General features: G+C 38.0%; 7 protein-coding genes across 11 annotated transcripts; 3 read left to right on the top strand and 4 right to left on the bottom strand.

The window, feature by feature from the left end:
• Window positions 1–34207: 34207 nt before the first annotated feature.
• Window positions 34208–45666, bottom strand: mtap (methylthioadenosine phosphorylase). The gene is made up of 8 exons (XM_067402500.1): window positions 45545–45666; window positions 43640–43726; window positions 42879–42937; window positions 42338–42505; window positions 37578–37680; window positions 37247–37486; window positions 34773–34895; window positions 34208–34622 (listed from the first exon to the last, which is right to left on the bottom strand). Exons 1-8 carry the CDS (start codon window positions 45593–45595, stop codon window positions 34584–34586), a joined length of 870 nt encoding a protein of 289 aa, XP_067258601.1. The 5' UTR covers window positions 45596–45666; the 3' UTR covers window positions 34208–34583.
• Window positions 45667–45845: 179 nt separating this feature from the next.
• Window positions 45846–50027, bottom strand: toporsa (topoisomerase I binding, arginine/serine-rich a). 2 transcript variants are annotated; one of them, XM_067402498.1, is made up of 3 exons: window positions 49962–50027; window positions 49793–49855; window positions 45846–49235 (listed from the first exon to the last, which is right to left on the bottom strand). In XM_067402498.1, the coding sequence occupies exon 3, from the start codon at window positions 49230–49232 to the stop codon at window positions 46593–46595; it is 2640 nt and encodes an 879-aa protein (XP_067258599.1). In that variant the 5' UTR covers window positions 49233–49235; window positions 49793–49855; window positions 49962–50027; the 3' UTR covers window positions 45846–46592. The 2 variants fall into 2 exon arrangements, with proteins under 2 accessions (XP_067258599.1, XP_067258600.1); XM_067402499.1 differs by having other exon boundaries at window positions 49793–49968.
• Window positions 50028–50735: 708 nt separating this feature from the next.
• ndufb6 (NADH:ubiquinone oxidoreductase subunit B) lies at window positions 50736–53256 on the bottom strand. The gene is made up of 4 exons (XM_067402501.1): window positions 52961–53256; window positions 52699–52791; window positions 51100–51144; window positions 50736–50877 (listed from the first exon to the last, which is right to left on the bottom strand). The coding sequence occupies exons 1-4, from the start codon at window positions 53138–53140 to the stop codon at window positions 50806–50808; spliced, it is 390 nt and encodes a 129-aa protein (XP_067258602.1). The 5' UTR covers window positions 53141–53256; the 3' UTR covers window positions 50736–50805.
• Window positions 53257–56023: 2767 nt separating this feature from the next.
• Window positions 56024–90764, bottom strand: mxd4 (MAX dimerization protein 4). 3 transcript variants are annotated; one of them, XM_067402608.1, is made up of 8 exons: window positions 90491–90764; window positions 89946–90042; window positions 88028–88057; window positions 65267–65381; window positions 61005–61164; window positions 60427–60465; window positions 57495–57568; window positions 56024–57370 (listed from the first exon to the last, which is right to left on the bottom strand). In XM_067402608.1, the coding sequence occupies exons 1-8, from the start codon at window positions 90552–90554 to the stop codon at window positions 57311–57313; spliced, it is 639 nt and encodes a 212-aa protein (XP_067258709.1). In that variant the 5' UTR covers window positions 90555–90764; the 3' UTR covers window positions 56024–57310. The 3 variants fall into 3 exon arrangements, with proteins under 3 accessions (XP_067258709.1, XP_067258707.1, XP_067258710.1); XM_067402606.1 differs by having other exon boundaries at window positions 56027–57370; window positions 89946–90045; window positions 90491–90759; XM_067402609.1 differs by lacking the exons at window positions 56024–57370; window positions 57495–57568 and having other exon boundaries at window positions 58185–60465; window positions 89946–90045; window positions 90491–90756.
• Window positions 67982–76798, top strand: LOC137033016 (uncharacterized). Its single transcript, XM_067405072.1, has 2 exons — window positions 67982–74192; window positions 74664–76798. The coding sequence occupies exons 1-2, from the start codon at window positions 69761–69763 to the stop codon at window positions 74666–74668; spliced, it is 4437 nt and encodes a 1478-aa protein (XP_067261173.1). The 5' UTR covers window positions 67982–69760; the 3' UTR covers window positions 74669–76798.
• Window positions 90765–96565: 5801 nt separating the features above from the next.
• On the top strand, window positions 96566–122598 carry pdcd4a (programmed cell death 4a). Of its 2 annotated transcripts, XM_067403357.1 has the most exons (13): window positions 96568–96689; window positions 97062–97127; window positions 97286–97359; window positions 105135–105434; window positions 105917–106014; window positions 108703–108816; window positions 113096–113317; window positions 113487–113584; window positions 114824–114938; window positions 118316–118423; window positions 118706–118816; window positions 121004–121143; window positions 121291–122598. In XM_067403357.1, exons 1-13 carry the CDS (start codon window positions 96673–96675, stop codon window positions 121340–121342), a joined length of 1515 nt encoding a protein of 504 aa, XP_067259458.1. In that variant the 5' UTR covers window positions 96568–96672; the 3' UTR covers window positions 121343–122598. The 2 variants fall into 2 exon arrangements, with proteins under 2 accessions (XP_067259459.1, XP_067259458.1); XM_067403358.1 differs by lacking the exon at window positions 108703–108816 and having other exon boundaries at window positions 96566–96689.
• Window positions 122599–123830: 1232 nt separating this feature from the next.
• gpank1 (G patch domain and ankyrin repeats 1) lies at window positions 123831–136776 on the top strand. Its single transcript, XM_067403576.1, has 5 exons — window positions 123831–123932; window positions 124179–124433; window positions 126230–126501; window positions 127319–127434; window positions 135899–136776. Exons 2-5 carry the CDS (start codon window positions 124241–124243, stop codon window positions 136347–136349), a joined length of 1032 nt encoding a protein of 343 aa, XP_067259677.1. The 5' UTR covers window positions 123831–123932; window positions 124179–124240; the 3' UTR covers window positions 136350–136776.
• Window positions 136777–144179: the final 7403 nt, after the last annotated feature.

The following is a 144179-nucleotide window of genomic DNA, read 5'->3' as shown; positions in this document are numbered from 1 at the left end:
TAAATTAAAGAACAGAGACGTGACCTTCAAGTTCAACACTTTTATTAACAATCAGTACTGAAACCTCTGAGTAAGCAATCAACTTCACATTTATAATCATCTAAAAATAGGGAATCACAATTTTAATGTCTAGACTTTAGGTCAAATTTTAAAATCATAACCCACAATTCTTAAATATGCAAGATTAACCAAGACTGCGGGAGGAGGAAAAAGAGTCACTGGGCCAGGGAACCACAGCCTCAAGGGCACACACCACACATGCACTGATGACCAAATCATCAACCAACAACTTTTAAAAAGGTGTAATGAATAATGCAAATAACTCTACACTCCCAAATCGATACCCATTCAGTGCAGGAAACCTCACGCCACATGCAGTGAAGGAAAGACCCCAGAGGAAAGTATTGCCATGCAGGCTGGCTCCTAAAACATAGAAAAAAAGGTTAAAACCTCCCCTTTTCTCAACACTTAATATAGACCTCAGTGGTTGGTACAAAAAAGACTCAAATAATAAAATCAATAACAACAATAACAAATAAGAAATCACTTCAAAACAAAAATCAGTTTATGGCCATAAGCTTAAAACTTGTATAACAAAAATAAATCATAACCAAAACAGCAGGACCAAGACATCAGAGTTCCAATATGCATATAACTCCACAAAGGAAAATCTGTCAAGCAGAAAAACAAAAACATAAATACAAAACAACTTTATCAATCTTTAACAAACTAAATTAATATATAAATTCAACACAATTAAAACACTTGTCATGGCGCAAATCCAACACAACATTGTAAACATTCAAAATACACAATCCTTTACATCACCCAATAATTATACATAAATATTATCACTATAATAAACCTAACCATCTAACCACCTAACAAACACATACCTCTGCTATAATCCAAGAGCGGAATGAAAAATCTGCGTAATAGAGTGGACTAGAAATGCTGCATGATAGGCGAAACACGGTGTCCACAACTTTCATATTATACTAACAGCCAACGTGCTCACACTCTTGCATCGGGGGGCTATCTCTCTGCAATTAACATAGAATAAACCATGTAAAGAAATAAAGCATCCTCGTACAAACTCTTACAGCATCTAAACGAATGCTACGCTCATATCTCGCTATGGCGCTTCAGGTCAGAACACCGGAAGACGATGGAAAATGTTATAATGTCAGGAAGTTATGCAGCCTGCCAACCATTGCGCTATTTATAGGGCAAAATAAATACATATGCCCCACCCTGTACACCATCCTTATTATCCACTTGGTCGCGACAGCACACAACAACGCTAAACAACTCTGCTCTCCCTCCCCGCCTCTTTGAGTCCGGGACCAATCAGCAGGCACATCCTGGTATGTCCAATTAGGGCGAAGTCATCTAAAAGCAAGAAAGAGGAGAGAGAGAGAGAGAGAGAGAGAGAGACAGACAGACAGAGAGAGAGACACACACTGTAAATATGTCCCCAGATGTAACAACTGGGTAAGCTCTGTGGTGGTGGCAATGACACATGACTTGACAGAATGAGAGTAATCATAACAAAGTAATCAAAACTCACATTTTATTCAATGAATCTAATTAAAAGTGCAAAATTAAATATTTATTTTTTTAAGCTTTTTTTCCACACTAAAGTGTGAAAACTTATGGTCGAATTGAATTTAGCTGAGGAGGAACACTGAAGTACGCCTTTATTATTTATTTATTTATGTCGTCTTACATTTGAATAACTAAATTAATGCTATGCTTGACTATTTAAGTGACTATATTCTGATTTTAACTAAGTATTACACTATTGATGCTCAACACACCAGCAAGTGACATTTCACTGGAAGTTTTCAAGTTGGCCTATTATTGGGGAAGTTCTAATGAACGCTCCGTGCATATAGTCAGTTGAGACATGAGGGCTATATACACAAAGACTAATGACTAACTGTGCGATCTTTTAGAATCAGCTGCTTGCAGCTTTAAATTTGATTTGGTTTTATTTTAAAAGTATGTATTTTAATTTTACATTGTTATGATTGAGTTAATTAACTTTTTATCAACTCACAAAACCCCAATTTGGAAAACTCTGGTGTAATGTTTAATGCACTTGATGTTGTTGATAGCAAAGAATGGAATGTATTTTCTCTCTCTTTGTATTTTTGGATCAATACGATACAAAATATTCCTATTCAAATAAATATGATAAACTTAAAATATGATAAAGTTAAAATAGGTCAAATTTATGTAGTATAATGAATTATGTTAATAATATAACACTAGTGGACAACACCTGATAAAACTTAAAATGGTTAGAATGCAGTTTTGCTGTTTTGATTTAAAAAAAAAAAAAAAAAAAAAAATGTCAGCACAGGAGGCTATATTTCAGTATGCAATAATAATAATAATCTGTCAGCTTCTAGCAAGTGTTCTGGTGAATAAACATACAATCCAGAACACACATTTAGCAGACTCCAATTGCAGTTGTCTGAGGCTACACCCTGCCCATCCTTGAGGGATCTGTCAGCAAGAAGGCAGTGGAGTGGAAGGCAGGTTCTACTGTTAGAGTAAAATAATAAAGCACCACAATGCTGGTTGTGTCCTGTTAAATCCTATCCCTCACCAGAATCTTACCCCTCAAGGACCTCAAAAGTGATTCTATTGGCTGACAGAACTTTTGGGGTATTCTGTGGACTACTTGCACAGGTACTTCACATTCTTCTTAATAAGGCTCAGGCGTTTCCAGTAACAATCATCAGTGCACCAACATACAGAGAGGTGTTTTTTTTTATATATAATGCTGGGTACACACTAAAAGATTTTTAAAATCTTATAAGATTTTCAAAATGTGAAAGACCACAAACATGAGGACAAAAAATCCCAGATGTAACCATTTTGCTCCTATAGTGTGTGGTGTGCCATGATGTGACAAAGACAACACACCACACACAAACAGATTTTCAACTGGTGTCCTGACTGTGAACACGGGAAATCTCACTAAATCTCTCGAGACTTCAGAATAAACATAGCGGACAAAAGGCAGTAAGAAATTGCGATGATAGTGTTTAGAATTATTTTGTATCTGATTATCCATCTCTGCTGTCCAAATCCATTTAACTTTGTCCTGCACCATGACTGCGTTTGTTATGCCTCCATCTTCTGTCAGCTCACTTCCTGATTGGATATTGTTTCGTTTCACGTGATAATCTCCAGAGCATGAGTTTGTCCATGGGGTTTCCCCCACACATCAGGATTTCTGTTCATGATCAGGGCGGTTCCAACGTTCTTCCGAGCAGATTCAGTCACTCTTAACACTCATCACACCACAGGAAAATCTGATAAGATAATCAGTTGAACCATCAAGATAATCGCAACATTACCTAGGATTGTCGGAGGGGAGAAATCGGCCCAAAATCAGCCTGATTATCTTGTGGTGTGTACCCAGCATAAGGAGACAGATTATTTACAATTAGTAATGTTTTCATCATTAACGTGGTTTATCTTAAGGTTTTAACATTTAACAAAATTTGCCTATTAATATAAATATTATTTTTCAAAACAAATAGTGTCATATTTAGAGTTTGTTTTTGTTCTGTATTCATGCTTTTCCCCTGTCTTCAGTTTCATAGTCAGTTTTCTAGTTTGTTAATTGTTTCAGTTCTCCTTGTGTGCCTGCTTGTTTGTCTCCTTGATTAATTAGTGTCTTCAGTTCAGGTGTGTCTTGTTAATTTAGTCTTGATAACTCCTGTTTGCTGTGTATTTAAGCCTTGAGTTTCAGTCTGTCCTTTGTCTAGCTTTGTTTAAGATACCTGGTGTTAGTAGTAGTAGTTTGATTTTCCTGGTGATTTTCCCTGTTCCTAGTACTCCATTAAATGTTCTTGAAGATATTTCCTTTGTCATGCGTTTGAATACTACACCACCACCCGGAACAGATGTGGAGGAGTTTTTAGAATCTTCCCATCTGGTGAGTTGGAGCAACACCACCCTCACTGGGACTGGATGATGAGATTATCCTTTTCTTATCGCCTGGTCCTTGTGATTCACCATTAGCTGATTCTATTAATCTCATCCTTTGGTTAAATGGTTCTGATTTCTTGGTGGAAGAAGTTAAAGAGAACAATTACAGCCCTCATCCAGTCCCATCCCGGAAGCATTTGGGTGCTCCAACTCACCCCAAGCCTGCAACCAAACCCTCCACATCCCTTAACATCGGGAACATCTCAGCCACTCCAGAGTCCATTCCAGCACCAGAATCCTCCATATTCTCCCAGGAGAGGACAATGTTGGGCCCAGCCCAAAAAAGGAGGTAACGAAGGGAAAGATTCTACCTCCAACAATCTGTTGAAATCTCCATTCCAGAGTTTTGTCCCCAGATGAATGCCATTCCAGAGCCTCGTCCCAAGATGGCCGCCCTTCCAGAGCCTCGTCCCAAGATGGCCGCCCTTCCAGAGCCTCATCACAAAGCCTCGTCCTCCGAACCTATGGAGGACCTCTGACTAATTGACTTTCGGTCAGAGCCAATACCAACCGCTGACCAGAATCCAGTGATTGCTCCAGCCCCTGACCAGAGTCCAGTGATGGCTCCTTCCCCTGACCAGAGTCTGCGCCACCCACTATCTGGACAGTGCGCTCTGCGTATTTTTCCAAACTAGCCTCAAACAGTCCAGGGCACGCCTGCCTGTGAACGATCCTCGGGGGGATTTTGCCACTTTCGTGGAAAGGGTGCTGCCAAATAATGACTCTCCGTTCACCATCAGCCTTTGTATGAGGCCAACGCCATCCAAACCCAGAGCCCAGCCGGACTTCATCCATGCCCACTGCAGACTGTGAGACTGAGCCCACCACGAGAACAGAGCCAGAGACTATTGAGGCCATCTTCATCCCGGAGCCCATGTCACACAGAGTCTGACCAGGTGTGTGAGCTGGCTATTTGGTTGGCATATTAGTGGAGTACGAGGGCATGGAGTGGAGCCACGGCCATTTTCCTACTGCAGAGGCTGACCTGTGCCAGGTTTATACATTATTAATTGATGAATTGGAAGATATGATTGCTGCTGCTGGTCTCGCCAAGCTCCAAGTCTTCTCCGTCTCTGATGGACCCACCCAGGCTCCCTCTCTTATCTCCTCTACCAAAGACGGCCAGTCCTTCAGCCCCACCTTCACTGGCTCCCTTCAGTCCCTTGGCTCCCCCTCTGTTGACTCCACTTTGCTGCGTGGATCTGCCACAGCTCTTCTGATCTCCAGCTCTGCCTTGGCAAGGGGAAACCCTGGCTCGACCACAGCTCGTCGACCAGTCGGCTCTACTCTGGCTACTCCATCCCTCGGCTCCACCTGGGATTGTCGTCCTCATGGCTTCACCGGGCTTTCACGTTACGAAACCGTAAGATTATTCCAAACTTGGCAGAATTAGAGGTATTTTCTCAAAGATATTTCACAAGCAAGCACTGCATTTGAATGCATATTGTGGCATCATAGTTTTATTGGTAACACTTTGCATTAAGGTACCCTTTGTAAAGGGTTTATAAAGGTGTTAATGACTAATAACTTATTTACAAATGCATTATAAGTTGTTGATAAGCAGTTATAACTGCATGAATAAAAAGGGTGACTTTAATGTAATACCTTTCAAATAGAGAGCCATTTTTTACTCACATGTTATAAATGCTTAATAAATGTATTTATTCACATATTTTACTCAGAACCAGAATTCTGGTTATTTCATGATGCAGCAAAAATATAGACTGAAGGGTGATTTATTCATGGTTTTCTCAATAATATCTCATGACTTATGTAATTTTTCTCACTGTTGCTTATCAGACTTTACGCTGTGCATTACCCATGGAACTCTGTAAAACAGCCATGATGCCTATTCAGAGGAATGTATAAAAACTGATTTCATATTTATCAAGATGAAATGATCACTTTTTAAAAAAACAAACATATGAGCACAACCATAACTTGATATTAAAATGAAAAATGTGATTACTTTATTAGTTACCTGTGAACCATAATGAAGGCTGAATCATTTATTCATGAGTTATAAATGTTAGTAACCTGTGAAAGTGAACCTTAAAAGTGGAAACATGAATCATGTCTTTATTTATAAAGTTTATAAATCATGAAAAAAAATGGTTCATAGAACTTCACTTACATTAAGATTGATTTTCACAGGTTATTAATGTTTATAACTCATGAATAAATGGTCCACCCTTCATTAGGGTTCACAGGTATCTAATAAAGTAATCACATTTTTCATTATTAATATCTCATCAAGTTATGGTTGTTCTCATATGTTTGTTTGTTTGTTTGTTTGTTTGTTTGCTTATTTATTTTTTATTTTTTAAATGTTTGATCATATCAAGTTTTTATACATTCCTCTGAATAGGCATCATGGCCGTTTTACAGTGTATCATGGATAGTACACAGAGTAAAGTCTGATGAGCAACAGTGAGAAAAGTGACATGAGATATTATTGAGAAAATCACAAATAAATCACCCTTCAGTCTCACCATAACAGTATATTTTTGCTGCATGAAATAACCAGAAATCTGGTTCTGAGTAAAATATGCATGAATAAGTACATTTATTAAGCATTTATAACATACAAGTTAAAAATGGCTCACTATTTGGCAGGTATTGTTAAAGTTATTCATGCAGTTATAACTGCTTATCAATGACTTATAATGTATTTGTAAATGAGTTATTAGTCATTAACAAACACCTTTATAAACCCTTTAACCAGGGAACCTTAAATGTAAAGTGTTACCGTTTTATTTAATAGACTGCATTGTAATGATTTGAACTTGTATCTAATTTCAGTAATCTTGTCTTATTATATTATTATTCATGTTTTAAATATTCACAAAGCTGTGACAGTGTTACTGAAATTTTGATCCGTCCTTATTTTCTCACACTTGCTTCTTGTTTATTTGTGATCATTTCTAATTATTTCATAAACAACAAAAAGATTAGAAAAACTAGATATTGATTTTGAGACTTGAGACTCACATAAATGCTGTGACACTGGATATTTATTTTGCTATTAATCAGTAGAATCCCAGTTATTTTGTGATATTTTATTGTATAATCTCTCTGTTTTCCAACTAATAGATGAGGAAAAATAAAGAAATAATGTTTTTCTATTCGAAAATCCCTAATTCTTTATTATGTACTTTGTGCTTTATTTTCTTTATTATATTATGTATCTCTGAGAAGGGTTTTGGGTCCTGAAGAACACAACAGTGATTCATCATTTAATTATGATTTGACAAATGCTGTTGCCTCCCAATTCCTAGCGCCTCCTCCTTTTCAATTCACAGCACTGTCAAACTGTCACGCACACTCTCCTGGGATTAATTCATGCTGTCTGTCTTTGCGAGCCTGCTGGCGCTCCCGGGGCGCAGGGTGCATTGACACTGTCAATGTACGCAGCAGCTGACACTTCCACAAGAGCCACACACATTTTAAAATGCCCCCCCCCCCCCCCCCCATTTGTTTCTGCTCTTACCTCACTACTAGCAAAACAATTACTGCCACAAACATACACACATACAAAAGGAAGACACTCATACAAACAAAAACAAACAGATACTGTCATGTTTGAGCAACATGCTTCAGATGAAACCAAAATCCCACAAAGATAAATACACAAACTTGAATGCATAGACATCTATCATTTTATCTTACACTTACTTAATCTTAAAATTGCTTAACACTTTGAAAGTCCAACCTGATTTCACAGGAAAATGTAACTAGATGAGTTAGTATTTCGTATGAATGTGTACAATGTGAATCATATGTAAAAGTATGATTTATAGGGGTGGATCTTCATGCTTTCGTTTTTCTAACAGTCACTGGGTAGATCATTTGAAAAAGTGTGAATGAGATTGTACGAATTCATACGAATCAGTCAATAATTCACCAAAATTCACCAAAATATTAGTTACAAATTGCTATGAGATTGTGTTGGAAAGTCTTGAATAAATAACATAATTAATGTAATTCAGATAGTATGAATTTGTGAAGAACAATTTATCACCCAGACTGTCTCGTTTTTGAGATTACTACCTCTGTTATGTTTAGTAAAGTTCCTAAATTTTAAGTTCCTCACCGTCACTCAGTGTTTGTCCAGTCTCAATTGAGTTAACATTTCTTTCAAGAGTGTTTGCTGCTACCTTTTGTTATGTTGAACCCTGTGGATTATTAAAACTTGTGTTGGAACTTTATTCTTCTTCCTTGTCTGTCTGTGCAACACGTTGCTATCAGAAGACCAAGAAATGGATTATGCAGCAAAATTTGCTGTGATTGCCCAAAAGGGCATGATTTTTTTTTTTTTTCTTGCCGTCACCTGTCCCTACGATGATGAGACCCTCAAATCACTGTTCTGGATCGGGGCCAACTACCACAACCCTGTAGACCTCCCAGACACCTCAGGACTTGACTGGAGGGAGGCCATCATCAGGTGTCTCGATAGCATCTGTCCCCAATCCAGGACACATCCAGACCCAGAGCCCAGCCCACCACCACCCTCGACTGCCGAGAATTCACTAGAGACCCCGCAGATGGAGAGCAACTCCCCACCGTGATAAGTGAACCAGAGCCTAAAGAGGAAGGGACAGCACTGACCATCAGCTCCGGGACAGCCCTGGAGCCAAAGTTCCAGAGTGAGTCTGACCAGGTGTGTGAGCCAGCAACATTGTCCCACCGGCTCCCCCTTGGTCAATCGTCACTCTACTTTCACCACAGACTTGCAAGCCTTCCACTGTGCTCAGTCCTCCACTCCTATGGCTACAGCAGGGTTTTTTTTTTTTCTTTTCATCACCATGTTTATTTAAGTTCCTCACCTTCACTCAGTGTTTGTATGGTCTCATTTGCATCAAGAGCATTTGTGTTAAAACTTGTGTTATAACTTTATTTTTCTTCCTCGTTTGTCTGTGCTACACATTGCTGACAACAAAATTGGCTCTGCTCAGCTTCAGCTGTTACGGTTTATCCTACTCCATAGCCTGACGTGCAACTCTGTAGCTATGTACTGCACTTTGTAACAAGAGATCCTACTCAGGATGATACTGTAGCTTCGCATCCACTGGAAATACACAATCATGGACAACAACTAGTGTTTGCGATATGTGGCTTTTGCATCAGCTTAGGGAAAAGAGGTTTATGACTGGAAATCTGTTGAAATATCAGTGAGTGAGATGCCCCTGTGAACATCTGACCTACCTCTCAGGGTGACCTATCCATGATATATTTTGAGCATTCATCACAATATCAACACATCATGATTACTTCCTACCTGACAAGATGTGCTACCTACATTTTTACACATTTACCCTGGTGGTAGTACATCTTGACAGGTTTTTCTATGCCTCATTCCATCATACCCAGTTTTAAATACTGCATTTCAAACTACAGGTAGGTCATTCTAAGATTTTCAGATCAGATCTGACACCGGCACTGTTCACTGAAAAGTTCTTTGGGGAACCCAAAATGGTTCTTCCATGTAACCTTTTGGAACTTTTATTATTAAGAGAGTAAAATAAAATAGTTCCACTGCTGAAAAATTCTTTTGAAAGGTGTTTTTTTTTTTTTTCTGTCTACCTGTGTATGTGTTTACTCACGTGCATACACACTAACAAAATAACCCTGTACTATAAAAACAGTCCCTCTGTCTTTGGATGGCAAGTCACTGAGCACCTAATGGTAATTAAAGAGTTAGTTCACCCAAAAATGAATTTCCCTTTCAGTCGGTCACGTTCGACGTACGTCAGTAGTGACCGACGAATTGGGATATCGCTAGAGAGCCCCTATCAGCTTCGAGAAAACTAAAACAAGCCAATGAACATTGGCGTGCGATATTTGCATAACGCACCCCTCCCCATCCGGGGCATATAAAAGGGGGAGGAGATGCAATCGCACTCTGTCTTTCGCTTCGGAGCCAAGCTTTGGTGTCCTACAGCTAAGAAGATCTTTAAAACAAGAAGAAACAGCGTTCTTACCGTGTTTGGCGCAACGACACTGCAGCGAGTCCACGAGCTTCCGGGTCCGGGCGGCAACATCGGCTGTGAAACAGCGTTCCGCTGTAATTCCAATTGTTTGGTCTGCGATTTGGCCGGGTCCCGTGTGTGTGTGTTTACCACACTTCGTGACACTCCCTGTGTGTCTCATTCACAAAAGAGCTGTGAGTTTCCCCCTCTATTAGACTTTACAGACGAACCCTGCATCTGGGGAGATGGCATTTCGTCTGTGCGCTACTGGGTGTGGTCGTTCCCTGGTCCCTGCTGATGGGCACAATCGCTGTATCACGTGCTTGGGCGTTCAGCACGCTGAGGCCGCGTTTGTAGATGGTTCATGTTCTCATTGTGGGAACATGACTATCGCGGTGCTGAGGTCGAGACTCTCGTTCCTTGGTTCTCAGGGAGCGGGGGTCCCCTCCCCTATGCCCCGTGCGGCCGTTTTCTCTGGCTCCGGTCGGGGTGACGGTTCGTCGGCGTGTAGGCAGGGTGACTTGAGGGTCACGGTTAGGGCTTCCCCGCCGAGTGTTGCTCCGCGGGCCCCTGCCGCCTCTGCAGCACTGCAGCCAGTGGTGTTACCGCCGTGTCACGCCGGGCCCTCTTCGGAGCGTCCGGTATTGTCCTTCGGTGCACCTGCGGAGGACCAGATGTCGATCACGGTATCGGAAGGCGAGCATGAGTCCTCGGGAGAGGATGACTCGGCTGAGCCCCCATCTCACGGGGTGGCGGCTGTGGCCGAGTCGGATCCTGAGTTGATGGCTGTGCTTTCCCGGGCTGCCGAGAGCGTCGGGCTCGTGTGGAACCCTCCACCCTGTCCCGGCCCCTCTCGGCTTGACGATTGGTACCTCGGGGCGGGTCGCGCTGGTCCTCAGCGTCCCGCCCCGATGCCTTTCTTCCCGGAAGTGCACGACGAGGTGACCAGGTCTTGGCGGACGCCGTGTAGTGTTCGTTCGAGGCCAGGCCCCTCGTCCGCCTTCACCACCCTGGATGGCGGAGAGGCTAAAGGCTATACGGGAATCCCTCCAGTCGAACGGTCTGTAGCGATGCAGTTGTGCCCTACGGCCGCCGGCTGGCGTGGTGACCCGCGCCTTCCGTCCCGAGCCTGTAAGTTTTCTTCCTCTCTGACGGAGAAGGCTTATAGAGCTTGTGGGCAGGCCGCCTCCACCCTGCATGCCATGGCCCTTTTGCAAGTGTATCAGGCAAAAGCGTTATCGGAAATGCCACAGGGTGGTCTTGACCAGCATCTGTTGGGGGAGTTGCGAGCTGCCACCGATCTCGCCCTACGGGCGACTAAAGTGACAGCACGCTCCGTTGGTCAAGCGATGGCTACTATGGTAGTCCAGCAGCGCCATCTATGGCTAAACCTGGCTGACATGAGGGAGACCGATAAATATCGGTTCCTGGACTCCCCCGTGTCCCAGGCTGGCCTATTCGGCGACGCAGTAGAGAGCTTCGCCCAACAGTTCTCTGCTGCCCAGAAGCAGGCTGAGGCCATTAAACATGTCTTGCCCCGCCGGCCCGCTGCTGCCTCCACCCCGCCGGCGGCGCAACCTCAGCCTGCTCGTCGCCGAGGGCGCCCGGCCGCGTCGTCCTCCGCTCCCGCTAAGTTGGCCAAGCAGCAGCCTCCACCAGCCAAACAGCAGGGAGCCGGCGCCGGCCGGGGCGCCCAGCCCGCTCAAGCCAAGCCAGGTGGTAAGAGGTCGAGGAAGTCGCGATCCTGAAGCGGGCGACCTGGAGGAGGAAGTAGCAGCTCTTCAGGGGGGGATTCCATCTGCCCCTCCACTCCCGGGGGAGGGCCGGGAGAAACTTGTTGTATGTGTTCCGCCGCTGGCTCTCCGGAGTCCAGCGGTACCCACCTTTTCACAGAAAGAGCTGTTTCCCTTTCATCCTCCAGGTCACAAGAGGGCGCGGTTGTCAGGACCCGGGGCTCTGCCTCGGTGTCCGCAGCCCCCTCTCATTTCGCCAGTAGGGGGCGCCCCGATGGTGCAGGCCGTACCACGTGTACCGTCTCCCATCGTTGCTGTCACCCCGCAGAATCTGACTCCACTTCGGGCCGCTGTGCTGTCCGAGTCGAGTCCCAGTATTCTGCCTCGCTGCCCCACTCCCGGTGCGCCTGTGGTGCCCTTGGTCCCGCTCGTTCGGCGTCTGGAAGCCTGGTTAACGCTTCCCAGCCCGTCCCGCTGGCTCATCCGCACTATCAGGCTCGGCTATGCGATTCAGTTCGCCCGGCGTCCCCCGGTGTTCAGAGGTGTCCACTACACTCAGGTGTCACTGGACAGTGCTCCTGTTCTTCGGGCGGAGATTGCTGTCCTCCTGGCGAAGGACGCAATCGAGCCGGTCCCTCCAGCCGATATGAAGTCAGGGTTTTACAGTCCCTACTTCATTGTACCGAAGAAAGGAGGTGGGTTACGGCCAATCTTGGATCTGCGAGTCCTGAATCGGTCCCTTCACAGGCTGCCATTCAAGATGTTGACGCAGAAACGCATTTTTCAATGCATCCGTCCCCAAGATTGGTTCGCAGCTATAGACCTGAAGGACGCGTACTTTCATGTCTCGATTCTGCCTCGTCACAGACCCTTCCTACGGTTTGCGTTCGAGGGTCGGGCATATCAGTACAAAGTCCTGCCCTTCGGGCTGGCCCTGTCTCCCCGCGTCTTTACGAAGGTTGCGGAGGCGGCCATTGTTCCCCTCAAGGAACAAGGCGTTCGTATTCTCAACTATCTCGACGACTGGCTTATTCTAGCCAGTTCGCGGGAGCAGTTGTGCGAACACAGGGATCTGGTGTTGGCACACCTCAGCCGGTTGGGTCTTCGGGTCAACTGGGACAAGAGCAAACTCTCCCCCGGGCAGAGGATCTCTTATCTCGGTATGGAACTGGACTCGGTCGCCCTGACTGCGCAACTCACAGAGGAGCGCGTCCAGTCGGTGTTGAACTGCCTGAGTACGCTCAAGTGCAGGACAGCGGCCCCACTGAAAATGTTTCAGAGGCTCCTGGGGCATATGGCATCCGTAGCCGCGGTCACGCCGCTCGGATTGCTTCATATGAGGCCGCTCCAACACTGGCTCCACGGCCGGGTCCCGAGATGGGCGTGGCAACACGGCACGTTCCGTGTTCCTCTGACACCGAGCTGTCGCCGTGCCCTCACTCGATGGTCAGACCCCTCGTTCCTGCGGGCAGGAGTTCCCCTCGAACAGGTGTCCAGGCACGCTGTGGTTCACACAGATGCCTCGACCTTAGGGTGGGGCGCCACGTACAACGGGCATGCAGCCTCAGGTCTTTGGACGGGGCCTCAGCTGCATTGGCATATCAATTGCCTCGAGTTGCTGGCAGTTCGTCTTGCGCTGGGCCGCTTCAAGGAGCTGTTGACAGGCAAGCACGTTCTAGTCCGCTCAGACAGCATTGCGACCGTAGCGTACATCAATCATCAAGGTGGTCTACGCTCCCGCCGCATGTCGCAACTCGCCCGCCATCTCTTGTTATGGAGTCAGAAGCATCTGAGGTCGCTTCGTGCCAGTCATGTCCCAGGTGTGCTCAACCGTGCAGCCGACGAGCTTTCACGGCAGCCTCCACTTGCGGGCGAATGGAGACTCCATCCCCAGGTAGTCCAGCTGATTTGGCATTACTTCGGCGAGGCTCAGATAGATCTGTTTGCCTCCCAGGAGAATGCTCAGTGCCAGTGGTTCTATTCCCTGACCGCAGGTACTCTCGGCACGGATGCACTGGCACACAGTTGGCCCCGGGGTCTTCGCAAGTATGCGTTTCCCCCAGTGAGCCTTCTTGCTCAACTCTTGTGCAAAGTCAGGGAGGATGGGGAGCAGGTCTTGTTGGTGGCCCCTTATTGGCCCACCCGGACATGGTTTTCGGACCTCATGCTCCTCACGGCAGCCCCTCCCTGGCCCATTCCTCTGAGGAAGGATCTTCTGACTCAGAGAGGGGGCACCCTCTGGCACCCGCGTCCCGACCTGTGGAACCTCCACGTGTGGTCCCTGGACGGGATGCGGAGGTTCTAAATGATCTCCCGCAAGCGGTTGTAGACACTATCACTTCCGCTAGAGCTCCTTCCACTAGGAGCCTCTATGCGTTGAAGTGGAACCTGTTCGTTGAGTGGTGCTCTTCTCACCGAGAAGACCCCCGATCATGCTCGGTCAGATCCGTGCTTTCCTTCCTGCAGGAGGGTCTGGAGCGAAGGCTGTCTCCCTCCACCCTCAAAGTGTATGTTGCCGCCATTGCCGCACATCACAATGCAGTTGATGGGAAGTCCTTGGGGAAGCACGATCTGGTCGTCAGGTTCCTGAGGGGAGCGAGGAGACTGAATCCGCCTCGTCCCCCCTCCATACCCTCTTGGGATCTTTCCGTAGTTCTTTCATCCCTTCGGCATCATCCCTTCGAGCCCTTGCAATCAGTTGAGTTAAAAGTACTGTCCCTTAAGACCGTCCTCCTGGTTGCATTGGCCTCGCTCAAGAGGGTAGGGGACCTGCACGCATTTTCGGTCGACGAATCGTGCCTGGAATTCGGGCCTGGTGACTCTCACGTTATCCTGAGACCCCGGCCTGGATATGTGCCCAAGGTTCCTACCACTCCCTTCAGAGATCAGGTAGTGAACCTGCAAGCGCTGCCTTCGGAGGAGGCAGACCCAGCCCTGGCTTTGCTCTGTCCAGTCCGCGCTCTGCGCGTTTACGTGGATAGAACTCGAAGCTTTAGGACCTCAGATCAGCTCTTTGTCTGTTATGGAGGCCAGCAGAAAGGGAAGGCTGTCTCCAAGCAGAGGATGGCCCACTGGATTGTGGATGCCATCGCCCTGGCTTATGATTCCCAGGGCGTGCCTTGCCCGTTCGGGTTGAGAGCCCACTCCACCAGAGGAGTGGCCTCTTCCTGGGCGTTGGCTCAGGGCGCCTCGCTGACAGATATCTGTAGAGCTGCGGGCTGGGCGACACCAAACACGTTTGCTAGGTTTTATAGCTTACGTGTGGAACCGGTTTCTTCCCGTGTACTCGCTTCGACTAGCCGGTAGACGCGTTGAACCTGTTCTCTGTGTCGGCTTGCAATGCCATTCCCGCTCTCTGGGCTGGATACGTGCATTTTTGACTCCAGTCGTGTTCCCCGATCGGTGAACCCTGTTGAGTTCCTCCGCCTCCCCTTCGGCTCGGACATTGCGGAGTGTCTGATGCCAGACCAACATCCACCTTCGGTGTTGTCTGTTGGTTGGGTTCCATATGTTGTAATCCCTCTAAGCGAGTGATTCCATATGTGCATGGTCCACGGTTACTCCCTACGGTGAGTCCGTGTCTTCCCTTAGCAGAGTTCTGCTGTCACCTGTCAGATGAGTCTCCCCCTACTTAGGTGGGGCCATCCCAGGGACATGTATGCGTTCTGCCCTTCGGGCCAGGCCATATGTTCCACGTAAATTCCTTCCCCTTTGGGTGGGTAGTGGCTCCGCAGCGTCCCCTTTGGGTTCGCTTTCCCAGTGTAGTCTAGTTTACTTAGTGGGTATTTCGGAACAGCAGTAGACTTCCCGGCGTAAGCTCGCCCCTTCTCCGTCCCCCTGGTGCGACGGGTGGCTAGAGCTTGCGCTGGGCACTGGAAGGGGTTCGTAACTGTGGCGTTTTATTTGGGATCCCAATTCGTCGGTCACTACTGACGTACGTCGAACGTGACCGACTGAAAGGGAACGTCTCGGTTACGTATGTAACCCTCGTTCCCTGAAGGAGGGAACGGAGACGTACGTCCCGTCGCCACAGTTTCTGTACCCTCGCTGCAGTGCGGACACCAGTTGTCTCCTCAGCGAAAAACAGAGTGCGATTGCATCTCCTCCCCCTTTTATATGCCCCGGATGGGGAGGGGTGCGTTATGCAAATATCGCACGCCAATGTTCATTGGCTTGTTTTAGTTTTCTCGAAGCTGATAGGGGCTCTCTAGCGATATCCCAATTCGTCGGTCACTACTGACGTACGTCTCCGTTCCCTCCTTCAGGGAACGAGGGTTACATACGTAACCGAGACGATTCTGTCATTTATTACTTACCCTCATGCCGTTCCACACCCACAAGACCTTCGTTAATCTTTGGAACACAAATTAAGATATTTTAGTTGAAAACCCGATGGCTCAGTGAGGCCTTCATAGGGAGCAATGACACTTCCTCTCTCAAGATCCTTAAAGGTACTAAAAACATATTTAAATCAGTTCATGGGAGTACAGTGGCTCAATATTAATATTATAAAGTGACAAGAATATTGTTGTGCACAAAAAAAAACAAAAAACAAAATAACGACTTATAAAGTGATGGGCCATTTCAAAACAATGCTTCAGGAAGCTTCAGAGCACAATGAATCCATGAATTTTCATTTTTGGGTGAACTAACCCTTTAAGGATACAAACATTAGTCTATACAGGTCCTGAAACCTGAAGGATCCCCCTACAGTCTGTTCCCACTACAACCTTCTAATCACATCCCCTCCATGACTCACCAACCCCTTAAGCCTGTTCCCACCATCACCAGCTTCCTAGTCGAAGCCTCAGACAACATGAAACACACACACTCATAGACTGTTCACAGACCATCAGACACATACCGCAAACAAAAACACCAAGAGAACTCTAAAGAGGTTGTTTAGAGTATTAATTAAGATGCATATTATATTGTATATTCTGCAGTGTTTTTAGAGTTATGTCAGCAAAATAATTATTACTTGTATAATTATTACAGTCTACACATATTATGGTATTTTTCAGTGGTTTCTGTATATCCACTATTGTGAAGAAACTATTGTGCCATTATTTGAATGTTGCAATTTCTTTGTTGGAGCCAGTCTTTTTTTTTTTTTTTTTTTCCTAGTATCATCAGTTTCAGATTTACCTGCCCCTTATATGTCATGTAAACTAACTTCCACTATCTGCTCTCTTTCATTGTTTCAATATATGTCAGCCTGTAAATTTTGCCAAAAATATCCTTTTCAAAAGACAGAGGACTTTTGAGTGAACCTATTTCTTAAATACCTCCTTACTGCCAGTACAGAAGCTCAGCAGTGCCTCTAGAGGTACAGTAAGTGAAGTCAGACACATTACTGAATGCTTTTCTGAAGAACACTTAGGGTACTGTGCCCAGTGCAAAAACACTTGATGGGCCCCCCGCCCCTTTACATCTTCCCAGAACAAAGCTAAATACTTGTCAAATGTATCTAACTTTGTTCAAAAAAATGTATTAATCCTAAATTTATAGATGAATTAATTAATCCATTAACCAACTGCTATTTAAAAAAACCATAGCATTGTGAGGTGATATATTTATATAAAAATGTATCATGGTTTCCACACAAAAAAAATAAGCAATGTTTTCAAAATTGATAATCATAATAAATTAGTAAATCAACATATTAGAATGATTTCTGAAGGATCATGTGACACTGAAGAGTGGAGTAATGGCTGATTAAAATTCAGCTTTGCCATTACAGAAATAAATTATATTTTAATTTAAATTATTTTAAATTGTAATTATATTTGTTTTGATCAATTCTTTCAAAAACATTTAAAAATATTTTCCTTTAAATCTTAAATCTGATCCCAGTCTTCATTTACACAAATGAAAGTTCACCACATCCTAACTGACTGAAGCTTGCCAGAATGCAGAGAGGAGGAATGGAAGAAAGCTGAGGCCATTCACCTGAGACTAGTGCTATTACAAGCTAATGCATAATTAGACAGGTGCAGTGCAAGATCACTCTACCTATGTCATCTTTATTGATGGCCTGCCATCTAGTGGCCAGCACGGAACCACTGCATCCATACTGTGATTGCAATAATCAGTTTTTAGCAATCTAAAAAGGGGATGGAGAGATTTTCTTATTTGACAGACATTTTATATTTAAAAAAATCAGCAGATTATGTGCAAGGTGCAGTGTTTGAATGGACAGTCTGGTAAGAGTACGAAAGAGATGAATGGACCAAATAAAAGAGAAGTACAGAGAATGTAAAAAAAATGTGCATAAGACTAAAAAGAGACAGACTGCCTTTTATGATTCACTGGGTTTAAATCTGATCTAGGGCTTACAGATTCTTTTTCTAGATCAACAGATCAATTTTTGGACCAGTGGTCAAAGCCATTTTCAACTTGTTATGTGTGATACAAATACCATTCAAAAGAGACCTTAGGAATGCTAAGGGGTTAAACAGATTAAAAGAACAGCATTCAACATCTTCAGACAAGTCAGCCAATTTGGCAGTTGTGGATCCCTGCATAGGCAAAGTACACCATTTTATACTAAGTTTCTTCTACTAACATTAATAATTTGATACAATGTTTTTACATTGTACTTATAAAAATGCAATTACATCTGTAATTAATTTCTGTGCACCCATAATGACACTGTCAACTCTACCTCTACTAGAGGTACTACTTAGATCACCCTTAAACCTAATCATATCATACAGCCTGTCCCTAACCTTTATCATATCCCATTGCAATAGCAGCAGTGTTTTTCAATATAAAAAACATGAACACAGCACATTGTACCAAACCATTTTTACAAAGTAGTAGAAGTACATAGTCATTAAAGACACCCTATAAAAAGTGGGAATGTAAAATGTACTCTTTTGCAAGTTTTTTCACTCACATTTTTCAAGAAACTTTCACACATGGAATTGTGTAAAATCCCCTTCACTAAGTTAAAGGCACACTATGTTACTTTTGCCCTCAAGCAGTTAAAAACATTTCGGTCAATAAGATAACCTTGGTTCCCTGACATAATGGGAACGAGCATTGCATCAGTTACTGATGCTTATGTTTTTCTCAGAATACTGAACCCTGATTGATTCGTGTCAATCTGTGCACCTGCAAAGACGGTGGCATTTTAGCCCAATAAAACAGGTGGGGCCGACTGCCTATTTATATAACGCTGATTGCCATTTTCGTCCGATTTTTTTGACTGAGGAGCAGGAGCGTTGACTCGTGTGTGACCGTAGTAGCAGCACAAGATACCAAGATTACATTAGTAATAATGTTCCGGTAACACTTTACAATAAGGTTCATTCGTTAACATTAGTTAACTACATTAGTTAACATGAGCTAATAATGAACTGCAATTCTACAGCATTTATTAATCTTTGTTAATGTTAATTTCAACATTTACTAATACATTATTAAAATCTTGTTAACATTAGTTATTGCACTGTGAACTAATATGAACAAACAATGAACAACTGTATTTTCATTAACTAATATTAATGAAGATTAGTAAATGCAGTAACAAATGTATTGCTCATAGTTAGTTCATGTTAGTAAATACATTAATTAATGTTTAACTAATGAACCTTATTGTAAAGTGTTACCAATGTTCCTTTTCAATACGGTTCACTTGCATTGCATCAGTTACTGACACTTATGGAGAACGCAATTCAGTAGCATTGTGCTTCTAGTGCAGAATAGAATGTTGTCTAGCTAGCCCGTAACCCAAGGCACTTGGTGACAAGGGTTACATGAGAGATAGGGACTTAAAGGTTTTTTCCCAGCAAGATGAGCTCAGTTCAGGAGCCGAAGCCCGTGGGGCATGATGGCACAAGAAAAAACCCAGAGGTTGGGGATTGGTAAAGTAATATAAGTAATAACCGTGCCTAAAGAGCAGAGACATCAAAGTTGTAAAACCTGGCAAAGGAGGACAGCAAGGACCAGCCGGCCGCCGCACAGATGTCAGCAATGGAAACTCTGCTAGACCAAGCCCAAGAGGAGGCCATTGAGAGCAGAATCTGGGAAATGTATAGTGCTTAGCTGGGCAGAATCACTGCTTCACTTTGGGTTTTGCCTTGGGCTGGGGCTAAGCAGGCATGGAAGCTGGTTTGGTGTGCTGCAGAGTTGATGACAACTTAGGGCAACTAGAAGCAACAGAAGCGCTGGCCTGGTGAGGGCAGACGGAGAGTAGTAATGGATGTGTGCTCAGCCTCTAACACTATAATAACTTCAGTGTAGTAACACCAGTGACTCGCCTATTGGTCACTACAGCTTACATTTTGCTAGCTAGTTATGCCTTTGTCATGCATATTACGTGGTTGCGATAATATACAAAACAGCTCGGCCTCCTTTTTTAAATTTCCTAAAAAACAATGATATGAAGAAGAGGTGGGTTAATTTTGTGAAGAGCCATCTTGATAGAGAGTTGACAATCACCACCAACACTCGCCTCTGCAGTGATCATTTAGTTTTAGAAAATTTCATCAGAGACAACTAGGATTCAATGATAATTTGCTGTTATTGGTGGATGGGGCTATCTCCCATCCTGGCCTTTATCCTCCCGTCTCGCGGCGCTGAAATCTGGTGCCACAGTCTGCAGTACATGCCCACCAATGAGTGTAAGTTGTCTTTTGTGCTTATGTTATAATTAGTAGGTAGTCCTCAGTAACTCTACTAAATTTTGCAACCCTCTAATGTGATTCTTTTGTTTATATGCATATGTTTAACTTATTATACAAGTTGAGAGAGATAGCATTTTTCTCACGTTTGGGTGTTGTTTCAGCGCTGACAGCAGGCACGCCCCCAGCATTTGAGAGCAGAGAATACTGCTTATTTTTATCAAGATTTTGAACTTATTTCACTCAATTTACTTAGCATTTTTTTAATTGTTCAAATTTGGCTGGCTGGTTAATAACACATTTTTCTGTGGTGTGACAAACTCAGAACACATATTCTAATATTGCTTTACACAGACTTTAAAGAAAGTGATCCGCAAGTACAGCAGCGCAAGACTCATGCTCTTGCAGTGAGAACATCTGGTGTCCGTGAGTGGGCATGTCCCAGGCAAGCAAGGTGTGCTTGTCCGAGGGAAGCAGGGGAGCCCTGCATGAGCCACACAAACGTCATTTAAAATGTGCACTTTTTAGGTAGAATTTGCTCTTAAAGGTTCACTGGATAGCAACAGAGTAGAAGCGCCAAGTCAGCTGCTTGAGGCTTGACAGTGAGCAGAAAGGATTCTATCTTTTTCTTCTGCAAAGTCACTGAGGAGATGATCTTCAAGTTTGAAGGAGAAAAATTCTGATGAAAATGGCAATCAGCGTGACTTAAATAGGTAGAAGAGGAAGAAGAGGAAGTTCAGCTGTGCCCTCTGCTGGACATCTTGTTATCCATTCAACAGTCATACCTAGGCAGTGATCATGCACCGATCACATGAACAGACAGCCAATCAGATCACAGCATTGCGATTTGATTAGTTAATCTGGACCAACATAACAACGTCAAGGACCATGGAAGGAGAGAGCAGTTCAGTAACAGGCAGTGTTGGAGAAAACTTTGACTGCAGAATGGGACTTGTAACGGGACTTGTAACAATAACTTTGACCACGGCAGAGTTAATTGCTCTGCCTGCTGCCATGGCGGAGAACATGGACACCAAGGACTGTTTGATTTGTCATGCCATACACAGCGTCTGGTCCGTTGTCCCTCTAACTTACAATGCTGCCAAGACAATCAACATGAACGATGTATAAAGGACAATGGTTCTCTAACTGGGCAACATACTTTAATTTGTTGTTTCCTGTTGTACTGATGATTTTACTGCTTTTATGTTTGACTCCATGCATATTGCAATCCTTACAAGGAATGATTAAGACAAGTCTTGGAATATGTGATTATGATTATGTGTTTAGATTTTGCTATTATTTGAAAAAAGAGATTTATCAATTTACTTTAAAGTGAAGCAATCAATCATAAATTATTTAAAGTGGCCATTAGTAAATAATTTCTTATTTATTGGGCTTCACTTTTTGACTTTCTCTGTCTTGGGATTTTTCCATTGTGCACATCATGTACCTACCTAACAAGAAGTAGTAGTCCTTGGACACATGGCACTCTCACACGTAACCAGAAGTTGAAGACACACACACATTTGCACACATACATTTCTTATTTGTTATTATATTTCTTGAAATGCCATACGTGATGAGGTTTGCTTCTTAAGTTGTATGATTGGATGCTCAAGCCATCCTGGAGATTGTTGTTTGACCTATGTCTATAAATATGACCCTTCTTCCTGAATGCATCTGAGAATGCTTTGTACCACACTTGAGCTTTGTCTGCTTGGTCATTCTCCCGAGATCTCGCGCTGCTGCTGCCACACATCACAGGGGTTGAGGTGCCTGTTTCTAAACTGATGACTGAGACTACAAATATTCTACCTATTATTGAGATTTTGATCTAACAGAAATACATTCCAGTAATACTGGAATAGATTGCTCTGGTTTAGACATAAATATTAGTACATCATCAGCGTAAAGTGATGCTCGATGGTCTTCTCCTCCCACTGTAATTCCATGGAAATTTTTGCTCTGTCTAATGAGCTCTGCTAGAGGTTCAATAACTAAAGTGAAAAGTAAAGGTGAGAGAGGACAACTCTGCCTTGTTCCCCTCCCTATGCAGAATGGAGTCGAAATGAGACCGTTTGTAACCACTGTGGCCTTAGGATCAGAGTAAAGCAGCTGGATCCACCTAATAAAATTATGTCCTAGGTTGAATTTTCTGAGAGTAGTAAACAAAAAGTCCCATTCGACCCTGTCGAATGCTTTTTCGGCATCAAGGGAGTGAACAAGTGCAGGGCATCCTTCAGAATTAATAATAATCAGTGCCATAACGTAATTTCACAAACCCGGTTTGGTTCGGTTTAACCAACTTAGGTAATAATGCTCTCTAACTTACATGCCAGAACTTTTGCTAGTTTTTTAGAATCTGTATTAAGTAGACTTATTGGTCTGTATGATACGCAATCTTCTGGATTTTTATCTTTATATTATGCAGTATTACGCAGATATTTGCTGTTTTCCATGTTTCAGGAATTGTACCTTCATCTAAAATAACTTGTGAAGCAGGCATAAAAATATTAGAAAGCACGGGCCAAAATGATTTATAAAACCGTCAGGTCCTGGCGACTTGTTAGATGGCATTAACTGTATTGCTGCCAGGACCTCTTCTGAAGTTATAGGAGAGTTAAGATAATCTCTGTTTTCATCCAAAATAATAATGGGAGAGAAATATTATTGAAAAAAGTTTGAAATTCTAATTGTGAAGCACTGTTTTGTGAACAATATAGTGATTCATAATAGGATCGAAATGTATTGCTTATCAGTGTAGGATTGTATGTTGCGATACCATCCGGCATCTTTAGAGACTTAATTGTTTTCTCGGATTGTTTTTTTTTAAATCTGATATTCCAACAGTCTACCAGATTTGTTTGCATGCTCGTAATAATTTTGTTTAGAAAGAAACAGTAGCTTTTTAATATGATTAGTGTGATCAAGATTGAGTTCATCCCTAGCGTGGCATAAAGCAGACCGGTTAGTTTGAGTGGGAGTTGTATTATGCAGACGTTTTAGTCTTTTAACCTCCTTTTCTAATTCTTGCCGTTTAGATATCAGGGCTTTCTTATGTGCAGCAGTATAAGAAATAATGTATCCCCAGATTGTAGCTTTGGCTGCATCCCACATTACAGCAGGGGAGACGGGTGAGTTTTTATTATCTGACCAATAATTTTGTATTGAGTCCTTTACGACGTTGCAAAATTTTGGGTCTGATAGGAGAGACGAATTTAGTTGCCATACCTTACTCCTTGTTGGTGGGGTCCCTAATGTAATATCTATCTGAACCGGAGCATGGTCTGAAATGGCAATTGATATAAAATTAGATATAAAAAAGATATAAAACTGAAAAAGGTATTTGGAATAAAGATATAATTAATTCTTGAATATGAACCATGAGGATTTGAGTAAAATGTATAGTCTCTTGTAAGAGGGTTCATTTCTCTCCAGCTATCAATTAAACTGGTCACTTTGCATAGTTTTTTAAGAACCAAAGAGGATCTGGGATTGACTACAGTGCCAGATGAAGATTTGTCCAATCTCTCATCCATCACGCAGTTAAAGTCACCAGCGCAGATTCCTAGACCTTTGCAGTGCTCATTGAATAACAAAATTATTTTGGATATGAATTTGTGAGAATCTTCATTGGGTCCGTAAACATTCAACATTGTAATATGCTGACAAAATAAGTGGCCTGTAACCAAAATAAATCTACCTTCTGGATCTCTGATTTCATTTTCAAAACTAAAGGGCAAATGTTTGCTAATTAAAATAATCATGCCTCTTTTCCTAGGGTGAACTGTGCATGAAGAATAATACACTTGACCCACCTAATCTTGGTTTAATTTCAGATGTTCGCTATCCGATAGATGAGTTTCTTGAAGCATGGCAACTGTTACTTTTTCCTTTTTTAGAAAAGTCAGAATTTTTGATATCCTGCGGCCTAAAAGATTTCCTAAAGATTTCTCCTCCTTATTTTCTTGCATGAAGAAGTATGAAATCAAAGTTCTTTTAAGCCTAAAAGCACTTTTCACTATCAAGCCAGAAGGCGGGCCTTCAAAAAAATATTTATCATTGGCCCAACCATCATCCTGACTGTCAAAAGCCTGAGTACATAGATGTTTTCAATGCTCCCGGGAGGCGGAGGAAGAAGAAGAGTGGGCAAACAGTAGCCCTCGCGAGAGAGGACATTGATCACTGGCTCAATTACCTCCCTCAGGTCCTGTTTCCGTCCCGCCACATCTGCGACTTACTCCGGGGAGCAGGAGGCACACGAGCGGCGACACTGGACTTTTGGGCCTGTCTCTGAGCCTCGACTTGAGATGGGCCCGGACCTCCCGGCTGTTTGGGCCCAGATTCGAATCTGAGAGGGATGCATGATCTAAATGCTGCGGAGTGCGCCTTCGCCTCCCTGAACTTTTCAACCACCGCCTTGACGGAGGTATCGAAAAGCTCAGTAGGCAAAACCGGGGCATCGAGGAGAAAGTTTTTCTCTTTCTCCCCGATGTCCACACAGTTCAGCCACAGATGCCGCTCTGTGGCCACAATGGCCGCCATCAATCTGCCGATCGAGGTGCAGTTTGTTTGGTGGCCCTCAGAACGAGATCCGTGGTGCAGCGCAGCTCCTCCACCGCTTCAGGGGACAAACCCTGGCCCTGATCCAGATCCTTAAGCAGATCAGCCTGGTACGCTTGCAGCACTGCCATCATGTGCAATCCCACACCAGCCTGACCTGCAGCGGCGTACACTCATTTGCCATTTAAATGTGATGCCACCTTCAATGGTTTAGGTGGCAGGACCGGAGCTCTTATGCCTCATTTCCACTGAGCGGTACGGTTTGGTATGGTTCAGAACGGTACACCTTGATCAGGCTTACGTTTCCACCGCCAACAGTACCCTTACTTGATAGGCGTGGCGTAGCCGGAAAATAGTGATCAACGTCATTCTCGCGCAAAGAAGAAAACGACATAGTAAACAACAATGGAGGACATACAGCAGATCTTGTTCTTGCTTCTCGGCTTGAGGCTGTCTGTCACAAGAAGAAGACAAGCTTTGCTTGCTGCATGCCATCATTCAGCTTTTCAGAATACCAAGAACGCAAGGTTCAGATGTCCATGCCGCAGCACCTAGCAGCAAGCAGAGGAGAAAATCTGTGTAATTTAAAAACTATTTTATTGTGTCATGAAATGTAGTTTTAAAAGTTTTTCAGGCGAGAATGTAGTTGTTTAAACCTCAAATCTGTGGTTTATTTATAAAGATAGCGCCTATTTGAAAATTTTATCTGACGTTGTCGGAGTTGTGAGATCCAGGCGATCACCAGGCACTCAGTGCTAATGTACCCAGCCGAGAGCAGCTGTACCTCGGCTAGTCCTTCTGACATTCGCCGCTGGCTCAGATATCTCTGTAGTGGTTAAAAACAATATATTATTCATCTTGTGTATAACGGGCAATCTTTGGTCTCATGAATTTATAATTTGTTCCCGGGCAAATCGTTTTTGCTGAGGGCAAAGTGGAGTTTTAAAACTTTATATATTTATTTATTTAACTTTACTGTTGTAGTGCGCTGTACGTTTGACTGAATTGTTTGCTTGTCTTTATTTCTTATTGTATAGCTTGTCATATTTTATACTTATCAATAATAACCATTATAAAAGTATAATTAAAACCGACTTTTAACAAAAAGAGAAGGTTGTTTTCTCTTATTTCATTTTATTATAGGCTCTGTACAGAGAATATAATCAGAGTACATATGCACATATTGCCTGAACCAGACATTAATAGGTTTCATTTTTTTTTTTTTAAATAAAAACAAAAAGAGCCAGGGTTGTGTTTTATATTTTGTTTTGTTATATAGCCTTCATGAAGTGAAGATAATCAATGCACGCATTGCCTGAACCACATTTGTGTGTGGCGCCTCTTGGATTGTCCTTTCCCTTGTAGCACGCGCAAGTGACGATTGCACCCCGAAGAGCACTCGCTCCTGGATCCGATGATGTCAAAGACAGGACGTCATCGTCATCCAGGAGCGCATCCTCGTCAGCCGCCTCGGCTTGAGACAGGTTTATACCCTTCTCAAATTCCTCAGCGAGCTCCACCTGTGAGCCCCATGATTTAAGCCGCCACTCTGCCTAAGCACGAGCGGGGCTGGAACCACTGGGCAAAGGCGCCGACACCTCTTCCCTCGAGAAGAGGGCCAGACGAGAACGTCTTTATGGGAAGACGCTCACAGTTAACGCAGACAGCACCCTCCAGCACTGTCCGCGTGTGCTCCTCGCCCAAACAGAAAACACGTAAGTTATGTGTGTCCTCCGGTGTTAGAAACCTAGGACAAGGCTCAGCACACTTCCTGAAACGTTTGTCAGACATGATAGAGTTTGATTCCTTACCGATGTTGAAAACAATGGCATAGACAGAACAGTCCCGAAAGACGAGAAGATACTGACTGTTCCTCTTGGCGCTCCTTTATACTTCCGGATTCACGCGATGATGACGTCATAGGCTGTTGCCAGCCAATAGGATTGGAGTGGTGTGATTCTTTGGCTTTCAGACACCTCAACCGAAGCGTTAGCTCAAACATACACCAATGGTCTGACAAAAGACTGAGCACAAGAGGATCTAAAATAGGGGAAAGCTAATGAGGGATGAGTGGCAACAGGTGTGACAGAGAACACAATTGAAGATAAGGATAAGGAGTGGGAGGGGAAAACGCCACACTGACAGCAGAGCACATGGAGGGCTGTCAAAACAAAACTGATGTGCTCAGAGACAACAGGGCACGCAGACACAGAGACAAAGACAACAAAACATGGCAAAACAGTGTTTTGTCAGTCATGACAGTTTGGTTCAATGTATTTTCAAACAAATGAATCCTTAACTTTGAAATCAGTATGATTAACTTTAGGTTGTATTATATGTCTGTATTTTGGATTCAAAATACAATAAATCACATAAATTACACTTGAAATATTGTTAAAATTGTAATTGTTATTGATTTACCAGTGAAAACTTTTTTAAAAAAATTGCAAAAAATATATATATATTTACAAGATAAATGTAAACAAAATCCTAATAGGTCAATATAACCCTTCTTCTTTTTTTTTTTCTCTCAGTAGTGACAAATTTGGGGAGAGGAAAAATATTCCAAAACTTTCTGAAAATGCAATATGAGAATTAACTGCACAATTACTAGAAATGTGCATGATATTATATAATTTACATACATCGAAATTTGTGGAAAAATATATTTTTTTTCCAACTCTGTAGAAAGGCCCATATATAAATACAAAAGAATTCTGTCATGATGCTGATGTATATGTTTTAATTTTTAGTTTTTCCTGTATTGTATTCTACAGCAGATGGGTAAGAAGGAGGGCAGTGTCTGAACGTTTTGTTCACAGACTGTTAAGCAGTGTGCATGTGACTGAATCACTTTCCGTCTTTCACAAAATTCTCAGTAACACTTACTGCATATGGCCTAGTACTGCTTCTCAAATGCTCACAAATACCCCATTGTTTCAAAACAGCATCATGTTTATTTGTGGGTTTGTATGCATGTGTGTGTGTCAGAACAAGGCAGTACATGGCCGTTTAAAAGAATGGTCAGTGTCGAAAGAGGCCTGATCATTGGCACAAACACCAGCCAAGAAAGCTATATGTCACAACCAATAAACCCTTCACTAGAAACTATCCTGAGCTGTGACATGAAAATCAGCAGAAAGGGGCAATATTAATTAATTCTTAAACTTTTAAGAGCCCTTCAAAATATGAATCAGGCACTATAAAACATCGACTTTAATTTTGGTAGATTCATTTTACAGTGACCTTGTTACATATGTTACATAGGTACTTACTGTAGACAGTAAATTATGCATAATTATATTAAACTAACCCTAAACCAAACCCTATTCCTAACCATGCATGTTGTTAATTAATATTACTCAGTATAGCTAAATATTTAATTACACTGTAACAATTATGCCTTAAAATAGTGTAAACTAAATAAATAACAACAAAAATAAGGTTCTTGTTTTTACAGTTACCATCTATTCCACAAGCCAAAGTGTTTAATAATCTAAAATATAATAATGTAATAACACATTTCTGTGTGAAATGTTTTTAATGAGGACAAAATTACTGAGTGTAGCTTTAATAATTTATATAACATTTATACTATGTTTATGAAAAAGAAAATTATACAGCAATTCAGAAGAGAGTGATATTTCTATACCATTTCATTTTGATCTTGAGGATAATAGTCATTCAGACAGCTCATGTTATTTACCACCAAATGCCGGAAATGCCATTATATTGACACAAAACTTTCAGGGAATGATGAGTGCATCTTCGCACAAGAAGGGATAATTTGAAAGGGAAAAGCATGACTTTCAAAGAAAATTATGTAGGATTGTTTATGAACCATGAAAAAAACGTCGCTCTCACTTTAACTTAATGTCAAACACTATAATCACAAACAAAACATTCTGAATATTAAATCTTTTTTGTTAGGTTTTATTGACAAAATGGCTCCCCTATATAATGCAAAACTGTACTACGATGCCTGATGGGGCAAGAAGCCTACCTGCCTTATTTTTGTAGATAGATTACACAAAATCTCATCTCAGCACATTTAATGGATGGTGATGCTCTTCTTATTTACAAATGTTTATCCAAATATGAACATTTATAAGATGTAGTCAAAACTGTTCTAATTTTGTGTCTTTGGAAAATCTGAGATTGTATTATGCTGAATATCAAAGTTGTTTTTGTCTATTTGTTAATGAGGGATTTGTGGACATTTATGTTGCAATTCGGAATATTAAGCTTTTATTTTAAGTATGAACTACATGATCAGTTTATGATCAGTTAAGCAACTGTTGCAATTCAGAATGTAAACTTTTATTTTAGGTATGAACTACATGATCAGTGTATGATCAGTTAAGCATATGATAGATTATATAATTAATTTTCCTCTACTTTTATACTCAGTAAATAACAATAAATCTTAATAGACAATACTGATAACACACCCAAACATAGTAGACGAATAAAGCACAATACAGTAAAAGAAAAAAAAAAAATCTAAAACCAAAAACTAATTCCTGCAGTCTTATTATTATTTTATTTTTAAGATTTTATTTTTATAGTGTACAGCAATGCAATGGAAAAAATAGCACTATATATAAAAAGGAAAGTAGGACGAAATACTGGTCAGAATTAATGCAGTAGCCTATCCCTGGAATTCCCCGTCCTTTCAGACGCACATTTATTATTATATTGAGGGGAAAAAATGAAAAAAGTGTAACGTATGCAAAATGTAACATAAATGTCTGCTTTATTATTGATGTGACTCAAACATCAGATATAAGCGTCCCTTTACTGACAAGATGACATTAGGCTTATTAAATAGGCTACTGTGGAAATAGCAGTGTAATCAATAGGCCTACTCTCTAGAGACAATCCAATGCTAAATCTAGTTATTTTAAAGTAATGTGAGATGCTGAGTGCGTCATCATTATTAGTTATAACATCGCGTTTCTTCCAATATACATACTTTAAAAAATGATGTTTTCTCTTTGCTAGGCTAACCATTCTTCCCGAACAGCACTGACTTCCAAAATTCCAAATCTGTCTGATTTCTTTGAATGTGTTTTATAATTACGATTGTGGACACCGACAAAGAAAACCCGTTCTCTCGATTGTTCTTTTTAAATTTCTTTAATACCCGTTTTTAAAACATTAACAGACTCTCCGTACTGCTAGCTTATTCGTGACATTGGTTCAGCTCCACGTCTTCCTGGATCAGCTGAGTGCGCATGCGCAGTACATACAGTACTGCAGCACGGTTTGCTCTACTGTGACGTTCATTAGAGGCAAGTCCGAACAAATATCTCCCTACGTGTAATAAATATTAGGCACATCAACTTATAAAGGAGCTGATTCAACTCATTTACGCAGCGCAGGAGCAATATTTTTTGCCTGGTGACAGAGAAAATTGAAATGCAGCGTGAACTGTGATTATTTTCGCATCTCATCCTTATTGTTTTTACCTGACCTGTCAAAGTGAAACTCTTCAGTGGACGGATGATGAAGAGGATGCATGCCGAGGATGAACTGACTAAAGCAGCCGCCACTGGGAACACTTGCCGTGTTCAGCTTTTACTTTCTAATGGAGCGAATGTCAACAGCGTTAACAGATTCGGGAGAACCCCAATACAGGTAGGCTACGTTTTCAGACATGTCCTATAGGACTTTATTCTTACAAGAATAAATACGCAAGTTTTTAAATAAGCCGGACTGCACATATACAATATTAAATATCACAATACAATATAAAGGCATTTCTAAATGTTCTACTAAAAGTCAAATTATTTCACAAAATGATGTTAGCCTAATATCACTTTAGGATTTTGCTTAGTTCTTTCTTGCAGCAGATTTAATAAGCTACAGGGTTTCATTTTTAATTTATTAATTTATTTACTTATTTAGCCTATTTGCTTGATTTGGATTTAATAGGCCTATTTAAGTTATCCTTACAGAAGAAAGTAATAACAACATTTTGGCCATATCATTTATAATAGCTAGCCTATGGCCCTGTTTATTGCCATTCTAATAACTTTTGATAATGTCATTGAAAACTTTATTTTAAAATGTAGGCCTATTTTTTCTATGTAGTCTAAAGAATAGTATTATCTATTAGGCGAAGTGTTATTGTGGAGGTATAGCTAAGCCTAAAATATTTCACTTTACCTTTTAAAATAGCTGTAGATAACCTTTATTTTTAAACTCGTAGGGAGAAAACAAAACATTAAAAAAAAGTATTTGTTGTTTTATTTGTCTCTAATGTAAGCCAAGTATATAGTTGCGATTTTTATCGAGTGGTTAAGACGACGATATAAAGTGATGTGCTTAAAGAACAAAAAAAAAAAGTCACTGTCACATTTTAGTAGTTATTAAATCTATTTACTTGATTAAAAAAAAATCTAATCTTATTCCTTAACTGTGTAAATTATTGCCAAAAGTTTTTTAACATGGATTTATTGTTCAGTTTTATTTCACATGCTTAAAAATGGACAAACCCAGAGATTTGGTTAAATGTTTACCCAACGTGCTGGGCAGTTTTATTTAACCCAACTTGTTTAAAAATTATGGGTTTAAAATGAACCCAAAATAGGTTAAAAAATCAGACACATAATTACTAGAGGCAACAATAATAATCAAATGGTGAACATTTATTAATAAGCACAATTTTATTGTTTAATTATTATTTATTAAACTTATTAATACACGTTCATTTATTAAACATAGGCCTATTAATAAATGTTAATTTCCAACATATAGGCTACTTTGGGTTAATTTTAATACAGTCATTTTTAAACAATAGTTGAGTTAAATACAACTTCGTTGGGCAAACATTTAACCCAACCACTAGGTTTGTCCATTTTCAACCCAATTTGGTTTGTTTTTAAATTATTGAGTGTAGCCTAACTTCTTTGAAATAAATAGCCCCCAACACCACCCGTCACAAGTAACTGCAAATATTTTAAACCAGACGGTAAAAGCAAACTTTTTTATTTTTCTTCTGTGCTGCAAATCCATTATTTTTTTATTATTACCCCCCCACAACTGTTGTCACGTTATGGGCTAATAAAGTCGGTTCAACTGATGTGTTACAGCTCATTCCATTTGCAATACTCTCCATTCTGTACATGATAAAAAAATAATAAATAAATAATAATAATAATAATAAAAAAAAAAGGCTGGATGGGTAAAATAAAGTGCCTAAACGATGTTCGCTAATAGTTTCGCAAACTTAAATGAACAGACACAAAGGCAGAAAAAATTCAGGAACTGTAAAAGATCATCGTATTGCTTTAGGTGTCAGACTAATTGCCTATAAGTGAAATGTTTTTATCTTTTAACGAAAGATGTTTAATGTTATCGCAAGCACACACTCATATGACAAAACACGAGATAAATGTTACAAAATGCGTCGTTGCATAAAATATATTGAACTGCCCGTGAATTATTTTCATTAGGCTATTGCTGCACAAATTATCAGAAAACGAAAAGCCTACAATACTCTTACTAAACGAAAAAAATCTCTTCCTTAATTATTAAAATAGGCTAATACAAGAGTAGAAATTGCAGCCATTTTTAAATGGAGCAATTCTTTATGCCAGAGTAACAACATTGTTTTTTGTTTTGTTTTGTTTTTTATCTGGGTAAAAAAAAAAAAAAAAAAAAAAAAAAAAAACATTTAACGTTTTTCTCAGGTGATGATGATGGGTAACACACCATTGGCTCACCTGCTGCTGAAATATGGAGCGGATCCTAATCTGCCTGATCCCGGGACAGGAAGCACTCCTCTGCACGATGCTGCCAGAACCGGATTCTTGGACACTGTGCAGCTTTTAATCCGCTTTAATGCAGATCCCAATGCAACAGATCACAACAATTTACGACCTGTGGATGTGGCACGGCAGACTGACCATGTGGACGTGGTTGAATTTCTTAGTCGTTTTTAATGCTAAAGTTTTTTTTTTTTTTCATAAAATTTATCACAAATGGCAGGCCTATTTAGGTAGCTTATTTTAAAAAGTAAACGAATGAGCGCAGTTAGTTAATGCACTTTGTGTAATAGGCTATAATGTTTTTCTGTGGATGTATAGCCTATTTGGAGTTTAAACATTTTAAGTATATATTTTATGTTTCCTTTGAGAATTTTTTGTTCATTTTTTTTTTTTTTTTGAATAGGCTACGCTAGCCTACACATAGCAGCATCCACGCATTATGTTTGCTAAAAACTACGGAAAGAAACACAAACTTCAGTCTGAAACATTAACGACATGGCGTAGTGATACAAATTATTTACTATAGCCTATCCAAAATATTTGTTCTTAATTTAGGCATGGTGAATGATGTGGCTAAATGGAGTCAAATCGATGAAATATAACGAAATCAAGTCGTCCGTTTTGTGAGTAGCCTGTGCTCACAATGCAATAATAGCATGAGATTTATGTACATTTTGGTGAGCCATTTTCCCAGTTCTCTCTCCCACTCCTTTTTTTTTTTTTTGTACAGATAGTTTCGTTAGAACTATGTTGTTTTATTAATTAGCTTGAATAAATCCATATAGTTTTACTCCACCATGCAAGCTTAAATTCTGTATTTTGTTCTTTATGAAGCAGAAACTGTTTCACTGGGTTTTATAGAGTATTGCCCCACCAAACACAGAGTCCAAAGAACCATTTAGCTTATGTGGAAAGGAATGTTTATTATTATTGATATAATTTTGATTGTAGACATTATTGATTAGAGTACATATTTTTACCTCTTGGCTGCTGCAAATAACCTGTGTGAAATACACATATAGCCTATGGTATTATGTAAGCGATAGACAAATATAAATGTAGAGAACTAAATAATAAATAACCTATATAAAAAAGTAATTATTTAAAGTTTTATTTTGCATGAAGACATTTTACTTTTAAAGTGCCAAAAGGTCTGGTTATTTGTAGAATTACCTAATAACTTGGGAGTTTATCTCTTATGAGATTGTGTAAAATTATTTCTGCAATGTATTATTTGGAATACAGTAAGAGAACAGTTTGGTTGGCAACATGCATAGCTGATCTAATATAAACAGAACAGGAAAACCGAATGTTTCAGTAGATCAAAGTCAGATTAAGAAGGCCTCCATTAGAAAGCAGAAATATTATTTTGAAAACTATGCATTTTACCATGTTTTGTTACAAATGGGCTCATTCTTCTCAAAACTCTGAAAAAACAAATGTGCTGCTGACTCAAAATGGAGAAGTTTCTGCACTGCTCATTGAAATGTGTCAATATGAATAATATAATAATAGAAATTGCATAGGGAAAAAAACTATTTATTTGTAGTTAAGAGAGAAATGTATACAGCTTTATTTATAACCAAAAAGACTACATTTACTACATTTAAAAGGCACTGAAAAAAACAATTTGTTAATCAAAAGATCCTGTTCATTCCCCCCATCAATGCTTCCATGCATTATGTCCATATTTTTTTTTCTTCCTTTTTTTTTTTTTTTTAAACAAACAATACTGTATTTTGAAGAACTGCACATTCATAAGTGTGGCTGACAAACAAACCCTTTTTTTTTTTTTTTTTTTTTTTAGGTTAATATAGCAGTAAGAATGTCGCTTGTTTACAGATACATGATTGCAGTTGTGGACAACACATCTTCACGGCTCCTTGATGGCAGAGTACTTTAATGTTTGGGTAGCATTACTGAACACTGTGACATCAACTGGACAACAAAAGAAAGGAAAACAAAAATTATGACATGGAAAGTTTTAAGTCAATATGCATATCATATTTATAAAAATATATACCATCATATAATTACATATTTAAAAAAAAATAGCCATTTACTTAATTATAAGAGCTTTAAACTCACTTTTTGTGCATTTATTGTGCTCCCCCAGTCCATCTGGCTGATCTGTGGGATTGCTGTGAGCAGGATGCTGCTTGCTTTATTTGCATTCTCTTTCATGGTTTTCAGAACATTGTCCACACACACCTAGAATAAATAAGGAGCCAAGTTTGGTATATGCAGGTTTATAAAAAAAAAAAAAAAAAAAAAAAAAAAAAAGTATAGGAATACAATAATGGCAATTAAAGGATCAGCAAGCCAGAGATCATAAACTAATAAGATATAAAGAAGCAACACATTATGATCTTAAAATGATTACATTTATTCCTAAAACTGCATGTTACCTCTACAAACAAAATCTAAAAGAAATCCACATAACAGATTTCAGAATGTTAAGTCTCTACGAGTCTCACATTTGCCTGTGGCCACTCAGATAAAGCAGATAAGGTTGCCATGAGTCATGTATAACCTGTCACAAGTTAAAACTGAAACTGGAAGACATTTTATGCTCAAGCAACAAATGGACTATTGTCTCTACTGCCTGACTTTGTAAGTCATAGTTGTCTACAGCTACACTGTGCATTCAAATTCTACAGGGAACTATTACAGGATATATAGTTAACCTACTGAATTAAGAAGGCAACAAGAAAGATACATGCGATAAAGAAAGAAAACTAAACTACAGACTATTCTTTTATTATCAATGTTTTCCTTTAGAGGAACTGACTAATTGGCTGCAGCAAAATGTGTATGATTGTCTGTGCATGAGTCAGAGAGAGAATGAGAATACAGGACAGGGACGGAAGGATGTGGTGAAGCGGGGAGTGAAAACTAGAGGTCAGCAGCAGGAACTCGGAAGGAGGACTGAACTGCGAAGGGAAGTAAACATTGCTTCAAACTGCCAGCCTAACCGGTTGTCCGGCTATCGGAAACCATAATCAGTAGAGAGTTTATTGACTTAAAAAGGAATATCCTATAACAATCCTTCTAAACGAATGGGATACAAACAACTATGAATAAACACAAGAGAAGCACATTTGCCCTTTATTATGGCCTTTCTCTGACAAGACATCAAAAGATTATATGGTATAATTACAATGAGAATTAACCATAAAAAAAACAAAAAAAAAAACAACAACAAAAAAAAACTTTTTTTTTTAATATCAAAAGGGCTTTTATGTGGCATGTGTAACCAAGAGGCAAATGCTTCCATTTATGGCACTCTAATTACATTGTAGAGAAGTAGCAGATGAGCAGACGAGAGAATGGATGAAAAAACCTCAACATTTACCACAAACATACGGACCAATGGAATACCAGGGTTTGTATGGGTACAAGGTTATACATATTTATCAAACTCCCTTTGACCCAAAGTAAATTACTTAATTACTCAACATTACATAGTGTAGCTTAAAAAAAACTTTATGAAACAAAGCAAGAAAATTTGGTAGCACTTTGCATTTGAAATCTTTTGAATGTGTATTTGGGCACAGAATTGATTAGTTAAGTTTCAGTTCCATACTGAAAACAAAATGGAAAAAAACTTCCCATTAAAATAGCTGATTGAAGAAATTTTATGAGTCTGCCTCCTGCACAGAATCTTTTTGGTCTGTGTGGGAGTAACATCAGAAGCGTGCAGCTGTGCACAGCTTAGAGGGAATAATGGTGTAAACTCAACTGACTCAACTGAAGAACACAGAAACAAATGTGTTCACATGTTTACTTATCTAACGGGGACATTCTAAAAACTTAATTTACAGCTAATTATTATAAATGCTATAACCAAAGAGTTTTCAAACGGGGGTCTGCTGACAGAAAACTTGCAGTATTTTTACAATTTAAAAATACATTTACTTTATTAGGGCTGGGGCAATAAATCAAATCTCAATTTGCGAAGGATCTGGAGCGATTCTGATATTTTTCGATGTATCACGATTCTCTCTCGAATCGATTCGGAGCTTAGTTTTTAAACAGCAGATGGCACTACTATACATGCTTTAGAGACACTCGTACACTACCTGCTTCCAGTTCCTTTACACACACCACTTAAACCTGAAATAATCATTTATAAAAGGTCGAAAAGTTTGAAGTGAATTACAGATCTTGCATCATAAAAGCATTCTGAGCCAAGGTATATTTAACCACTTATATGACTCAGCCAAACACATGAGTGCTGTCCAGCAGTCTTCTTTGGGAGCGTTTAAGAGTGTGCGGTTAAAAACAAGCCTAGAGTGCTATCTGTTGTTAAAACTAAGCTCAGAATCGATTAGAGATTAAAAATATCAGCATCGATCCAGATTCATTTTATCGATCGAGAATCAATGTATCAACCCAGCCCTATTATTTATATATTGTTTTTACAAACAATATATAAAAACAGTCCAACACCACCAATGACAGGATTTTGAGCCCCTGGATGTCCCCCCAAAAAAATGAATATGGTTAAGTAGGTACACACACACAAACACGCAGACAGACAGAAGCTTCTATGTGCTCACCGCCTCTTCATGCTCTTTCCAGCAGTCATAATCAGTTGCCATTGCAATACTAGCATAGCACAGCCCGGCCTCCTTGGCAAGAACCACCTCCGGTACTGTGGTCATGTTAATGACATCAGCACCCCACTGTCTGAACATAAGGCTCTCTGCCCGAGAGGAGAAACGAGGACCCTCTATGGTCACCATTGTCCCTCGAGTATGACACTTCACACCGAGTGCCTGGGCAACCTCCAGGAGAACCTACAAGAGGAGGTATGATAAAGGTGAAGAGAATAAGATAAGATGAACAAAAATGAGTGGGAGAGACAGATAGCTGGGAAATGTCACTAACCTCTCTAGTCTTGTTGCAGAAAGGTTCAGCCATAGGGATGTGACACACACCTGGGGGGCTGGTGGGCTGCCCGTCATAGAATGTCTGAACACGCTTTGTTGTCCTTGAATCCAGGGTGGTATGGGACATTTTGGTGTAGAATTTTAAGAAGAAAATGAAAAAGAATATGCATCAAACTGATAAGGTGCATTGTGAGGAACAATAAAGCCAGTTGCACACCAGGCAAGTATGGCTCATTCTGTACTTGTGTCCTCAAGTTCAAGGCGGTTCTAATCACCATACAGGGAAATGTTCACTTCAACAATGGCATCAATGAGTTTAGAGTTTGATGTATTACAAAACGGTCCAACACCACCAACAGCAGGATTTTGAGCCAAACGGTGGAGCCGGTGTGTGTGTGTATAGTATACTAATAGAAAACAATGCGTTTGAATATTACGCCGGTGTGTTACTTGCCAGATGTATCCAGTGTGCGACCCTCTTAAGAATTTGTATGCATGTGTTGTTCAAAATAATGTAATTCTTACAAAAAAGGAAATGTTCCTCTCAAAGGTTGTGACATTCAGCTAAAACATAAAATATATTTACCTCACAACACATTTTTAAAAGCTCTTAATTTAACTATCTATGACGATATAACCATCAAGAATCATAATTTAATAATAATCCTCAAGTAAAATTAAATGGGGATTTTTCACTCCTGGCTACAATTCAAGCTGTTTTGTTACAAGAGGCCTGTCACACACAGCTGGTTTCAGTGGCTGCCCAGGTCAGTTTGAGATTAGTTTTATCATAATTTCGGTCTCAAAAAGGTGGACTGGTTTTCACTGGTTTTTACTGCCATGGTAACTTGCGCTACATGGCTAACCTGCTCCGGAATGATCCACATTAATAATGCATGATTTATGTGTCGCTCCAAGTTCAAAACACAAACATTGCCAGTGGCCACTATCACAATTGTTTAAAAATTTTGGTTTTGTCATGTGCAAACGGGTTAAAGCAGTTTGGCCTTCTTTTGACATTAATTCACTCTACATGACCCAATGGGCCAATGAATGTGAAGACTTTCTAATAAAAGACAGAGGTACATGTCTTTATGCCAGATCATTCAAAAGCAAATCAAATTTGCCGAAGTTAATAAGATCTCAATGGTGGCAAGATGACACTTGGCTGAAGCACAGACTTCAGTATCACTACTACGGAGCACCGTGTGGTAGTGCGAGGCCATAACTACATCATGCACCAGTGATTTAGAAAGGGCCTGTCATTGACCTATGAATTGATAAGAAATGGGCTCATGTGTTGTACACCTTGATGGAGTATCAATCAACTAAGGCGAGGCCTTAACTAGGTCAAGCTCCAGTGGCTTAAAAAGCGCCTGCCGATGACCTATGAATGAATACGAAATGGGCTCAAGTGGTATTTCGCAATGACTTTCTATCTTCAGCATTAAACAACTCTCTCTCTTTCTCTATTTCTCTCTAATTTTCCTCCTACTTATCTTTCTCTTCTTCCCTAATTTGTCTCTCTCTCTCTCTTTCGTTCCCACCCAAGATCTCTTTTCTCTTAATTACTTATTTAATTTATTTATTTTATCTATTTTTTTTATTCCCCTTTTTGTGTTGTTTTTTGTCTTTTTTTTCCCTCATTGTGTAACTTACAGTAGACAGCAGTGGTAGCACCAACAACAATATTATTAACATATTACCATGGAATATATACATCTAAATACCCCCCCCCCCCTCCCCTTTTTTTCCCCCTCTTCTTATAGAATTCTTAATCTAATGGGAAAACGTCTTAATAGTATGGGATATTAACAGGAATTTGCATATTACTACATATCTTTTAAATAGATATGTAAGAGGGAATGTATGCAAGTATACATAATGTCATTACCTTTCTTCTTCTTCTTCTTATTATTATTATTATATTAGCAAATATCCTATATCTTCAGCTTTGTCCATTACACTCAACAATTAAATTGACTGAATGTACCATGTTAATAACAATAGATGTTATAAAGAAAATGTATATACCATATCCTTGTATATTGGCATTTATGTATTTATGCGTTATATATTATAATTATATATATATATATATATATATATATATATATATATATATATATATGTGCGGTGTGTGTGTGTGTTTGTATATGTACATATATTACATACTTTTTTGTTATAGACATACATTTACCTTTTCTATATATACACTGAAAGCTGTGGAATAACCTTTGCATTTTAGTACATGATATGACATGATATATATACAGCTATGGAAAAAATTAAGAGACCACTCCAAGTTCAGAAATGTTAAGTGGTCTCTTAATTTTTTTCCATAGCTGTATATGACATTTAGGTATATGTGTATCTTTTCTTCTTTATGCAACTCAATGTTTGTTCTGTTATCTTTTTTCTCTATCTTTTCTCTCTATCCGCCTGTTGGCTTCTTATGTTATGTCAACTTTCACTCGTTCAATTAAAAACAAAAAACAAAACAAAAACAAAAGCAAATAGCTAACTGTGTTCCCTGAATATTAAAGTTTAATAAAAGATTAGAATGGATTAGTTTCCCAGAGAGCACTAAAAGGGGGTGGATTCCTCTTCTTGTATTATATAATGAATTGGAAATCATGTTTTTACCCCTTAACTGTCATTCCCCTTTTTGAGCATACATGTGAAAATGCAGCAGATCCCTAATATATCCACTGATAGACACCTGCTTTCAAATGATCCCGTGTGTATCGGTGTAAGCGCTCTGTGAAGAGCATCAAATATGTCTATTTAGAACATGTTTTTGAATTGTTGATCACTGTAGCCAATCACAGACATATCTGTTGAGCGTGTGAACACAATGGCCAATCAGAAGTGTTTAAGAATCTGCCCAACAGTGTTCAAAATACTAGCGAGAAATGCTGGTATCGTTACATTTTTAAAATTTCAGAACTGACTTAGTGTTGTCAAAAGTGCTGACTTTGGTACCAAGGGGGCTTTCACACTGGCAGTTTAGTTCGAAATGGGGCACGATTCGCATGAAAAATCACTAATGTGAAAACTGTCATGCGAACCCGGGTGCACACCGGGGTACCGAACCCGAGACTACCTGAAGGAGGTGGTCTGAGTTCGGTTGCACTCGAACTGTGCCGCGGTTCGCATGAATATGAAAGCAACATGGACTTGGGTGCGCACTTGTTCAGGAAGTGAAGTAACCTGCGCATGCGTTTTCGCCAATTATAATGCATTTACTTCAATTAAACAAATGTAAGAGATGATAGTGTTGATGATTTTCCTTGGATTCGAGCAGGAGTGAGCCTGCATTGTATTTGCGCTTTGCGAGTGCAATCAGAGCGGCAAATGAATGGCAATCAGCCGTCTCCTCAAAATAGTCTGTTTGCAAGCAGCAGAAAGCCATCTACATGCGGCGCACATACAGTGTAATTTACCCTGCTGCACATAATAGCACCAAATTAATAAAAAACAATTTATTGACCCACGTTCAGTTTTGTATCATCCACCATGCACGTCTGTGATGACATAAGATGAACGCAAACGCATCAGGGTTCGATAGAATCAATTTGAGTGTGAAACCAGACAAACACTGCGTGGGGCAGCGGGAACAATCGCCCCCGGGCGCAGTGTGAAAGCCCCCTAATTTGAGGCTGGATCCTCTTACTCCTACTATGGACTTTGTCTGGAGAACTTTGTCTTCAGTAAACTCTGTGTCAACTGACTGAACTTTATCTCCCCTGCAGCACAAAAGTGAATAGAAATTTGTCATTCAAACTTTTGACATTCAGATTAAAAATTAAAAATTAGTGCAGTATGACATATTGACAGCTAAAGGTTGAAATGGGTACTGCAGTCCAAATTCAAAATATTGGAGAGAGTTGCCCCCCCCCCCCCTCCTCCTCAGACTCGATGCTCACGTGGGTTGCCAGTTTTGGGGACACACAACAGGAGCGAGTGCAATTGAAAATGGAAGGCGAGGAGACTTACAATGCAAGTTGATGAGTTGATTTATCCATGTTTAATATGCTCCCGTTAAAAGAGATTTTTAGATGGATGGTGAGGCATTTTAGGTTGAGTAGAATCTGCGATCTATGACCTAGTTTGTTTACTGGCTTCCATGCCTGCAATACACTGTGTTTTCTGCCAACTGGCAACCAGGGGTGTTGAAATACTACTGGGTAAATTGGCAGTGGGCGGAATCACACAGACCAAAACAAAAACAGACATTCCGACAAGGAACGCACATTTCAATGTAAATAACTGGCTGCAGCATTGTTTTTCAGAGAAATGAGTATGTGAACTTAGCATGTTTCCTAAATACTTGCAAACATATTATGGTATTTTTATAGTTTAGTACAGTCAAAAAATTACATACAGCACCTTTAGATTATTACTAACAGCAGCAAATCAGCAAATAAGAAGCATTCTTATTAATTATTCCAAAAGGAAAAAAAGCTGAAGAATTTATCTTAAATTTCTGGTTTGTTTAGCGATATCTGTTTTGATACTTTGTCTGGATGAGGAGTCGAATCCAAAAGAATATTCCTTGACTCTGAATAGTTCTAGTGTGGGAGTCCACTCTAATACCTTCAACAAAGGATGTCTCAGTGTTTTCTTCATACAATATTGTTAAGAGTATGGCTCCAACTGTTGATGGTCCACCTATTTTGACTATATTTAAAATATTCTTTTAAGTGTGAAATTAAAAGTGTAATGTCAAATGATTATAGAGAAATGAACACTTACCTATCAATAAACTGGTCAATCAAAACAATGTCCCCAGGCTGGATGTCCTCTCTGAGAGAACCGCATGCTGTGGTGACTAACAGGTGAGTGCAGCCCTCTTCCTTCAATGCCCAAATATTGGCCTGATAATTGACATTTGTGGGCATGATGGTGTGTTGTCTCCCATGCCTTGTGGGGTAGTTCTAGATTAGACTTTTGTCCTTCATAAATATAAAACCAGCAGAAATTTCAAGTATAAAGGCTGATTTATACTTCTGCGCCGCAGGATGTGTAGCACGCGTAGCCTATGGCGTAGCCTGATGTACACCTCTCCAAAATTGTAACAGCACGTCAAATCTACTCGGACCACAAGGGCTGTGGTTGGTCTGCTAGAAACTCTCCCTAGATGTGTAATTGCACATCAACGCGGACAACGGCGTACAAGTATAAATGAAAACTGACGCGCCTATGCCGCAGAGCCTACAGTGTAGGCCTGACGCATAAGTATAAATCAGCCTTTAGTCAAAGCAAATCTACTGTATAGACACACCAGTGTAATTACCTTGCAAGAAGCACACATTCGACATTCTTTATTTTGCCCAAAATTAGAGCATCAGATGGCTGTCAAAAGAGAGGAGGGAATGGGTGTGAATAAATAAACTTCTGGCTCTGCCCATCTGTGATATACTATTGTTGACCATATTCAAGCAAAATCCTAGTTATTTTAAGGATTAGTCCACTTTCAAATAAAATTTCCTTATAATTTACACACCCCCATGTCATCCAAAATGTTTGTCTTTCTTTCTTCAGTCGAAAAGAAATTAAGGTTTTTGATGAAATCCAGGATTATTCTCCTTATAATGGACTTTAATGGTCTCCAAACGGTTGAAGCACCTGCAAGACGATCATTTGTGTTTATAAACCATATGCAGTTGTATTTTTTTTTTTTTTTTAAATGACCGATCATTTCGCTATATAAGAACCTTATTCCTCATCTGGTATCGTTTAAAGCTGCACTAAAACTAATTTTGACCTTCAACCCTTTGGAGACCATTGAAGTCCACTATAAGGAGAATAATCCTGGAATGTTTTCATCAAAAACCTTAATTTATTTTCGACTGAAGAAAGAAAGACATGAACATCTTGGATGACATGGGGGTGAGTAAATTATTAGGAAATTTTCATTCAGAAGTGAACTAACCCTTTAATATTTTTTTTCAACTTCTCAGTTCAATTCAAGCAAATGCATATATTAATTTCCAAATGTGCTCTCTTATAAACACATATGTTAGAAAGCACAGCAGACATGGTGCAGACACTCACCTTTCCAAATGGTGTGACTACATATCGTTCTGTTCTTCCCTCCAGGATATCTGGATCATCAAGGCCAGATCCTCCAATTATTCCTATCTATGAAAACATGATATATTATCAATCAAATCAATCAATCAAAATGATTGATTGATTGATTGATATATTATAGACATATCTGAAGGTGGAATGGCATCTGCAGTTGTTTGCTTCAACATTTCCAACACTCGCAATTATTTTATATTGACACAAATCATGTATAGTAGGATGTGGTTAAAATCACCATGAAACAAAATGGACAATTCTTGTTTGTGGCTAGTAGGACGGGGCCGATAGCCATGGGAATAAGAGCGAGGCCGGTGGCGTGAGTGTTAATGAGTGTCACCTGCACGCCACACTGGTCTCAAGTCCCACAGAGGAGCTCTGGAAGGATAAAAGTGACTACAGTAAAAGATGAGAGAGGTCTGGACTTTATGTTGGTGTTTTGTTATGCTTATATGCAGCAGTTGTCCGTCAGGGGACAAAAAACATAAAACAATTTGGAGACTGTATTGCAAAAATGTATATGGGTGTGTTTAATTTATGTTGTAGAGCAAAACATTCAAGTTATGCTTACCACAGATCTTATTTTAGTCATAAATTTAAAAAACTCACTTTAAAACCCCAATTTTAAAATCTGAAGGGAACCAGTGGCAAATTGGTCTTCTGGGTTTTTGACCCTAGGGTATTTCAGAATTGTCACTTGACGGTATTAAAGTTAAAACTATCTTTTTTCACTTTAAATAAAATGCTGTAAAGACCCTTAGGTCATGCAGATACGTGTTATAAAATGTTTGGTATAAATTAATAAATATAGTTATTATGGATAATACACTGAGGTTTCAGTCACCAGTAAAGAAACCATGAACCAGAGAAAGAACAAAGAGATTTTATAGTTTTATAGTTTATAGTAATTTTTTTTTTTTTTTACTATTCACTGAAAAAAGTTAGTTTAGGGTCAGTTGGAAAAATGCACTCTGTAGTCTATCCATGGAAGCACGATTGCTCTTTATTCAGTGTACAGTGTACAATTATCAATAACATCAACATAACATTATAACATAATTGTAACATTATAAATGTTTTTCTGTCACTTTTGGCCAATTTAATACATCCTTGCTAAATTAAAAGTATTAATTTCATTTCAAAAATGCTTACTGACCCCAAACTTTTGAACGGTAGTGTATTAAATGTTACAAAAGCTTTCTATTTTTAGATAAATGCTGCTCTTTTGAACTTTCTACTCCTCAAAGAATCTTGGGGGGAAAAAGTACACAACCGTTTTCAACATTGATAATAATAATAAATATTTCTTGAGCAGCAAATTAGCATGTTAGAATGATTTCTGAAGGATCATGTGACACTGAAGACTGGAGTAAAGATGCTGAAAATTCAGCTTTGCTATTACAGGAATAAATTACATTGTAAAATATATTCAAATAGAAAAAGAGTTATTTTAAATATATAATATTTCACAATATTAATGTTTTTGCTGTATTTTGAATCTAATAAATTCAGCCTTCGTGAGCAGAAGAGATTTCTTTTAAAAACACTAAAAAATCCTACTCTTCATCATGCAGCCAGGAAACAGTTTAGCGGTGAAGCATGTGGGCATATAAGGTTTTCATCATGCTCTATAAAGTGCGAAACGGGCTGCTGCCGTGGAAAGAAAGAGAAATTATGTATTCTAACAATTACAATACAGAGATATTATTCTAAACTTAATGATTTTTTTCAGAATCTAAGTAATGAAACATTTAGTTCTTTCGCGTGTTTGGTTCTTTCGCGTGAAGCACTGCAGTACCCCACCCCCTAAACTTTTTTCTTATATAATGTTAACTCATGTGTCAAATTTCATGATGAAAATGTTTACTTTACCTTTACGTGACTGTCCGATGCCATTTTCTTCAATGCTTCCTGGTGTAGCATTAGCCTCTAACATCAGCTAGCTTCCTAGTTCTTTATGCCGCTGCGCAAACGTAACAAATGCATTAGCGCCGCCTACTGTGATTTAACTGAACCAAGTAATAATTAATTTCAAATTAATTATTAATTAATAATTAATACATCCCCCCATAAAATGTCTTAAAACATTGTGGTGCATGATTTAGCTCACTAAAACGCCACCAAGAAAACTCGTCAAAATAATAATGTCATTAGCATGATTGAAAAGGAAAGACACACTAATGTAGCTGTAGCCTATATAAACGTTTATGAAATAATGTGATGCGAGCGAAATACAAAATGCATCATATCAGCAAACAAAAATGGATTTTGCAACAGATCACATCAAATGTATTTTTTTCTATAGCATTTATATTCTTTTACCTTTAAAAATAATCTATACACTATATTGTGCACTAGCAAGAAACAAATAACGTTACCTCGTTTTAGAAATCTGAGGGAATACACTGAGTTTGTGTAAAGTGTAAAACTGTAAACTGGACCAAAAATTAATACTGAATGCCTGTGCATGAAACTGTTACCAGACTATTTTAAGCAAACATAGGCTACACATAGAAATACAATGTAGGCTATATAAAATAACACGTTATGACAGGACATTCAGAAAATGAATACACTTTTATGATTCTTTTCGATTTATTTGAGATTAAAAAAAAAAAAAAATAACACTAAACTTTGAAAATTGTTGACACTCAACTTGCTTGCATAGGTGAATTTGAAATTAATACATTTTCAAAATCACAAATGTACATGAACATTTATCCTATACAATTATACAAAAGAAAAAAAAGAACCCCAAATCAAAATAATCAAATTTAAAACTCATCCCTTCTCCATTTATAAAACAGTGAAAAAACATTTGGGCGTTGCAACAATAGTCCTTTGCTAATCTTTATTTGCCACAAATTGAGGAGTTCAATAACAGTTAAATTGAACATATAAAATCATGAAGGCATTGGCATTAATCAGTCTGGATGTGATTCCCTGCATCACCCACTGAACTATATTCAGTTCCAGTAGTTGACTGTTGCTCCATGTCTAGGAAACTGGACTTGAGCAGCTGAGTTTCTGTAGCACTGTTTGCTATTATAATAGTGGAGCTAGCTGCACAGGCATTACTTGTTGAAGGTTCACTGGGGTCAGCATTGTCACTGTCACTATTTATTGTAATAAGAACAGGGCTATGCTTTCCCACCCTCCCCTCACTATTATGTCTCTTGCTCTTCTTCTTGTGTTTCTTTTTCTTCTTCTTGTGATGTTTCCTACTGTGACCCTCAGATTTGTCATCTACACTTGGACTCCTACTTTTCCTCTTGAACCTTTTGTGATGCTTCTTGTTTTTCTTTTTCCCACCTTCTTCAGCAGAATCAGAAAACAACTTACTAGGACTCTTCCTTGAGGGTTCCTCATAATGCTTTGTTTTGTACTTTCTTTTCCTGCCATATTCATCATGCAGTGATGTGTGATGTGAGGAGTTGGAGTTGATTCTAGAATTGCTCCTTGAGCGACTTCTATCCTGACAGTTGGAAGAGTCGATTCTAGAATTGCTCCTTGAGCGGCTTTTGACGTCACGATTGGAGAAGTTGTATCTTGAACTGCTCTTTGAGTAACTTCTGTCCTGACAATTGGAGGAGCTGGACTTGATTCTAGAACTGCTCCTTGAGCGACTTCTTTCCTGATGATTGAAAGACTTGATTCTAGAATGGCTCTCAGAGTGGCTTCTGTGCCGACGATGTGAAGAGTTGGTTTTAGAATTGCTCCTCGAGTGTCTTCTTTCGTGACAGCTGGAAGAGCTGGACTTGATTCTGGAAGTGCTCCTTGAGTTACTTCTGTCCTGACGGTCCCTGCTTCGCCTTCTTCTGTGTGCTCGAGAATGAGAGCGATCATATACACTTCTGTAGTAGCTGGTGTAGGATGAGCTTGTCTCTGTAAAACATCTCCTGCTGCTGCCTTGCTGACTATAATGGCTATATGAATGCCAATAAGAAGAGCTGTGGCGACTTGTCTCCTTTCCTTGGATCCACTTATGCTTGCTCTCTTTAGACAATGGGTGCTTCCTGCTACAAGAGGAAGAGTGTGTCCTGTTGCTGTGTGAGGATCCTTCTCTAGATCCTGACAACTCCCTTTCATGATGCCTTTTACCATATTTATCTTCTTTTCTAAGGTGAGTAGTGGTGTCATCAGGTGAGCGAGAGCACCTTGTTGGCCTCACCGAGGGTCTCTGAGATACAGTGGGTGACAAATCAGACTCTGAAGTAAAACGAATGTGTTGGGATGCTCGAGGGCTTTGCGGCTCTGCATTCTGCTCAGAATGTTCGGAATCAGAAGAAAGCTGGACCAGTTCTGGTGTTCTTTCTGCCACTGGCTTAACATAGCCGATAATAAAGCAGTCGTCATCACTGCCAGGGGAATCCTCCTCTTCCACTGCAATAGTGGCAGTATTTGCTGGACGGTCCTGATGTGGTACAGCAGTAACAGACGCTACTGCTTCCCCTACACTACTATCAGAGTCTGAGTCCCTCACGTGGAAAGGTAATACCTGAGATGGCTCTGAAGAGTAGGATGGCCCTGGGGTCTCATCATCCCATGCTGTTTGGCTTAAGGTCACCCTAGGAGTGGCATAATCCTGGGCTCCTGACACTAAAGAATCACTCTCATCCTCAGAAATGGCAATCACAGATGTTTCTGAACTGCTACTCTCTCCGGAGGGCCGAGGCAAGTCATAAACAGCACGTTGGTCATATGCCTCCATGTTAAACGGGGATTGAGCAAAGCTAAGAAACTCATGCAGGAAGTGCTCCGTGTGGGACAGCAAGAAGGGACGAAGCTCATGTAGAACAGCCTGGTCATCCAAGTTATGTCGAGTGATCAGAGTCATGATGATGTGCTGCACTATATTGACAAGGGAACCATGGGTGCCGTACAGAACAGTCAACTCTCGTCTCAACCAAGGTACAAGCCTGTGGAGACAGGCAGGATTTCTTTTAAAGAACTCTGCAGAGGTCTCCCTGATACGGCCACCATCCTGCACACTTTGGACTCGCACTCCTCTTCTGTACAAAGCTCGTCTGAATTTAACCACTTCTTGTTCATGAAGGCTTTGCACCGACCTGCCCTCACTCTCTCTTCTTTGCCTTACTGCCATCCTCCTGATCATGCTATGAAGATCTCTGTTGTGCCGCTGTGGAACAGATCCTCTCAGGCCCTCAAATATGACACCATGGTCAGGAGGGGGAGACGTTCTCCTCGGTGCTGGTCTTCGGTCGCCTGTAAGTGTGGTGCGATACCTGAATCTTTGCCCTGCCATGTTGCCAAATGAGCCATTTTCAGTTGGCCGCAGGTCAAACCTCTTGTAGTTATCTTCAGATTTAATGCTGTGATAAATTGAATTAAATGGCTGCTTGCATAAGGGGCATTCTGCTTTATTCTTTGACCACTCATGAATGCAGCAGAAGCAAAACTTATGTAGGCACACATCAAGATATGATATGTTTTTAAAGTGATCCAGGCATATTGGGCACTTTGATTCTGGAGATGCTGCTTTTGATATTGTGTTTAACACAACACATGATGGACGCTCCTTTATCTGTGGTGATGCCATAATCTGATGGAAGAAACATTTGAATTATTAGGCTACTTGTACTGTTCTCAGCATTCGCTACATTTGTGTCTAAATGTGACTGTTTAGAGACTTTAAATAACGTTATAAATGAAAAGAATTAATTGGAACTCATTTTGATGTTTTTAGGGAGTATAAAATCAAACAATAGTAGAATAGTATACTGTTCTATAATTTCTCTATTTTAAAAAAAAAAAAAAAAAAAACAGCTTCACTGCTTAATATTAGAAAACTTTTGTACGTCAAATCATTACGATATACTGTAACTACAATCACTTATAATAGCCTACTAATATATTAGTGTTTATGTGATCATATTACAAATTTTTCTTATTAGTAATGAAATACTTTTTAATAAATACAACAAAATATCGACATTTTGCTGCGTTACAAAATACCTTACAAAATGTAAACACAACAATGCAGTGTAATATTAGCTTTTGTGTTAATCGCAATGAATACATTTCTATAATAAATCTATGTAGAACAGAATAAAGTAGAAATACTAATATATCCCCTTAAAAATGATGTTTTAAACTTACTCTTCCTTGTATTTGTCGTAACTTGAGTTCTTAGATCCTCTGGATTCCACTGGAACCATCTTGCTTAAGTATTCGAAACAAAAAAAGGAGCATTATGACTTGTACTGTTGAATGACTGTAATAATGCAAAATCCACAAAAACATGTGAACTGAAAATAATGTAACTTACTGCCTAACAAACCAGTGCCGGTTCAAAGATCAATACACGATATTCAAAACGTCTGAAATACATTATATCTGAGGTATTTTATTGCTACACCTTTACAATTTACTGCAAATATAAAAAGCGCTTAATAACAACCAAAAATGACCCAACTTCTCTCTGTCGGTCTGTTAATAATGACGTAACAAAACAAGAACATCTCGGAAGTGAAATGCTATCAAACTTTCAGAACTTCCTGTTTTTCACTTCAAAATAAAAGCACATCCACCATATGCAAGACAAACGTCCAAAGTTAGCAATGTGACGCGTTAATGATATAGAGACGTAATAGTACCATCTAGCTGTGGTTTATGATTTTTTTATTTCATAATTTCAAAATACCAAAAAATTCACGAAAACATTAGGGAATTTTTGACAAAATAGCAACGACAGATTGTATTATATTATAATTTATAAACAGACTTTTAATGCATTCAATTGTTTTGTCTTTTATTAAAACAATGCAGTAACAAATGTCTAAGACTCCTTGTGTTGTTAAAGAATGTTGCTCTTGACTGTTCATTGTTTTCATCAAAATAGTACAAGACTGTTCTTGAATGCGAGTTTTGTCACAACAAATAAAAAATTGGGGGGAAAAAAAGATTCAGAATAAATAATCTTAGTTTTATCAAAATCTTAGTAATGCAATTTGTAATAAGTACCAGAATATATATTCAGGTGTAATCTAACCAAAGGGGCATGTTACTCAAACACAGGAAAAGTATACAGAATCTGTATAATAAATTTTATTGACATAGTATTCACTCAAACATTAATTTTACAACCAGCGAAACAGTCATCATGGTCATCTTTAATGATGACCATGACCCTCTGCTTCAGGAAGATCTGGGACAACTTCCCCTGTTTCCAAAATTGTGTCTCCCTGAAAAAAACATACATGCACAAAGAAAGATGTGTATGAGGACATTTAGAAACATCAAAATGAATGATTATTTGAATGTTAATTTACAAAACACTGTACTGACTACTATATTCCTTTGTCTATGCCTTCAACTATACATCACTTTGGATAAAACTGTCTTCTAACTGAATAAATGTAAATGTTTATTAGTGTGATAATACTGCTTGCACCAAATATACTTACAGGAAACAGTCTGGGTTTTAGCTCAACAATTCCATATGGCCTTTTCTGTGGAAACAAGAAATATCAGTCTATTTGAGCTTTAAATTTTAGCATAATAATGATCAACCAAAACACAAAGATGTTCAATGTTATTGAACATTGTTATCTGTCATAAAGGCTACAGTAATATTTCAGTCCCTTAGTCTTTCTATAGCTTTGGTTCACCAAAATAAACATAATTATACTGAACATATAACATGCTAGAAACATAATAATCACTACAATAATGATCCAATCATAGACCAAGCATTTGCCTATTTAAATCCAAACAGTGACTTTTTTTTTCGGGTAGTGTATATCACAATACAAAAATATGTATTGTGAATAGCAACAATATATAGTTCTCCCAAAATGAAAGTTTAGACAAATTTAATTAAGTGTCAAATATGATGAGGTAGGTTACAGTAGATTTATACGTCTGAAAATAGGCTTTCCTATTGAACACTATCTTTTATACAATTTGAATTATTTAGAACTTGAAAGCTGTAGTCGTAGTACAGCTTTTTAACACCATGTCAGCATCTGAGGCTATCTTCCTGGCAAAAACATAGTTATGAAAATACAAGAGTTGCATAAATACAAAAAAAAAAAATGTATATTAAAGTATGATAAAAAATTCCAAAACCTTTTTTGGTAATATCTCACTTGTCTACTTGCATTAAAAGAGGGACAGTCCAATAAAATATGTTTAATTAATAAAAGAGGTCTTGCAGAACACAGTTCAGTCTTCACCTTTAAGCAAAACTGCATGAGTCAAACTTGTGTGAACACCACTTGATCAAACCTTGTTTTAAAAGGTTCTTATTTGTGTAAGCAACACATAATGCATTTGGTTTTGGGGCTCTGATGGAATAGGATTGGAGAGGGTTTTAAATGTATTTAAAATGTTTATACATTTGTTTATTTATATATATATATATATATATATATATATATATATATATATATATATATATATATATATATATACACACAGGTTATTTCAGAAGTCACTTCTGTGTTATTGTGATGGGACTTCAGGTGCCAGCTTTGTATTTCAAAAAAATAATTCCTTCTCTTGTTTTTTTTTTTTTTATTATTATTTATTATTATTAATAATTTATTAATAATAAATTTTAATAAAAATTAAGTATGGTCAAATGTAAAATATAAACTTAAAAATATGAAGTTTGTCAATGTCATCACCCAAACAGTAACCAGTTTTGATATCTAAAAAAGCTCTCGTTTTACTAATGAACTAATGAAATGATCTGCACATACTTACAATAATGTTTTCTACATTCTATGAGTAAAGAAAATGAATAAATAAAAATGAATGTTTTGATGCTGTTTTTGCAAAATAATAATATATATATTATATAATATATATATATATATATATATATATATATATATATATATTATATAATATATAATATATATATATATATATATATATATATTATATAATATATAATATATATATATATATATATATATATATATATATATATATAATAGATACTGTCATCAAAGAAATCAAGTCACACTTGAAGAAACAGTATGTCAGTCTGCACTTACAGCGACGTGGTACTTCATATAGTAATGCACGACCCAGGCTGGGATCAGAATCCGCGTGATGGCAAAAACACTGGCATTATAGGCTTTAAATGTCTGGTTCGTCCGCACAAAAAGAAGATAAGACAAAATTGCATGTTATAATAGAATACTGCCGTTAAAATTCTTAGTTACAGTTCAATGCATGTTACTTATACACAGCATACATTTTTTTTCAGATGTGTTTAATGTGGAGAACAAATCATATATCATGGTTTAAACTCACATAAAGTCTCCAGAGTGTCTTGGGCTCCAGGAATCCAGCCCAGAAGCGCTCGATGCGGCCGGGTATTTTGGGTGCAGTGACGGGCTCTCGAGGGCTGAGCTCCTGATCTTTAAGCCATTGCCGCCGAAGCTTTGCTAACTGCTCAAAGCGGAGTTTTTCATCCGCTGTGTATCCAGACATACTGATTTTATATTACTTTTCAAATACAGTAGAATTTACAATGACATCTGAAGAGGACAAACCTCCCAGAGTGCAAAGCGAACTCAAGAACACTCGACATAAATATCGGACTTTAACACTGCGACACCTATTGATCTGGAGTCAAATAACCACTGTGATGAAAGGAAAAAAAGCAATAGCCACACGAGGTCGTGCGTTACTCATTAACTGCTTTGCCACTGCCGGCGACAAAAGGTCATGTTTCGTTCGGTAGCATGGCCCTGTTAGGCTCTACTCTTTTGTCTTAGGTGTAAAAAGCATCTTTACTGACATATAAATAACAAATATTTCGTTATATCATAGAAAAAAATTACCAGTGCCTAAGTTGTCTCTATTTTTTTCCTGTCTGCTGCCTTTCAGATCACACCACAGGAAAGTTACGATGCTATACTACACTGCACAAGGATACATTTTGCAAACTTTCCTTTTCTTCTATAAAGAAAACAAATTATTTTACTGCTACTAACATTATGAATATCACCTCATCATGGCTGGTTTATGGGTATCTTTAAGAAGCTGAAAAATGTTTAGCACAGTAAGACTCTGGAATGGGATTATCCATTATTAAATTTGATTACATATGGAACAACTGATTTATGTAATTTTCTCTATTTAAAATACAAATGGACACAACACTGCTTTTATTTTATATGTATACAGCGTTCCAAATTATTATGCAAGAAAATGTTTGTTTGTTTATTTATCCATGTCTTTTTAGATAACTGGTATCAATCTCAGACAAAATAATTTGCCAGGTCTATGGAAAGCCTACTTAGAGGTTGTTCCACATTATTAAAGGTGCTACAGAGGATGTTTTGTTTTATACATTTTTGCAATATTACTTGAAACTGTCTTTACTAACTGATAAAAGACTATTTATTAGATGCACTGAAAGGAAAAATATTAATATACATCATCTGTGCACGAGATAGGGCCTTAAAAACATCAGCCAATCGTTTACGCGATCATCGCGTAAACGATTGGCCCTCTGGCTTGTGAATCACTGCCATTACGTTCCTTGTGAGAGACGTGCACGCTCCAGTAACTTTCCACTCATGAAATGAGCTTTAAAGGAGGGGGGTTGTTCTTATGCATGTGCTCATTTCAAAAACTCAGTAACAGACTTTGGTTTCTCAGTCGACGAAAAGATCCTCTGTATCACCTTTAAGCATATCACAGTTCTTCTCATGCCATATGGGGAGGAAGAAAGATCTTTCTGAAGATGAAAAGCATGAAATGGTGCAATGTTGTGCAAAAGGCATGAAAACAACTAATATTTTGTTAAAACTGAATGGAGATTATCAAATTATCATAAGATTTGTGAGTGATTAGAGGAGCACAGCAGAACTCGGTCAGATAAAGGCTTATTAATGAAAGTTCTTGTCAAAAAAATTAATTGTATTAAAAGGGCAGCTATAAAAAAGCCAGTGTTGAGCAGCAAACAGGTTTTTAAAGCTCCTGGTGTCTCTGGAGTCTCAAGAAGCTCTCCATGCAGGCTGGCAGTTGTGCGTAAAGATGCATTTTAGACACCACTAACCAAACTAACAAAGAGAAACATTTACAGTGGGTGTAGAAATACATGAAGACTCTTTTTTTAAATAGTTTTATTCACTGACTAACCGTACTACAATAGATAGTCTAAACGGATGGATTTCTGGATGGTTGGTGAATGGCCACCACATTCCAACAAGACTGCGATGTCAGCAAGGAGCTGGCAGGTGTTGATTTGGGCTGGAATATTGGGAAGTGAGATGGAAGGTCCCTTTAGGGTCTCTGAGGGTATTAAAATGACTTTTGCAAGATATGTGAAGTTCATAACTGGCCATTTTCAGCTATGATATAAAAAGGAGGATAGTGCCTTCTGAAATACAATGCCCTGTGCACTATCCCATGCTGCAAAAAAACACCACAGCAATAAAACTGTTTGAAAATGTATTTCTACACCCACTGTAAATGTTTCTCTTTGTTAGTTTGGTTAATGGCTGAAATGCATTTTACGCACAACTGCCAGCCTGCATGGAGAGCTTCTTGAGACTCCAGAGACACCAGGAGCTTCAAATACCTGTTTGCTGCTCAACACTGGCTTTTTTATAGCTGCCCTTTTAATACAATTATTTTTTTTTGACATGAACTTTCATTAATAAGCCTTTATCTGACCGAGTTCTGCTGTGCTCTAAATCACTCAGAAATCTTATGATAATTTGATAATCTCCATTCAGTTTCACACATTATTAGTTTTCATGCCTTTTTCACAACATTGGACCATTGCATGCTTTTCATCTTCAGAAAGATCTTTCTTCCTCTCCATATTGCATGAGAACTGTGACTTGCTTAATAATGTGGAACATACTCTAAGTAGGGTTTCCATAGACCTAAGTAGACCTGGCAAATTATTTTGTCTGAGATTGATACCAGTTATCTAAAAAGACATGGATAAATAAACAAACATACATTTTCTTAGAAAAACTAAAATCTGAATGTTTAGTCTTCTGAAATCTTACTGATATGTCATTTGCATAATAATTTGGAACGCGGTGTATAGGCTGGTTTGCCTCTATTTTGACAGGCAAGTAGAGATAGAAAGGAAACATATATGACTCATAATTAGATACATTAGTTTTACTTATAATTTCTTCATGCCAAGAGGATAATTTGAGTAAATAATAATAATAAAGGCGTAAAACCTATATGCCACTCGCCTGTAGCATTTTTTCCAAAGTTTAGTTCCTAAAAATGTAATTTAACAATGACTGTTGCAAATTGCAAATAATGACTGTAGACCAAGTATGTATAAAACTTTTTAATTCTTTATATTACAATACAAGAATACATAATACCTTAGAGTGTAGGCTCAAACATAGCCAGCACCAGGTAAATATGTGTACGTACACACAGACACACACACACACACACACACACACACACACACACACACACACACACACACACACACACACACACACACACAAAAAAAACACCTTTACAATATTATACAACGTCTGAATGCATATTACTTGTTTTCTAAAAGGAAATCTGTTCACAGGTCTCTGGCACAGAACCCTCCCTTCGCAGTCTTTCCGCAAGTTTTTCTCATGCTAAAATGCAAGCATTCTGTGAGCTACGCCACACATGCTGACCTGTCAACAAACTGCTCCATGAACACAAAACAAATAAAAGCAGGGGAGAAGGAAAGTGAGCAGAAAATATGGGTCACAAACCTAGTCATATAAAGATATAAATCTGATATTACACCTGATGCCTCCCAAAATTGGGAGGAGTTAGAAAAAATAAGTCTATATCTAATAGAATCTATATGGCAGGAATCTTTTTTTTTTATTTATGGAAGTTCTTTCTTTCTTCAAGTGCTTTTATGTGTATAACAAAGATAAATGGAATTTTATATAGCTATATATTTTCTTCTTGGTCATTCTGTTCTTTAGTAGCCTTGACTCCCAGACTCCTGTCTCCATGCCATCTAGCTTTTCTGCCGCACAGACTTTAAACTCAATCAAACATACTCTGCAGGAAGCTCAATCTGCAAGGCCCAACAAACACAAAGTATCATCACAACATGGCATCTTTTGTTTCTTCTGTACTTTTTTTTGGAACACATCTAAGATCCTTGGACACCTGGCTCTTTTCATATAATTATATGTGTACCTGTCTGCTGACATAAACTCATTTTAGTGTTTTAAAGCTTTTGAAAACCCTGCAGCCACTGAATAGCCCTGTCTCGGTCACTCTGAAGTATTTCTTTCGCCACACTGGAAGCTAACTAGCTTGATTTCACATATTTGGCATGTGATTCTTAGATGCTGCCAATGAAAGCTACAATCTCTTAAAGATTTGAAAAAATCTCATGCACAATTCTCTTAACTCTCGATCAAATCACGTTAATGGGAGGTTCTGTGCGAGAGTTGTTTTTTTTTTTTTTTGAACAATTCACTTGATCACACTGAAAAAGAATGCTACGACAGTCAGGCATATCCATGACATAAATGTAAACTCTTCAATGAAAAAGTAGCTTTTAAAAAAGATATAAAATAAAACATGTTCCCTCCTTTCAGTGTTTACAGAGAATGGAGAGATAAAATAATAACAATAATTAAAAAAAACACCTCAATGAGTTGGTCACAATATGCACCATAGTATTGAAACAGTGCTGCTTACCAATACACCCAGTCTCCACCCCTTTACAAACAAACAAATAAACAAACAAACAAAAAAATCATATTGCTGTATCTTTGCATTTATGGGCAGAGGATCAAATACTACCATCACCTTAAGCACACTTTAACACTAAAACAGGAACTACCATTGGGAGAGGGTGGGGAGGACTCGAGCTGCCATTAATGATTGATTCCAATGCTCTTCTCCCAAGGTCTTCCACTTGAAATACAAAACACATCTTAGGCATAAAGACAATAAAAGACAGCTATTAGGAAAAAAAAAAAAAAATGAAAAGAGCCTCAAGGGCAGAGTTGATTAGACAACACTTTTCAATGGGGTGAGACGAGCTGCCACAAGAGGAGATGACCAGTGTGATGTGGATGATGTTGCATGGCAGAATGGAAAGCACATTTTAGGAGAATTAAAAGATGGAGGTCAGAGGTGACTAACAAATGTTTCTCGTCACCTTGTGCTAAAGGCCAAAGTAGAGTCTATTCAGAGGATGGAAACTGCAGGGTGGCTGGCAGGTTGTGGATCTGAGCAGGGCTGGAGGGATGTGTCAAGGAAATGGGTGGAGAAACAGGGATATGACCAGTCAAGGCACAGCATGACAGTTGGAGATAAGGGACAAATGCCAGAGTTCTCCCAAACAATATCCTGGTTTCATGTTCTGTCATTGTATATACTATATATTTATTTATATGGTCTTCTATTTGTCTTTTAACCAAGGACTATTTAGGAAAATATAGTACAAAAGCTACTACAGAAAATATAAACTGCACTTGTTAAAATCACAAGTATTTTGTGGCTTCTTTTTTTTCTATTGTACATTTGCTTTTTTGCTTTTTATTTATTTATTTTTATTTAATTTTTTTTTTTTTTTTTTTTTTTTTTCCATTTATTTTGGTCTAACCTGCCTTTAAGACTGGGACTATTTGAAGAGTTGGAATTCCCAGCACAAAGAACTTTCTTTTATATACTGAATATTGCACACTGCACTGCATATACTGCTGAAGAATAAAGGCTTCAAAAATTATTGCAAGTAAGTTACAGGGAAAGACATGGGTCTAAAAGCATCAATATAATTTTCTGATAGTACCAACACTTCAACAAAGAGCTTTTCCCATCCCTACACCTTCACATGTACAGTCATACAGTTTTGACTTGTCAGTTTCATTGCTGGCCACACACACACACACACACACACACACACACACACACACACACACACACACACACACACACACACACACACACACACACACACACACACGTACATATATCTCTCTGAGGACATTCATTGACACAATGAAATCTCTAGCTCCTTGGACTAACCCTACCCATCACAACTAAGTGCCTAACCTGAACACTTACCCTAAACCAATTTATAACCTTATCCCTAAAACAAAGTCTTGACCCTCTAACAGGTCTTTAAAAGAGTCTCAGAAATTGAGGACTGACCTAAATGTTCTCACTTTACTCTTTGTCCTCACTCCGCTGGTCTAAAATTCAAACCTGTCCTCACAAAGATAGTTGTACAAGTACTCACAAAACTGCTCATCTTCTCAAGTTTTTTAGGCTTGATCCAGAATTATTTCACTGCATTAGAAAGCTGTAGATTTCCAAGTTTATTGCTACATCATTTACTACTAAAAGTATTGACAACAGACTGTCGTAGTGATGGAACTGGACAGCACCATTTCTTTGCTCCTGTCGCAACTGAGTGTTTTAATTAATTACACAAGTAATCAGCCATTAGATATTAATATTCTTTCTTCTTTCACAAAAAAGTGAACTTTAAGGTCAATTTAACTGTGTGGTGAGAATATAACAGGTCTTCCATTTTTTAATCTGAAATAAAAACTACTGATTCCTAGAAGTGCCCTGAAGTTTTAGCCTTTTGGTCCCTTTCCATTAGTCTATTAAGGAGCCTATTAATGTGCTTAATGCTATTACTTGCATTTTCAAGAAACACAAGAATTCTGTTCAAGCCCATTGTGCAAAATAAACTGGCACACAAGCAAGCTCTATTCCAAAAACTAGCAAGCTGTCTAGATAGACACCATTTTTAGATATTATAGTCTAACTTCCAACTTTTTGCAACAGTCAAAGGCTGTGTTTACACTACAAGGTTTAATGCACAGATGTGATCTTTTGAACATATCTGATTTTTTGTCCCACTTGTTTAGTCACTTAGATACAAGATACAAGTCGTGTCTTATCTAACTTGTATCTAAGATTATTTGAATGAATTCGATAAAAAAAGATTGTGTAGGTGATTTTTAAAAAAATCTGGTTTATATAGTGAAGCTCTGAGTTTAATTGCTTCAAAAAATGTTATCACCTTGTTGCTGAAAAATATATTGTAGCTTTCAGTTGTGAAGCTATTTTATTTATAAAATTCACAGGGCAGCGGCTCAAAACAAGGTTCTTTGTTCCTGTGTGTGTGCAATCTTCTATTTATTAAGCTTAAAAAATATCTTCGTGGGTAAATGTGTTGCCGTCGCCTGTGGTGGCTTGGAATTTCAATGGGAATCTGATATATTTGATTAAAACGTGAGTTATGTGAGTGATGCACAAAAGCAAGCCTATATAGTGTTTTATAATTTTTATCACCTTCAGTTAAGATACTGCCTTAGATGACAGAACTGCCAATGTAGATGGTAGACAGCAAGGCAGTTACTAGGTTTAGGAACAGAGCCACAATTTCACACAGCACCAAAACAGACATGTTAAAACTGCATTACCATACCACATGTTCTTACTAAAACCACATATTGCTTGTCTGTGTGTATTTGTGGGGTTGGGGGGGGGGGGGGGTGTTGATATAAAGTGTTGCAAGGGTTGAGAGGGGAGAGAGAGTTTTCTGAGGAGTGGAAATCAGCCAGGTGCATCCTGCCAGCTGGGAGTGGCTGATGGGTATGTTGGAGGTGACACACTGTTGCGGTCTGACACAGCCTAGCAGATGTGAGCCTGTAATCTGTGGGAATGTGAATGGTGGCCTCCATCGCTGGAGCTACTCTGCAGGCTGTAGTGGTCCTCACCATCACTAACACTGTCCACACTATCACCCTCACCTGGCGTGAACTCCATTCCCTCTATGTCAATGTCTACTTCTGTGAACACATAGAAATAACATCACATCAACAGAGATTTTTACACATGAATCACTAATCCTAAGAATAAAGGAATATTCTGTTATATTAAACCTGATGTCTTATGGTGGCAAATATGAGATTGTTGATTACCACAGACAATAATGTTGACGTAAAATGATTATGGTTATGCTTGTAAAATAGTGTGCTTATTGTTATTATTATTAGCAGTGCTGCTCGCTCACCTACAGGTGTTCCACCATACATGAATTTACTGTAAACTTGCTTCATGTTTGTTTATACATATTAAAGGGTGAAGAGTTGAAATTACTATCTGTGGTAATCAACAACACTTAAGGCCCCGATATACTTCAATCAAAATCGAAGAACGAACTAATGTTACATCATTTTACACAAAATCAGGCCAAAATGAAGTTTGTTTGGAGTTTGTTTTGCTGTGTAGAAAATGTGTAGAACTTAATTTTGCTTTTAAAGGTTTTATTGAATGTATTTCCACATATTTCCTGATTTCTCATCAAGATATTTCAGCTGTGCTGTACCTTGCTCAGAGTCAGTGGAGATGGTGGAGCCCATGCTGTCAGTGCGAATGCGCTCTAAGCCCTGTACAGAGAGCTGCTCCAGACGCCGTTTGAGGTAGCGATGTTCTCTCTGCAGTTGCTCCTTCATGTTTAGAGCCTTCCTGTCCTGTTCCTCCAGCTTCTGCAGAGCATATGTTTCCACTGATCAAACCACAGAGCACAGAAACACAACACTGCATGGCACATATCATCTACCAGTCAACTTGAGCATGCACAGTGCAAGAAATTCACAATTTTTGTGAGCTAAAAAAGAAAAACAATGACATTAACAGAAAGACATATCTATGGTGCATGACAGGAAACCAGGCAGGGTGAGCTGAAATACTGCTTAACAAACAGGAAAGAAACAAAAGGGTCAACAGAGACACGGTACTGGTTTGTCTTAGTCTTGTCTCTGTTTCACAGTGACAGTTTGTTCCACTCATATAAGAGTGTCCATGATTAAAAAAGAAATGTTCAATTCAATGACACTAAAGATGTCATGTGGTGTAACCATCAAGTAAAAAGTCTTATATCTAGAAAACATGTGCCTGCCCTGTACACAGCCAAAAAAATATTTTTTAAAAGATCTTAAAGGGGTGGTTCATTGCGATTTCAATTTTTTTTTAACTTAAGTTAGTGTGTAATGTTGCTAATTGAGCATATACAGTATCTGCAAAGTTACAGCACTGAAAGTCAATGCAAACAGAACAGAGATATTGTCTTTTAAAGTAATGGCAGTTTAATGCCTACAAAAACGACCGGTTTTGGACTACAACAAGCTTCATTGGTGGTGACATCATAAACCCTGCAATTAACAAACACTGCTCCGGGAACACACAACAAAGTGGCCGAGGCCATGTCGCGTTCATAAAAGTCTTCTGTGTTTGGGGTTCCTAGGGACGCTGGACTTCGGGAACAACGTTTAAAATTTATGTTTATTTCTGTTCCTGACAATTATAATGCTAATTTAGCTGTCTGTGGTGCACATATTACAGAAGACAGTGTTTGTTGGTGTTTCTGTTATCAGTGTACAGCATTGTTTCATTACGGCTTTTATGTTGTGTTTACCCACATGCTTGTTCATGCTATAAATTAAACAATACCTTTACAAAAATGCTACTACTCAGTCATGTATTCAGCTACAGTAAAGCTTTAATCAGAACAATATGGGGCAGCAGTAACATTTACAAGTGACAGCATATCTAAACACTTTGACACAAATACAAACAAAAATACTTAACATTCATAAACGTCCTTTAAAACCCATGCTTGCAGAGGTACTGCTTGACCCTCTTCATTACTGCTATCTGGGTCTGATTCGATTCAAATTGATACAGCAATATTGATGGCATTATTTACATTTCCACCGAAACAAAGACTGGACTTTGACCGAAGCACATGCAACGTTTGCCTGTAATGGTAAGGAGCGTGGCGTTTCCGGACAACGTGAATCGTGATAACGCATTCCGGACAGCGAATCACAATACGCTGGGCCAGCTAACAAATCTCAGTCCATTGCGTATTTCTGAGAGAAACTAGAACTAGGAACTCAACAGGGTGTTTTTAGGAGAAGGTTTTTAGGGGAGTGGTGTAGAATAAAGGTAAAATATATTATAATATATATATATATATATATATATAATACAGCATTTTAAAAAAAACAACAACAACTAAGCATTTACACGTTAAACTGCGCCCCATAAACACAATCAATCCTAGAAAAAAAGAAAAAAAAAACAGTGAACCACCCCTTTAATATATATTTCAAAATTGTTTTTGAAAATTGTTATTCATCCACAAATATAAATTTACATCAGTCTTAGTCTTAGTCCTGTGTCAAATGTCTTTTTTTTTTTTTTAAATCATTTAGTCAACCTATCCTGTTCAGTTTTTGTTATTGAAAACCTATTTTATTCATGGAATATAATGGTTAAACTGATAATTACAATTATTTTGCTCAAAATTGCAACCTTGTTTACTGATCATGATTTAATTTCAGAAATTTCTCTTTATATTTCATTAGAATTATTGCACTTTCAAGGACAAATCAAGACAATGTCAACTCATATGCATGGTTTATTTTACTCAATTACTCATCTAGTTTCCTGATTTAAAATATTATCATATAGCTCTGTTGGAGCAAGATAATTGATTTCATCTCATTTTGCTTTTGAAATGGTTGTTATATTATACTACGTAAAATATCAATAATAAGGAAAAAAAATCTATTAAAACAACAATAAAAAACAATTTGTACTGTCACACAGATAAGGATGCATGGTTTTGGATTTTTGCCAATACCCGATATGCTGATATTTTTCAACTAAATTTATCTGACAGCCAATTGTATGAAAATTTCCTATTTCTTTGTATGGAAATAAACAAAGTCTCTTCTGTGTAGGAATTATAAAGTTCAGTTAGGCTATGTTCACAATGAAGGCTTTAGTGCTCGGTTTCAGATTTTTTTTTGTTTGGCTGTTTAGATAATTTTTAAATGTGGCAATATCAGATTTGAGTCTGAACAGCTCACGATCCTGAACTGACCTGCAAGCGCAAAAGAACAATAACAAAGACAGCACGCAGCACGGAACTATACGGAAGTAAACACGGAGGTTACTGAAATCAACATTAACGAGTTAATTTATATGGTGATGTGCTGTGGAAGCCAACGAATCAGTGCACAGCCAATAAGGAGGACATAGATGAGGATAAGGAGAGAAAGAGAGCAACATTTTTCTCGTACAGTTTTTCCTTGCTTTTTTTTTTTTTTTTCTCTCGTATAGAGCTGTCATACTTTAAGAGAATAACAGCTCACCATCACTCACTGACTAACTTCACTGCCTTCTACCATATTCATGGAGTGACCAAAGAACTTACAATATGTAAAATCTTTGGAGTGACTCCCACTAGTACAGAATTGAGACGAATGTTGATCTAGAATGGTGTAAAAGTCACTCTAGATCAAGCATGAATTATGATATTATGATATTATGACTGTTAGCATTGCTAAACATCAGACCTGTACCTGATTTAGAGCCACATATGGAAGTGGCCCAAATCAGAATCGAAAAGATCAAATTCCATGTTTGAGCTGTTCACACGTTATGAAAATAAAATAAAAACGTTTTGGACCACTTTTTCCTGCACAAAACATTAATTTTTAGTGCTAAATAAATGTTAATAAAGTTCTTTCTATAATAAGAGTACATTAAAAGCTTTGAAAATAACAACAATAAAATATTTTTTTTTTATACAGATACAGTTGTAACCTAAACATTTTATTTGTGGGTTTTAACATTTGTAGATGGTCTACAGCAATGGAGTCATCAACACATGAAGCGCGGGTGGCGTGACTTCAGTTGAAGGATGCCGCCTTTAGCCTCAGATAAAAATTCTACAATTCTTTTAGAGCTCCTTGGATTCAAGTTACTTTCATCATCTGTTTGAAAAAAATATATTACAGATTAATAAAGTGTATATGTAAAATTATTAAATGTACAAGTGTCATGTTTGTAATTTTTATTTATCATGTAGGCTATAGCTTTTGTCCATTAAATCAAATCATGTCATTTTATGACATCAATTACTGCTTGCTTTATTGAGAACGTAAAGTAACTAAATCTTGTTTGTGTATTTTACTTTTCATTTTATTAGCCTAACAAGTAGACCTACAGCTCACCTCTAAATAAATAAAACTTCCTACCGAGCAGGCACTATAGGGCCTGAGGGAGGCTGCTGCTGCAGATCGTGTTGCCAGATTGGGCGGATTTCCACCAGGTAAAACACCAGGCAGAAAATGTATCCATTCAAGAGAAATGCTCTGATTGGGGTATTTAAACCTAAAAGACTTTTTTTCTTCCTTTATAATATCAGAACAGTTTATCATCCTGACATTTTTAATTTTATACTGCCCAAAATATCAATATGAATCTTAATTCGGAAATTGCCTCACATAATGATTCAATGACTCACATGAGAACTGTCAGATGCATCACATGCATAAACATTTAAATGATAAAAAAAGACTATGGTTTTAAAAATAATTGTAAGTAGAGCTATATTATAATCTCTACCGTGTTCGGAACTGTAGGTCATCTGAGTTGCAACATGGAGAGTGACAAACTTCCTGTAGACAGTTCCTGATTAACTTCCCCTCTGACTGTAACTGCTTTAAGCTGCTCTAACCTCTTTACTGCTGTATAAACAAAGATATTGTGAGAAAGATGCTGATTTGTTTGTACCTTGATGTGCATTTTGGCGCGTTTGAGCAGGCTCAGTGTGGTGTGACGGGTGCTATCAGGACCCAAAGGCACAAGCTGTTTTAACTGCTCCAGGTACAATCGCAGTTTGGCACGTCTGCAACAAATAAAGAACAGGTTGAATAGGAGTATAAGCCTGAGAAAAATTTAGAACTTAGAGACTGAGTCAGGATGCTGCTTTGGGCTGCTAACACTAAGGTTGCAGGTTTGAATGCATGCAGGGATGACTGAGGAACTAGACTGAAATTGCAGCTTTATGAAAGTGGACTGTTTGTGTAATTAATTTAAATACAAATTAACCAAGACTCTACAAAAAGGCTCCACAGATACGAAGAAATGTCATATAATATAACTGAGATGTATTGTTTAACCTGTGTAAATGTTTGTTGACAGAAAACCTGTCAGAATTGACGGGGGCAAAATGTTCAGAAAAAGGTCTATTCACACCAAACATCAAACCAAAACAGTTGAAACAAAGTGAAACAAAACAGACTTAAACTAATATTTGTTGGGATACATGAAAAGTAAATTCATGCCATATCAAGATAAGTGGACAAACAGTGAGAAGTCTTAGTAGTGTTTTTTTCTTTTTTCCTATATATGTGCAAAGAAAATCTTCATCTGTGATTTTGATATTACTGACAAACTGTTGTCTTTTCCACTTGAAGTATATAAAATATAGCTATAGAGTAGAGAGTTGCAAGATGGTTGCTGAATAAACACAATTGCCTCAAATAGAATTTGATAGAGCCCAGCAGAATGAGTCGATTGAGGCAAACTGGGGCTCTAATTTGGAGGAAGTGACCCTCTTCGGAGAAAGAGGCTATTGACTGCAATGTGTTCAGCAAGGCCAGCCCTTTTACACCTCTCAAAAGGAAAAGACAAAATGTAACAATTTTTTTTTTTTTAATTTTTGTTAAAATTAAACAATAAAACACAAATTCAACATTTATTAGGTGAAAAAAGAGATTATATCCTACTAGCAACAAGATACATTGATGCCTGTCACAAAAAGAGGGATTTGTCAGTAATCAGTAATGCGCTCACACACACACACACACACACACAAACTCACATAAACACGCAGACTCACGCACATACACACTGAATTTTAAATTGTTCATAGAATTCTAAAATGTTGATTGATTGTTCTACTTTTTTTTGTTTTTGTTTTTTTGTATATGTACATGTATTTTGATTATTTTGCTTTGGCAATACATTGTAACAATTGTCATGTCAATAAAACACACTATGAATTTGAGATTTGAGATTACAGAAAAGCTTACAAATGTGTATGATGTGAAATGGAAGTGGATGGATATGTCTTTTTGTGGCTTTACCTAACCCAACTTGAGAAATGTGGTGAATGACTCTACAATGTACTTGACAAATGTACACCTAACAAAGTTACACATTACTTTTACTTTGCCACTCCTCTTCATTATCATTAAAGTGGGCTTGATGACAATTTATTTAAACCATATTTGAATAATCAAATAAATATATGCTGAATTGATGAACTTTCTGCTTGCCCAAGTTAATTTGCAGTTAGACTTCTTGTTGTTCTTCTCAATCAGTTTTATTCAAGCAATTGAATTCACATGAGTTACTGCAAAACTGGGTGAAATCTCTTTTGCAACTATACTGCTGTATTGATCAGAACAATATCTTAGTAGCAGTTAAAGAAAGCCTGCGGAGTAAACTATAAAATGTAGTGGGCCTGCTAAGACAGAGACTATTTGAAATAGGCCAGGCGTCACATCATCATAACTCTGTGAATGATTAACATGAGCTAAACCAACAGGACACTGTATCTTGAGCTTCTCTTTCTATTCCTGCACTTTGTTTTTCATATCAATAGTGCACATGTATAATTTCAATAAATAATGTTGAGACATTTGCATGCAAATAAATGTACCTTTCTAATTGAAATATCAAATAAGATGTCAACTCCTGAAATCCAGATCTCACTGAAAGTGCAGTGATTTGATTTCTGGGTCAACCAGCACAAGTCAAGTCTGTTTTATTCGTATAGCACCTTTCACAATACATAATGTTCCAAAGCAGCTTTACAGAAAATGGAGTTTCTCACCCGTAAGACCTTCGTTCATCTTCGGAGCACAAATTGAGATATTTTTGATGGAATCCAAGAGGTTTTTTTATCCCCCCATAGAAAGCAATGTAATTACCACATTCAAGGTCCAGAAAAGTAGTAAAAACATTATTAAAATAGTCAATGTGACTACAATGGTTCAACCTTAATGCTATGAAGTGATGACAATACTTTTTGTGCGCAAAAAACAAAACAAAAATAAAGACACGTGAGCAGTACGAAGCATGCGTGTGCTGCTGACGCAGGAGCCGGCCAATAATGAGCTGGTGTTCTGATGTAGAACCTGGAAGCGCTGGATGCAAACAGCATAGGAGAAAGACAGGGGAGAGAAGAAACTGTCGAATAAAGTGTTTTTTTTTTTTTTTTTTGCGCACAACAAGTATTCTCGTCACTTCAAAACATTAAGGCTGAACCACTGTAGTCACATTTACTATTTTAACAATGTCTTTACTACTTTTCTGGACCTTCAATGTTGTATTTCCGTTGCTTTCTATGGGGAATTAAAAAAAAAAAAACTTTCGGATTTCATCAAAAATATCTCAATTTGTGTTCTGAAGATGAACAAAGGGCTTACGGGTGTGGCACGACATGAGGGTGAGTAATTAATAACAGAAATTTAATTTTTTGGTGAACCCTTTAAACATATTGTCAGAACTTGATGTGATCATGTGCAATCGAACAGTAAATTTGTAATACAGACTCCATTTATGTTAAACTACTTTTATTAGTATTGCTAAAACTGGGCATAAATGCTTTGCTTTTGGTTATCTGTTCTTTAGAACTTACAATTGTAGCTTTTACAATTTTCCCTCAGCATTCACCACAAACAACCCTCCACCTTTCCTGTCTATGACACTGTAAACTGTAGCGTATGTGAGCTGTATTTCAGTGTTCACAGATCAGCCTGGTTTGCCTCACTGCCTACCAGCCATGGGCATGATTACATGTGCATGAAGATTCGCCGTTATTCAGGTCATTGTTGAATGTCAGGTTAAATTCTGTCAAAGCAATTGCAAATGAATGCACTTTTACATGACTGAAAATACACAAATACAAAGCAATTCCGATTACTGTACAACTGTACAAAATTAACTGCTCAAAAAGGTTCTACCTGCAGATCTGAAAATGACACAGGAATGCTGGATAACACATGAATTACAGGCACAGCATGTGTTACGTTCCACGTATGTTTTTGTATTTTGTTTTAGTTTTTTTTTTCTCTCTCTCTCTCTCTCTTTCTTATCTGTCTGTCGAGTTTTAGGTTGACGGTAAAGCGGGGCTCATCTTGGTGACGTCATGACGCTCTGACGTCCCAACCAGCGTTCTGCCAATCTGCAGGTGGCTGATCATTTAAAAGGCTTCGGCGGCATTCCACCTGCAGTGAGCGTTTGGGCTTGGACCTCACTCACGCTTGTCGAGCCAGAGCCAGTCATTCTTTGTGTTTGCGAACTGTTTATTTAGTCTGTGGTTCATTGAGACAGTTCTGGTTGTTTGTTTCTGTGTAATAGTTAAGCTGACGGCGTTAGAGAGTGATACAAGTCTTCTGTTAAATGTTTGAGTCCACTCGAAATCTGGCGTGAAGTCATTATCTGTCAATCGAGTGGTTGACAAATAATGAAACCCTTCTCCTGCAGACAAGTCTCTCGTGCGAAATGTTTGAACGCATTCGAATTCTGGCGTGAAGTCATTGTCTGTCAACCGAGGGGTTGACCGATAATGAAACCTTTTGCTGCGGACAGCTCAGAGATAACATCAACCTCACTGACCACGGTGAATTCCGCATAGTGCGTGTCAGCTAGCAACTAATGTTAGTTATAATGCGGGTGCTCGCCTTCCCTGTATTTTTGTTTATTTATTTAGTGGAGTTTTAGTTAAGGCGCCGCGCCGAAGTTTTCGGTTTTGTTTTTACATTTTATTTTTGGTAGTTAGTTTAGGGGCGTGGGCGCTAGTTAGTGGGTTTTGTTCTGATTATTTCTTTTCTTTGGCGACATCCTCGTTCTTTCCTTACTTTTACTTTGTTTATGTCTTACTTGTTGACTTATCTCTACCGTGTTAATAAATATTGGATATTAATTGTTTCCCTTGTTGTTTGGTTTGTTCCTCCCCACGCCTCAACAGTTGTATCTCATTTAAATGTTGCGGTCATTCCACTGAACAACTTTAAGCACGTAACATTTATTGGTGGCAGCGGTGGGATATCCTCATTAGGATATCTTATTCTTGTGGAATGAATTTCTGAGATGCACTGTTGCTGGTGTGTTGGTGGAACAATCGGATAATAAGGATTGCTCGGGTAGTCGGTGAGGGCATGTTTTGTTGACTGACGTAAAAATCTTAGGGGCTTAGCGTACAGTTCAATTATTATGGCTGACTTTGATTTGAATAACTTTGTGAGTGCACCAACTGTCGAACAGCTAGATAAATGTCGTAAGGACGATTTATTAGTCGTTGCGGCGCATTTTAACATTAAAGTTTCGAAACAGCAGCTTAAGCGTGAAATCAAAAAGGTTGTAGTGTGTGGCTTGAGGGAACTGGGTGTGCTTAAACTGGCTGATAGTTCAGAGCAGAGACCAGGTTCTGATGGTGGCGCTTCGTGGATTGGTGAGGAGGAAGCGAGTGAAATTGCTGAGGCGGAGGGTTCCGATGCCAAAGCTGTTTTGCCGCCCTTCGATCCTTTTTCTCCACCCGTGATTGGGACTGGAGGTGACTCGCGGCTCAAGTATCGCTTGGCAGTCCAAGTGGAAGAGCGCGAGAGGGCAGCGGAGCGTAAGGCCCAGCTGGATCTGCAGCTCCAAGTTCGCCGTATGGAAATAGAGGCGGACATGCAAATCAGATTGCGGGAGTTGGAACTGAAAGCAGCCAGAGATGTCGCAGTTTCTCCGGTGCCGCTTGTGTCTACTGCTCAACCTACGCAGACTGCTGCTGTTACGACTGGTGCGAATACGGCGAGTAATACGCTGGATGTGAGTAAACACATTTCTCTTGTTCCACAGTTTAGAGAGTCAGAAGTTGATTCATACTTTAATGTATTCGAACGAATTGCGTCTGCTTTAAATTGGCCTAGAGATGTGTGGCCTTTGCTGCTGCAGTGCAAGCTAACGGGAAAAGCTCAGGAAGTGTGTGCTGCTTTAACATTAGAAGATAGTTTAAATTATGATGTTGTCAAAACAACAATTTTGAGAGCTTACGAACTCGTACCTGAAGCGTACAGGCAGCGTTTTAGAACCCATAAAAAGAGCACGAGTCAAACGTTCGTAGAATTTGCTAGAGAAAAAGGTATGTTGTTTGACAAGTGGTGCACTTCAAACAAAGTTTCGGATTTCCAGGCACTTCGTGAGTTAATTTTGTTGGAGGAGTTCAAAGGTTGTATCCCTGATCGTGTTGTTGTTTACCTAAACGAACAAAAGGTAACATCGTTGTCTCAGGCATCTGTTCTAGCTGATGAGTTTGCGTTGACGCATAAGAGCATTTTTGCTCCCGTTCGTACTGACAAAGTTTTATTTAGTTCCGTTACTTCGAAAGATCAGTCGCGTTCGAAAAATGTTCCAAAGCCTAAGGAAGACCGAGAGTGTTTTTACTGTCATAAGTCGGGTCATCTCATTGCTGATTGCATTGTTTTAAAGCGCAAACAGCAAAGTAACACTTCTAAAAGTGTTGCTTTTGTGAAGCCTGTTGATATTGTTAATTGTAAGTTCGGTGGGGAGTTAGATGTTGGGTATCAACCTTTCGTTATGAAAGGATTAGTATCTGTCAGTGATCAGTCTTCGGATCAGGTAAAAGTGACTATGTTGCGTGACACGGGCGCGATGCAGTCCTTTATAGTGGCTGGTGCACTGCCGCTCTCAGAACAGACTTTCTGTGGTACCCATGTGTTAGTGCGAGGCTTTGAAATGAATATTATGAAAGTTCCTTTGCATCAGATTTATCTGAAGTCTGATTTGTTTACGGGGTTTGTTAAAATCGGCGTGCGTGACAGTCTCCCTGTGCATGGAGTAAGTTTCATCCTGGGTAACGACATCGCAGGTGGAAAAGTCGCGCCGCTGTTAGAGGTTTGTGATAAGCCTGTTCTGTCTGAGTATACTGACGAGTTGTCCGAGAAGTTTCCTGAAGTTTTTCCTGTTTGTGCCGTGACGCGAGCGCAGGCTCGTAAATTTGCTGATGCAGATGACTTGTCTTCTACGTTTATGTCACCTATTATTATAAATGACACTTTGCCAGTTGAAGAGGGTAAGTCAGCGGATCAAGCGCTTATTTTGCAGTCAGACGAGGTGAAATTGACAATGACTTGTGAAAAAATGATTACAGCTCAGAAAGAAGATTGTTCCTTGTGGAAATGCTTTTCCTCTGTTGTTCCTTTGGAAATGGCCAAGGAGAGGAAAGCCGCTTACTTTATCGAGAACGGGTTGCTGATGCGTTGGTGGTGTGCAGATGTTGCGTGCGATAGTGAGTGGACTTCTGTACATCAAATTGTCATTCCTGTATGTTACAGACAGATTGTACTCTCTCTAGCTCATGATCATGATTTGTCTGGACATTTGGGCGTTAAGAAAACGTATCATCGAATTTTGAAACATTTCTTTTGGCCCCGAATGAAGGCTGATGTAACGAAATTCTGTAAAACTTGCCAGACTTGTCAGTTTTCAGGTAAGCCAAATCAGGTGATTCCGCGTGCACCGCTTGTTCCTATACCAGTGATTGGGGAACCGTTCGAGCATGTTATTGTTGACTGTGTTGGACCGTTGCCTAAGTCTAAGAGTGGTAACCAATACTTGTTAACAATAATGTGTGTTGCGACGCGCTTTCCAGAAGCTATTCCGCTTAGGAAGATTACAGCGCCAGTGATTAGTAATGCACTTGTAAGATTCTTTTCTATGTTTGGCCTTCCGAAAGTGGTTCAATCCGATCAAGGTACTAACTTTTTGTCAAGAATCTTTGGACAGGTGTTGACGACCTTAAACGTTTCTCATCAAACTTCAAGCGCTTTTCACCCAGAAAGCCAAGGAGCTTTGGAACGGTTTCACCAGACGTTAAAAGCGATGTTGCGACGTTATTGCATGGATACGGGTAAGGACTGGGACGAGGGCATACCTCTACTCTTGTTCGCTGTCAGAGAAGCAGTACAAGACAGTTTGGGATTTAGTCCTGCCGACCTTGTATTTGGTCATACGGTGAGGGGTCCTTTAAAGATGCTTAAAGAAGATCTGTTATCCTGTGAGCCTAGTACTAAAATTCCTGTGCTTGACTATGTAAGCAAATTTCGTGAGCGATTGCATAAGGCTTGTTCAACGGCAAAAGAGTCATTGTTGAGTGCGCAGGTGGCTATGAAACGTCAGTTCGATCGTAAAACGGTTCAGCGTCATTTTAAGGAGGGAGATCAAGTGCTGGTTTTATTGCCAGTTGTGGGTTCTGTTCTGTCTGCACGATTTTCGGGTCCATATGAAGTGATTAAAAAATTGAGTAACACTGATTATTTGATCCGAACTCCTGAGCGTAGAAAGAAATCTCGTGTATGTCATGTGAATATGCTGAAGGAGTATCATGTCAGAGGGTCGTCACAAGCTGTTGAGAAGGTGGATGAGCTTATTACCTCTGCCGCTCTTATATGTGAGGTGGCTGATGTCCCTACTCAAGATAATGATGGAGTGTTAGTACGCCACACATATCAGCAGTGTGTTAGGCTGAAGAACTCTGAAATGTTGAGCAATTTGACTTCTCATCTGTCCCATTTACCTGATTACCAGAGAAATGATGTTGAAATATTAATTCACGATTTCTCCTTGTTATTTCAGGATGTTCCGTCTCGAACTACAGTCTTACAACATGATATTGATGTAGGTCATGCCGTTCCTATCAAGCAACGAGCTTATAGGGTTAACGCTGTTAAACGTTCTGCGATGAAAGCTGAAGTCGAGTATTTACGCGAAAACGGTCTCGCCAAGCAGAGTTTTAGTCCGTGGAGTTCTCCATGTCTACTGGTGACAAAAAGTGACGGATCCGCCAGGTTTTGCACGGACTATCGCAAGGTAAATTCAGTTACTGTTCCCGATAGTTTTCCGTTACCCCTTATGGAAGATTGTGTAGACAATCTGGGGTCTGCTAAATTCGTCAGTAAACTAGATTTGCTGAAAGGTTACTGGCAAGTACCATTGACGGCTCGAGCGTCAGATATTTCTGCTTTTGTGACTCAGGACGATTTCATGCAATACTGCGTTATGGCTTTCGGCATGCGCAACGCACCAGCTACGTTCCAGAGGCTCATTAATATTGTGCTTGCTGGTGTTCGAAACTGCAATGCATATCTGGACGATCTTGTGATTTATTCATCTAGCTGGTCCGCACATGTTGCAACGTTAAGAGAGGTGTTTGAACGCCTTCGGAATGCCTCGCTGACATTAAACCTTTCTAAATGTGAATTTGGTCAAGCTACAGTGACGTACCTGGGCAGAGAAGTAGGTCAAGGGCAGGTAAGACCTATAGAAGCCAAGGTCGCTGCGATTGCAGAATTTCCGGTTCCGACCACGCGAAAAGAACTTCGTAGATTTCTGGGGATGGCCGGTTATTATCGGAATTTTTGTAAAAACTTCTCCACTGTGGCCAGTCCGCTAACTTCACTCCTCAGCCCGTCACGTACTTTTATTTGGAGTAATGACTGTCAAAATGCTTTTGATAACATCAAAGTTTTATTATGCAGTACGCCTGTTTTGACAGCTCCTGATGTGGGAAAGGACTTCAAGCTGGAGATCGATGCAAGCTCGGTCGGTGCGGGTGCAGTGCTTGTACAGGAGGACGCAAATGGTATTGACCATCCTGTGTGTTATTTCTCGCGCAAGTTTAATAAACATCAGTTAAACTATTCTACCATCGAGAAAGAAACGTTAGCTTTGCTGTTGGCCTTACAACACTTTGATGTTTATATTAGTTCAAGTAATTTGCCTGTGGTTGTATTCACTGATCACAATCCTCTGGTGTTTTTAGCACGTATGAACAATCAGAATCAGCGATTGATGCGCTGGTCCTTAATCGTGCAGGGTTACGATTTAGTGATTAAGCACAAGAAGGGGTCAGAAAACATAATTGCCGATGCTCTATCTAGAGTTTACTAAGCTGGTAATAGGGCTTAAAGAAGAGAAGAAGAAAAGTGTTATTTTTCTTTTCTCTTTTTTTTTAGGGGGGGAGTGTTACGTTCCACGTATGTTTTTGTATTTTGTTTTAGTTTTTTTTTTCTCTCTCTCTCTCTCTCTTTCTTATCTGTCTGTCGAGTTTTAGGTTGACGGTAAAGCGGGGCTCATCTTGGTGACGTCATGACGCTCTGACGTCCCAACCAGCGTTCTGCCAATCTGCAGGTGGCTGATCATTTAAAAGGCTTCGGCGGCATTCCACCTGCAGTGAGCGTTTGGGCTTGGACCTCACTCACGCTTGTCGAGCCAGAGCCAGTCATTCTTTGTGTTTGCGAACTGTTTATTTAGTCTGTGGTTCATTGAGACAGTTCTGGTTGTTTGTTTCTGTGTAATAGTTAAGCTGACGGCGTTAGAGAGTGATACAAGTCTTCTGTTAAATGTTTGAGTCCACTCGAAATCTGGCGTGAAGTCATTATCTGTCAATCGAGTGGTTGACAAATAATGAAACCCTTCTCCTGCAGACAAGTCTCTCGTGCGAAATGTTTGAACGCATTCGAATTCTGGCGTGAAGTCATTGTCTGTCAACCGAGGGGTTGACCGATAATGAAACCTTTTGCTGCGGACAGCTCAGAGATAACATCAACCTCACTGACCACGGTGAATTCCGCATAGTGCGTGTCAGCTAGCAACTAATGTTAGTTATAATGCGGGTGCTCGCCTTCCCTGTATTTTTGTTTATTTATTTAGTGGAGTTTTAGTTAAGGCGCCGCGCCGAAGTTTTCGGTTTTGTTTTTACATTTTATTTTTGGTAGTTAGTTTAGGGGCGTGGGCGCTAGTTAGTGGGTTTTGTTCTGATTATTTCTTTTCTTTGGCGACATCCTCGTTCTTTCCTTACTTTTACTTTGTTTATGTCTTACTTGTTGACTTATCTCTACCGTGTTAATAAATATTGGATATTAATTGTTTCCCTTGTTGTTTGGTTTGTTCCTCCCCACGCCTCAACAGTTGTATCTCATTTAAATGTTGCGGTCATTCCACTGAACAACTTTAAGCACGTAACAATTGAATTCCATTTCAAATGCCTACAGTAAAGTTGCAGGTTCAGGCACATCTTCAGTGAACTGGATTACTTCGTCAACACAGATCTTTGCTGACCATTCCAGCATAGAGATTACTTTTTAAATGTAGGCTACTGACTAGGGACGGGCTAGGATGTTCCACCATCCAAATATTTATTTTAAAAGATGACTAGTTTATTTAGATATTTTGTGCTTTTTGTTTTGACTGACATTTTTAGTGGCAATGCAGTCAAGCAATGGTTCTCAACCAGGGGGCCAAGGGCACACTATAGGGTCTCAGCAAACTTCCAGAGAGGCCTCAATAAGTCTTAAACTTATTTAAAATGAGTTATTTAGTTCATTTACATAATCAATATTAAAATGCTAAAAACCAACCATTAAAACAGTGGATTTGTAACAACTTTGTTACAATATATCTAAGTTACAACTAAGTTACAATCTATCTTCGAATCAACTCTTTGGAGTAACACCCTGTTATTATACGTAATCTGCAAGTTTCTTTTTTTAATAAATGCTAGTCATATTATAGGGTGTATTATCTCGTACTATTTTTTTCCCTCCAATTACACTGAGTGGGGTATTTGTTTAATTCTGTTGCACTTGTCCTGGTGTTTTTGAATAAAACAATGTGTCCTATGTGAACGTCCCCTAAGAAATGTGTCTGAGCTTCAGACAACGCACTAACACGATTATCAAAATACACAGTTTTGCACATCCATATTTAGACTTCCATGCAGGGATGAGCAATATGGCAAAATATATATATTTTTTTAATTTTTTAAGACAGGATCATGATCTATAAAACACTGCATATATTGTATGACTTAAAAATACAATGATGCAACTGAAGTTATTTAGTCAAGAGCAGTGAGTGATTTTCTCTTTGTTTAACATTAATGACAGCAGGTAAGCTGACGTCTAGTCTCAGCCTCAGACGTCACACCCACGGACTGTTGGCTGAACTTCTGATGCATAAGGAACACAAAATGGGAAAAACTTCTGAGTTTCGAAGTCATCATTTGTTTGGTGGAGTTATACAGGATTTCCTAGACTGGTGTGTCGCGTTCCTAGACTGGTGTATCGGCAAAGCTATTGTGATGCCAAACACCCTCATAGAAGAAGAAAGCTTGTCGTGTTTAGAACTGTGACAATGAGCGCTTATCAGGATCAACTAAACACTGGATTTTCAAAAGTATGTGAAGTTTGCGGCGCCACTGTTGCAATAAACTTGCACCACATTCTTGAATTAATAATTGATTAGATGTACACCGGTCTGTTATCGCAGACACAGATTTTACATTTTCATTTTGTTTCTGCTAAACAAGACGTAGAACAAAATGAACTGTGATTGGTAACTTTATATGTCGGTCAGAAGACCTTTTGGGCGGTCCTTGGGCAATTAAAGCTGCGATGGAGTCCAGAACTTCAGCCGTCAGTCTAAAACTCTGGCTATGTGAGACTAGCTTCTGTCACCTCATGCACGGATCCAATATACTGACACACTATACTGACAAACATCCAATTTTCTACCAGCTGTTTACATTCATTTAAGACATATCTGACTGAAAGCCTTTTGTGTTTTTTTACAGTTTAAGTGCAATAATATGTGAAAGAGAACTTAGATCAGTACTCGTGCTGTGTAAAAGCTGGCTTTCTTTGCCTGCACTTCCGGTGTGTGTGCCCTGAAAAGCATATGTTCGAACAGCATGTAAGTAAAATCTTTTTTAAAGTTTAAATGGGCAAAGCTTTAAAATGCATGCAAATAATAAACTTTCATAACAACAAAGAATTGCACATGAGCGTAACCATGTCTACCAGTATATACGCCCAACCCTACCACTACAGTGCTAAACTTGATGTGATTGTACATTGCTTTGTTGGGACTTGGGCATCAGTACTCCAAATAATAAAATGTGCACTGTAGCACAATACTATGATCTCTTGTGGATGTAGATAATGGAGACATTTTAATCATTCATGATCTAATATTGTGATAATTGCACACCCCTACATCAATGTTAATTCCATTTTCTAACGTCGATACGATACCTTGAAAAATATCTATATTCGATACCAGAGGGAAAACTGCTTTTTTTGTGTACTTTAGTTAAATAAATTACAAAATAGAAAATAGAATTTAAATAGACTAAAAAACTTTTCTGATTTTTATTTAGAAAAAAAGAGAAAAATGATGATCGAAAGAATCTAACACTTCAAACTTGAATATTCAACTATATTACATATATAAAAGTCTTTGTGACACTGGGTTGCAATAGCCTGCAACAGTTTTAGTCTAAAAAGCGTAACGGCTAATGCTAACGCTCCGGCTGTGGCGGTATCATAGACTGTAAAAAAAAAATATGATTTTACATTTCAAAACTGACTGTTTATCAGAATACTCTCCAAACCGGGCATTTTGACAATTTTGTGTGTATTTGACCGTTTAGGCGAGCAAATGAGTGAGGGTGGGTGTCAAACTGTCAATTCGCTGTCAGAGAGAAGAGAGAGTAAGAGGGAGTAACTGTTCTCAGTACTGCAGAAAAGGAGTATTGGAATCATTTCAGATATTTCAGTATATCAACATAACTGACAAATTGTGGCTAAACTAATGACTTGTGTTCAAATGCTGAATGTTTCAGACCAAGCCTTTGTACCTTCTCTTATACTACAAGATCCTGATGAGTCAGCAGAGTGAAGCAAATAAAAAAACAGAGAGAATGGAAAGAGCAGACATGAAGTAAGAGTGTGGTGGGTGTCTTCAGTCTCTGCTCTGTGTAACAGACAGGGTGAGAAGAGTACATGTGTCTTCACTCATGACATCAGCTCCACAGCAAGAAAAAAAACTTCCTGAAACCTAGATAAAACCCCCAAAGAAATCCAAAACTACAAACTTGATTATTCAAATATGATTTTTGCCATAATCGAGCACCCCTAGAACAAAGTCATATTTACATCTAAGAAACTCTAAATTTTTGATGCGCAAGATGCTTAATTGTGATGTTGGAACAGGCATGTCATTGCAGAAACCTACATAGAAATCTACATAGATCAATGAGCAGAAAGCAAGTCTTTGCTTCCGACTTGAAAGCGTGATATGCCACAATAATGAATACCAGACTCTGAGGTATAAGTTTCCCAGGTGCACTTGAAGGCATAAATATAGGTGGAAACAAGGTCTAAAACATTTTGTGATCTAATCACTAAAACCACATACAGGAATAGTCAAAAGTGCAAGTCACCACATCATATTTGTAGTGGAAACACTAATCGGTCCTCAATGCATCCCAGACAGCACTGAATAAACGTTTTCTCACAGCAACTCAATTCCATTCGATTTTTTTTTTTCTTTAAGAAAATGTATTTGTTGTTTATTTTCTCAATAACAGGCCAAACTGGCGTTAAACAAAAATTGCTGTAGCCATTTAAAATTAATGGTAACCACTGAATTTAATCATTATCCAAACAAAGATGCTACAAACAGAATTGTCTGACTTTAGATTTCTGAAATTATGGTACATAAGACACAACTGCACAAAACAAAAGCAGCAGACTGAATGCAAATACAAATTCACTCTCCAACAGTAGGTGGTGCTTATGGAACAGCAGCAATTGAGCATTTCCTTGGTTACTGCTGTACACAAAGCAGTGCTGCACTTATAAACTGGCATTATACCATAGACAGTAAAAGAAATGGACACAGCGACCCCATTGGAACTCAATTGAGTCAAGTGAAGCCCATTTTTAGCGATTTTTAGCACTTCCGTTTCTGACGCGCAGACTCACACTAAGCTTGATGACGTCCGCAACCTGTCTGACAGATGTAAATCTTCTAGTAGCTGTGCATGCAAACTGCCATCGTTAATCTTGCAGAGACGGCGAGCTTGAGCGGGGAGTTCTTTGGCGTGAGTGAGCAGGAGTAAGTATTCTGATTAATTATTTTGTATAGTATTTTAAAATGTAACGCCAGTACGCCATATTAAGATCATCTCCCCGATTGTCTGCGAGATTCTCCTCCTGACTGTATGGTAATTTCTCTACTGTGCGACAGAGAGTCGAGTGGTTATGACGCAATCGTTAGCTTATTTTTACAAAAACTGTTTCTACGGGGCCATAATGTAACATAGAAGGTAATGGAGCCCTTTATACATTGTTGTGTATCTTTGGAAATAAATAATGGACAAATGGAGTCTTTAAACGCCTCAGATGTAAAGTTATTCACTGTCAAAGTGACGCCAAAATGAATGGGAGTCAATGGGATGCTAACGCAAGTGAAGTTCTGATACAAGATGGCGGCACGCGGCCGACTTCAACTTCCGGTCGACTTCCTTGGGCACTGCATTATACAGAGGTAAGAGAAAAAGATAATGTCATCGAAACTTCTCTGAAAACAGGCAGTTCCCTTTAGAGATGCATTCATATAAACCCCCACCCCACCCCAATTCAATATTTATATTTTTCTTCCTATATTTCGAGCATTGCAAACAGTGAGCTTGTTGTGACTGGTACAGTATTTGCGCTGCTGGTGCGTCCGTTCTCCTCTTTACATACGTCTTCAGTGCGTTTCATCTCTGGCCTCTGTTAACATCATGTTTACAGACTTCATAATATTTCCACACAAATTACATTTTGGGAAATTGTTGTAATGGAGTTAGTGTGCAAATCAGGACTAGAGAACGACCAAAAAAAAAAAAAAAGAAAAGCAAAAACTGTCTGGTTCAAATTAGTGTTGTCAAGTACCCCCTTTCCACCAGCACGAACCAGGTGCTAGTTCAGAGCTAGTGCCAGGTCGGAGTTGGTTCAACTGACGAGCCTTCTAAGAACCTTTTTGTCTTTCCACAGGCTAGAGAGCCACCACAGAGCCAGGTCTTGCGTCACTGTATACGTCTCATATTTCACAGCAAAGCTAGCACTGCAGCGCCAAACACAAACACACCAGGCTCGTTTGAGATGCATCGGCTTCTCGCAAAGCGATTGGCGCATGACATCAAAGCTCCGCGAGAATGATCCAAAAGTACAAGGAGTCGTATGCTCCACAAACGCTCCTGCGGATCCGCGGCACGCGCCGAATCGGTCCGCGCTGCTCCGATGCATCTCGAACAAGCCTTCTATCAACAATTGCGGATGTTTCACTACTGCTGATGCTCATGGCTTTGCGAACCTACATCGGCATCCAAACACGGCTCGCCGTAATTTGTATAGACGGAGATTACGATCGAGCTGCTATTAGCTCGATTAGCTGCTATTTCAAAAATGGCGGTCAAAAGTTTCTTGTTGGTCACGGTAACCCCGCCCCCAGCCCCTGACGCAAGCGGTTCTTATTTCTAGCCCAGCAATGTTTTGGTTCTACTTAAGAACCACTTTTCCTGGTTCGGAGCTGGTGCTTTGTGTGTCGAAAGACAAAGAACTGATTTGAAACTAGGCTTTGGCCCCGAACCAGCACTCAAACTGCCTTGGTGGAAAAGGGGTAAAAAGTACCGACTTTGGTACCAAGTCCGTACTGAAATTTAAAAAATGTGCACTTTGAGCACTGTTGAGCGGATTCGTAAACACCTCTGATTGGCCATTGTGTTCACATGCTCATCGGATATGTCTGTGATTGCTTTGCTACAATGATCAACGCATGGGAGCGTTTGAAAGCACACAGAAGTGTTTGAAATGAAAGCATTTTGAAAGCGGGAGCACATGGATTTGAAAGCAGGTGTCTATCAGTGGACTGGTCCATGATAGACACCTGCTTTCAAATGTTTCTGTGTGTATCTGTGTAAGCGTGTCATTGCGCGCAGGGCTTGACATTAACTTTTTTGCTCACCAGCCACTGTGGCTAGTGGTTTTCCAAAGTTACTAGCCACTCAGCATTTTCACTGTCCACAATTTTGCTCTATGTATGGGTGGGCAAGGGGTGGGTAATATGACCATAATATGATAAATTTTATAATTGTATAAGTTATTTTTGTTAGGCTATATAAAAAGAACAAAGAAGCAAATTAGCAAATTACAAATACAATAGAATTGTGATCGGAACGAGCTTAGCTACCTTTCATTTGACTGTAGGCTGAAATTATATTCAACCCGCCAAAGTGGCTGGTGGGAGTGGCTGTCTTACCCGCCACAGCTGAAATCTACCCGCATTTGGCGGGTGTTAATGTCAAGCCCTGATTGCGCGTCATAAGAGTGTCATTGATGACTATTTACAACATGTTTTTGAAGCTTTGATCATTGAAGCCAATCACAAACATATCCGATGAGCATGTGAACACAATGGCCAATCAGATGTGTTAATGAATCCACTCAACAGTGCTCAAAGCATCACATTTTTAAAAATTCTGTACCGACTCGATAACGATTTATGGCTGGTCAACCGGTGCATCTCTAGCTTTGATAACAAGCACTAAATGCACTTCCCATCTGAAATGTAAAATGTCAAAAATTAATTATCTGTGCAGCACTGAATCCTGGTCAAAGCCTGTCTATAGTTTTGCATGAGTTTCACTTAAATCACCATAGAGAGATTGTGTGTGCACTACAGCCTGCTGCAGAGGCTAGAAAACACTGGATAGTGAAGAGTGGATCAATTGGATGAGCCACTTAAAAACACAGCAAAGGCCATAAAACCTGAACTACACTGAACATCTGAACTACACAGAGAATTTTTTTTAACTCTAAAATGCTAATCTGGTAGACATATCTCACAGCTAGACATGAAAAAACTGAAAGGAAGAAGTCTAGTTTATGTTTATTACCAATAGTGGCTCTGATATTAGAGAAAACCCTGACCTTGTTTGCCTTCAGTTATTCTGAGAGATGACATAATCAAGGATAATAATAACTCTAAAGGCAGTGTTTCTCAACTCCAGTCCTGAGGGCCCACCTACCAAAATGTTTTAAATGTCTTACTAATAAAAACACCTGATTCAACTCATCAGCTTTTCAGTGTGTTAAGAGACATCCAGAGTTCACTGATCACATGATGAGAGTAAGTGTCGAGATGACTGACAAGAACATGGCAGAGGATTCGTTGCACAACAGAGCCTAAGAGACGATTTTTCTAGTCATGTATTTCCTCATTGAGGATTTCTTAAAAATTGTGTAAAAATCTCATCTCGTCTCATGAGCTAACTCGACTTGTCACACCTCTACAACTTATATTTGCACAAAATCATGCACAGATTAACTTGTAGTACATAGTCAGACTCAGAACGTGTAACTCCTGCTGTGAATTCGCCCTCCCCGCAAAAAAACTGAAACACAACAACTAAACCCAGAATTTACAACTTTTTATTACAATAGTGTATACAATTATAATATTATATATATGGCAATCCCAATCATAATGTTTTGCAATGTTTTTTGAGCGTACGCGCTGAAGGTACAATGAAGCGCTGCTAGCGTGTTATTGACTCAATGAAATGTATACGAGATTAATCATATATTTATACTACATAAACTTAATATTACGGCTTATACAGTGCACAGCATAAATGAGTACATCCTGAACAAATACAAATATAAAATATGTATTTTCTTTATGATCACTAATACAATTAATGGAAAGATGGCAAAACTAAAATATATTAAACATACATAAAAAACTGAGAAATATATGTCATTAATAGCCATAAGTAAATTAGCCAATTTTGTTTAAATTAAGGATTGCAGAAATGAGTACACCCTAGATTTAATTCAACAAATGTATAATATTCTAGTACTTAGTATGCCCTTCATAATTTTGAATATACTGCTCTGACCCTTCTTTGCACGGAGTGAACAAGTTCATGACAAATTGTCACATCTGTCCTGCTTAACTCCTGGATGATGTGCTCCTTAAATGCCCTGATCTTTAATAGGGAGTGTTGCTCATCTCTATAGAATCCCCCACAGGTGCTCAAGAGTGTTAAGATTGAGAGCAATACATTTCCACAGAAGGTTTTCACCTTGGGAGAATGCATATCCTCATTGTCATGTTGAAAAAATGCCCAACAATGCAGGGAATGAGGAAAGGGTAACATCTTCTGTTTCAAGTCTGTGTATTAAATTACACAGTGGTGTGGGAATTCATGACAGCATTGATAAAGCACAACTCCCTCACACCTTCAGCACTCATACAGCCCTATATAAGAGCTTTACCACTGAACTTTACTGTGGGAACCAGGCACTTCTCACTGTACTCCTCCTCTAGCAACACCATAACATTTTGGATCCTGTTAGATCCAAAATGATTGATTTGGTCTCATGAGACCAGAGTACTGATTCCCAGAATCTATATTTTGTAAATATGGGCTTTGGAAATGGCTAACTGACTTTATTGTGCTCTGGCTACAGTAATGATATTTACTAGTTGTTGTTCCAGTTAGAACAACAACTATGCATGTCATTTCTGCAGGCTGCATCTTACTCTGTGAGATAAACAGTCACTCTTTTCATAGCTTTTGCTGGCTCTGAGACACTCGCTTGGTATTTCTCCTGCACTCTGTCCAGCAAAAAAATCCCTCATCACTAAATGAAAGCTTAAAATGAAGGCCTGATTTTTTCAGGGGCCTTGACACAAGTCCATTGTTTTTGAATTTCTGTTACTTTTGCTATATTTTCCACACTTAAAACAATGATTTGGTAATCCTCTTGTAGCACTGTCTTCTTTTGTGCTAAGAAATAAGTCTCCTGACAGTTCTCTCCCAAGTGCTTCCATTGTTGTCAGCATTAAGTCTGAGAATGATTCAGTGGGCTATATAACACTTTTAATTGTCAAGAAATTACTTATCTTTAAATGTTTTGGTTCAACATACTTACCCTTTGATCAAACATTGCCTTAAACTTACACCAGAACATTTTTATTATGTTTTATTTAGTAACTTTTAGGAGGGTGTACTAATTTTTTTCTACACAACATTTTATCACCTTGATAAGAAAATCTTATTTTCCTGAATAATTTTGACATGCTTCTTAGGTAATTGATTAAGCAGACTTGCTAGTCATTAAGGTGTAACTCCGTGTACATGTTCTTTCCGGAACAATGCACTGAAACACGGGCACACAAAGAATTCACAACATTCTTTTACAGTCGAATTCTCCTTATAATTTTACGTAGCCTATAGGACAGATTTGTGCTGCACATGTTGCACTTAACCCAACTTCCTTTTCGAAGTAAATCATAATAAGCAATTCAAAACCATCATGGCACACAGCACGTATCTGAAGTGTCTCAGCTGAAGGAAATAATCCATTATCTATCGGCTTTAATGTATCGGTCTAATTTTCTTAGCAGATCGATAACAATAACATTAAAAATGACTATTTATCAGTCGATGCGATATGTTGGCCAATATATTGTGCATCCCTAGTCTTCTTTTGTTTGCTTTTTTACATTACAGTAGGTCTTAATATATAAGCCGTCTGTCTCATTAATGTTAATCAAACAATAAAAGAAAAAGAGGGAATCACTAACTTCTCTTGATTGAACTACTTTTGTAGTTTTAATAATGCATGATTATTCATTTTTCTTGTCTTGAATGCTTCTGTTTAGCTGTAAAATGAAAAAAAGTGAAGCACTGTTAACTTAATTTGTTTCTTTCTTATATTTGTTCTACTGTTTATTTGGATTTTTGTTCTCATTTTTAATAACAAAGGCAAAATACCCAAAAAATTGCTATATTGTGATATAGTAAATATTATTAAGAAAATAACTGGAGGAAAACATGCATCGAGAATCATTTTATAATCGAATTGTCACCCTCTGAATCGTAATCTAATCAAATCGTAATGCAAGTGAAGATTCACACCTCTAGTCACAATAACGCATTTGGTGATTGGTCAAAACATCCCGCGCAATGCATTGTGGTATCATGGAGAAAAAAGTTTAATATATATTTTCCCTATAGATATGGGCTTTGACTTTACCAGTGATTTTAGCATTTACCTATGGTTGCTAGGTGATTTTGTTTTGGAACCTTCAGAAAACTTTAACTAGTCCAGAAATTACTTCCTCAAATGTCCACATCACATTGTGAAATATTAGCATAATCCCCACCCAAAGGCATACGCAAAGAAAGCAGATGAGGCTTCATGTCGTGGAGACGATGTGGGTTTGCACATGATCTGTGCATTAAGTCTTGGAGTACAAATGCAAAAAAATAAAAAATAAAATAGACCTGCCACTTTTTTCAACTTTTATCTAATTACTAACAGTCACTCACTATTTATTTTTTTTTTTTACATATAAATTAAATAAATACAAAATCATTCTAAGCACTTTGTTTCATGATCTGTCCTAACAGTGATTGTATTTTATTTCCTTAATAAATAGGATAAGTAATATTACAAACTTTTTTGCATTTATTTTGGATTTATTGTCAGTACTGGGCTCACAGTTCACACGGGTAGGGCACTTTGTACTGTGTGCATGGATGACCCTGTTCATCTGCCGCCACCAAAGACCTTTTTTCACCCAGGAAAAACTCTGATATTTAAGTACTGAGTAATATTACAATAAACAACATTACAACATATACTTACTATAGGGTTAGGGTTAGGATTAGGGTTTGGTTTAGGGTTAGTTATAGTTGCGTGTAATTAATTTACTGTCATTACTATAGGATGGACACTGTAAAATAAAGTTTTAGCAAACAATCTCAGTATCAAATCAATTATGTCTGCACATCATAATCGAACAACAATCTCTAGCCATGACTATTTTCACAATATAGCATGGCCTCTGGCACCTTTTTGCTTAATAATTACCTTTTACAGCATTAACTAATAATTTGATCCCCCTACACAGAGGTACAGTAACAGGAAGTTGCATGACATTGGAATGTTTTTCTCCTTTGTATTTCTATATGTCCCTTTAAAAATGTCATAAACCTGCCCATATGGTTTTCCTGTTTTTTTTTTCCCTGGTACTCTGCCTAGTGTTGTCGATAGTTCAGAAGCTCTATTCTGAGGAAGGACATGACTGAACATATTTCTCACCAAGCAGCAGTAATCAATTCCTCAAACTTAAGCATGTGACTGGCAAACTCCAAGATATCAGCACAAGGGACACAATTCTCACACAAACAGACCCAATTTCTGGCACAAACACAAACAGCATAAAAATGTCTGTCACATTGTAATTTGTTTATTTTCTTATTTAGCAAACCTTATCCTTAACTATCACCTCACCTTCAGGGGCTTTTTCACTCAGCCAATTTTTTTTACAACAATTTTTACCAAATTTCCTCACAAAAGTAGTAAAGCCTCTATTCCAATGGCATATATTCAAAAAAGCCAACCCGTTCTCATTCCCAATCCCAAGGCTTCCAATAATGATGCCCCAAAAATCATGCCACAAAATATCATGTGATAACAAAATGATGCCAATACAATTTCATGGTGATAATATTCACATGCTTTTTGAATCAGTATATTGACAACAAATATTTCACACTGAATGCAGTTTTAGCAGCAGCATCTCAATAAAAATGCTAAAGGGCAACTTTGGCTCCTGTGTAATGAAACAAACATAATTTATGAACCATAACTTGCCAAATTGGGCATTAAGGCCACATCCACACGAAGCCAGAGCTTTCCCTATCCAATTTTTCCTTGTCTCAAAAAATATCTGCGTACACAATAAACACTGAAATTGACTCTAAACGATATAGTATACATGCTAGATCAGTATGTGGCGCTCTAATTCTGCCACAGAGATACACTAAAAACGGAGAATAAGACTTGGAGCATGCGCATAAACCTTGCACACTGTATACAAACTTCAGTAAAGCTTAGAAATAAAGCTTTATTTTAGTAAAGCTAATAGGCTCTGTAGCTTCTGCGGCAAGAACACAAGCATGTAGTATGCTATTGTAGTTGTTGTTGCTGTTACGTGAAGTAGCAGTGTCTGACTCGGGTCGAGACGTGGGGTGATGAAATCATCGTTTCACAAAACATACGGATTGGCTGTAGACACACAAATGCAAAGGTGTCATTTTCAGGTTTATCCACTCTGGGACCCGGTTTCAAAAAAATATCGGTTTCAGGCTACCACAACGCCGGATCCGTCTGGACGAAAGGCCTATACGATACAAAATGTTTGCATACAGCTAAACGCATGTCCGTGTAGACGGGCTCTAAGTTGATCATGGTTGATTATCATGTTTTGTTGTGTCCGTTGTGCAGCACTTTGGTCAGCGTTTATGTTGTTTTAAGGTGCTATATAAATAAACTTGACCTTATCAATGACATTTGGAGGATTAGTGAATGTTCATTTCAAACCCTGCTCATCTTTTATAAAAATGTAATTCATTACTACAAGACACTGGCTTTTAAAACCATTATTATATCCACAATTATAAGCCACAAGCTTTGGATGGTTCCTTCAGATAAAACTCTTAAAGCCTTCTTAAAGGCATTTCTTAAATGACAGTTCATATGAATTACAGGATATCAGAAATGTTCTTACCTGTGTTTTTCCAGCTCATTGTGTGATGACCTGAACAGGAAATAAATAGAAACACAGATGAGTTTGTTTATGTAAAAATATGTACTATTAATAATAATAATAATAAATTATGAATAAATTATTAAATTAGTAATTAGAACACTGACTTTACACAAAAAAAAGTACACTGACTATTCACTTAAGCATGTAAAAAGGGGCAGAAGTGGAGAACTCTGTAGCTCTGAACAACTGCCATAGGATGTTTTTTTCTAATGATAGAGTGATGCTGTTACAATCTACTGTAACAAAATAAAGTGATGTGAAATAGTGATGTTCTCTAAGTAATGATGTGTACAAAAGGAGCATCAAAGAGCTGCATTTGTCTGTTAGCACACATATGCACACATTGTTTGGCACTCAGGCAAGATGTCGTTCATTGTGAAAGAACAAAAATGCCCTTGTTGTCACGTGTTAAGTATAAATATTCAATAAATTATCAATGCACCCGAAGAAGGTAATGCAATTCATTTTGAGTTTAAATGAATCTATGAATAAATTAATGAATGAATTATGCTTTTGATGCTCCCTGGACCCTTCACACACCACATGCTCTGAATTCTATATTATAGACAAAACACAATAATTTTGCATTCCCTTACTGTGTCTATTAGGCCAATATCACTGTAAGTAAAGCGCTAACAGCATGCACTCAATGACGCAGAGGAAATCCAGCACGCTACAACGAATTGCTATTTTAGTCCAGGGTATGAATACTGGGGTGTACGAAAGGGCAATTACACTTTCTCCAAATAAACAAACAAAACAGAGAGATTACAGTGAATGCAAGAAAAATATTATATATATATATGGGTCATAGGATCAGTTGTTTGTTGCATGTCGAAGCTGGAGTGTGCACTTTCTGCACCACTAGCATCATCATGTGGGACTGCAAAAATAATGATTTCACCTCTCCTTAAATATGGAGGTATCCCTGAGTATGCATAATGAAATTAATGCAAATGACAGCAGTGTGGCTGCAAAGCAAAAGATGCAATAAGCTATGTTCATAATAAAAACATCAGCATGACTACAAATACAGGCACAAGGCTGCAGAATACATGGTGTTGGGGGGGGGGACTTTAACATTATACTACTGAAAGCCCACAATTTCATCAGATGCAAGTTTTGGTAAAAAGTAAAACAAAAACAAAAAAAATAATTCCAGATTGCCCTCTTTCAGTGCTTTCTATGCTTGTGTGGGGGAAGGGCAGCACACTAGGCTCCTGCTGTTTTGCTTTGACATTGCAAGGAAAGGGGCTATGCAGCAAAACAGATCCAGGGGTCAAAGCTCTCCAGCAGCTGACTTGGGTCTATTCACACCACACCCAACAGTGAGAGTTTAACCACACCTAAAGTACACTACTACAAGCAAACTATCTTGAGATATGCATGTGTTACAATAATGCTCATATTTAATAAAGTCAATAAAATGCCAACTTGTGAGCAAAAAACATTACTTCTGAAGTTACTGTTTGTTTTCACTGTACAAGAATGCATGATCAAAAAATGTTTGACAAATTTTAAGCATGCAAACTTTATTTGAAACAAGTATTATATAATCTGAAGTATATATACATTTTCAGCTACTTCAAGCATTTATGACAAAATACCTAACACGTAATGACGTTGGCAGTTGTGTTTAAATAACAAAAAGTTTTGGTTAATGAAATATATGGTACTTTTACATGAAAATGATTAAGTAAAGTGAAATGACAGCAGTGGAAAAGGGAAAGCAGCAGCAGAAAGTTGACGCTGTACGCGTGGCAATGTTTATACACAGCCAAGCCCATCAACAAAAATGGCGATTACATGTAGAATAAACATTGTTTAAATGTATCCATCCATTAATATAGCAATGTCCTTGTATTGATGCATTTACCTATTGTTGTGGTTTTTTCTTGAAATGGGAGAAGATTTAGTTTTCTTTCTGGAAAAGTCGCTATCGTACGGCAAAACAGACGCATAACCGTGTTCAGCTTCTAGTGAGAAAGTAAACAAAACCAGCATTAAATACAGACTTGTGTGATTCAGTGGAAAAAAAATAGACGGTTAGAAAGTTAGAGACTAATATGTTTTCATGTCAAGACGTTTAAAAAAAATGGACGAATTGTGCTTCTATCAACTTACTGTAAAGCAAACACCCCCTCTCCCCCAGGTTACATTTGACGGAAAATTAAAACGAATCAACATTTTAAGAGAGGCTGGGACGAATGACATGCATGTAAGTCATCTTATCCCGATAAATGAATATTTATAGACTTCAGCAACTCACAGTAACAAGACGTCATCGTCCTTTGGGGCTTGAATTAAACTACACTTGATCAGCCGGCAGGTTTATAAGTGGCATTAGACCCCAAAAACGAAATATTGCAAATAACGTTACATAGAATGTTTTTAGTTGACCACACAGACATCATGATATACCTCTGTCTCTTCTTTCCAAATATTCTGCTGCCTCAAGAAGAAGTAGAAGAGAATTAAGTTCCATCCTGGTGTATTTACAGAAATTAAAACAAAACAAAAAACGTATTTACACTGTTTAACAACAAATTTAAAACAAATGGAGGAAACAAAAACAAAACAAATAAACAAAAAAAGTGATGACGCTCGATTTGAACAGTTCAATTCCGAGTCGTAGAGACTCTCGACTAAAATTAATGCAGACTGCACGTAAACTAAAATCTGGATATCGATTGATGGCTTCTTCGACCAATCAGATAACAGAAAAGTATGAAAGGCGGAACTTAAAAACATTTGTATCCAATCAAAGACTCCAAAAAGAGAAGTTCACAGGAAAGATGTTGACACATTGCGAAATGTCATATGATTGGTTAGTCAGTGATAGTAACAGGATTGAAGCCATGCCCTAGCAACAGTACTTGTGACTCAACCCCTAAATCGCTCATTGGTCTGACGTACCCAGTACTAGCTGCTGATTGGCCAAAGAAATACTGGGCGTGTTTTCTTATAACCTCGTTTACTGAACTATGCTGGCAGTGGTAAAGTTGTCTCTGGAAGAACTCAGCGAAAGGAAATGTTTTTGAAAATCAAGTTTCTGATCGTTTACTGAGACACTAACACATTAAAGTATTATTGCAACTCATTGATTCACGTTTAAAAATAAAATGTAAACTAGCTTTTATTTTTTAATTAAATGAAACCATCAAAGTTGGCTGATACCCACTGATCACTTCACAGAAATGAAGCAAAGGGCGCGGTCGACTCTGAAATGGTCATCCGTGTACTATTTCTTTCAAAGTGGTAACTTTCCTGAGGTTCAAAGCAGGCCATAACAAGGACATTTTATTTCTCAGATTAAGTGTTAGGGAAAAAATATTTATATACTGTGTGTATATTTATAATGTTTGCTTAACAATTTGCAACAAATATTTTTTTATATGTTTTTAACTATTTGCAAAAAAGAAATGGCTATAGGCCTAATACAATCCCATGACAACATATCACAAAAATCTGATAGCTATCACAAGTTTTTCTTGTATTTTTTTCCTAGCAAGAACTTGGTGTACTTATTGATACTTTAACAGAAATTCCAAAACAACAGTTTTCAAAACTAAATGTTTAATTTGCACGTCATAAAAAACACATGTATTTTATTAATTTCTCCAGGCTTTTAAAATGAGACAACAGAAGGAATACGAGTTAACTTAATTATGTTACCACATTTACTTGTTTATTTTTTTATTAAATAAGCAGTTCACCCAAAATTCTGCCATTATTTACTCACTATCATGTTGTTTATAAAAGAATCATGGTTATGGTTTTATGAACCGTATCAACTGCTTTATCAGACTCAAAATAATGATTAGGCCTAAGTCATTTCTGCCAAGGTGAGCTATAGGGTTTTAGTGAATACAAGAGCTACCTCATTAAATATTGTCTTTTGTGTTCCTCGGGATTAAAAATCATACCGTTTTGAAATGACACGAAGTTGAACATATAATGACAGATTATTCATTTTGGCTGAACTGGCCTATTCCTTTTAACAATATATTCCTTTAGGGAAGAAAGCGTATAAATATTGAGCTGAGGTGTTATCATCTATAATTATCATAGATCAGTGGAAAGGGTCAGTAAACACAGTATTTTTTAGACTTAGAAATGAGAGAGGGGAAAGAAGCCCGAGAGAAACAAGGAGAAGAATGAGACAGAAAGCAGAAATTGCTGGCCTCTGCTCACTCTGTGGACAAAAAAAAAAAAAAAACCAAAAAAACACAGCTGTTTCTAATTGGTAACTCGGCACCGACTGCTGACCTACATTCTGCTTGAGATTCTGAGCTCAGCAAAGGAAAGAGGGAGGGAAAATAAGACAACACAGCGGTGAAGAAAGATGAGCATTGGTTTGTGGAGGAGCTGAATAGGAGGTGACAGGAAAATATAAAATAATACAATTATTTGTCTTAATTATTTGTATAGAAATGATCTTAAATCAAGACAACAAGGTTGGCTGGTTAGTATGGGCAGTTAGATAGCACACTCCAACAGGTATTACAGTTCTCCTGGACACACTGGTCAGCTCGCCCGTGTTTGAAAGCCTTTATACAGCCCTGCATGGAGCTCAAATGCCCATATGGTTAATCCAGCCCTGTGTTTGTCATCTGTTATCCAAACATGCTTCATTTCAGTGCAATCACAAAATAAAATGCAATCAAACCAGCCACTGTTACTGTAAGGGAAATATTATTTTCTTATGTGTATCACTTTACCACTTCTTATACATGATTAATGTTGTTCATTTTGCATGAGGTACAGAGGTTACTGTAAACTGAAAGATACATTTGGTTTTGAATGAGCACTTGGTTCTAAGAACAGTCTGCAGTTTGTCGCTGAAAGAAGGATGTTTATCATTTACAGTATATGTGCTTTATGCTTAAGTTTTAGCTTTTTTAGATTTTATATACTGTTTGTTTTTACATATATACATGTGTGTGTGTTTCTCTCCCTCTCACATGTTTCTAATCTAATCTGCTTTCTAGCCAAATACTGTGAAACAGGAACTATCGAACAATACTTCTTTCTGTAGTCAAGGTCATAGTATGCCTTGGAAGAGCCTACTGAGTCAGATAAAATGTTTCCAAATAAAAATTATTTACATGCATCATAATATAACGAGATGGTGAGGAAGACCAAGGCAGATAAAGATGAACCAGAAGCGTATATGGTAAAAGAAAGTAGGAGGCCTTATGATAATCTCTTTGTTTGTTTGTTTGTATCAATCCAATCAAGTTTGAAAGTCTTTGTTCAGTGATAAGTGAGTGTATGATTTTACTGAATAAATACTCACACATACAAAGTTCTGTTTGGTAGCTCTCTGCAGAGAATAAAGCTCTTTGTTTTTTTTTTTGTTTTTTTAATATTGTGTCAAGCAAGATACAAACCTCTGACTGTTCAAGGGATAGTTAACCCAAAATTGTTATTGTTGTTTTGGACCCCATCAAATTTTATTATGTTTTCAAAATGTCTTCTTTTTTATTCCACAGTAACAGGTTTATAACAACATGAGATAAAATGATCATAGAATTTTCATTTTTGGGTGAAATATCCGTTCAAAACAAGAAATACTCCTCTCATTTAAAAATCGACCAAATGTTTGAGTGGTTGTGTGAATGATTTTTTTTAAAGCACCAAAATATATTGCTATGCTATTCTTGGGATGTCTAGTTGAGGTCATGCCAAATATCAGTCAGATTAAGGTCACAACTGGGCCACTCCAAAAGGCATATTTTCTTTTTTATAAAGCCATTATGTTGTTGATTTACTCTTCTGCTATTGGTTGTTGCCCTGTCACATCACCCAAATTCTGTTGAGCTTCAATAGGTGGTCAAGATGGCTTCCTAGAAAATGGCTTATTCTCCCAAACCATAATGGCCTTCCAACCATATTTTAGAGTTGGGATGAGGTTTTGATTTTTATTATTTATTTATTTAGTTTTTTAGTTAGTGTGCTCCCACTAAACACTCTTCTTGTTTAGTGTTTCTGTAAACATATAAACATAGATATTAGCAAGTCTTCACAGAAAGTCTGCACTGTGCTCTTGCAGTCATCTTTGCAGGACGCCCACTCGTAGAGAGAGAAGCAACAATAGGCCTACTGCACTTTCTCTATTTTTAGACTATTAGTCTTACTGTGGACTGATGAACATCAAGGCTTTTAAAGATACTCTGTAACCCTTTATGAACGTGTTCTGAGAACTCTTTTGTTAGACACATGGTTCACATAAGGCTATGCTTCTCACAGATAGCAAACTAAAATATGTGTTTCACAGTGCTGAATACCTGCAGTCTCACCTCATTGATTGAACTCCAGGTTAGATGACTCCTGATTCAATTTAGCTTTTGGAGAAGTCATTACCCTTTTTTACATTACATATTTTTTTTCCACCATACACTGTTCGCACCGTGGGTTCAATAAAAACATGAAAACACATTGTGTGGTGGTATGTGCAGACTGTTTTGGCTGTTCTTGCGACTTTAAGATCATTTTATGACTAATTTCTGCAGAAACCAGGTCAATCGAAAGGGTTGCTAGGGTATTGTTTTGTAACCATGCAAAGAAAGGTTAGGGGGTTATTTTTTTGTATAGGCATCCCTATTGAAAAAAGAAAAAAAAAAAAAAGCATATGTTGGTTAGGTATGTTTTGATGCATGGCAGCTGGTTTGAGCTGGTTTATGCTGGTCCTGAGCTGGTGCTAGTTGCTTTGGACAAGCACTTGACCAGTTTAAACCAGCTCATGACCAGCTAAGGATCAACTAAGGGCCAGCTTAAACCAGCTGCCATGCTTCAAAACATAACTAACCAGCATATGCGCATATAAGAGGAGAACAGTGTGTCAAGTAATCTCTATAGGATAAGTTCTAGACAAATGGGTCTCAAACTATAATTTGCAAAATGAAAAGTCATTTAAAAGTGATTTTTGTTTTAAGTTTTTGAGCATTGTATTGCGTATCCAGTCATATTACATGTCATCACACGGTCCTATTACAAATATTAATTTCCTCAATGCTGAAAAATTAAAGAGAGAGAGAGAGAAAAAAACATAGGCAGGGGAAAGACTTGTTACTACTAAGTGAAAATTAAAAGCGAGCTAGAGCCCCACAGGCTTTGCATGCCTGGGAATGTGTTTCCGCATCCCACAAGTGCAGCTGTGCACATCACCAAACAGGGGGTGGGGCGTGGGGGCTATAATGGACTCAAAAAATACAGAGGAGAAGAAAGCACATAACCGTTGCTTAGCCTTAGACAACCATATTTTTCACAATTTCTTCTCCTGATTCCTACATGATGCCACTGACCAAACTTTCTACTTCTAGTTTCTACTTCTAGTTGAATGCAGTGGAAATTCACACAGAAACCTTTACTAATGCATCTTCATTTCCTTGTTCTTAAATTTAAAAATAAATAAACAAATAAATAAATAAATAGGTTAATAATTACAAATTTGAATTTAATAGCGGCATGCTAATAACTAACAAAATCATAGTATCAGTGATAGTGTTGCATAAATATCAGAAATACTATGATTTTTTTTAAGTTATTAGCATGCCACTACTAAACATAACCTAAATGAATTATAATAAATAATAATTTATAATAAATAATTTATAATAATGGGGTGCAGATTCATATGGTAAAATATCAAAATAAAAAAAGGATTAACAAAACAAACAAGATCTAAGGCTAAGCTGGTTTTGATAAAAAATATTATCAAGCATGTTTTAAACAATGCAGTTAACACAATGTTTTAAAAACACAATTAAAAAGCAATACTTTCACCAGATACAGTGTGTGTCGTGAATTGTCCATCTACTGGAGTCAGGTGGGAAAGTTGTATGGGAAACATTATTGTGGTGACAGCGATGTCTGGTGGCGTACTGGGGAATTTAAAGGCTCTAATAATCTAATTAGTTTTCTCTTTCACTGTGTTCCTTACATTTACATTTTCCAAAGCGACTTGCAAATGAGAATAGTAGAAGCAATCAAATCAACAAATCAAAAACAGTATTTACTTGAAAACACATAGAAAGAAAGAAAGAAAGAAAGAAAGAAAGAAAGAAAGAAAGAAAGAAAGAAAGAAAGAAAGAAAGAAAGAAAGAGGGAGAGGTGACTGATCACATTAGACAGCATGCTATGTGGATGGATGCGTACAAAGAAAAACTATAAACAATGGAGAAGTACACCGAATGCTTGATGTCCAGACGCGTCAGGGATAGGCACACTATAGTAAGGCTAAAAACTACCATTTAACGAAATTACATTACTAATATTAAGTAAGTAATTTAGTATACCACACACTGGTGTCAAACTGTGCACAATTCCTTAAATTGAATCGTGTTTACCAAAGAAACAAACTCGTCAAACTTCCCCTAGTTTGTATTTGCTACGGGATTGGACAAAACGGTTTCATTCCTCTTGCCCCTTCATTCACCACTCCTCTTTCAAGGCAGTCCAATCCAACTATCGTGCGTTCAAAAATGGGATACATCGCCCTACGAAGGGCACTTCGGAGTGAAAATAATCATGGCCACCATGTTGAAGGGTCGTTCCAAACCGAAGTGCCCAAAACTGGCCACTTCAAAGGGCCCTTCGGAATGAAGGATTTCAAAGGGTACATTATGTTTCTCTCATGAATATTAATTTAGTGATGCTGACGTTGCTTCGTAGGCTTCCTGCAACGTTGGACCAGGCAGTTACGTAAACATGTTTAATATTCATGAGTCACAAGCCTTTTTCATTCGTCTACTTTAGAACAGTCCTATTGGACGAAAGACAAGTTACGTAATTAATATGCATGAAGCTCACGCTACTCATGTGACGTGCTCTGAGCTGTCTGAAGTTGAAAACACTGTTCATGTTATTGCTTCCTCTCTGCAACGTGCGTGCTGCACTTCTAATGCAAAAATATATATTTTTTGTAGACCTTTTTTATTTGAATTATTAAACAAGATATTTTTTGCCTAATCTTCTCATTTTCCTCAAGGACTGTTTACACTACCAGCTACCTTATACTGCTAGATTTAAGTGACAAGCGAGCCTTCAGTTTAAGGTGAGGTTAAGCTCAATGCATTTACGACTGAAATTAAAACGGTCAGATCATTCCCTACGATCAAACACTATGGATTTTTGTTGTTTATGTACATCACGTGATTTTACATGTTATGATATTGATGTGGTTACTAACGTACTTGTTTCCGTGAACTGCAGGCTTAGGAGGACGGTAAACAAGCGTATAATGGCGACTGAGATTGAAGCATGGACCACTGCTCCCCAAAACGATGGTACGGACATTAAACCTCTGAACTACTCATTTATGTGTTCAGCCTGCATTTGGCTAATCAGTGCATACGGTAGTTGGTCTTTTACGGTGTCGTTTTTGCAGACGATATGAGCTTTAGTTGCAGTCAGGTTCCACCATGTGCTCTGGCAGAAAGGCTTGTAGCATGTGTGGTATAAACTTCTAGTTTTGGTAAAATCGGTGCATTATTGCATCAATACCAAGATTTCACTGGTTGTTAACGTGAGCGCATATAAGCAAGATAACTCTTTCATGCAAAACTTTTTGCGGATAAGCATTTTTTTCTTTCTTAACCTTTTTTTAAAATAATGTCTCTGATACAAATAAAGTGGTCAAATACAATCAACATTTTATCCATATATTTTACACATTAACTATCGTTCATAATGTGAACTCTACAGCTGGGTACCAAAACAGTTAATCGCAACGAGCTAGCATGTACGACGGTAGCTAATGTTTATTGCTGCAAAATATGCTTATGAACAAACCAATATGGAATGTCCAATTGTGTCAGTAAATACATTTATTTTCTAATTACATCTATTTATATTTAATCTTGTGTACGATAAAATCATTAAGCTTCTTTGTTAAGGAAAATTTGCTACAATATTAAACACTACGCCCCCTTGCTGAGATACCCGGATGTTTTTTTTTTTTGTCCTTTTTTTTTCTTGCCACGAGAGTTTGAATAAGAATATTTTGTAGATTTTTTTTCATTATTTTTTTTCGCGATCCAGATCAGTGCTATAAAAGTACTGTTATTATAAGTACGTTCCATGTTCTTTTAATTGCACACAAAACTTGGCTTCCATGAGTTTCTCTTATCAATGTCTTATCTATACAGTGTGTGATTATGTAATATTTATATAGTTATATTGAAAAATATTGTGCATAAACTAAATTAAACTTGAATTAAAAATTAAAATGTTAAAGGTTTTGGAAATTGACCAATACACAAACACACAAACTACTGATATTTTGTCTCTAAGTCTATTTAAACTCTTGTAATATCACTTTTTTGTCTTTTAAATGATCTTGAATTGAAATAAACACAAGTCAATTACACACATACATGATACAAGAGCTCACCTTTATGGTTGTTCACATTCAGTCAATTCCATTACTGGATTGGATCTATTAATTTGAATAACAAGCAAAGGCCTACATTATGATTCAGAAACAGAGAACAAAAAAGTAAATAAATATTCTAATATGACACTTTACATTGCGGTTGCTAAAATGTGCACTTTCTAAATTTTCTTATTTTATTATTATTATTTACAAATAGTGATTGTGGTAGAAATTATTTACAAAAATACAACAAAAGAAACCTTTCATTATTTTACACAAAAAATGAAGCTTACTAATTATATGTTTTTGATATCTAGCTATAAGCAGTGTTGGGGGTAACGCATTACAAGTAACTTGAGTTACATAATCAGATTACTTTTTTTCAAGTAACAAGTAAAGTAATGCATTACCTTTTCAATTTACAACAAAATATCGAAGTTACTTTTTCCAAATAAGTAACGCAAGTTACTTTTTCACATTTATTGACTGTCAGCTCTCCTGTCCCAGAGGCAGTGTGTGTTGTGTAAACGTGTTGGTTATTGTAGTTCTAGACTAAATGTGAACAGGCATTTACTCATCTCACTTGTATGAAAACATTCAGTATTCCTCAAAATTAATAAAAACAGTGAAATGCAAACTCACAATTTTACTCAAACCTGTAATAATTAAACAAATATACTTTATGTATTTAATCTTACTTTATTAACCAATGTCTTTGCTGCTAACCTTCAATGATACAATTTAACCATAGTAATAAGCAAAAATTACTTTAGATTTAGAACACGCTTTACTTTAGATTACATTTGGGGCACAGTTTAACATGTCTTAATGCTTCGTTTTTTTGAAAACACTGTATTTTTCATATATTTTATGTTTATTCTACACCTCTGTTTCCACTGTCATATGATCGGCTCGTTTGACTTTCTGCTTCTATGAAACCACTCCCTCCGAATTACGCAATGTGCTCAGATTGGTTAGTAGGTTGGTAGCTGGACCAGTCATGATTTATTCGCTGAAGCGTCCGGAAACAACATGCCCCTTACCATCCGTTGCTTCAGTCAAAATGTAAATAATGGCGTCTATATTGCTATATCAAATTGAGCCCGAATTAGACCCAGATAAAGAGGGTCAATCACAATCGCAGCTTTTAAAGGACATTTATGAATGGTATTTCATTTAGTATTTGTGTCAAAGTGTTTAGATATGTTGTCACTGCTGTTTGTTAGCTTTCAATATACAGTTTTATCCTGATTAAAGCTTTACTGTAGCGGAATACATGACTGAGTAGTCGCATTTTTGTAAAGATAGCTTTTAATTTATAGAATGAACAACTGTTTGTCTATGAACAGAAAAGTTTGTTGGTGTTTGTAGAATTTAGCTAAACTGGCTAGCAAAGCAAAAACGAGTTGCTCTTTGTATATGTCCTTGATGCAACCAAAAATAGCAACAGAACTATAGGTTTAAAAGACGTACAAACAATAAAACGTACTTACAGTTTGGGGGTGATAAACAGAAGCTTCTTCTTTTTAAAGTGGGAACTGCTTCATCTTTCAGTAATAGCCTTTGTGCATTCAGTAATAGCCATCCAGCATTTAACTCGTGTAGTTTCTGGAAGCTGTCTTCAGCACCGCATCCAGTGTAGAAAATATCACAGATTATAATGGGTTCTATTATCTTTTGACGGGTCGCGTCACTCTCATCCATTGTACACAACTCTTCTGCGCCACGTGGCCCCGCCCACTTTGTCGTGTGTTCCCGGGGGCGTGTTTTGCAGGTTTTATGATGTCACCAACAGACAATATATCCGTTTGCATTTAACTTTCAGCACTGTAACTTTGCAGATACTGTTTATGCTCAAGCAGCAACATTACACACTAACTAAAGTTAAAAAAGTGAAATCGCATTTAACCACCCCTTTAACATTTGCCAAAAACTTTTTTTTTTTTTTTTTTTGTTATTAACAAACAAGCAAGCACAGCCCAAGTGAGAAGTAACGCAAAAGTAATATAATGCATTACTTTTCATAAAAAGTAATTAAGTAAGTAATTAGTTACTTTTTTAGGGAGTAACACAATATTGTAATGCATTACTTTTTAAAGTATCTTTCCCAAACACTGGCTGAAAGTTTCTTCTAATTGATGTGGTTTTAATGTGATCAATAAATGGCTGATACATAAAAGCATTTCTATTGGAATGACACATCATATGTTATTGATTTGGCTTGTATTATATTTGCATTATATATTATGTATGTTGAAAGTGTCTCTTTGTTCAGCATGCAAAAAACAAATTAGATATTATTGACCCCATACTAGGAATACCTACCAATTTTTAGATCCCTCTATGTGTTAAACAATCATAATGCATGATATGTAATGCACAGACTTAGATAGGCACATTTGTACCTACTGACTGTATGTGTTGTTTATAGGTGGGTCTAATGTGCACCCCCAGAAGATGTCAGAGGTGAATAAGCCATAGTTGACAAAAATAGATAAGATGTTTTAATTTTATCATGGCATGTGTTCCTTATTGACGTACTTAGTACTTAATAAAAAAAAAAAAAAAGAATCAACATAGGGTTGTTATTGAGAGACTTGTGTGTTTTTTGTGATGTAGTTCCTCTGTAGACCTCTGGTGGTCTAGTTTGTAACTTAAGACTTTACAGGACATACAACATTTCAAAGTAACACTACTTATTTGGCCCTGCTGTGCCTATTTTGTGTTGCTATTCCTTGCACTTATGCTGGTTTAAACACTGTAGTAACTACAATGTGGTTTCTCGTTTGACCATAGCTAGTATTTAGTACTGGGAGTATTTATTACCATGAAGGCCACTCCTACTTCTACTTTCTCCTGTGAATGTGCACCCCACCCCACCCATGTAGACTGTACACTGCCATATGTAGTCATGCTTGGCAAGAGCACCAGAAAGGCATCAGAATTAGCAACGTCAGCTTTTCTGCCTCCTTGTGCTGCTGCCCTCTTTTATCTTTTCATTTGTGTAGTCCGGTGAAAACAGGGTTTTACATCCTAATGTCGTTTCAAACCTAAATGCATTTTTATTTTGAGTGTATACCTTTTATTAGCTTTGAGACCTTGACTTGAAAGTGCACTTTTATATTATGTGGAATCACTATTTACAGTATGAGAAATACTGCATCCCATTTCTCACTGGGATATACTATCACGTTATTAAATTGCACATTCATAACACATCATGCTCTTTATGCATCCCGTCTCAGTGTTAACATGTCATGATATGCTCTTAAAAAAATGAAGCTATCCTTAAAGTCAGCAAAAAAAAAAAAGAGAAAATTCTAAATCTGTTTTCCAAATGCATGTTGTTGATCTTATGAACAATGCTTCCATGTATGTTTCATTAAAAAAACAAAAACAAAAAAACTTGACCTTTGTAATTTTTAATAAAAATTTCTTGATCTGAAACAAGACCAAGAGATTTCTCTCTAGTGATATGCTATACGTACTTCTCCAGTCATTGAGTCCACTTAAACCCTGCTGCTTTCTTACAATCGACTGTGATCTGCCTTTTATCTAATCAACAACCAATGGTAAGAATCAAATCCTTTCGATAATCCGTTTCATTTGGATGTATGTCACTGTATGTAAGAAAAAATCTGTCACTACTTCCGTTTTATCGTGAATTTAATTTATTTTTCTTTTAGTTCTTTAGTTCCTAAAGGAATAGTTCGCTCAAAAGTTTAAATTGTCATACTTGCTTTTATTTTTTTGAGCATCAAAGTAAACATCAATAAATACCATATACTGAGTACTCTGAAGCCATACAATTGAACTGTGTGATTAACAGACCCAAATTTAAAGGTGCCATCAAATTTTTTTACAAGATGTAATAGAAGTCTAAGGTGTCCCCTGAATGTGTCTGTGAAGTTGCAGCTCAAAATACCCCATAGATTTTTTAAATTAATTTTTTAAATATATTATTTTGAGGCATAATTAGAAATACGCCGATTCATGCTGCGGCCCCCATTAAATTGCGCGCTCTTCGCCCCCTCCCGAGCTCTCGACTCTATCACTGCATAAACAAAGTTCACACAGCTAATATAACCCTCAAAATAGATCTTTACAAAGTGTTCTTCATGCAACATGTCTAATCGCATAATTATGGTATTTATTTGGATGTTTACATTTGATTCTGAATGAGTTTGATAGTGCTCCATGGCTAACGGCTAATGCTACACTGTTGGAGAGATTTATAAAGAATGAAGTTGTGTTTATGAATTATACAGACTGCAAGTGTTTAATAATGAAAATAGCGATGGCTCTTGTCTCCGTGAATACAGTAAGAAACAATGTTAACTTTTAACAGTACATTAGCAACATGCTAATGAAACATTTAGAAAGACAATTTACAAATATCACTAAAAATATCATGCTATCATGTCAGTTATTATTGCTCCATCTGCCATTTTTCACTGTTGTTCTTGCTTGCTTACCTAGTCTGATGATTCAGCTGTGCACGTCCAGACGTTAATACTGGCTGCCCTTGTGTAATGCTTCGATCATGGGCTGGTATATGCAAATATTGGGGGCATACACCGACTGTTACATAACAGTCAGTGTTATGTTGAGATTCGCCTGTTCTTCGGAGGTCTTTTAAACAAATGAGATTTATATAAGGAGGAGGAAACAATGGAGTTTGAGACTCACTGTATGTCATTTCCATGTACTGAACTCTTGTTATTCAACTATGCTGAGGTAATTCAATTTGATGGCACCTTTAATGTTATTCATTGAAAATCTTGAAGCATTGAGCGTTGTTGCAAATCAGACTGTTGAGCATGTGAAATCAGTGGCCAATCAGATGTGTTGAAGTTGGTAGGAATCTTAATACCACTGGATTTTTGTTCAGCGCTAGTTCACCACACTTGCAAATTCTTTCATTATAACCATAAAAGTGTAAATGTGATGTAAATAAAAGATTTGTTGCGCGGTGTATACCGCTTCATTGATTTACACTGATTTACAGCTTCATTGACTATAAAGGTAGTGCTCTTTGCTTGCTATCTGTAATAATCTGTTCAAAATAATTAAAAAAATATTTTTTACTGCTAAGTACACAATGCAAAGTTTCCTGAGTGATAACCATATTTAAAATTGTGGTTCAATCCTAATTTTTCATGATTGACTTGATAACCAAAGCACGGGACAAAAAAAAAAAAAAAGAAGTTAAATAGCAGTTACAGTGGTTTTTGCTATAGTATCGGTATAGCGTACCTTGACAGTATGACCCGTTGTTGTATGGAAAATAACTGTGTGAAGATTCTTCAATTCTTCATTCTTCTTTGTTCTTTCATGATACAAAATTACATCATACGAGTTTAAAAAGACTTAAAGGGCAAGTAAAAAAAAATGGCAATTAATTTTTGAGTGAACTATTCCTTGAATTTCAGTTACCTTGCTCTTCCATATTGGTGAGACAAGAAGCAGTGTATTGTTTAACATCTGCCACTCAATTAATGACAATAATGTGTGTAGGTTTTTCCCCCCACATGATTTTAAACACTAAGACTTCAAGAATTTTGGCTTACAGGTCCAGGGCCTGAAATTCAGCAAACAAAATATCTTGAATTAAGATAAAGTTACATGCTTTTACAGCTGAGAACTAGAACATTGTTTTTCGAGGATTATCAGATGTGAGTATGAGACATGACCAGGTGTGCGGGAAAGACAAACATTTCTGCATGATGAAATGAAAGCAGATTGATGATTAAAATGCTTGAGTTGATACGTATATAATGTTACTTGAAAATGTCAATATTCTTAAGTTTTTGTAAATGTTTGGTTCTCTTACCCCCGGTTTCACAGACAAGGCCGAAGACTAGTCCTAGACTAAAATACATATTTGAGCTGTTTTAACTGAAAGCAACTTGCACTGACATATATTAAAATGTCAGTGCCATTGTTTTGTCTCATGATGCACAAAAGTAATGTTTTTTTTTTTCTTCCTGAGGCATGTTTATAAAAGCTTAAATGTCCTAATTGAACTAAGGCCTAATCCTGGCTTAATCTAAACCTGTCTGTGAGACCAGGCCTTAAATTGGAATGCCTGATTGATGTTTAGTATTTTTCAGGAGCCTTAATTGTATATTTAAAGGGTTGGTTCACCTAAAAATGAAAATAATGTCATTTATTACTCACCCTCATGTTGTTCTAAAGCCCTAAGACCTTAATTCATCTTTGGAACACAAACTAAGATATTTTTGATTTAAATCTGATGGCTCCGTGAGGCCTGCATTTACAGCAATGACATTTCCTCTCTCAAAATCCATAAAGGTACTAAAAACAAATGTAAAACAGTTCTGGCGAGTTCAGTACAGTTGCCAAAAACTTTTTTTTTTTTTTTTTTGTTATTAACAAACAAGCAAGCACAGCCCAAGTGAGAAGTACAGTTCTTAATATTATAAAGTGACAAGAATACTTTTTGTGCGCCAGAAAAACTAAATAACGACTTAATCTGTGATCCGAAGATGAATTAAGGTCTTACTGGTGTAGAAGAACATGAGGGTGAGTAATAAATTACATGATTTTTGTTTTTGGGTGAACTAACCCTTTAAAGCAGTTTATAAAAAATGAAAATCAACAATATTCATAGTACACAATGCCAAGTATAAGATTAGTTGTCCATTCTCTTTGTGTCTGGTACAGGTGTGTTCTCGCTTGAGAAAGAACAGGATGACTTGGATGGGTCTTATGGCAGTGAGGATCTGAATGAGTTGGAGGTGAATGGGAACTGGACCCCTCAGGAAAAGGCCCTGCATGAGGCCAGACTTAAAGCTAAGGCTAAGCGGCGCCTGCGTAAATCATCTTCCCGGGATTCTACTCGGGAATCGCTTTCTGAATCAGTTTCAGGAGAGCTTTCTACCGATCCACACAGCCCCAAGGGTAAAAATGCTGTAAATGACCGAAAGTCACGGACCGGAAAAGGTCGAGGACTGCCCAAAAAAGGTGAAATTATGAAATATGAGTTGTTCTTTAATTAATAGTTTTTCCAATTTATCAATTAATTAAAGGAAGTTGGATACCAAATTTAGGTGTTAATATAAACTGCAAAGCAGGATCCATTTAGCCTCAAGTGACACAATCTCAATTTTGATAGTAACTTTAGTTATTTATGTGGTTCATTGTATGACCAAAATCTTACATCACAGTTACAGTATTTATCATCATGATATAGTAAAATTATCCTCAAAATATTTTATTATATATATCGGTGTTGTAATTCCTGTTGATTTTAAATTTTGATTTAAAAATTAAATTGATCTAAATGAATAATTACACTTCATATTTAATAAAACATATCTTAAGATATAATAGTCATCTCTTATCTTCTAGTGTCTATTAAATAAATGTATTTCAAAGTGCTTCCTCCCTACATTTTGGGTTTGGCTTTCTTGTAGCTGTTTTATACTGTTTGCTCTTATGAATAGGTGGAGCTGGTGGTAAAGGTGTGTGGGGAGCAGCCGGTATGGTATATGAGGTGGAGGAACCTGACGTTAAGGACCCCAACTATGATGAATCTGCACAGGTAAGAGGACATCTACTATTTAGCTTTGCAGCCTGTACATAAAGAACTGCAACTGATCCAGAATGCTGCAGCAAGAGTGGTCTTTAATGAGCCGAAGAGCATGTCACACCTCTCTTCATAAACTTCCAGGCACTCATGTTTGCCTACAGAACAACCACTGGCTCTGCACCCTATACCTAAACTCACTACTTCAGACTAATGTGCCCCCCAGAAGCTTGCGTTCAGCAAGTGAACAGTGCCTTGTGGTGCCATCCCAAAGCAGCACAAAATCACTTTAACTGACCTTTACCTTGACTGTTACAAGCTGGTGGAACGACCTGCGTAACTCAACCCAAGCTGCTGAGTCTCTATACATTTTTAAGAAATGGCTGAAGATGCATTTTTTTGTCAACACTTAATACTTAAAGGGGTGGTTAAATGCGATTTCACTTTTTTAACTTTAGTTAGTGTGTAATATTGCTGTTTGAGCATAAACAACATCAACGAAGCTATGACGCTGAAAGTTCAATGCAAATGGAGATATTGTCTTTTAAAGTTAAATGACAACAAACATGACCGGTTTTGGACTACAATGGGTTGGTGACATCATAAACCCTGCAAAACACGCCCCTGGGAACACGCAACAAAGTGGGCGAGGCCATGTCGCGCAGCATATGGAAGCGGAAGAGTTGTATACACCGGACAGTTCCCACTTTAAAAGCATAAGCTGCTGTTTAATGGCTTCAAACTGCAAGTACATTTTGTTTGTACGTCTTTTAAACGTATAGTTCTGTTGCTATTTTTGCTTGCGTCAAGGACATATACAAAGAGCAACTTGTTTTTGCTTTGCTAGCCAGTTAGCTAAATTCTACAAACACCAACAAACTTCTTTGTTCATAGACAAACAGTTGTTCATGCTATAAATGAAACACTACCTTTACAAAAATGCGACTACTCAGTCATGTATTCGGCTACAGTAAAGCTTTAATCAGGATAAAACTGTATATTGAAAGCTAACAAACAGCAGTGACAACATATCTAAACACTTTGACACAAAAAAAAAAAAAAATGAAATACCATTCATAAACGTCCTTTAAAAGCCGCGATTGCAGCTTGACCCTCTTCATCTGGGTCTAATTCGGACTCAGTTTGATATAGCAATATAGACGCCATTATTTACATTTTGACTGAAGCAACAGATCGTAAAGGGCGTGTCGTTTCCGGACGCTTCAGCGAATCACGATACACTGGGCCAGCTACCAACCTGCTGACCAATCTGAGCACATTGCGTAATTTGGATGGAGTGGCTTCATAGAAGCAGAAAGTCAAACGAGCCGATCATATAGCAGTGGAAACAGAGGTGTAAAATAAACGTAAAATATATGAAAAATACAGTGTTTTCAAAAAAACTAAGCATTAAGACATTAAACTGTGCCCCAAGAACACAATCAAGCCTAGAAAAAAAAACACTTAACCACCCCTTTAAGATGCATTAATACTAACACTATTTTATATGTCTATTAAAAAAAAAACACCTTGCTACATGTACTGTGCTACCCTAACAGGACTAGTCACAGCACTTGCACATTGTTGCCCTATTGTTGCTTTGATTGCTTCTGTTGTTCTCCTCATTTGTAAGTCGCTCTGGATAAAATCATCTGCTAAATGATTAAATGTAAATTTAAGAATACTAGTACACTTTACACAATAATATATATATATATATATATATATATATATTATATATATATAATTTTTTTTTTTTTTTTTTTTTTGGAAAATGAATGTTTAAATTCACAGTGCCAGTCAACACATTTAGAATAGGTGTTAATAGTTTAAAGAAAAAGTTCATCCAAAAATGAAAAATCTATCATCATTTACTCACCCTCATGTCATTGCTTATTGCTTACTTTCTTTTGTCTAAGTTTCAAAAAGGACATAAAAAGGTTTTATGTCCAGTAGTTTAATCCAAGGCCTCTGAGGCAATGCAATAAGCTGCTACTTCCGACAAGATTCTGAAGTGCGCATCCACTGGACACTTTACTATCCCCTGAGTCCATGGTTAATGGCAAGTGAAGTGGTGCGACCTGATGCCGTGAGTCAAATGACAGTGACAACATGGCAGATGTAGTACGTCCGAATTTCATTCATACTATATAGAACATGCTTTTTTTTAATGGTCGTGAAGTAAATTTCAAACCAAATGTTGTACCTGATTTACAGTATGATTTTGGACACAGCTCATGTATACAGAGCCCAAATAAAATATGGTGATGTCAATAACATCATTCTTGTGTCATGACATGACCACCAATGAAGTTTGATGTTTGGAATTGCATGAGGGTGAGTAAATAATGACAGAATTAAATTTTTTTTTAACCAATCCTTTAAGAATCGTCCACTGGAAAACCCAAAGGCCTTTTTCAAAGAGTCAGTGTTTCTTTTGTTCAGTTGAGTGGGATGTGAGCTAAAAGTGATTCTGGCAACCCTGCTGGTATTCATGCTGTTTGAATACTGCTGTGATGTTAATCAGTGCACTGTATCACCCAAGTGTTTTACAAACACAGATGGGCTGTAGCAATGACAGTTTACTGGAGAGATCTACAAGGGCAAATACATGATGAATTATTTAGTATTTATTTGATTAATTTGTTGTCCCTTTATGTTAAAATTGTTTTTTCTAGTGTCAGACTCTTGTTTGTTTATCAGGGAGACACAGTATATGCCACAGTAGTACCGGAGCTAGACGAGAGAGAACTCGAGAAGACCATCAACCCCATTGTGCAGGAGTACTTTGAGCATGGAGACACCAAAGAGGTGGAGGTGAGCTATAGCTAATCACGAAGCCAGATGCCAAATAATAAAACCTTTGTTTCAGTAGTTTTGGATGCAACGAGTGGGGAATTCCCATTCTTTGTAAAACCATTAGAGCAGTGTTTCTTATCCAGATATATGGGGCCCTGGATGAGAGTTCCCTAGTGGAAATTAAACCAAGCCTTAAAATAATAGGGCTGGGACAATAAATCAATGCATCGCAAATCAAGAAATGATTCTGGATTGATTCCGAGATTTTCCGAATGCATTGCGATTCTGAGCTTAGTTTTTAACAGCGGATGGCACTGCGTGCTTTAGAAACAGCCGTACTCTGATTGCTTCCAATTCCTTACACACACCACTTGAACCTTATATAACATAATCATTCATAAAGTCTGAAAAGGTTGAAGCAAATTACAAGGGTGTCTACAGTGGGCTGTTTACGTTAATGTTAAAACATTCTGAGGCGCAAGTACATTCTCAGACTCAGCCGAACGCACGTATGCTCTTTTTCATGAACTTTTAAACGTATGGTTAAAAACTAGCTTAGAGCGCAATCTGCTGTTAAAAATTAATCTCAGAATCGATTCGATAGAGAATCGTGATGCAATCTCAGAATCTATCCAGAATCAATTATCGATTTGTGATGCATCGATTTATTGTCCCAGCCCTATAAAATAAGATGAAAAAATGAAATATAAATCAAGATGCTGCTTTTTTTTTTTTTTTTTTTTTTTTGTATAATACATTTTCTACAGTCAGGGCCACAGTCCTATAGAGTTTAGTTCCAAACCTGTTTCAACACACATACCTGGGCTGCACCCAAAATTGCATACTCTTGAGTAGGTACTTACTTGGGAATAAGTATTTACTTCACAACCACAAAAAAAAGTATGTTCTGTACAGGGCTTGACATTAACTTTTTTGCTCACCAGCCACTTTGGTTAGTGGTTTTCCAAAGTTACTAGCCACTCAGCATTTTCACTGGCCACAATTTTGACATCAATGCCATGGGGAAGAACTGCCATAGATATTTTAAATCTCATAATTTGGCAGCAGGTATTTTAGGCTGCCTTCACTTTAAGACCTGACACATGGATCCATTATACTGTTACACATGTGTGTTTAAGTTAACTTAAAGTCCCCCTGTAGTCAATAATTTAATCCATTTAAACTCATCTTTGATCACCAAAATGACATATTTAAACGTTTTTTTTTGTTTGTTTTTTTTTTTCCTGTGAAAACTTATTCATGCCTTAAAATAGCTTGAATATAAAGGCCATGATATACTCATGGAAATTTTTTTTTTGGTTTTTTTTGTTCTTCGTTTAGGGTTAAAACAAAGTTCAAAATATATGAGCAGTGATTATACTGTTATCGAACATCTGACACTGCCCACGCTGTGGAGAGTGGCATTTAGATGAATATCTAAATATGTGCTGCATGCTTTCCTCTAAGTAATAAAATAAATACAACAAAAATGAGAAAACAAGCAGCATCATAACATGGGTACATTAGCACGAGCTCTGCAAATTAGCACTCCAGTAAAGTCATATTTATTTTTATGGCATTTTATTCAATAGATTACTTAAAAGCAAGCAGCTTTACAGTATCAAACATGAAAAACAGTGTCAGTGCCTCATTTACTTAGAAGCACAACTTCAATTTGTATTGCATGTTCATGTTTTCACCCGTGGAGATACTTTGACAGACTCAACAGATCAAATGAGCCAGAGAAATGTTCTGCATAAAAGAAGGCGGAACCTCTGCGCACACCTGCTATTACATTATCGTCACGGACCAGTGGTAGTATGAAGGTGTTTTGCAGCTGGAGCGAACTTTTCTGGGGAGTTGGCTTTGGCAAGCCGTTTTGGACACACAACCAACTTCGATTTTGTTTGAAGTATATCGAGGCCTTAACTCTACACTCTGGCTTTGTTTAGTATACGTGGATCTATGAACATGCTAATTAGCCCCGCCTCCACTCACTTGCACAAGCTCAGAGATACACTCTGACATCACATACAACAGCAATTTCAAACTGTGTTTTTGAAACTGACTTTAGATCACTGCAGTTTTAAAGAGAAAATACTCTACAATGGTGTTGACTTATGAATTTGCACATAGTTTGTCTTAGAGCATATTAAAAACACCACATAGACATAAACAGCATTAAAAACTTAATTTTCTTTAAAACTTAACTGACTGTTCACGTGAAAACCCACCAAGACTAGCATTTTGTCATTATTTTGTGTGTTTTTGACTGTTTAAGCACAATATAAGCAGAACTCAATTTAGTACGAGCCCGTAGTACAAGGCGGATTATGCTCACACACTTTGGGTGTGAGCGCAAATTCTGCGGGAATGAGTAAAATTATGCACAATAAGTGCAATCCCACACCAAAAATTAAGCCCTGTAACACCAACAATATTCATCCGAAGCAAATTAAACAAGTGAGTGAGGGGAGGCGGGTTTGTGTATCAACTCTCTGTCGGAGAGATGAGAGAGTGAGAAAGCGCAGCTGGTATTGTGTATCTGTTCTGTGGAAAATGAGTATTGGAAGTGCTATTTCAGCATCAATATGTATTGAAAAATATGTATTTTTGACAACACTACATTGCACATAGTTTTTTATTTTATTTCAGATGCCTTCTCAAAAGACTATAATTATAAAATGTATAGCTTATATTATATATAGAATTCAACCAGCCAAAGTGGCTAGTAGGAGTGACTGCATTACACGCTACTGCTGAAATCCACCCGCATTTGATGGGTTGGGGGGTGTTAATGGCAAGCCCTGTTTCTGTAAAGTATAAATTTGTGTAGTATGAATGTAATCTGAATGTACTATATTCACCATATTGTCATTATGTGACCTACCAGCGTCAGTTACTGTCGCTTCACTGCCATTCACAAATCTTCTTCCGTGGCCTCATGGGATAGTCCTACTTTTGTCACATTGATTTTTGCCTACAATGTAGTAGGGAAGTATATGATTTATGATGCAGCCCTGTAGTTTTCAAATAAGCGTGAAGGACTTGATTAGCTGGTTTCCTTCAGTTTGTTTGTTTCCTTCAGGCTGTTTTTGCTGTTATTCACCCCCTTAACAATTGTAATTTTCTTTGAAGATCCAGGGTTCTTTCAGACAACCAGGATATGTGGAAGTCTAAATTTAAATGTGATTTAAGATGCAAAAGTTATGTAAATTTATAAAATCTTGGTAACACTTTACACTAAGGTCTCATTTGTTAATGTATATTAACTAACATGAACTAATAATGAGCAATACATTTGTTACAGTATTTAGTAATCTTTGTTAGTTAATAAAAATCCAGCTGTTCATTGTTTGTTCATGTTAGTTCACAGTGCATTACCTAACATCAACAAATACAACATTTGATTTTAATAATGTATTAGTAAATGTTGAAATTAATATTAACTAAGATTAATAAATGCTGTAGAAGTATTATAGTTCACTAATGTTAACTAATTAAACCTTATTGTAAAGTTTTACCAAAATCTTTATAATCCATGGGCATTTTTTTTTTTTTTTTTGTAATTACGAATAGTTCCATATCTTAATCCTTATCCAGTATATCACAAATGATGAAAAAATAATAATAATAAATAAATAAATAAAATCATTCATCTCTAAGGACGTCTGGAATCCTGAAATTTTATTTACAGAACTAGGACTTTAAATTTTGACGGGGGGCCTTGAAGTAAAAAAGGTTAAGATCCACTGCATTAGAGCATCATACTTGGTCTAATATACAGTATTCTAATTACTCCTCAGAGTGGAAACTAGTTAAAGGAATAGTTTAGCCAAAAATTATTCACTCTCAAGCCATCCTAGTTGTATATGACTTTCTTCTTTCAGCTGAGAGTTATCAGAATTATAATTAATAAATAATATTCTGGCTCTTCCCAGCTTTGTAATGGCACTGAATAGTGCCCGAGTTTTTGAAGCTCTAAAAAGCGAATCCATCAATCATAAAAAAAAAAATCCATACGACTCCATTGGTTAATAAGTGTCTTTTGAAGTGAAGTGATGTGTTTTTGTAAGAAAAATAAAAGTTTATAAACTTTATTAAAACTTTATAAATCATAATCACTGCCTTCCGGCAACGGCTGTACACATGTTCACAAGAGAGTCGAGTTCTCTTTATTTTCATTCTTTTCATTTTTGGTTGAAATATTTCTTTAATTCACCTCCCAGCAGCTTTCCACAGTCTTTGTAAGTTGTTGATCTAGACTTTCATCTCTGCTTCCTTCTTTGTCTGGTAGATGCTTCTCAAAGAGCTGAACTTGGGCCATAACAGATATGAGTTCTCCTCTTTGGCCGTGTCTCTTTCTCTGGAAGGCAAGGCCAGCCACAGGGAGCTCACATCACGTCTTCTCTCAGACTTGTCTGGAAAGTTGCTCTCTGAGAGGGACATGTCACGTGCATTTGACAAAATTCTTAAAGAACTGCCAGACCTCATCCTGGATACACCAGAGGCCCCACAGGTAAGGGAGCAATGTCATATGACATAATGAAAAATGCCATAAAAAGGATAATATTATTAAAATAGTTCACTCAAAAATGAATATTCTGTTTTGATTTATTCATCCTCATGTTGTTCCAAACCTATATGAGCACCTTCTTTATATTGCCTGGTTCATTTCTTTTCTTTAGATGCTTGGTCAATTTATTGCACGAGCCATTGCTGACCACGCTTTACCCATGAGTTTCCTTGACTGTTACAAAGGCAAGGTGGATTGTGACCATGCCAGGTGAGCTTGATGTGACAGTCTTGGGGTATTCACTAGCAGTGTTGTCCAGATTAAGTATTCTGTTACTCAGTACATAAACCTAAATTTTATACAGAGCCTTCATTGCATCACAAACCAGAGTGTAATTAATGTGAAAAGTACCGTGGCCGAGAGAGCTCAACATGCTGCAAATGAAGAAAATGCATGCAAATAGAAAAAACACCAGCAAATAAAGAAAACATCTTCAACAGTTTGACAACACTTGCACTGCAAATTCCACAACACTTACAAAAAGACAAACACGCTGCAAACTCCACAACACTTACAAAAAGACATCTTTGTCTATTTGTAAGTGTTGTGGAGTTAGCAGCGCGTTTCACTATTTGTAAGTGTTGTGGAGTTTGCAGCGCGTTTCACTATTTGTAAGTGTTGTGGAGTTTGCAGCACGTTTGTCTTTTTTTAAGTGTTGTGGAAATTGCAGCGCATGTGTTGTCAAACTGATGAAAATGTTTTTTTTCTATTTGCATGTGTTTTCTTCATTTGCAGCGCGTTGAGCTCTCTCGGCCACCGTAGAAAAGTGTCAAATGGACCACTTAGAATTGCGAGGTTCTTTAAGGTTTCAAGGTTTTGAAGAACGTTTTTTGTTAAATTCAGGGAGTCACAATGAGTATAGGATTTTGGGTCAGAGTGGGAATTGGGGTGGGAATTTACCACCTGCCACCAGCCAAATGCAAATACAATGGCAGAAAGTTTTGACTTGTTGGCCCATAACTGTGGTGACTGTCTCTGATTGGCAATTCAAGAAAAATGCTTTTGCTTTATAACAATGATGCATGCTTGAAGAAGTAACATTTCATTATCTTGTAGCAGAGATGGAAAGTAGCGCATCCCTGTAAGAGTGAACCTGCAAGCAGCCTAATCCACTAGGGCTACTAGTCGACTAGTCACTCAAGCAGTTTTGCACATTTTATGAATGGTGTGCATTTCAAATTAAAAAGTTAAAATGGCTACTATTAAGGTAAAATTGGTAAAATTGTGCTTTAACCAGTGACTATAGTAGCTTGTGGGCATGGAAGGTAATTTCCCATCCTACATGTCCATGGGTCCCAGATTTGAAAATGCAGTTCATTTTTTCTAATATCTAATTCTCTCTCTCTTTTTTTTTTTCTTTTCTTTTTTTTAAATATTTTCTGTGATTTCTGCTTTTGACCTGCTGACATGCTATTCATGTTTGTGTGTTCATGCCTTTATTACTGTTAGAGCTGCACTAGACAGAGCAGCAGTTCTGCTCTCCATGAAGAGGGAAATCATGCGGCTTGATAATGTGTGGGGAGTTGGTGGCGGCCAGAGGCCTGTCAAACATCTCATCAAAGAGGTAAAGTCATTACTGAGGATAGTCCTAATATTAGTGCTGTCAATCGGTTAACATTTTTAATCAGATTAATCACACTTTTGTTGTGTGGTTAATCACACCATTATCGTGAAATTAAAGGTCCCGTTTTTCGTGTTTTTTTTTTAAGCTTTGATTGTGTTTATAGTGCGCAATATAACATGTGTTCATGTTTCGCGTGTAAAAAAACACAGTATTTTTCACATAATTTACTTATCTGTATACCACTGTTTCCACTGTCATAAAAACGGCCTGATGACTTCCTTGTTTTATGAAGTCCCTCCTTCAGAAATACGTAACGAGTTCTGATTGTGCCAGCGGTTCCTGTGTTGTGATTCGACAGCAGCTTAGCACACCCAGAGCCATAGAGAGCGCACCTTGCCCGGAAAGGTCACGCCTCTTACCATAACGTTTGCTGCACATAGTTTTACATGTGGATTATTGTGGTGTTGTGCCGAATGAACACAAAAGACAACAATTCCCGAGAGACTGAACTCTTAAATCTCCACAAGCAGCGACAGAAAATGTACAACGTTAGCACTCACTCAGAAGAGTACCTCATATGGAAAACATAAACATAGTCCCCTCTTGTGGCCATTATATGCACTGCAGTCCAACATTAAAGGGATAGTTCACCCAAAAATGAAAATTTGTTTATCTGCTTACCCCCAGTGCATCCAAGATGTAGGTGACTTTTTTTCTTCAGTTGAACGCAAATTATGATTTTTAACTGCAACCGCTGCCCTCTGTCAGTCAAATAATAGCAGTGGATGGGAACTTCAACTATAACAGTAAATAAAACTTGCTTAGACAAATCAAAATTAAAACCTGCGGCTCGTGACGACACATTAATGTCCTAAGAGACGAAACGATCGGTTTGTGCGAGAAATCGAACATTTTTTATATAATTTTTACCTCTAATACACCACTATGTCCAACTTCGTTCAGCTTCCTGTTAGTGAGGTCAAAAAACGCGTTGTGATGACGGAAGTGATGTCTCGCCCATATACTTCAATGAGCGCGAGACATCACTTCCGTTGTCAGAGCGCAATCCGACCTCACTAGCCGGAAGCTGAACGAAGTTGGACATAGTGGTGTATTAGAGGTAAAAAATTATATAAATACTGTTCGGTTTCTCTCACAAACCGATCGTTTCGTGTCTAAGGACATCAATGTGTCATCACGAGCCGCAGGGTTTAATTTGGATTTGTCTATGGAAGTTTTTTCGACTCTTATTGTTCAAGTTCCCAATCACTGCTATTATTTGACTGACAGACGGCAGCGGTTGCAGTTAAAAATCATAATTTGCGTTCGACTGAAGAAAAAAAGTCATCTACATCTTGGATGCCCTGGGGGTAAGCAGATAAACATCAAATTTAAATTTTTGGGTGAACTATCCCTTTAACTATTGCAGCAAGGATACCACAATTATGATGGTTACATAAATTGTAACCAGTGATCTCGAAGTACAGCGTCCCTGGGAAGGCCAAACAAAGGTGATTGGACTGCGGGATGAAAATAACACCGTTTCGATGACATGGCGACAAACACACTCTACAAACGCAACTCTTGATCTTCTCCGTGGGAGCGCAACAAGAACACGCCCCCTTCTTTGTGTATTCCTGTGGGCGGAGGTTAGTCAAAAAACTGTTTTAGTGACGTCATTAAAGAAGGAAGTAGAGGGAAGTAGTCCAAACTGGCCGTTTGATGTAGGCGACTTCTGTTAAATAAAATATCTCGCTTGGCATTGAACTTTGAGCTTTAAAATTTTACAGATTTTATTTATACTCTAACAACAACATTACACACTAACTAAAGTTTGAAACATGGGATCACGAAGAACGGGACCTTTAAGCATATGCCATTTTTTTTTTTTTATAATTTGTATATCCAGGCAAGTAAACAATTAGATTTGAAGGGTGATTTTCACAAAACTGTATTTTCTGCAAGCTTCATGGACCCTTGGAGTCACCAAATAACCAAAAGATATAAGGAGTCCATATTATTCTATTATATATTAAATTTATGCACACCAAAGCACCCATGAAAAAACTTTACAGAATTCAGTGTATAGTATGTGTACAGATCAACAACAAAGAGGTTTTCATTTTAGACGAGTCAAGCTGTGATACCGAATAGGACCACACGGTGATGCCAAAAACTCCTAAATCAACCGCCTTGACTAGACTGCAAAAACCTAACACTAAAAACAGATTACTAAACAAAGCAACGTACACAACAAATTAAACATTATCCTGATTGTGTGTGGAAACAACACGAATATCCTGAAATGCGTCTGTACATATTACAGTGTGCGATCGATCAGTGATCGAGAGTGCGCGCATACACGATTGGTTGTTTGTGCATCAATATAACAGATTCTAAAATGATCTGATCACAATGAGAGAAGCAGAATTAGGTTAAAGGGTTGGAATGGAAATTATAAAAAATATTTTGCCAAAAAATAGTGCAGTGCTGAGCCAAAAGAATACATGTGAAAGAACTGAATCGAATGTACTTGGCATATCACAAGCCATTTGGACATTGTAATATGCTGGAGTTGGAAACTTTGCTGCTTATTGTGCCTATTTGCCACATTGAGAAATTAGAAAAACGTCATTAGTCACATTAGAAAAACGGTAATTTAACTAATGGTTAGCATACTAAGCTAACATAGCATAAGACAAAAAATACAGACCCAGTCTGTAAATTCAGAATGTTGTTTCTATGTAACAGTAGCAAATATCAAACATCTATTTGGTCATTTCCATGTGGCTCTGTCCAAAGATCATCTGAGCTGATTTTGGACAAAGTTGAACAAGATTTGTTGTAGGAGTTGACAAAAAAAACTTTAAAATGTTTTACAGATGAACAAAATTACAGAAAATGACAAATGGGATATTGTTGGAATCAGGCAATCAGCATAACCCATGGAATATAATAATACAAAGTAAAAGTGAAACCCTGATGAAATGGAATGTTTAATGTACTTCATGTTGTTGATAACAAAGAATGGAATATATTTTCTTTATTTTTATTTCTCTTTGTATTTTTATATCAGTATGGTATAATATCCTATTCAATTCAATGTGATCAACAAGTTAGGTCAAAAGTAATTCAAGTAGTCCGATTATATTACATTAAATGTGTAATGTAATGGATTACATTACTAAATTTTTGTCATGTAATTTGGAATCAGTAACGCACTATAATTTGTAAGTAATCTACCCAGCACTGCCATTAGGCCATGACTGCCCAAAGTCAAAAGTTTTGGTAAAATCACTGAACTCTTGAAACATGTAAATGAAGTTCATCCTGCACCCTATTTGCCATTTTTTATATATTATGTTGATGTTTTACAGATGAACCTGTTGCTAAAGGAGTACCTGGTGTCAGGTGAGCTCACTGAAGCTGAGCACTGTCTGCGAGATCTAGAAGTTCCACACTTCCATCATGAACTAGTCTATGAGGTATGGATGAACATTTCACATACAGAAATAGTCAATATATTGAATGCACAAAAAATTTCATGTACATTTTTTGAAGTGTAAATAGCACTGCCAGAGATTATAGGTCTCACCTTGGGCCAGTGCATTTTCAACATAAAGACATATATTATTAAAATGTTTTTATATTTGATGATAAATTACACAAAGCTTTTCTTGCTTTCTCTTTCAATTATTTCGTATTCCTGTCACTTTCCTGATTTTTTTATTTATTTATTTATTTTATTTTTTTTCTGGGTGATGTAGGCTGTGGTTATGGTACTAGAGTCTACAGGTGACACAGCCATACAGATGATGGTCAAACTCCTCAAGGCGTTCTGGCAAACTGGCTTAATCACTCTGGACCAGATGAACAGGGTTTGTCTAAAATTTACATTGTTTGTTTCTTCTTTTTTCTTTTTTTTTTTAACTATTATGTAGCTTGGTAATTTTACACTGTTACCAATTAGCTGAACATGATCAAAACATTCTGCAATTATTCTTCTGGCAATTTCAGATCTTAATGATTGTTTATAATTGTTAGTATTTTAATTATTAGCCAACAGATGGTACTGTTTAAAATGGTATGTTATGCCATTTGAAATGCAATTTGATAGATGAAACTCACTCACTGACAGACAGATGTTAGCATTTGCTTTAAAATCCTCATGTGCAATCCCTCACTACCCTTATCTGGAAAACTTTCAGATACTTAAATAAGATCCTTTTTTTCCTTTTTGTGATCTATATCCAAAGGAAATGTCTTCTCAACCAAGAAAGAAAAATGTAGGGACTTGATTTTGTCTATTGAGAATTGATTGAATGATTGGATGGTTGTAGTTTGCTATTTCTGTGATCCCTTGTGAGCTGGTTGACAGGTTGCCCTGCCCTCGCACTGAAAAATGTCACAGAGAAGAGTAGAGATGTTGCTACAAGTAGGAAGGGAAGTTATTTTGATTTTAAAGGATTAGTCCACTTTCAAATAAAATTTTCCTGATAATTTACTCACCCCCATGTCATCCAAGATGTCCATGTCTTTCTTCAGTCGAAGATAAATTAAGGTTTTTGATGAAAGCATTCCAGGATTATTCTCCTTATAGTGGACTTCAATTGTCTCCAAACGGTTGAAGGTCAAAATTACAGTTTCAATGCAGCGTCAAAGGGCTTTAAACGATACCAGACGAGGAATAAGGGTCTTATCTAGCGAAACGATCGGTCTTTTGATGTTTCAACTTACGGAACGAATGCGGCACCAGTTCTGTTTTTTTCCGTAAGTAGAATAGGGAAGGCGTAGGACATACAGTGTAAGTTTTTTTTGTTTTGTTTTTTTGAAGAAAGCGGAAGCATGTGCAAGGCGATCATTTGTTTATAAAGCATATACTGTTGTATTTTTTATTTATTTTTATTTTTTTATGTTAACACTTTACAAAAAGGTCACATTTGTTAACATGAATCCATTAGATAACAATGACCAATATATTCTTATAGCATTTATTAACCTTTGTTAATAAAATGTTTGTTAGTTCACAGTGCATTAACTAATGTTAACAGAAACCACTTTTGATTTAAAAAATGTATTAGTAAATGTTTAATTATCATTATCTAAGATTAATAAATGGTGTAGGAGTATTGTTAATTTTTAGTTCATGTTTACTTATGTAGTTTATTAACCTTATTGTAAAGTGCAATATTCCATTTAAAAAAAAAAAGGAAATGTTAATTTTATGGTGACTTAAAAGCACTCTCAGATACTGAAAGCAGTTTTGGTTATTGCTTGTAATGTTTATCTTTGTTACAAATTACTTTGTATTTGCTTGTATGTTTTAAAGCTATATTTAATTACTTAATAATGAACTTAACATACTTTGTACTTTATATGTTAAAAAAAAAAAAAAATTCACAAATAAAATTGATAATAAAAGTTGGTAAACTCATTAATTAATAGAAAAAAAGTACCATTTTTAGATCCAGATTGTGATTCCTAGAATCGGAAACAGATCGATTGTGAGGTTCCTAAAGTTTCTAACCCCTACTACGATAGTGGATGGTGATTTATTCTAACCACTTACCTAATGCCTTTTCTGTAGTCTTTTTCCAGTCATCGCCAAATTTGCACCTGTTAATCTTTAGACCATGCTTGTGTTCAAAACAGTTTGCTTGTAATGTCAGCAGAAGTTACTCAGCGAAGCTTGTGTATTGACATCCAACTTGACCTGGTAATTTGAAGGTTGCAGGTTCAAACCCTGCAGAGGACAGTCTGAGAGACATTATTTTTATGTTTATGAGCAAGGGACATAAACCCACATAGCACAAGGGTATCCCCGTAGTCTTATTTTCTTCATTTATTTGTTCATTTTCCATATTTTTTTTAAAAAATCTGGCATTAAATGTATATTTTCAGCTCAGAACAATGATTTTCAAATCAATAATTGAATTCCACATAATTCAATAATTTGGATCTGACCAGGTTAAATATGGAATTGCTTTGACACGGTTGGCATCATTTTCCGTACCGTGACCCTAGTTGTTTGTGAGAGAATTAATGGGTTTGTGTGTTATACACAGGGCTTCCAGCGTGTATACGACGAGCTGCCAGAGATTAATCTGGATGTGCCTCATGCGCACTCCATTATGGAAACCTTTGTGGACCTTTGTTACCAGGAGTCAGTCATCACTAAGCAGCTGAGGGATTTCTGTCCAACCAGGTCAGAGACTTCCAGAGGGCTTCCATCTTCCCTGTTTACTGATGTTCTGTCAAGAATTTTAAATTTGTTACTGTCTGATATAATATAATGGTAATTCTCTTCCTGTAAACACTACAATTAAAACAGATGTATTCCTGTGGCCAACAGGGGGCGTAAGCGCTTTGTGAGCGAGGGTGACGGAGGGATCGTGAAAAGCTAGAAGAATCAGGAGAGCTCCGGCAGGACCCTGATGCTTAGCAGGCTGGGATCTCCTGCACTTCCCTGGGAAACTGTCCTCACTGTCTTCATTGCTCATCTTCCGAGTACACAGAAATATTCAGCCTCAGAAAGGATATCATCACGTAGAAATGTGACAAATGAGAAATGCTATTCTCTCCTCTATTACAGGCTTTGTTTCATTTGTTTGTAAATGTATGTGTTTGTATGCAGCATAAATGCAGCAGTGAAAAAAAGAAGTGAGGGGAAATCAGCAGCTTCAGATGGCCATGAAATACAGTTTGGGTTGAGGCAGTAATTTTGCTTTATCTTTTTCAGCTTAAGTTGTTTTTCTGTTGTTGTTGCTCACAAGTGTTCACTTGTTGGTGTTCACAGTGATCTCCCAATGTTTTTTTTTTTTTTTTTTTTTTTTGCAATGTAATGTAATGCATAAAATATTAAGCACTTAAATTAAGGTATTAAAAGAATTTGTGCTATTCAAATGAAGTGCTTAATCAAACTGTTGGGCTAAAATACAAAATTTTATGAAGCGATTTGGGTCACTTCTAATGGTTTTCATTTTATGGCATGCTTATCTTCAAATTAATCTTAATGTATAAAGAAACCATTTGTTTACAGATTCACAAGGATCTGGGAGATTTCTTGGTTAACTGCATACAGACTTTTTTTTCTGTTGGTTTCTCGATGCTTATTCATGGTTTATGCTAAATGCATGTCAAGAAATTCTTATTCTTATGTTTCTGATTAGTTTTGACATCAGGAAGGGCCTTTTTAAGTTTTAGCTGCCAAAGAATGGAGGAGAGAGCATCATTACCTCTCAGTCAGGCTGATGCCTGTGAGACCTCAATCTCCCATTTTCATAGCAGCCTAAAGTTTTGTACCCTTGTTTGATGGTGAAGTTCAGAACAATCCTTTTCATTTTTAGTCCTTAGATTTATTTGGACAAAGAGAAGCCAACTGAGCTAACAATTGATGAAAATATCTTTATCATTTTTGGCGTGGTAAACTTTTCAGCAAATTACCACCTGTCTCAATCAATATTTGTGGTCTCAATAATATGATGGGAGGAAATTACTAAATATAACCAAAAGTACTTTTGTATGATCAGTCTTTGTATCTGCTTGTTCATGGGACACTTTTTCAAAGCAAAAAAAAAAAAAAAAAAATTTGTCAACCAGAAGTTCCAGAGTTCCAGCATTAAATACATTTTGACACTAATTATTTCAATAAAATCCATAATGCTCATTTGTATTTCTTTGTGTGAGTTTTACACTTTTTTTTTTTTCTCATTGTAGAGCTGTCAAAATACAGTACTGATTTGAAACTTGGAGAGAAATTATGTTGTAACATGAAACTAGTGATATAATCACTTATCTACTAATATTATATACTACCATTCAAAAGTTTAGGGCTGGTAAAGATTTTAAAATGTTATTTGAAAGAAGTCTTTTAGCTCACCAAGACTGTATTTATTTGTAATATTGTGAAATATTATTACAATTTAAAATAACCATTTTCTATTTTAATGTGTTTTAGAATGCCAATGTAAAGCTGAGTTTTCAGCAGCCGTTACTCCAGTCTTCAGTGTTGCACGTACTTCAGCAGTGCTGATTAGAATATATACAAACTAATCCATTACCAAAAACAAATTACATTATGAAAATGAGTAACAATCTATTACATCGCACATTTTAGGTAATATAATCTGATTACTTTTGACCTAACTCATTTATCACGTTGATTTAATAATCTTGTAGAATATTGATATAAAAATGCAAAAGAGAAAAAAAAAATATTCCACTCAACAACGTGCGTTAACTGGGGTTTGTGTAGGAACTGCAAGGGATTCATAAATCGACGAAAGGCTTAATTTAGCTTAAAATTAATTAAATGAAATAAATTACATGTTTATGCTGCTGTGTGGCCCCTCAATTTTCCATGTATAGCTGTCTAACTTGTGGCCGCTCTTGTGTGTGCAAATTCACAAAACTTCAGGACTTTCCCAACATATAGAGTTTTTTTAGAAAGGAAAATTTAAAAGATAAAATTAGGAGAATTATGAAGATTATTTGAATTATCATTTACTGCCATTTTGTGAATATTACGTAATCATGTAATAATCAATAAAATAAAAAAAAATAGTCTGGTAACAAGTATTTTAAAATGCAATATAATCTAATTACAAGTAGGCTATACAGGCCTATTTAATTTTAGGAATGTGATTACATAATCTAGATTTCATATAGGCTAATCAGTTACTCAGCACTTTCAGAAATCATTCTGCTGTCTAATGTGTTGCTCAAGAAATATTTCTTATTAATACGAAATAAGGCATCGTGGTTTAAACAATTCATCATTCAAAAAAGGCATAAAAAAAGAAAGAAAAAAAGAACATGTTGTGGGCCCACACAGAGGCTGTAACGCTTCATACTCCAGACCAGTTGGTGGCAATAGTACACTATGGGTGCCAATAAACATCACTATCAGAAGAGGAACACAGTGTTTACCGTACGTGTAGTGGGAGTTTTTTTTTAATCATCGTTTGTTTCATTTTTCTGGAGGTGCTCAAGCAGGTATTAGTCCCAAATTCACTTGGAATTGAACGTGTATTGTTGTTTCTTTCCTTTAATTTATTTTATGTAATTATACAGATATTAACTATTGTACATCTCTCTGAGTTGTGGAATGCTAAATAGCACATAACTCGGTTAAGTTAGCTACTAAGAACACTATTATTATCCAAGGTTGTTCATTTAACTGACCTGAAAATGAGAGGGCATTCAGTATTTTAAAGCTTGTATTCTTTCTCTTGTTTTTAGTTTCAAAGCAGCAGCCCCATCTTCTCTCAGATATTTCCTCTTTAGCAGAGACTGTGTTAAAGATGAGCAAACCAATCTACTTTACCAGAGCTAAAGAGGAGGAAACTCTCTGGATAGAAAGAAAGAGAGAAGAAAAGCAAACACTTTCTGGGGAGGAAGCCAGACAATTCTACCAAACCCTGCTTCAAGAGAAAGATGGAGAAAGGCCAAAAGAGGGAGAAGCAGCAACCATAAGGAGAGTGAGAAGAGGAGCAGGTAGAGATGGATATAAGAATTATCACAGCATCTAAAACTGATCTGCACTGTTAAATTTTTATTTGTTTCCTTCTTATTTCACCTGGTCACAACTCAGCTGAAGTTGGATTTTTTTTTTTTTTTTTTTTTTTTTTTTTTGCATGATTTAAAAGTTAAAGTGGTCAAATGAAAAAATTTAGTTATCAGCTGACACATATTTGCTACATTGATACAGCTGATGACTGATAACTGATAAAAGTTAGAATAATAGTGTAATGTAAATATTGAGTAACACTGTTTTTTGAAACAAAGCTAATGAACACATTAACACATGACCACCAATATTTACACATCTATTATTTGTAAACATTTTATAAGAATCAGCTTTCTTACTATATTTTTCTTTAAGTATGGTAGCATTTGCAGCAACCATTTTACAAAAAAAAAAAAAAAGGGAAATGGTCATGAAAAACTAAATTATGATAGACCTAGTTTCTGTAATTTATTTTAAAATTCTTTGCAATCTTTGCTCTTGTTACTTCATAACTGTTAGAACATTCAAACTGAAATCCTTAATGGATTTTTCCATTTGAAATTTGTCTACAAGCATACAGTATATGATTAAAGGGTTAGTTCACCCAAAAATGAAAATTCTGTCATTTATTACTTACCCTCATGTCGTTTCACACCCGTAAGTCTTTATTAAAACTTCGGCATACAAATTAAGATATTTTAGTTGAAATCCGATGGCTCAGTGAGGCCTCCATAGGAAGCAATGTCACTTCCTCTGTCAAGATCCATAAAGGTACTAAAAACATATTTAAATCAGTTCATGTGAGTACAGTGGTTCAATATTAATATTATAAAGCGACGAGAATACTTTTGGTGCAGCAAAAAAACAAAATAACGACTTATTTAGTGATGGCCGATTTCAAAACAATGCTTCAGAAAGCATCAGAGCATTGTGAATCTGTGTGTCGAATCTGCAGTTCGGAGCGCCAAAAGTCACGTGACTTTGGGTTTGACACGGTTTGACCTGCGATCCAATTCATGATTCGATACACTGATTCATTTATGCTCCGAATCTTCCTGAAACATTGTTTTGAAATCGGCCATCACTAAATAAGTCGTTATTTTGTTTTTTTGCCGCACCAAAAGTATTCTTTTTTGCTTTATAATATTAATATTGAACCACTGTACTCACATGAACTGATTTAAATATGTTTTTAGTACCTTTATGGATCTTGACAGAGGAAGTGACATTGCTCCCTATGGAGGCCTCACGGAGCCATTCATTTTCATTTTTGGGTGAACTAACCCTTTAAATTATTAGTATGATTCCATAAATAGATTGCAAATACAATTTAAAGTCACGTTGATATTTGTTGTAAATATATTTACACAATTAGTGGTACAGTGTGGCTTTTACTAAACTTCCTTTTGCATAAATAGACCATATGTAGCCCCGCCCCTGCTAAACTATCATCCACATTAAACATTACAATGCTCATAACTTTCGTTAACTCTACACTTTACCAGCTAATTACTCTTCTACAGCAATGCCATAGAAATATACAGAGTTACCCCAAAAAAGTAAGGTCTAACACAAAACTAAAACACAATATTAAATATGGCTGTATTTGGTCTTTCTGGCGCATACAGTCTATACAGTACTTGTGCTCTCCAAAATTCTATGCAGTATGAGTATTCAGTTTTCATTAATAAATTTAATCTTTGCATATTTATAATAATTGTAGATGTTTAAGATGCAATACTCCATAGTTTCAACATGATCACCCATTATCTTTTGACATGAGGACCCAATCGAAGAAGAAAAGCACAACGACAAGAAGCTTCTAATAACCAACCAGTCAGCACCTCAGAGCGTGATGGACACGCACTCCTCCGATGTGCCCAGGAGGGCAACACTCGGGCCTTGAAGGACCTCTTGCGGCGTGGCTGTGATGTCAACTTCCGTGATGATTTTTACTGGACGGGTGTGATGTGTGCAAGTAAGGCAGGAAAAACAGAGGCTGTCCGGCTGCTCCTGCAACACGGCGCTGCTTGGGTGGGAGTGGTGGACAAACAGGTGCATAACATCAAATTCTGAATAAATCTCTCTGCCTCTTCCTTTCTGAAAAAGTGGATGATTTGCTTTTTTTTCCCCCATTGGCTTATACTTATTTAGCAATTTGTCAATATGGTCAGTTGATTGATAGTGGAGTGAAGATAAATAGATCAGATTGTGCTGTTGGCAGTCTAACTAAATTGGTTTTTTGATAATTATTTTTATCTGATTATGATAATTATGCAATTGAAATATCAGTTGCACATTAACGCCCCTGGAACTGGGCTTATGTGTATTATTACTAATAAGAAAAATAATGATAATATTATTAATAATAATATGTTATCTCTGGGAGGTGTAGTAAAAAAAAATTGTATGTGCTTTTGTCTTTTTTTATTTTTTTATTTATTTACAGTTAGTAATTTTAGTGCTTCATGTTTAGTGTTTGTTTTAGTTTGTTTTTCATTTAATATTTATATTTTATTTTATTTTGTCTTTATTGCACTTTCATTTTAGTTAATGATATTAACCCTTACTGAATGGATGTCAAAAAGAGAAAATGTGAACATTTAAAACGGGGGAAGTGAAGCATTTATACAATACACTGATATTCATAAAAATGACTTTAAAAGAGTTGTATGTCTTTAAGCTAAACTTATTAAGTAAACTGAGATGATCCCTAATGGAAACTAGTCCTGCTGCTTCAAACTCAAAATCCTGTAGAAACACTATTGATGTAATAGTTTGCAAATCAGTTCCTAAACACTACCTCTGGTTGTTTCTTGTTTTGTCTTATTACCTCTTGTTTTGTCACCTTACTTTTTTCTTTCTCTCTCAGGGCAGAGATGCTCGGGATCTGGCCCTGCAGGCAGGTCACCAGGATGTAGTGAGAGAACTGGAGCAGTTTAGTGTGTCAGAGATTACACACACACCTACTACAAACAATGCAAACAGGTTAGATGGTTTACAGTTAACTTGGTGTCCAGATGTCGAAACACAGCAGAAATTCACACTTAAGTATAGCAGTTATTATTATCATTTACATGCATGGTCTTAACCCAATTAGGCTTAAAGGGGTCATGAACTGCATTTTGTTTGTTTGTTTGTTTGTTTTATAATGTTTCCTGGGGTGCACTTAATGTTAGTATGCTTTTTACATCAAATATTTTTATAATTTAGAATTAAAAGACATTTTTGCTACCCTGATTTTAGCCCTCTGATTATGCTCTGTTTTAAGGGGTGTGTCTGCTGTGAGACTTCAGTGTAAAAGCCCACTGCTGTGATTGGCTAATTTTAAATGAGCGCATGAAAGCAGTGATCTCATCATTGAATCTGTTTCTAGACACTAACAAATGCTTCCATCATGGCTAACTGTGCAAATGCGATATAAGAGATTTGATGAATAAAATGGGAGTTTTGGTGCAAGTGCAGAACTCAGTCACTGAAACTCATGCTGTTTGATTGACAGCTCCAGCATTCTTTGATTGCTTTCTTTATATAATTAAATAACCATTTAAATAATTATTTATTTTCATAGATTATTATATTTTATTTAGATTATTTTCATCCTACTTACAGAAACAACATGAAGTTGACCATTTAGTCACTTGTTTGATTTACTGACATGCAGACAAAGAATATCTGACTGTATGAATCACTACATATCAGATCAGGCATTAGAACAGTAGGAGTAACACAGTTGCTTACATGTTTTTGGGTTACTGTTGAGTCCATATCCTAAAAGTATGTTTGCAAAGCCTGTGCCAAAATGCGATTGATTTACCAAAGTATCCACAGCGAAATACCAAATACTAATAAATAAAGCTCAACTGAGACATTCACATTGTTGAAAATAAATAACCATATTCCTAGCATAAGGATCCTTTGAAAGGTAATGTTATTGTAGTTCTGTATCACTCTTCTCTCCTCTTCATCTCACTAAAAGGCCAGTGGGCGAGGCTAACGTTGCAATGATGAAGTAGGCAGCGTTTCACCTAAGATAGGCACATTCTAGGATCAGTCGTTCGCTGGGCCTGGTGTCAATAAAAACTTTTATGGGACTAACAAGTTTTTAGTTTTCAGTTCTGAAACTCTGACCTCTTATACAGTGTCTCACAGAAGTGAGTACACTCCTCACATATTTGTAAATATTTTATTATATCTTTTCATGTGACAACGCCGAAGAAATTACACTTTGCTACAATGTAAAGTAGTGAGTGTACAGCTTGTATAACAGTGTACATTTGTAAAGTGAAATAAAATGGACTGAAAATTGCTAGTTGAATTTTATAGGTTGTATTTTTAAACAGAATGAATATTTTGGAAGTGAAATTTGAAAGGTGAATATAAATTACTGAATTTTTTATAATGGAAATGTGTGTGAAATATTTTTAATTGAAATATTCACAGCTTAAATGTACAACCATGTTGAATTAAAAATGCAAGCCATAAAAATACATTGCATCTAAATGCAAGCACAGCTAATGTAATGCATTTTTTTTTTTCAGTTCAATTCAATTCAACAAGCTTTTTATTTCAAAAACATTTGGGATTAATTTACTTCCATACATGGAGTTCACCAGAGCTTCACAGGTTGCCACTTTAGTCCTCTTCCACTTCTCCACGATGACCTCGACCTTGTGCTCCTCCACCTTCCGTTTAAGGATGCCCCACAGATGCTCAATAGGGTTTAGGTCTGGAGACATACTTTAGCAAGGTCATACTCTGGAGTTAGGTCATACTTTAGCAAGGCAGTGGTCATCTTGGAGGTGTGTTTGGGGTTGTTATCATGTTGGAGTACTGCCCTGCGGCCCAGTCTCTGAAAGGGAGAGGATCATGCTATGCTTCAGTATGTCACAGTAAATGTTGGCATTCATGGTTCCCTCAATGAACTGTAGCTCCCCAGTGCTGGCAGCACTCATGTAGCCCCAGACCATGACACTCCCACCACCACGCTTGACTGTAGGCAAGAGTCACTTGTCTTTGTACTCCTCACCTGGTTGACGCCACACACACTTGACACCATCTGAACCAAATAAGTTTATCTTGGTCTCATCAGACCACAGGACATGGTTCCAGTAATCCATGTCCTTAGTCTGCTTGTCTTCAGCGAACTGTTTACGGGCTTTCTTGTGCATCATCTTTAGAAGAGGCTTTCTTCTGGGACAACATCCATGCAGATCAATTTTATGCAGACCAATTTGATGCAGTGTGCAGCGTATGATTTGAGCACTGACAGGCTGACCCCCCCACCCTTCTACCTCTGAGAGATTGAGAGAGATGACACCAAATTTAACACACCTACTTTCCATTCACACCTGAGATCTTGTAACACTAATGGGTCACATGACACCGGGGAGAGAAAATGGCTAATTAAGCCCAATTTGGACATTTTTACTTAGGGGTGTAGTCACTTTTGTGGCTAGGGGTTTAGACCTTAATGGCTGTGTGTTGAGTTATTTTGAGGGGACAGCAAATTTACACTGTTATACAAGCTGTACGCTTACTACTTTACATTGTAGCAAAGTGTAATTTCTTCAGTGTTGTCACATGAAAAGATATATTTACACAAATGTGAGGGGTGTACTCATTTCTGTGAGATACTGTATAGCAAAAGCTCAAGGAAAAGTTGATTTCTCGATTCATTACCCCTTTTAAAGGTACACTATGTAACTTTTTTTTTTTTTTGGTGAAAAATTTAACAAAATTTGAATGTCAATATATCATTGTTCCTTCTTCCAAAAAGTATTTTTGTCTTACCCTGATTCACTATGGTAAGCCTATTAGCCTAAGTGTGTATATTTTAGACGTAGCGGGTATTTGTGTACATGTCACTCGCCACACGACTTCATAATCGTAAATAGAGAAAAGTTGCTCTAGCTACTTTGTATGTATGGTGTGGGAATGGCATAGGTTAGATGTCACAATGATCGTGAAAGTTTGATAGAGCAAGGTAAATCTCAAACCACTGGGGAATCACCCATTTAAAAAAAAAAAAAAAAAAAAAAAATGCAGAACCGAGGAGAGTCTGCTGGCAAAAAGAGAATGCAACAGAGCTCGTAATGAAATGAGAATCAACATGGGCTTGGCTTTTTTCTAATTTAAGTGTCCCCCTTAGCCTGGTTGTTCACACAGCTGAATTAAAAAAGTCTCTAGTGTAAGTCCGCTCACTAGTCCAAGGACTGTAGCCAATGGCACGGTAGAAGGTTTCCTGCGTGTTACTGTCTTACTTTTTGCGCAACAATACAAGATTAAATTAAATGCATTTTTCTCACCAGAATTGTCTCTTTTCTATTATCTGACTCCAAAGATAAAAGGTTTTACTGACGTACCATTACTCATGAGTTGTATAAATGTTTGATTATTCTCTTTAACTCTTTACTTTATATTTTACTCGTTCATTAGGAATTTATGTCGCATTGAGTGTCTCGTATCGGCCGAAATACGGACCTCACGGTCACAAACTGGTCAGTTTTGGTTATTAGACAGAGGTAATTGACTATACTAGTAGAGTGCCGCTTTCATGCTTGCTTTCTCTAAAAGTATTTTTTTTAGTCCCCATAGACTTGTATACACTTGAATTAAAGCAATATTAATTCTAGTCAGAGGTCACGGCCACTACTACAGGTATAAGCCGACCAATATTACTTTCTCTGATAGTAGTTTTGGTATAGCCGTGCCGTGGTTTCCCCACGTACAATTAGCTAGAATAACATTACAATAAACAGAGGTAAGGCCCACCCTATTTAGGTTGGTTGTTCAACTTAATGTTGTCCTAAACAGAAATTCTCCTTTTGGCTTTTACAGTCTAAGTACACTTGAACCAATACCAAATGTTAGTCAGAGCTCTAAAATCTCAGCTGGTGTGCCCAATGCTCCACTCGGACTGGACTTTAGTCCGTTAATAACCTGGGGCCGTATTCACAAAACATTTTATCTTACCACTAAGAGTTCTCCTAAATAGCAGTAAAAGTTCTTAGCTAAGAGTTTTCTCTTAAAACCTGTTCACAAAGCTGCTGAGACAAACTTTTACTAAAGAAAGTCTTAAGCTAAGAGTAAGGGCGGGGTTGACCTCGTTGCTATGGAGTAAACACACAGTGATTGGCTGATGGGGGAAGAGTCAGCGATTTAATCATAGAAACATTGTAGAATGAAGTGTCATGTTTACATATTAAAATAAAGGTTTAAAAATACAAATGGGGGGATAACTTTGGGTTTGGGCTAAATTTCAAGCTCGGAGCCCTCGATCCCCTTGGACAGCACACCAAATATGCTTATTATATATTTTTTACTCTATTCAATCATTTGTAAGTGTGAAGTCACAAAAACCACTGCCACAGGTAATCAGACAATATTTATTTATTTGTTAAAGATTTTTTTTTGGCGTCTCATTGTAGATTCATATCTATAAATCAAATTGTATTGCATTTATGAAGAAAAGGTTCAGCACCCAAGGCTCTGTCGCTATTCCCTCAGTGGTGTTCAGTGTCTTGGGGTGGATTAGGATTGTTTATAATTTGGTCTTAGTGATTTAGGAGTCCTCTTGACTACTCCTAACTTTTCACAGATTTAGGAGCTAGTTTTAGCGCTAAAATGCTTTGTGAAATACTCTTAGAGCAAACATTTAGGACTCCTAAAATTAGGACTGACATGGCCATTATTTTTAAGAGTTTCTCCTAAATCGGCAAGTTAGGAGCTACTTTTAGCCTTAAGATGTTTTGTGAATACGGCCCCTGACCCAGATTTGCGGTAACATAACCTTCACTTAATCTACTAGAGAAAATAATTTCAGAGTAAGGCAGAATAAATCAATCATAACAATTTATTATCCAAGAAATTGGGATAATACAAATTCAAATCAAACTCCAATAGTAATAAGCAAACATTCAATAATACCAATAAAGACCTTAAAAGGATTTACCTTGCAATGAGAACTACACACAACGAATGTGGGGAGATCTGTTTACAGATTCCCAGAACCTTTTGCCACCATCCTTTAAATATCCAGATGTCTTATGAATTTACCAAATGGTGTTTTTATTATTATAATCATTTGGGGACTTCTCTTTGGGGGATGTAGGGTAGTGGTGAGAATTCTTCTTTGATTTCTGTGGGAAGATGCAAGTCATTTACATACAGGAGGTATTTGTGTGTCATTTACTCCAGATTCTAGATCTTAAAAGTGATTTCTCCTATGATTAAGGGAATGAGACCTTTTTACCAGACGCATTGAGACCTTTTAAATGATACCAAACATGAATTATTACACTTTTGTACATCTTGTTTTAGATAGCGGTGTTCAGGTGAGTTTGAGTGTCTTGAGGTTAGGGAGAGAGGAAGGGGAAAGAGGGGGAGAGTGAGCAAGGAAACAGATGTTTACAGTCAATAGTGAGGTGTGACTCTTCTGTCTTCACTCAGCGGGGTATGTCTTTTCACCAGTGAGGTGTGTTGTCTCGGACATGGAGGTGAACTCCCTGAGAAAGTGTTCAAATGTTAATTCTCGTGAGGAACCTTTGTTCCCTCAGAAAATGGCGCACTCCAGGTTCAGCCATCTTTGTACCAGCCTTACACTAGAAATGGGCGTTTTAAATCTGTGGAAAAGTGGGAGAGTAGAGGGTGGGAAAAGGGGAGAAAACAACCAAGACAGCACAGACCTGCAGCACACTTATTATATTGACAGATTAATATTAAAGTATGAGCACGGAGAAGAAAAAACGGTTGTATCAGTGTCCTTATTTGCATATATATTTTATTTGAAGATGTTATTAAATTTATAGCCATATATATGGTAGAGCTTAGATCGGGCCCAACAAATCAAGCTAAAAAATCGGAGTCTATGACAGTCATATACTACGCGATTTTCCATGGAATCTGTCGGCTCAAATCTGCAGACTCTGACTTTTGTCAACTAGCGTCAACTTGTTCAGACTGTAAATCGGGGCAAAAATCGCGTAGTGTATTCCAGCCTTTAGTTGAAAGGCATTTGTTTGTGCATAGTAAAACATATCTGTAACATTTATCAAGTTCATAATTGTGCTTGCATTTATTATTATCTTAATGAATAATATGACAAGGAACATGTAAACTGCGTTGTTTGTTTATTCAGAAGTCCCCGTTTTTTGCTATCATAGGCGAGCAGCGTGCCGCGTTTAATGCACAAGACAAAGCCAACACAAATGTTGTCACTGCCCACGACTAGTTTAAAATGTTTCCATACCTCCGATTTTCCTCCAAACTTCCTCAAAGTTAATTCTCCTGTTTTAATTTTTTTTCCTTTGCTTCTTCAAGCTCCATGTTGCACTTAAGCTACTGAATACAGCATGCACAGCAGGTGTGATGCGTCACGCGTGCGAGACTGTGAGTGCGAGTGGATGACGCTGTGCATGACACGTGACATGCTTTATCAAGGGCCTGACCCGGTATTTCCAGCGGGAAATATAAGCTCTCGGGCAGAGAATTTAAGCTCTAATACACGGTACTGGTTCATGTTTAGATTATGTGAAATATGTCTATAACAAGTTGAAACACGCTTACTCAAGTCCGTATAACAATGGACTTTGATCCACGTTGCGAGCAAACTTGTTGCGGTATTCCGCGCATAAACCGTTGTCATGTGCGCTCTGCATGTTGTTACATGTTGTTTGAATTCTCCGCTGTAATGCAATCTCATGTGTAATACAGCGCAAATTGCGCAATGATTGGGTTGAAAGAATTCATCATTCTCATGAATAAATGCAGAGAAGCGCTCAGAACCGGGTGACATGGATTTGTGCCTCTCAAGCCCCGGCAGCCAATCACATACTCCGGAGGCACACTTATACAGTACGCCAGATTCCGTGACATTGCCTCAACTTTGCTTTTCAACCTGGAAGAACGAAATTGGTCAGAAAAAGCAAAAATAACCAGTTCCCACTTATTATTAAAAATGAGTGCTTTTAGTGTTTTCAGTGATGTGCAGCCTGTAGCCTACATATCTGTTCACATCTCCAAAAAATGTGTTCTGGGGTTTCATGACCCTTTAGTAAGCCGACAGTGCATGTGGTCAGGGCCAGATTTACCTCCTATTGTGACATAGGCAAAAGGAACCCCTGCCCTGCTGTCAGTCATATGACCAAAACTGCTACTTTTCAGAAAATGGAAAAAAATACTGTATTAAAAAAAATAATAATAATAAATAAAAAGAAAAAAACACTCATGTTGAAGTTGATATTGTGGCTTTTTATATGATCATATGTCATTATATTATTAACATTTTGCCAAAATAAAGCTCAAATGAAGTTATAAAGTTTTTGACCAGCAAATGTTGTGTTTTTGTCATTAGAAGAGCCGCATCTGAGGCAATAAGTGCATCGCATTGCATTTTCATTAACTTACAGGTTATAAAGTTTGCACTGCAAAGAATCCGAGATGATACCGACAGTTTGAAGAGCATGGAGTTATGAGTTTAGGCACAAGCTCTTCTTAATAGTTTTCATTGGTTTATAATGTACAAAACCCACAGACAGATGTAAAGGGTGATCAATAGTGATAAAAAATAAAAAGACAATATAGGAGGTTTATATGATACAAGGTTTCTACCTAAACGTGGCAATATTTTAAAGTTTATTCATTTAATATTAAACTAAGTGAAATAATAATAATAATAAAAATAATATAATATTTAAAAATATATATTAATTCTCCTATTTGTAATTGGGCCCGCCCCACTGGATGTGCAAACATAGGCACATGCCTAGAATGCCTATGCCTAAATCTGGTCCTGCATGTGGTCATGTAAATGCGTTAACCAGTTTTCCTTTATCAGAGTAAGGTCATAAATGGCTTCAGTATAAACCAGTCAACACAGCTAGATGTTTGACCCCAATTTCGCCTGGCATGTTAACCCATTAACCTGCGTTCTGTCGGTTTATTGCAGTATGCATGTGTGATATGTGACAGGAAAGCATCCTTACTGTGGATTTAAGCACATCCAGACAGAGCCAGCGTTTTGCGGTGGGGGATTAGGAAATATCACAAACACAGACTCTTCCTTGAACCATGAAAATATAAAAAATGTTCTCATTCGAAATGATACTGCTTATTTAACATCAAAATTTACATAACAAATGGAATACTCAGAGTCACAGTCATGTAAACGCAGTTTACTTGCATTGCCAGGTTATTGGTTTGCATGTAAACTGGGACAATGGTTTAATTCAAAAAGCTTTTTAGGAGTTCTCAGCATATCAGTCCATATGTACAGTAAACATGCTCAATGTTATGCTTTTTAACTGAGTATATTATTTCCCATGTATAACATATTTGACATGATGTTCAATTATATTTAGAAAAGGCAAAAATATGAAATACCCTCTAAAATTCTGTTCTAATAATTTTTTTTTTTTTGTCTATTTATACTTATGTGTGTCTGTTTCCACAGTGTTCATTCTCAGTGGTGTAATGTGTGTGCTGTGCATTACACAGACAGTACTGAAGCACACAACAGATCCACACTGCATCAGTTCAGTGAGCTCCGCCCCCCAGCCACCCCTCAATACTGCCTGCCTTCTTCCAGCACTAGCTATAAAATGATGCTCCGCTTGGGGTGGGACCCCTCGTCTGGTCTTGGACCTGTCCATTCCGGCCGCAAAAATCCAGTAAGCACAGTACTAAAGAGAGATCAGGCGGGACTTGGATATGGTGTGACCCCACAGCCTAAAGTCACTCACTTCAAGGCCAAAGATCCTCAGGCAGTGCAACACTTACATAAGGAAAAAAGACTGAGACAGGAGAGAGAAACAACGGTCAGTGCCAAACAACTTAAGAGGAAAGAAGAGAAAGACAAGATATGGGAGAGAGACTACCGCTCTTCATTTAACTTTGACTTCTGACCTACCATGGCTCTTGTGTGGAATTTCATGACACAAACCTTTTATTTTGCAGTGAAAATCAGTGTTTTGTTTGTGTTTACTTTTCTGAAAATGCTGAACAAACTGTTGCTTTGGGAGTAACATTTTATTCAGCTTAAGTGGTGTCTTGGGGGGAGAGAGAAAAGAGTATAAATGTGTTTACAGAGGACAATACACTTGTCAGACAATAAATAGAACCTGGATGACACTTAAAAAAAGTTGTCAACAAATTATTAATGTAATTGGATTAGAAAATATGATTAAACTCATGTTTTTTTTGTATTTAATGCCATCAATCTCAAATTTTGATTTATCTTTTGCGTTCTGTTTTAATACATTTAGATTTTTTTTTTTTATATATTTAAAAAAATAATTCAATCTCCTCCCGAAGATCAAGATAAAAAGTTAATTGGTGCTTCATATATTTAGATACTACTTGTAGAACTATAAGTAGTATCAAATACATTTTTTAAATATAGAGATGGTATATTAAAAGCACATTTTCGTTCATATTTCATGCTGTCTTAAAATAGCAAAGTTAAGTACACTAGATTACATTAGATGTTCTTAAGATGATCTTAAGTAGTACTAAAGAAGAATGTTTAGTATATTAAGTACAAAATTAGTGCACGAAAATATAGCACTTTAAGTATATTATAGAAATGTACTTTTTTTTTCCACCTGGGTGCATGGAGAGGGCAGGGTTTATGACCTATACTACATCCAGCCACCTGGGGGCAATCGAGACGCTTTGGCTTCACTTTTCAGGACTTTGACATGCTTGGGCCCGCCACACATAATTATTGCATTATAATATAATATTGAGTAATATTCTTCAAAATGAGATACTAGTAACATGTTACAGCCATAGATATTCCAAATCATAACAATCAAGAATCTCAGCTGGAAGAACACTGCGCCTCTCAAGCGCCCCTAGCTGGACATTAGGGTTAGGCACCAGGCATTTTTTCAGCTGACTAAAAACACTTTGGTGGACATGTTAATTTAATATTTATTCTTAGGCTTATGGCCTATGTTGCGGCAAAAATTAATTAGCTGACATCACTAGTAAGAGACAAACCTTAGGAGAATTCACTTTATAAAGATTTTATTTCTTGCAAGAAAGAGTCCACAGTCGACACAACCATACAATGTCTGCCCCGAGTGTGAACTAAGGACACAAGAGAACCCACAAACATTTATACCCCCAATGTTTGAGAAACTCTTCTCAGTACTTTTCCATACAGGGTAAAAGTGACAATACACATACACAAATGGCTTCCCCTTCTGTCTTTAGAACTAATTTAATTAACAAGCAGGAAACACAATGGCCCCCCTTCTGTCTTTGAACTTATTTAAATTATCTGATACCCTAGGTTCGGGAAAGCTCTCAGTTTGGGTGTCTCACCGTTACCCCCCTGGATTTCAGCAGACACTGTGTCTGTTGAGCTCAGAGAGGTGTTTTGCATAGCTTGAAGCAGATATTGGCATATAAAATTTTTCCCCAACACCTATTAGTCTCTATTGCATTTATGCAATATAATGGAGCCAAACATGACAAGGGAGTCCAGAAGATTGATAGGCGGGGATTATGCTAACTGTGAATGAGTGTGCACGCGCGCCCTGTTTACAAATGATTGGAATTCATTAATACATACACGTTTAAATATCAAATCTGCTGTTTATGAACACTTGTGAATCCGGAGTTGAGTTTTTGGGAAGGTCCGTTTTAAGCGGAAATTATGAATGAGGCCCAATGAGATTTGTTTACAGATTAAATACCATAAACAATATTGTTACTTTTTCTCATGGTAGTGAGGTGCCATGTGTGCTTTTACCTGTGGTGACCTAATGTATGATACTATGGAAGACTAGTTGTTAAAGGGTTAGTTCACCCAAAAATTAAATTTTTGTCATTATTTACCCACCCTCATGTCGTTCCAAACCTGCAAGACCTTCATTCTTCCACAAATTAACACATTTTTGATAAAATCCAAGGGTTTCTGCACCACACATGGGCAGCAACGTCATTGCACCTTTTAAGGTAGAGAAAGGTAGTAAAGACATTGTTAAAATAGTCCATGTGACTACAGTGTTTCAACCTTAATGTTATAAAGTGACAAGAGTACTTTTTGTGCGCAAAAAACAAAATTGTTAAAAAAAAATTATTTTTGTTTTTGCACACAAAGTATTTTCTTCGCTTCATAAAATTAAGGTTAAACCACTGAAGACACGTTGACTATTTTAACGATGTCTTAATACCTTTCTGGACCTCAAAAGATGCAATGAAGTTGCTGCCTGTGTGTGGTTCAGAAACCCTCGGATTTCATCAAAATTATCTTAATTTGTGTTCTGAAGATGAACGAATGACTGCTTAATGACAGAAATTAAATTTTTTGGGTGAACTAACCCTTTAATTTAAATAAGTAGAGTTTTAACTCAAAATCATTGAAATTTTATCCTTTAAAAATTAGGTTAATTTCTACTGTTTGTGTTAATGAAAATAAATTTACATCTGTGTCCCAACTCAGGCTGCTGCTACTGTCAAATGCACATTTTCAAAATACAAAACATTAATATTAATAATATTTACTTGATCTCAAATGTTATACAGATGTTATACAATTAACATGTGAAACTTGTAGCACGTTCTAACTCCATCAGGTTAACTATTACACGAGTGCATCAAACAACTCACAGAAATGCCGTCTCAGTAAACCACAGACTAAATGAACGGTTCAAAGACACGTTGGTTGGTTGGCTGGTTGGCTGGCTGACTGGCTGGCTGGCTGCTTCTAGCACGACAAAGGTGAGTGAGGTCCGAAGCCCAAACGCTCACTGCCGATGTAACGCCGCCAAAGCCCTTTAAACGATCAGCAGCCCCGCAAATTGGCAGAACACTGGTCATGACGTCAGAACGTCATGACATCACCAGGATGATTGATGGTTTTCCTGTCCAAAAAGATCTAGATAACAAAAGAGAGGGAGGGAAAGAAACCCAAAACAAAATACAAAACATACGTGGAACGTAACACCTTACAAAAAACAAAAGAAAAAACAACATCAAATGTATCCTCACTATTTAGCCACAAACCAGGAGAAAACAGGGAATTAACAACTTAAAGGTGCCCTAGAATTAAATATTGAATTTATATTGGCATAGTTAAATAACAAGAGTTCAGTACATGGAAAAGACATGCACTGAGTTTCAAACTCCATTGTTTCCTCCTTCTTGTATAAATCTCATTTGTTTAAAAGACCTCCGAAGAACAGGCGAATCTCAACATAACACTGACTGTTACGTAACAGTCGGGGTGTATGCCCCCAATATTTGCATATGCCAGCCCATGATCAAGCCATTTGTCAAGGGCAGAACGTAGAGATGTGCACAGCTGAATCATCAGACTAGGTAAGCAAACAAGAACAATAGCGAAAAATGGCAGATGGAGCAATAATAACTGACATGATCCATGATAACATGGTATTTTAGTGATATTTGTGAATTGTCTTTCTAAATGTTTCGTTAGCATGTTGCTAATGTACTGTTAAAAGTTACCACGTTTATTACTGTATTCACGGAGACAAGAGAACCATCACTATTTTCATTTTTAAACACTTGCAATCTGTATAATTCATAAACACAACTTCATTCTTTATAAATCTCTCCAACAGTGTGTAATGTTATCTTTAGCCATGGAGCATAGCCTCAAACAGAATCATTCAGAATTCTGAATCAAATGTAATACATCCAAATAAATACTATACTTACATGATCCGATGTATGCAAGCAGCATGCATGACGAACATCTTGTAAAGATCCATTTTGAGGGTTATATTAGCTGTGTAAACTGTGTTTTCTTCACAAGAATTAAAGGGGCCACAACCTATATATCGGTGCATAGTTAATGATGCCCCAAAATAGGCAGTTAAAAAAATTAATAAAAAAAATCTATGGGGTATTTTGAGCTGAAACTTCACAGACACATTCAGGGGACACCTTAGACTAGGGCTGGGCGATATATCGAATGCTTTTGTCGCGCGCATTTCGTCAGTAAAGCCGGTTCCCTGATTACCGCTAAACGGCATCACTGCTTTCAAATGGAGCGGCATTTAATAGACAGAGCCGTAGTTCACCGACAAACCACGCAATATCGCGTTCATTATCGAAGGCGATACATCTGCGATATGAACGCGATATTGTGTGGCTTATCAGTGAACTATGGCTCTGTCTATTAAATGCCGCTCCATTTGAAAGCAGATGATGGCGATTTAGCGGTAATCATGGAACCGGCTTTATTGACGAAATGCGTGTGACAAAAGCATTCGATATATCGCCCAGCCCTACCTTAGACTTATATTACATCTTTTAAAAAGAAGTTCTAGGGCACCTTTAAGCAGACATGGGGACTTGTGACTTGGACTCGAGTCGCTATTTTTATGACTTGTGACTTGACTTGACAAAAAATAAAATACTTGAGACTTGACTCAGACTTGGAAGTTAAAGACTCGGGACTTGACTTCACTTGAGACACGATGACTTGAATGACTTGAGTGTTAATCACATCTTGTTTTCAGTTTGAATATAAAATATATAAATTATTTAAAAAAATAAAGTATACTGCATACAGGCATCCATACACCGGCAGCGCTTATCTCTCTTCTCTCCAACAGCGAGTTCACACAGACACGCCTCCTGTCACTCACTCAGAGCAGCGGTCCGGTTGAAGGGTTTTTGTTATGATATGAAATGTTAATATCAATATTATAACATGCAGTGACATCTCTGCATCGGGACCCCTCTCTCGTTATGCTGTTTATGCTTTTACCACCGCATTCTGTCACGGTTCATCCGCTGTCTCATTCTGGTGTCTGTGTGATGGAGTGGGTGTGTCACCTGATTGTTTTGTGTGGGCGTCGCCGCTGATTGTTGATCAGCGGCAGCTGTGAGCTATTACCATCTGCTATCTATATAATGCCTTGTCTTTCGTCTCTTGTTTGTCATTGTGTGTTTCCCTGGACTGGACTTTGATTCGTTGCTTCCTGGTTTTCGATCTGACCAACATGGATGCAGCGAGTTCAGCAGCTTTAACGGAGTTCATCAACCACAGCATCTCCCGCATGGACCAGCAGCAGGAGAGCATCACTTCCACCGGACGCGCTGTCCAAGCGCTGGTAACACAGGTGTCCGAGCTCTCCCAAGAACTTCAACAACTTTGCGCTCCCACTGCGCCACCCACACCGCCTGTTCCCCCCGCGTCGCTGGAGCGACGCGATCTGCCGGAGCCCCGCCTTCCTGTGCCCCAGAGTTACGCCGGTGAGCCTGAGTTTTGCAGAGCCTTTTTGAATAAATGTTCCTTGCATTTTTCACTGCAGCCTCGCACCTTCAAACATGAGGAATCCAAGGTGGCGTTCGTCCTTACCCTCCTGACCGGAAAGGCGGCCTTATGGGGAACGGCGGTGTGGGAGAATCAAGACCCGTGCTGCACCTCGTTCCTGGCACTCTCCACGGAGATGAAGAGGGTGCCCGACCGTGCGGTTGCGGGCAAGGAGGCCGCTCGTCAGCTCACCGAACTCAAGCAGGGCAGCCGCACGGTCGCGGACTACGCCATCCAGTTCCGCACCCTCGCGGCAGAGTGCCGATGGAACGAGGAGGCGCAGTGGGATGTGTTCCTGCATGGGCTGGCCGACCGTATCCATCGCGAGATTTACGCCCTAAATCTTCCTCAAACCTTCAACGGGCTAGTCGACCTCGCTTTACGGGTGGATTCCCGTCTCCAGAGACTGAAGTCCTTGGAAGCTCCCAGCACTAGAGCGCTGGGAGCGGAGGGCCGTACGGCCAGTGTTGCTGATACGGTCGGTCCCACGTCAGATCCTGAGCCCATGCAGGTAGGGAGAGCTCGGCTTTCCCGGGAGGAGAGAAAAAGGCGGAGATCCCTGGGCTTATGCCTTTACTGCGGTGCATCGGTCTTGCCCTGTAAAAGACCAAGCCCGATAGTAAACTTGAGGCTACTATCGGGCGGGATCTCCGCTGAGAAGTCCTCACCATCCACCCTTCTCCCGGTAAGACTGAGATGGGCGACTCACAACGTCACCTGCGAGGCACTTATTGATTCCGGGGCTGAGGGGAACTTTATGGATACCATCTTTGCACGACAGCACGAACTACCCATCTCTTCACTCCCTCACCTGATTACAGTCAACGCACTCAATGGTCAACGTCTCCCTAACATCTCTCAGACTACGGATTACGTCACCCTCATCACCTCCGGTAACCACAACGAAAGGATTCAATTCATGCTCATGGACTCACCACACGCACCTGTAGTTCTTGGACATCCCTGGCTCACTAAGCACAATCCCCGGATCGACTGGCAGCTCAACGCCTTCACTGAATGGAGCACTTTGTGTCACAGGTCTTGTCTTTTGTCTGCTTGTCCCACTGTGTCTGTTTCTTTGTTACAGGAGAAGGCAGCGGATTTGTCTAACGTGCCCGAGGAGTATCTGGATCTGAAGGAGGTGTTCAGTAAGTCTAGCGCTGCTTCTCTCCCTCCACACCGTCCCTATGACTGTGCCATAGACTTAGTTCCGGGTAAGTCTCCGCCTAAGGGCAAATTATACTCTCTATCTGTTCCCGAGAGGGAGGCCATGGAGAAATACATTTCTGATTCTCTAGCAGCGAAGTTCATCCGCCCTTCCTCTTCTCCAGCGGGGGCGGGGTTCTTTTTTGTGGGGAAGAAGGACGGATCTCTGCGACCTTGTATTGATTACCGAGGGCTGAACAACATCACGGTAAAGAATACTTATCCTTTGCCGTTGATGTCTTCAGCCTTTGAGAGGTTGCAGGGAGCGTCCGTTTTCACTAAATTGGACTTGAGGAATGCTTATCATTTGGTCCGCATTAGGAAGGGGGATGAATGGAAGACCGCTTTTAACACCCCCAGAGGGCACTTTGAATACTTGGTCATGCCTTTCAGGCTGTCCAACTCGCCTGCGGTCTTCCAGGCACTCGTTAATGACGTGTTGAGAGACATGGTTGATCAGTTCATATATGTCTACCTGGATGACATATTGATATTTTCGTCGTCTCTCCAGGAACATGTTCAACACGTCAGACGAGTGCTCCAGCGTCTGTCAGAGAATGGGCTTTTTGTCAAGGCGGAGAAATGCGAATTTCATGCACAGTCTGTTTCCTTCATAGGGTACATCGTTTCGTCTGAGGGAATTCGCATGGATCCTGACAAGGTTAAGGCTGTGGTGGATTGGCTAAGTCCAGATTCCCGTAAGGCCCTACAGGGATTCGCCAATTTTTACCGGCGTTTTATTCGCAATTTCAGCCAACTAGCCGCACCTCTGACCGCCTTGACCTCCCCCAGAACGACCTTCAGGTGGTCAGATGCAGCTAAGGCTGCATTTGCCAAGCTGAAGGGCCGCTTTGTTTCGGCCCCCATTCTCATTGCCCCTGATCCTTTGCGTCAGTTCGTGGTGGAGGTCGATGCGTCAGAGGTGGGGGTAGGCGCAGTTCTATCCCAGCGGGCGCCCTCAGACGATAAGATGCATCCCTGCGCGTACTTTTCTCATCGTTTGTCTCCCGCTGAACGCAATTATGACATTGGTAACAGAGAGTTGTTGGCAGTCAAATTAGCGTTGGAAGAATGGCGTCATTGGTTGGAGGGGTCGGGGGTACCCTTCATCGTTTGGACTGATCACAAGAACCTAGAATATATTCGATCGGCTAAAAGACTCAACTCCAGGCAGGCTGGGTGGGCACTTTTTTCCGGACGTTTTGATTTTGCTCTATCGTACCGCCCGGGC

This window comes from Chanodichthys erythropterus, chromosome 12, assembly GCF_024489055.1.
Source record: "Chanodichthys erythropterus isolate Z2021 chromosome 12, ASM2448905v1, whole genome shotgun sequence".
Taxonomy (NCBI): Eukaryota; Metazoa; Chordata; class Actinopteri; order Cypriniformes; family Xenocyprididae; genus Chanodichthys; species Chanodichthys erythropterus.
The sequence above is the reverse complement of the archived record's forward strand: the minus strand, read 5'-3'. Positions and strand labels throughout refer to the sequence as shown.

Excerpts from the sequence above, each read along its gene's own strand:
- pdcd4a (XM_067403357.1), top strand. Across the intron at positions 105,435-105,916 it reads TCGAGGACTGCCCAAAAAAG|GTGGAGCTGGTGGTAAAGGT; the intron begins GTGAAATTATGA and ends TCTTATGAATAG. Across the intron at positions 118,817-121,003 it reads CTCTGGACCAGATGAACAGG|GGCTTCCAGCGTGTATACGA; the intron begins GTTTGTCTAAAA and ends TGTTATACACAG.
- mtap (XM_067402500.1), bottom strand. The coding sequence starts at position 45,595 with ATGCTACACCAGGAAGCATTGAAGAAAATGGCATCGGACAGTCACGTA. Across the intron at positions 42,506-42,878 it reads GAATGTGTGCTTCTTGCAAG|GCATGGGAGACAACACACCA; the intron begins GTAATTACACTG and ends CTACCCCACAAG. Across the intron at positions 37,681-42,337 it reads ATTGACCAGTTTATTGATAG|GACAACAAAGCGTGTTCAGA; the intron begins GTAAGTGTTCAT and ends CCTGGATTCAAG.
- toporsa (XM_067402498.1), bottom strand. The coding sequence starts at position 49,232 with ATGGCATCACCACAGATAAAGGAGCGTCCATCATGTGTTGTGTTAAAC.
- ndufb6 (XM_067402501.1), bottom strand. The coding sequence starts at position 53,140 with ATGTCTGGATACACAGCGGATGAAAAACTCCGCTTTGAGCAGTTAGCA. Across the intron at positions 52,792-52,960 it reads AGACACTCTGGAGACTTTAT|ACATTTAAAGCCTATAATGC; the intron begins GTGAGTTTAAAC and ends CGGACGAACCAG. Across the intron at positions 50,878-51,099 it reads TAAAACCCAGACTGTTTCCT|GGAGACACAATTTTGGAAAC; the intron begins GTAAGTATATTT and ends TGTTTTTTTCAG.
- LOC137033016 (XM_067405072.1), top strand. The coding sequence starts at position 69,761 with ATGGCTGACTTTGATTTGAATAACTTTGTGAGTGCACCAACTGTCGAA.
- mxd4 (XM_067402606.1), bottom strand. The coding sequence starts at position 90,554 with ATGGAACTTAATTCTCTTCTACTTCTTCTTGAGGCAGCAGAATATTTG. Across the intron at positions 88,058-89,945 it reads AGAAAAAACCACAACAATAG|GTCATCACACAATGAGCTGG; the intron begins GTAAATGCATCA and ends TTTCCTGTTCAG. Across the intron at positions 57,569-60,426 it reads GGGAATGGAGTTCACGCCAG|TGGAAGACCTTGGGAGAAGA; the intron begins GTGAGGGTGATA and ends TTGTATTTCAAG.
- gpank1 (XM_067403576.1), top strand. The coding sequence starts at position 124,241 with ATGAGCAAACCAATCTACTTTACCAGAGCTAAAGAGGAGGAAACTCTC. Across the intron at positions 124,434-126,229 it reads GAGAGTGAGAAGAGGAGCAG|GACCCAATCGAAGAAGAAAA; the intron begins GTAGAGATGGAT and ends TTTTGACATGAG. Across the intron at positions 127,435-135,898 it reads ACTACAAACAATGCAAACAG|TGTTCATTCTCAGTGGTGTA; the intron begins GTTAGATGGTTT and ends CTGTTTCCACAG.